Source organism: Martes martes (assembly GCF_963455335.1).
Source record: "Martes martes genome assembly, chromosome: 12".
NCBI classification, from domain to species: domain Eukaryota; kingdom Metazoa; phylum Chordata; class Mammalia; order Carnivora; family Mustelidae; genus Martes; species Martes martes.
Genome location: NC_137900.1, coordinates 83,764,803 through 83,908,387, shown reverse-complemented (window position 1 = coordinate 83,908,387; position 143,585 = coordinate 83,764,803). Strand labels below are relative to the sequence as shown.

The 143,585-nt window shown below is 47.3% G+C and overlaps 3 protein-coding genes across 6 annotated transcripts; 2 read left to right on the top strand and 1 right to left on the bottom strand.

The window, feature by feature from the left end:
• Positions 1-36,630: 36,630 nt before the first annotated feature.
• On the bottom strand, positions 36,631-89,465 carry MRRF (mitochondrial ribosome recycling factor). 3 transcript variants are annotated; one of them, XM_080819345.1, is made up of 7 exons: positions 89,138-89,465; positions 83,751-83,962; positions 75,562-75,717; positions 72,385-72,503; positions 66,495-66,586; positions 46,347-46,506; positions 36,631-37,257 (listed from the first exon to the last, which is right to left on the bottom strand). In XM_080819345.1, exons 1-7 carry the CDS (start codon positions 89,329-89,331, stop codon positions 37,180-37,182), a joined length of 1,011 nt encoding a protein of 336 aa, XP_080675471.1. In that variant the 5' UTR covers positions 89,332-89,465; the 3' UTR covers positions 36,631-37,179. The 3 variants fall into 3 exon arrangements, with proteins under 3 accessions (XP_080675471.1, XP_080675472.1, XP_080675473.1); XM_080819346.1 differs by lacking the exon at positions 75,562-75,717; XM_080819347.1 differs by lacking the exon at positions 46,347-46,506 and having other exon boundaries at positions 89,138-89,342.
• On the top strand, positions 89,232-110,291 carry RBM18 (RNA binding motif protein 18). Of its 2 annotated transcripts, none has more exons than XM_080819348.1 (6): positions 89,232-89,361; positions 92,258-92,386; positions 99,421-99,547; positions 102,680-102,766; positions 104,624-104,709; positions 108,257-110,291. In XM_080819348.1, exons 2-6 carry the CDS (start codon positions 92,274-92,276, stop codon positions 108,414-108,416), a joined length of 573 nt encoding a protein of 190 aa, XP_080675474.1. In that variant the 5' UTR covers positions 89,232-89,361; positions 92,258-92,273; the 3' UTR covers positions 108,417-110,291. The 2 variants fall into 2 exon arrangements, with proteins under 2 accessions (XP_080675474.1, XP_080675475.1); XM_080819349.1 differs by having other exon boundaries at positions 89,246-89,361; positions 92,268-92,386.
• A 9,703-nt stretch (positions 110,292-119,994) lies between these two features.
• On the top strand, positions 119,995-142,676 carry LHX6 (LIM homeobox 6; the record flags this gene model as incomplete). Its single annotated transcript, XM_080820502.1, has 10 exons — positions 119,995-120,078; positions 121,230-121,301; positions 121,694-121,876; positions 122,212-122,333; positions 131,049-131,269; positions 133,963-134,063; positions 134,286-134,381; positions 134,591-134,765; positions 138,148-138,251; positions 142,656-142,676. The coding sequence occupies 10 exons, from the start codon at positions 119,995-119,997 to the stop codon at positions 142,674-142,676; spliced, it is 1,179 nt and encodes a 392-aa protein (XP_080676628.1).
• Positions 142,677-143,585: the final 909 nt, after the last annotated feature.

The window sequence follows — 143,585 nt, the reverse complement described above, 5'->3', positions numbered from 1 at the left end:
TCTCTCCCCTGCTGGGTCCCACCCACTATTTGGAAATCCGGAGCTGACTCTTACCTGAATCACACAGGGACCCAGCCCCGCCCCGCCCCTCCTCTGGAGGCAGCTTTCCAGACCCGCAGGAAAAGTTCTAGAATCAAGCCAACAGCTTTCCAAATCCCACCTCCCCCACCCTCATCGAAACTCCTGACCAGCTCTAAGCTCTCAACCTGGGGCAGCCAATGACCCCTCTTGGGCCTCAGTGTCACCATCTGTAAAATGGGGTTAATAATTCTCTTCTTGCAAAAGTTCCCGCAAGAAGGAAATAAGGCAGTCTGTGCGAGTGTGCCCGACCTCCTGTAGGAGCTCAATGGAAATGCTTTACCCGCTACCCCTCTCTTTCCCCACGGGAGCTGGAGGGTTTCAGGCAAATTCCTTCTCTTCTTTTGTACCTAATTTACCAGCGCCAGGCCAGGGCTGGGCACTGGCAGTAGTAATAAAAACGGCTGGTATTTCTCGAGTACCTACGGCGCGGCAGGCGGCGAGCTGCGTACCTTGGCTGCACTGTCACGTGTCATTTCCTCGACAGCCTTATAGAGGATTATCACCTCCCTTTTACAGACAAGAAACGGAGGCCCAGAAAGCCAAAATGACTTGCCCGAGGTTGCCTAACTAGTAAAGGTTAGGTGTCAAGGGTCCTGTCCCTGTGTTCCAGGAGAGCAGGTACACCGAAGCCCCCCAGAGTCAGCCAGTGTGTGGAGTTAGCAAAGGGGAAGCAGAAATGCACTGCGGGGGGGGGGGTGCTGTTTACCTCCCTCCCCTCACCGAAGCCTTCACAACAGCTCCAAGAGAAAGGTATCATTATCTCCATTGCAAAAGAGGAAACTGAGGCTCTGGGACTTCCCTAGATCATATGGTGAGGAGGAGGAGGAGAAAGAGGAGGAGGAGGAAGGAATTATAACTGTGTAGCAGACATTATGCTGGGGGGGTTGGGCACACTGTCTCCTTTGAAACTCGTAACAGCTCCATGAGATAAGTGTTCTCCTTGTCCCCACTTTCGTAAATGGGGACAGATAATTTGCAAAAGGCCGCAGGCTAGGAGGTGGTAGAGTTGGGCTTGGACCTCTGGTCTGCTTGGTGTTGACATCCGCAAGCTTCATTCCCCGCTACACTCCATCCCAGGCTCTCTTGGATCCTAAACCCTGAATCTTTAAAACAAACACCCAAATCCTGGCGGAGGCAGGCCAAGAAGACAGATAAACAAGCAGGAGGTGGGTGAGTGGAGAGTCCCCGAGCTCATCTGGGGAGTTTCCACTGCAAGGTCCCCTGTCCTACTGGCCTCAGAAGTAAGCAGCTGACGCCATCTGACCTCCGATCGGCACAGGATGGCTAAGCGGTCACACCACTGGCATCCAACCCAGCCCACCCCCTCCAACAACGTAATCTGCAGAGCATCAGACACCAGCTCCTGAGATCAGGGGCCCAGCTGCCTGGGACTAAGGAGGAGCGGGAGGAAGCAAGATGGGGAAAGAATCACTGTCTTGCTAAGAGTCGGCAGTGCCTCTGGAAGTTGCTGGGGCTGTGAAATGTCGGGCTCCCCGTCCTTCTCCTCCTCCACCACAGCCAAAGGAAGAGGAGCCGTTTGCATAGCCCTCCTTGGGTGTGTGAAATACTGTCCTAACTCTGCCCAGAACATTCAGTAGCTCCCATGGCCCCCAGACCTTAGCCCAGCCTTCAAATCTCATCGTTCCCTGAGCAGCGGGTGCCATAAGGAGAGACCTGATAGGGAGATCCAGAAGATTCGGTTTCTAGTAACACAACCCCCTGAACTCACTGTGTGACCTTTGGCAAGTCACTCACCCTCTTGGGCCTCAGTTTCCCTACTAGTTAAATAAGTCTGTTGAATTAGATGTGCTGGGGATTGGGGGCAAAACTTTTAGAGTCAGACAGAACTGGATTTGGAGCCCAGCTTCATTTTTCTTGCTGTGTGATGGGGAGCCCAGCCTGGGTTGTCTCTGAGACTATTTCCTCAACTGAAAATAAGAACTAAAATAGCATCAATTTCCTGGGGCCACTGTGAGGATAAGACCACTTAGCAAAATTCCAGGCACTCAGGACCAGGCACTTGGTCAATGATCACTGTCGGTGGAATTCTTATAATTAATAATTGTATAACTAATCCAGTTTTATCAGCCTGGTCCCAGATGCAAAACAAAACAAAACAAAACAAAAAAAACAGAACAAAAACAAAAAACCAAAACCAAAAACAAAACAAAACAAAAAGCCCTATTCTGGATTGTTCTGGACACAAAAAAGGACATAATGGGGAATGATGGCAGTCAAGTGCTCTCCTCGTGCACCAGCAATGCATGTGGTCACATATGACAACATCCTAAACATGGAAGCTGGAGAGGAGATGGAGAAGGTTCTTCCCGCGGGTTCTTCCCTCAGGCTCTTCTGATCATTCTGCTCTGCTCCATCAACCCTCAGAATGGGCTGTGTCCTCAGGCCAGGTGCCAGGCAGGAATGGGGTAGAAGGGAGAGACCACTCCCCCAACCCTCCCCAGAGTTCCTCTTCCACACCTCTCACCAGAACTCTGTCACATGACCTCACTTGGCTGCAAAGGAATGGGAATGGGAAATGGAGTTCTTGGATTAGGCAGGAAGGACAGGGTGTTGGAAATGGAGATTGGTCCAGTGAACTTCCAGCATCTGCCAGATGCAGAAGGGTCTCTTTCCGGTGTGGGCTGTGGTTTCTGATGTATGGCTTCTTTGGGAGAATCCCGGAAGAAGTATATGATGCTGAATCCAAAGATGAGCAGACTCTTTTGTCCCCAGGATAGGGTCTGAGAATTACAGGTCTGCAGCAGGTCAGAGCCAGGAGCTGCCCCCTAAGACAAGGTTCAACGCACCCACCCCCCTCCGGTGACAGACTCAGAGACTCAGAGCAAAGCAGGGACTTGCCCAAACAGGCCAGGTATCTGTCCTCTTGTAAAACGACCAGCCTTGGAACGAGTCATGCACAACAGTTGCGCCTGGTTGCAAGGACATCTCATCCTTTGAAAACTGGTACTCAGTAGACTGCAGATTTAGTGGGCAAGAATATGCACTTCCAAACAAGCCTTCAGTTCTCAGGCAAGAGCCTTAAAAGTGCATTTTCTTGAGCCTTTCAGCTAGAACTGGCCTGACTCATCACTGGCATGGAATGTGTGCTCCTACTTTTGCACCTCGTTAATAACTTACCGTCACTGAGCTGTGCATGGTTTAGGAAAATATTTTCACTTGCATCATCATCTCTTTTGATTCACACAGCAGTCTTTTGATGTTGGTGTTTTTAGCCCTGAATAAGTCAGGGTTATTTCCATTACAAATGACAGAAATCCAATTGCAACTAATTTTGGCAAAAGAAGGGGAAGACTTGGCTCCCAAGCTAAAAATCTGGGGACAGGTATGGCTACATCCAGGTGTCGGGTTCTCTCTGTCTCTCTCGGTTCTCTCTGTCTCTCTCTGTCTCTCTCTGTCTCCCTGTCTCTCATCATGTTTTCCCCTCTTGTTGGCTTCAGCCTCAGGCAGGTGCTCCCCAAGCCCTCGGGCTGCTCCAGACTTACACAGTCCTAGTTCTCCAATCTCACATGAAAAGACAATGAACGTTTGGGACTTCATCAAGATCAAAAGCTTCTGCACACAGTCAACAAAATGAAGAGGCAACCCACGGAATGGGAGAAGATATTCGCAAATGACACTACAGATGAAGGGCTGATATCCAAGATCTATAAAGAACTCCTCAAACTCAACACACACAAAACAGATAATCACATCAAAAAATGGGCAGAAGACATGAACAGACACTTCTCCAAAGAAGACACACAAACGGCTATCAGACACATGAACAAATGTTCATCATCACTAGCCATCAGGGAGATTCAAATCAAAACCACATTGAGATACCACCTTATACCAGGCAGAATGGCCAAAATCAACAAGACAGGAAACAAGTGTTGGAGAGGATGTGGAGAAAGGGGAATCCTCTTACACTGTTGGTGGGAATGCAAGCTGGTACAACCCCTTTGGAAAACGGTGTGGAGATTCCTTAAGAAATTAAAAATAGAGCTTCCCTATGACCCTGCAATTGCACTATTGGGTATTTGCTCCAAAGATACAGATGTAGTGAAAAGAAGGGCCATCTGTACCTACCCCAATGTTCATAACAGCAATGGCCACAGTCACCAAACTGTGGAAAGAATCAAGATGCCCTTCAATGGACGGATGGATAAAGAAGATATGGTCCATATATACAACAGAGTATTATGCCTCCATCAGAAAGGATGAGTACCCAACTTTTGTATCAACATGGACAGGACTGGAAGAGCTTATGCTAAGTCAAATAAATCAATCAGAGAGATTCAATTATCATATGGTTTCACTTACTTGTGGAGCATAAGGAATAACACGGAGGACATTAGGAGATGGAGAAGAGAAGGGAGCTGGGGGAAATTGGAGGGGGATATGAACCATGAGAGACTGTGGGCTCTGAGAAACAAACTGAGGGTTTTGGAGGGGAGGGGAGGTAGGGGGGTTGGGTGAGCCTGGTGGTGGGTATTATGGAGGGCATGTACTGCATGGAGCACTGGATGTGGTGCATAAAAAATGAATTCTGGAACACTGAAAAGAAACTAAAAAAAAAAAAAAAAGACACTGCCTCCTTCTCAGACACTTCTGATTGTTCTGGCTCAGCTCAGGTGCCCATCCCTAAACCACATGGTGTGACCAGGAAGATGGAATATCCTGATTCAGACTGGCCAGTCCTAGACCGTGTACCCACGTGAACTGAGAATGGGAGAGAGATGGTTCCCAAAAGAAAACTAGGGGCTGCTATCAAAAGAAGAGGGAAGGAAGGCAGAGTAGGCAGAAACAACAGCTCTCTGCTTCTCCATTTGACAGCCAAGGAAGCCAACGCTCAGAGAGGTGAGTGGCTTCTGCCTGAAGCCTCAGGACGGTAGGGAGTGAGGGTAGGAAGTCAGACTTCCTTACCTTTGGCTTGAGTCTGGATGGAGAAAAGAGGAAAGAGCTACGTAGGGGAGGGGACTCCTGCCTGTTGGAGCCCAGCAGATATCAAAGCCTCCCCAAGAGGGAGGAAGAAAGGTTAGGAGGAATGCTGGTATCTAAAGCTGTTTCTCCTCTATCCTCCCTGGTATTTGCTTGAGCAGGAAAGAATGTTCACTTAACAATTTCAAGGCGTGCCAGACACCGCTAGGCACTTGACATCATTTCTCCGACCATATTTTTTGGAAGTAGAACCCGAGGCTCAGAGAGGTAAAGCAACTTAAACTAAGTCACACCGTGTTGCAATGGCAGAGCTGGGAGTCAGTCCAGGTCTGGGATGATTCCAAAACCTGTGCTCTTTTCCTTAATGCTTTCTCAGGGAGGGGACTGTTAATATTTTGTGTAGGATTGCCCCTCATAGGGCAAGATGTTTAGCTGGCTAATATTTAACTCAGTAAGGACAACAACCTAAAATTACCCTGTGCATTTCCAACACTCTCTCCTCCAGGAGGCTACCTCTGGCTCTGGAGGGGAATCACCAAACCATGAGGACCAAGTCTGGTTCCTTTTTGTGGACCCCGGGGGCCGACACAGAGGAAATATTTAATAAATGTTTGATGAATGGATGAATGAAACACTCTGTAGTCAAACAGGACTACGTATGAATCCCAGCTCTACCACTTACTAGCTATATGGCACTGAGCAAGTTACTAACCCCTCTGTGCCTCAGTTTCCTCCTCTGCAAAATGGGGACAATATTAGTACCCTCCTCATGGCATTGTTATGAAGATTAAATGAGTCAATGCTTATAAAATGCTTGGCACATTGCCTGATGCTTAATAAGCACTGTATTGGTTTTCTTAAACCAATGAACCAAAAAATAATAATAAATGAATGACTATATTTAATATATACACACACATACAATCAGGAGTTTACGGTTTACAAACACTGTGAGTTTTTCTCCTCAGGCTGCCTCCATTACCCTGCAAGGGAACGTTACCCACACTTTACAAGAAACCCAGGCTCAGAGAGATGAGGTGACCTGGGCAGGGTCTTCTGGTTGTCCAACTGCAGCTCCAGAATTTCAGACTCTGGCTTCTTTGGATCTTGGGTCCCCTGCAAATGCCCACTCGTAAGCCAAGAACGAAGGAGCCAACGAGGGAGCTGCAGGGACCCCAACTTCTCAGAACACCTAGAAAGAGAAGGGTTGTCCTGACCGCACAGCCACCAAGGACCACTCTCCCCTCCAGCCAACCCAAGGCTCTCTCACTGTGCTGCCCAGTGCTGTGTGTGTGTGTGTGTGTGTGTGTGTGTGTGTGTGTGTGACCGACCCACAGGTTTGGGAGGAAAGAGGCCCAGCCATGCGGCCAGGACCACAGGACCACGTGAAAGAACTGGGTGGTGAGTAGGGACTGGTCAGCTGCCTCCCCACAGCGGGAGAGAAACGGCAGCTCTGCAGGTGCCCAGAGTCCCCGGGCCTGCTCCCCTCCCCCAGCCCCTCTCAGGACAGCAACGGGCTCTCTCTCCTCTGGGCATCTCGCTGCCAGAGCACAGAGGGGCCCTCGCTGCTCTGTGATTTTTCAGTCCCACACCACCCATCCTACAAATAATCACGAGATGGCATCTGGGCCAACTTCCAGGCGGGCTGCTGGAGACTTCGGCTCTCACAGAGCTCTCAGCCAGGGAGGTGAGCCTCAGAGGAACAGAAGAGAAAGGGTGAGGAAGGAGCCTCCTTGCAAGGCCACCCCCCACCCAGATCCTTCACAGGATCCCAATTCCTAAATTCTGAAGGTTCACAGACCAGCACCTGATCCCGCTTCCTAGCTGAGCTACAGGTGCCATGACCAGCCTTTGACAAACATGGCATCCCTGGGAGCCCACTCCCTCGGCGTCTCTCCTCCTCATCCTCCCAATACACCCCCCCCCACCGCTCTAGCTCCTCAGGCTTTTTTGCCTCTTTTGCTGCACGTCCATGCACTTTAGATGGTCTCTTGTTCCCTTGGCATAAAGGAAAAAATGCAGACTTTAGAGACATACCCACCTGGGTCTCCACCACACTAGCTGTGTGACCTTGGCCATGTTGCTTAATTCTGTGGGTCACAATTTCTCCACTACAAAGAGAGGGATCGTGTGATGATTCAAAAGTCTGATGGATATGAAAATACTCAGCATATGGCGGGTTCTCAATAAATGCTCTATTTCCTTTTCTTGAGGGCTGCCACCCAAGAGTGGGGTTAAGAGACTAACAGGATAAACCTTCTGGCCTGTTTTCCCCCCTTCATTCTCCTTTTTAAAAATCTTGCCAGGGGTTCACACAAAGAGAACCACTTCTCTTTGGAGTTAATATTCTACAGGGTATACACACGTGTGCACGTACACACACACACACAGGAATATTATTCAGCCATAAAAAAGAAAGAATTTGCAACAACAAACTTGATGACTTATGCTACCTGAAGTAAGTCAGACAGAGAAAGACAAATACTGTCTAATCTCACTTACATGTAGAATCGAAAAAAGCCAAACTCACTGGGGCACCTGGGTGGCTCAGGTCATACTCTCAGGGTCGTGAGACCAATCCCCGTGTCGGGCTCTGTGCTGAGCGGGGAGCCTGTTTCTACCCCCCCCCAAAAAAACCCAAACCAAACCAAAAAACCAAACTCACAGGAACAGAAAGCAGACTGGTAGTTGCCAGAGGCTGGCAAGTGGGGAAAACGGGTGATAGACAAAGTGTACAAACTTCCAGTTTAAAGATAAGTAAGTTCTGAGGATCTGATGTACACTGTGGTAACTACGGTTAGTAACGCTGTGTTGTACACTTGAAAGTTGCTAAGAGAGTAGATCTTACGTGTTCTCAACACACAGATATAGGAAGTAGGTGAGGTAATGGATGTGTTAACTAACATTCTTGTGGTAAACATTTCACAATGCACAATCTATCAAATCATCATGTTGTACTCCTTAAACTTACCAATGTTATATTTCAAATACATTTCAATCAAGCTGGAAAAAAATCCCACGGGATATTGATTCTCAATAGGAGATGCTCTCGCTAGGGAGGTATTTAAGAATCACCTCTAGGTATTTTTTCAAAGCACATACACACACACGCACACACACACGCACACACACGCACACACACATGCACACACGCACATGCACACATTCAATGATATTTTGATATTCCATTCTTCTGATGGCAAGATGTAAATCAAAGCCTTAGTGAACCTCCATATCAGAGGAAGTGCAGAGAGGACAGAGTGTGGGAAACACTGAAATAGATCATTTATATGCTAAACCATCTCAGACTCACAGATCTGCTTAGATCTCGGCCTGGCATATCTCCCCACACCAGGTCTCTCACTTGGTATCTCACTTCATTTCCTTCCCTGGCAACATAATTTGGATTATGCTGGATCTGGGCTCCTCTTCACTCCTGTCTGCTTGGAGTCTTTTAACTTTCTTATCCACACCAATCCAACCTAAATGAACTCAACTCAACCCACCACAATTCTCCTAAATTCAACTCAAGTCAACCCAACTCAACTTACCTCCACTTATCCCACCAAATCCAGTTCAATAAAACTCAACTCCACTCAACACAACCCAACTCAGCTTAAGTCTACTAAGTTCGGTTCAAGGCAAACTAGCTCAGCTCTGCTCCACTCAACCAAACCCAAACCCAACTTCCATTCAATGCAATCAAACTGAATTTTATTCACCTCACCCACCCCTACATGATATAACACAACTCTACTCCACCCGAACCAAACCAACCACACTCAACCCAACCAAACATAATTCAACTCAACCAAACCCATGCCGCCCAGCTCAGTTTTTCTCCCTTTGTATCCCCTTCTTTCCAACAGTTAACACCTGCATTCCAACCCTGACTCACTTCCAGATTCCCTATCTGTCCCTAAATGGTCAGACCCAGAGTTAATGCCTCCTTAAAAGAAAGATGGGGAAATTTTGCTTTGGACCTTCCACCTTCTTGCTCTTCTCCCAACCCTAACTGCATCCTCTTGCCTGTAATAACCTTCAGTCATCTCTGATTCCCCACCATTTATCCCTACCCTTTAATGAAGCCCTGAGGCCATGAAGCCTCAGACACCCCTAGCCTGAGCCACTCTCATCTCTGCACACAGTACCCCCAAGGACATGATGTCTGGAGGACATTTAGATCGGGGGACCAGGAGGTTCCAGTCCCAGAGGAAATCCGAAGGTCAGAAGAGTGACCACCAGACCGGGGCACAGTGCAGGCAGCAGCAGGATCTTGCTTGACCCCCAGGAAGCAGAACGCTCTGTTGCCGTCTTTCCTGCTCACCCTCCTGGATCTCTTTCTAATCCTTTATGGCTGCCCTGTTCCTGTCTTTATCTCTCAGTCTTGGTCTCTGTATCTCTGTATCTCTGTTTCTCACTCTGTGTGTGTGTGTGTGTGTGTGTGTTCTCCCCATTATCTCTGCCTCTGTCCGTGGATGGCCTTATCTCTTCATCTCTGTCTGGAACATGCTCTTCCTCTTTCAATATCTCTCTTACTGCTAACTCCCTCTTCTTGACTCTGTCCCTCTCCATCTCTGCCTCTATTTCTGGTGCCATCGGCTTCAGGTTCCGTGCCTTGGCTGGGGAGCTCTTTCTCCTGAACACAGTTGCCTCCATCCCATCATCCCCTCCACCCGCTCCCCATCCAGGGAGGAGCCGTCATCCCAGGCCATCTGCGGGCCACTCTGGACCCGGAGCTCAAGCCGCTTCCCCACTCAGGAAATCACAATTGTGCCCATAGAGCTGGAAAGGCCTTCAGGCCAGTCATCTTGTCTTATGGATGAGGAAACTGAGCCCCAGACACCATAAGGGGCTTGCCAAAGCTCATTTAGAGTTAATGGAGCAAGAACGAGACACTATCGACTAGAGACCTAAGCCTCTGAAGCCAGAGGAGAAAAGTCTGGGTACCAGCCTGTCTGGGAGGTAAATGGAAGGAAGTGACACCTGTCCCCAGGAGCCATCTGCATGAACAAGGAAATTAACTGCCTTCCACACCATCTCAGAGCAGCACTTCCCTGTCTCTCTGTCTGTGTTTCTGTCTGTCTCATAGCAACATGTATTCTTAGGGGGAGGGGGAGGGCCGGGCAGGGAAGGGAAGGGCAGGGTAGGGAAGAAAGGAGACAAGAGGCATTCTGGGTGCCCTTCTGGTAAAGGTCGTTCACACTGACCCTGATCCTTCCTGACAATTCTGAGAGCATTAGCAGGAGGCCCTCAAAGGCCTAGGGGAGAGGAGGAAGCCCGGGTTTGGCCTCCTGCAACAGAACGTTCTATAGGGAGGAACAGGGCTGGGGTTTTAGTGAGACTAGAGCCCAAGCCCAGCCTCTGAGCCCTTGGCTGCAGGCTCCCTGCCCAGCCAGGCACAGCCCCAAGACTGTCTGGGTCTTCATGAAGGTGAGCGAGCCTTCGGGCCCGGCCACACGCCAGGACTGCATTCCTCCCCAGCCCCGCCCGGCCCTGGCCTCCTGGCCACTTGGGGCTTCAGCAGGAACCAGAGCTCCCTGGTGGGTCCAGCCCAGGCCTGAGAAAGGCCCCTCATCCAGAAGGAGGCCCCCACGAGCTCCTCCAAAGCCCGTGACTCTGCACATCTCACGGCCCTGGGCCTGCCTCAGCAGCACCGAGTTCCTGGGCTGGCGCCGGCCCGGGCTTCCTCAGAACCCCAGAAGAGCTGAAAATAGAAAAGGAGAAGAGAAGGCTGTGGTCAGTGTTGGGGGCAGAAGAGAACTTGGGGAGGGGAGGGGAACTGGTTCCTAGGCTGCGGACAGACGCCAACAGGACCAGCCCTGGCCTGACCTCCGGCACCCTCCCACCCCTCCTCTAAGCCCCGGCCTGCCTGCCTCTCTGTCCAAGGGGCCTCTGATCCGTGGGCCCAAACCTCCGTTGAACAGATCAGGGGACTGTGGCCCAGGGAGGGAAGGAGATTGCTCAAGGATAGGTAGCAGGAGAGGGAGCCACGGTCCGGGGCTCCTGGCCCTTAGGCTCGGCTCCTTCCCCAGCAGGTGTTCGGGGCGCGGTTCTTTCTGGGCCCCAAGACTGCCCCATCCGCCCACGAGGCCAAATTCAAGTAGTTTCCTCCCCGCATGAACTGTCCCAACCCGGGAGCGTCCTGTTCCTCAGAACACACAACTGAGGCTTGACTCCCAGCTCCCTGCAGAGGCCTTGGGAAGGCCAGGCCCTCCTCATTCTTCCTGCCGCTTTTCTGCTGACCTGCGCCTTGGCTGGCTTTTCCTTCTCCTTTCCCCAGCCCCTCTCTCCCCACTGCCACTGTGGGCCCAGTAGAGCCTGGGGCAGGGAGGGAGGGGTCCTGCCCCTAATTCCACCCTCTCTCAGCCCTGCTGGACCTCCAGACAGGTCCCTGTCCCCACAGCAGACCCGGCAGGGCTGGAGCCCTCTCCCTGCCCTGCCCCACCACCCCCCCACCACCTCCAGGCAGCCTTCATTCTTGGAAGGTCCTTGGACACACGAAACTGGAACCTGCTTCCCTGACTTCTCTGCTGCTGCTTCTAAGACCTTCTCCTGCCTGATGTCCCCCCAGAGGCCCGCAAGCTACACGCCTTCCCTGACTGCGCGGTCCCTTCGGGAGTCTGCACGCGTGAGTTCTCTGACTCTGCCCCACGTATCCCCGCCCCCTGGCTGATCCTATTTGTATCCTTTCTTCGGAGTAAATAATAACTGTGAGCAAAAGAGTTCCCAGTGAGTTTTGTGAGTCTTTTAGCAGATGATTGAACCCGAGGGGAGTTTGAAGCTCCCACCCACTCGCAGTGAGTGTCCGAAGGGATGGCGTCTCAGGCACAGACTGGGCTCCCCGGCCTTGCAGTTGGCCCCATGTCATTGCAGTGCCTCCCACAGTCGTGCATCTAAACCCCATGACAACCCTCCAAAGCAGGTATTCTTGCTGTCAGTCCTGGTTCACAGGTAGGGAAACTGTTAACTCACCTGACTTAAGGGGCACAGAAGGTACATGAAGAAGGTGACATTTGAAAGCAGGCAGCCAGGCCCACTGCGGTCTACACCTGTCACCATTGTGCTGTCCTGCCCAACTCGGGGAGGCCGAGGGGGGACGCGTGACAGTTTGCAGGGGAGAGTTCCCAGAAGGATTCCTTGGTAAAAAAGCTAAACTTTGACCTGGGGCCAGTGGGAAGCCATTGGTGGTTTCGAGCAGAGGGTGATGGGAGTAGCTGTGGGTTTCGCCGAGATCCCTCGGGGGGGCAGCATGAGAACAAGTGGGGAGAAGACCAAATCTGGCTACTGCAGCGGGCCAAGCATGGGGAGTGCGTGGGGGGACAAGGGTGGTGGGACCCGAGCCTTGGTCTTGGTGATGGAGAGCAATGGACACCTGAAAGGCAGACTTGACAGTACTTGGGACAGACTGGATTTGGGGAATAAGGGAGTGGGACGGGCCAAGGGTAACACCAAGCACTAGACAATTAGGGTGCTAAGTCCTTGAGGTGGGGTAAGACAGAGGAAGAATGGATTTGGGGTGAGCCGTACCACCATTAATAGTCCCAGAGTCCTGAAGGACAGGGCTGCCCCCACCCCAGGGCACAGGGCCCTTTGTCGGGACTGGGACAGTGGGAAAGCTTCAGAGTAGGGAAGCGGTACATCCCCTACCTCAGCATTGCCACCAGGTGGCAGCATAGGCCACCTTTTCCCAGGAAGGACCCGGACAGAGGAAGACCGGAGCATCTTCAGGCAGCAGATGCAGACTCACGGGGAGACCTGCACATGGGCAAAGGGCCTCCCCAGGGGCGTGTAAATGTGAGTTCTTGCAAGTGCAGCATGCAGAGACTGCCCCCCACCCCCACCCCGCCGATCGAGGAGGCAGGAGTCCTGGGTTCTAGATACCGCCTGTGACCCAGAGCCAGCACCTTCCCCTCTCAGTTTCTCCCCTATAAAGAGCGCAATCCCTGCATGGGAGCCAGAAGCTGACAGGGGGGCTTTAACCTGCTTCTCTGGCTTTCCACCCCTAAGAGCTGTGGCTTTCAAACATTGTTTTAGAGGCAATGTCTTTTTTTTTTTTTTTTTTTTTTACAAAATCCCAAGTGCCTCATGTATGACACAAGAACAGATTCATACTGATGTGCTCGAGCTGGAGTGGACGCGCTTCCCAAACCCACCCAGAGGATGAAGTCCAGACCCCTCACCTCAGCATTCAAGGCCCTTTGCTCCCTACCTCTCCACTCCTCCCACCCTTCCATTCTTCCAGCCCAGGCTGGACTTGACCTTGGGAATGCACCTCTCCTCCCCTCCTGATTCAAACCCTCCTCATCCCTAATGTCAGGTCCCTTGTCACCTCCTCCGAGAGGGCTCCTCCAAAGCCCCTGGGGCACTGCCCTGCATTTCAGCCAGCACGCACCTGCTGTGGCTGGGCCCTTCCAACAGGCCAGCAGCATTTCCTCTTGCTCTGAAGGTCTCATGTTCTATGTATGCTCATGCCCATCTCTCTCCCTGCTCCTGAGCACCTCCAGGTGGGGGCCACGCCTGATTCCCCCGTAGTAGAATATGTCCAGCCTCACGCAGCTGGGAGCTGGCAGACTAGTCTCTGCCCCACCAGATCTCCCCAAGCCACATTAGCAAATAGTTTATCTTTCTTGGGTCTTTGCTTGCCTCCCCCAGGACCCCCATATAATGGGGGCTGCTGTTATCTAGCCAGAACTCTGCATAGAATCAGGACTAACTACATCATTTGTGGGGTCCGGTGCAAAATGAAAATGTGTAGCCTCTTTTCAAAAATTACTTAAAATTTAAAGACAGTGATAGTAGACCAATCACACACCCATGGAGCCACTCCTGACATTTATGGGCTACACAAGGGGTCTGAAACCTGACCAGCCCACAACCAAATGTGGGGTTTTGTCTGCCAAGAACATAGTCACTTTTTTCTTCATTCAAGGGCACTGTCTTCTAGTCAAGCTGGGTCTGGCAAGGCTGCATCTGCACAAAAGGGAATGATTTTTCCTTAAGTCACACAAAGTTACGGTCTTGGCCAGTGGCAGCCCTGCCCACGTTCACTGAGATCTCATGATCCTGGCACATGAGCTACCCTCCTGGACTTTTGGTTGAATGAAGAAAGGGGACCAGAAGTTGGACACGAGACATTGGAGAGCAGGGTTTAGGGCAAGCTAGCACACAACTGTGGCCCATTACTGTTTCATAGACAAGTAAATGAATGACCAAGTGAGCACTTAAGACTAGACATCTAAGTCATGGAGTTTTGGAACTACAAAGCTAAGAGAGATTGAGAAATCATCAAGTCTGGGGTTTTCAAACCATGTTCTCCAAAGCTATAGGAATCTGCAAAGGTGTGTTGGACACATGGAAAGACTAGGCACTCAGGGATCCGGTCCCCTTCCTGCCCTTTGACCTTTTTATCTGTCTCATATCCTGGGCTTCCCATATAAACTTTTTCTTTCTTTCTTTCTTTCTTTTGCTTTCTTATTTTATTTTATTATTCTTTTTTTATTTTTCATTATGTTTCGTTAGCTAACCTATAGTACATGGTAGGTTTTTGTTGTATAACCTTTTGTTTAAAGAAGTTTGCTGGCTCAGGAAGGACAAGAGACTTGCCCAAAGTTCCAAGGCAGAGCCTGGGGAGAGGATCAAAGAGGCGAGGTCAGAGGTCAGCATGAGCACCCAGATGAGAGCCTGAGGCTATAAAATCCAGAGATGTGGAATCAGTGTGGAGGATCCCAGACAAACCAGAGGGAGGAGATCAGGGATGGTAAATCTCAGCTCTAAGAAGAGAATCAAGGTCAAGTTCCAAGTTCAGAGGCCAAAGGTGGGGGCTCGCTCTTGCTTTGTTCATTCAGTTGCTATTTACTGAGCACCTACTATGTGCCAGGCACAGTTCTAGACCCTGGGATACAGCAGTGAACAAGACCAAGTCCCTGCCCTCACACGGCTCACATTCTGGGAGGCAGGGGTCTGTGTGCAGGAAATAAACATTATTACAAGAAAACAAATGAGGCCACCAGCTAGAGATAAGTGATACAAAGAAAACTGAACAGAGTAGGAGGGAGACACTGCCAGTAGGTGGGCTAGCTCCTATAGAGTGGGTCAGGGAGGGCCTCCCTGAGGAGGTGACATTTGAGCTGCACTCTGAATGAGTTGGGGCAGCCAGTGTCCCAGCTGGGGGTGGGGGGCGGAGCTGCCTGCCCAGAGAGCCTGCAGATCCACACGGTGAAGTTGGGCGGGCTGGGCAGGAAGTCTGGCCCCCTGTAACCGTATCCCCAGGAAGGAGGAAGCCAGGAAGGCGCTTTCAGCAGTTGCATTCATCAGGGCCGGCGGCAGTAACCCCCGGGCAGCACCAGAGGCTCCTCAGGGCCCCTATCCACCTTTAGCCGCCTGGGGAGGAGACAGCCAGGGAGGGAGGGCAGCCTAGAGTGGGCCCTGGATTCTCTTCCAGACAATAAATGCTTCCAGGTTCCTGGGGAGCATTCCTTGGGTCACAGCCGCATCTGATGTCAATTACCCCCGGTGTAGGGTTCCAGGGCTGAGCGGGGGCAGGGGCAGAGGGAAGGCCGCTTCTCCGTAATCAGAATCTCCTGGCCCAGCGGTGAAGGCACCCTGGGACAGGGTCCCCCAGATTTAAGGATTCAGGGAGGGGTTTCTCCCTGGAAGGAGAGGTCAGGCTGTGGTGGAGAGCCTCTGCTTCACAGCCATTTTGCTGTGTGACCTGGTGCAAGTCACTTAACCTCTCTGGGCTCCCATGGAAATGGTTACAACTCCACCTTTTCCTTCTCAGCGAGGCGAGAGTACCATCCAAGTCTGGAGGGCCAAGCTCAGTGCTGTGGGCTGGGCTGGGGTGGGCTGGAATGGGGTGGGGTTGCTAAACCCTTAGTTTTTCCTGCCTTGATTAGATCTTAACCCTCCAGCAAATACGTCCCCACCCAAGATTATGGTGCCAGAGTTGCTGGGATTAACAGATAAAACAGACCAAGGGCATGCTACCCCCACCTCCAACCTTCCCCAACTTGTTTGGGCAAAGCACTGTACCCCTGGGCCTCGGTTAACTCATGCCCCCCTCCAGAGGGGATGTGAGGGTCAGATGAGTAAGGAGCCTAAAGCCGGTTTGGAAAAGATACACACCAGTCCACGGTGTTCATTGGGTCACATTTGCGATCAATAACCACAAAAATGGCCGTACTTCTACGCACCCGGAGAAAGACTCTGGATTTGTAACATCTACTTGATGCGGGTTTTTGTGATTGATGACCTTGAGCAAGTCTTGCACTTCCAGCCCTCAGTTTCCCCACCCACACTGGCGCCTGCAAAGCTCCACCCTGAAGAAGGTCTCCTTCGGGCTCCCGTCCCAAGCAGCCCCATTTGCACAAAGAGGGTGTCACCCAAGCTACACCGGTGAGTTTTCCCCTATTGGGTCAAGCATTCCCCCTGCAGTCTGAGTCCCACTAATGTACCTTTTCTTCTCCGGGGACTGCAGCACAAGGTCGGGTTTTTCGCGTGACAAGCGAGCGGGAGGGGGCGGGGCCGGAGGTAGGCTTCCAGCGGCGGGTGTTCATTTACGAGGAGGGAAAGCAGGCTCGGGAGGCGGCGAGCCGGGATTCGAACCCGGCCGGCGGGCCGCAGGGGCGGGGCGCGTTCCTCCTTCCCCGGCTGCAGGCCCGGAGCGGATGCCGGGGTCAGCTGAGCGCGGGGCCGCCGGCCGGCCGGCCGCTCCGCGGGCGCTGCTTTCTCCTTTTATGTCCGTGCGGGGGCCGGGAACTCCCTGCCCGGGGCCGCGGCCCGCGAACAATGCGCCGCTTCCTGCCGCCCGGCCCGGCCGCGGCCCCGCTCCCGCCCCCGCCCTGCGGCCGCCGGGAAATGGGCCGGAGCCCCGGCCGACCGCGCTGGGACACGGGGTCGCGCCCCGGGAGACTGCAGGGTCCGGCGAGGGCCGCGGGCGGGGGCGGAGGGGAGCCGCGCTGGCCCCCGGCCGGAGCCGGGCGCGTCGGTCAACGACACGTGCGCCCAGCGCGCACTCGCCGGGGGTGGCCGGGCCATCCCTCGGTCTCGGCCACCCGGCTGTGCTCCGCGCCAAGGTCGCGGCTCCATCCTGCACACGCCCGCCACCGGGCTGCGCCCCGGGCGCACCGACGTCTCCTTGTCGAGTCAACTGAACGTCTCCAGCGCGCCTGGCTCTGGGCGAGGCCCTGGGGACTCCGCGGTGGACAAGAGTCAGCAAAGCTCAGGGCCTCGTGAAGCTAACGTTCTAGTGAAGGGGAAAACACCCCAAATTCCTGAATCACACAGTATATTTAAAAGTGATCCTTTTTTCGACAAAAATGAAGAAGGGAAATGAGGTCTGTTTTAAATAGGGTGGTTATGGATATTTTAAATGAGGTGACATTTGAACAAAGACCCACAGGACACGAATCCCAAATATATATCTCTCAGAGAGGTTATGCAACAGCCCCCCCCAAGCAGATGCACTGCACAAACATATACACTGTACATCAGCGTGCCCACACATACATGAGTGCCCACCAGTCCACAGGCAGTGCATTGTACATGTACAGTATACATAGCCACTACCTGCCTGTCACCCCCGTGCACGCCCAGATGTGCACGTTGATGACCTCGCCTGCATCTCCCATACCCACCATCACCCCCATTTCCATATAGTCTTCAAGTACAGAGCCCTGTGTCAGGCTCACAGATGCCATACCTCAAGTATAGGGTTTTTCTAATTTCATAAGATATATATATATATGTATATATATATAATATGTCTATATATACACATTATATATGTGTGTATATATAGACATTATATATACATATATACACATATATACATTATATATACATGTCATTATATATACACATTATATATAGTATATATTATATATAATGATGTATATATACATCATTATATATAATATATATTATATATAATGTGTATATATAATGCTGTATATATATAAAATGTATATATGTGTATATATGTATATATAATGCATTTATGTGTATATATGTATATATATAATGCATATATGTGTATATATGTATATATGTATATATAATATGTATATATATAATGTGTGTGTATATATATAATGTATATACATGTATTTCATGTCTTGTGTCCATTATATAACATATGTCACATATGCATATACCCAAGTACATGTATCAGAAAAATGGGTGCCTACACTCTACACACACAAGCACACCTACACATGCCTCTCTTGCTCATACAAACATACCGTATGCACGTTTTCCCACGTATTCCCTGTACCTATTTTTATACATCCCGTTTGCATGGGCCACGTGCCAATAACCGTAATAATGTTTACAGAGCACTCACTGTGCGTGGCACGGTCCTAGGTGCTGAAATTGGAGTATTTCTTTCAATCCTTAAGGCAACTCTATGCAATGGGTCCTACCTGTTTAGCCTAGCCGTTCAAAGCTCACACCAGGATCAGGATGCCCTGGGTTTGAGTCCTGGCTACCCCACTATGTCACCTCCGAGAGCCTCAGTTTCCCCATCTGTAAGGTGGAGGCAACAGTCGTCCTTACTTCAAAGGTTATTGTGAAAAGTCAGTAAGACAGTAACACAGGATAACTATATAGCACAATACCAGACACACAACAAGTGTTCAATAAACATGACCCAGCACTATCTGTATCCATTTTGGAGAGGAGAAAAATGAGGCTCAGAGAAGTTAAATGACTTGCTGAGGTCACACAGTGTGTAAGTGGAGGAGACAAATGTCAAGCACAGGTCTGTGTGACCACACAGTTCAGGCCCATGAAGTATTCTCCTGCTGGTGCTTCCATATTACACGGCAGAGACACCACACACACACACACACACACACACACGCACACACACGCACACATGCACACACACAGATCCCATGCCATGCAGACTCCATATGCTTGCATCACATAGCTCCCATGGTATAGATATGAATTCATTCAACATTTATATGATCAATTTCCATCCACGAAGCCAGGCACCCATCTAGGTATCTCGGTGCTGGGGGCACAGCAGGCGGCAAGGCAGACTTGATCCCTGCTCTCATGGCCCTTACAGACCGGCACACACGACTGTGAACACACACGGCCTACCATCTGCATCCATACAACATGTCCACAAGCAGATACCCTGCACTCAGAGCTGAAGGTATGACTTACTCGCACACCTAATTGCTAAACCAGCTGCCCATAATCCACGTGGACTCAGGTCTTACACATTTGACACATGTTCAGTATATCTGTACCACGTGTACATATAGACCTCCTATGTATGTGTCATTCACACGTGGCCAGGGTATACACTGCCCATAACTTATGTCTGCATATTACACATAATCAGCCTGTGTCACTCATGTACCTGTTTACCTTTCTGCCCCACGTGGGCAGCTTGGGAGGCCCAGGTCAGCCCCTCTGGGCCGGTCTGGGTGGGGGGCTTGGTGGAGGTCTGAAAGACAGGGCCTGGACCCCCATCACAGGGGAGAGAAGGTGGCCCATGGCTTCATGGCTGGCGGCCAGGAAATTATAGTCGACACCAAACCAAAGCGGCCCCTTGGCGGACCAGGTAATCAGGCCTCTCCCGGATTCAGCCTGACAGCTTAAATGTTCTAATTCCGCTGCCAGGGGCCCAGCTCCCAAACTCCGGCCATGGCCCAAGCCTCGGCCCTCTATCGTAATTGGACCCACGTTTTCATTACTTTGAGATTAGACAGGTCCCCTCCGGCCGGGCCGGCCGCAGCTGCATAGGAACCATCCCCCAGCACAACTGCATTTACCTGATTATGGAGTTTATTTTATAGCAATTGCTCTGGAGTGCTGGAGGCCCCCCCTCGCTCCGCCCCCTGCTCCCCAGACCCCAGAGGCCTCTACCAACCCAGGACGAGGAGTTTCTGCCTAATGTCCTGAAGCCACCTCCCCCAGGCCCTGCAATCCTGGAAGTACCCTCCTCTGGGCTCCCCTGCAAGGACTAGTTCCCTTTTCCAAAAAATCACTTAAGGAATTTGAAGAGAGAGGGAGGGAAGAGTATTCTAAGACTTTTCTCCCAGGGTGCAAAATGGGAGAGTGATCTTCCTTGTTTCATGTATTCATTCAACAAACATGCGTCCAGGGGCACCTGGCTGGCTCAGTCATTAAGGGTCTGCCTTTGGCTCAGGTCATGATCCCAGGGTCCTGGGATCAAGCCCAGCATCTGGCTCCCTGTTCAGCCGGGAGCCTGCTTCTTCCTCACCCACTCCCCCTACTTGTGTTCTCTCTCGCTGTCAAATTAATTAATTAATTAATAAAATCTTAAAAAAAAAAAAAAGAAAAACAAAACATGTGTCCAATTCCTGAACTAGTGGCCAAGGCTAAAGGCCAAGGTGAAGACGTTACTTCATTCGACACTGACTGTGGGCTGGAAAGGAATGTGCCTGCGACCGCTGCTTTCCCAGACATCACAGTCTAGCCGGGAAGCCTGGCAGCTTTCCTTGGTTGATGCTCAAGGGAAGCCAGGAGACCTATAGGAGGACACAGAGTTAAGAAACAGGGTTGGGCTAGGGCGCCTGGCATGCCACTCTTGATCTCAGGGTCATGAGTTTGAGCCCCATGCTGGGTGAAGAGATTTACTAAAAAATAAATAAACTTTAAAAGGTGGGAGTTGGGGGGGCAGTGTGCGCCTGGCTGGCTCAGTCAGTAGAGCATGTGACTCTTGATCTTGGGTCGTGGGTTCATGCCGTACGTTGGGTGCAGAGATTACTTAAATAAATAAACTTTAAATAGGCGAGGTGGGGGTTGGGGGTGGAGGCATTTGAAGCAGAAAACACAGTGCAAGTGCAACACTCCAGAGAGAGAGAGAGAGCCTGGTGTGTGTGAGGAGCTGGAAAAAGATAATGAAGTTCAAGTTTCGGGTGTGCAGGGCAGAGGGAAGACGGGGGACAGAGGTCACCAGGGCCCCAATCATTAAGGGCCCTCCTTAAAATTGCTGGCGCTTCTCCCTGAGGCTCTGGGAGCCGTGGGAGGCGGGGTGCGCTGGAGGGACCCCCTGCATAGGACATGGGAACATTTTAAGTAGTTGCACAGTTCTGAATGCCCCATGTGTAGTAACTCAGCTTATCCACATCAGCCCCATGAGGGAGGCAAACACTCCAGGCCCACGATCCCTTCCTCAGGATGCTGAAATCCCCAAAGCTTCAATGACCAAAAGGTTTTACACGGATTTGGGGCCAAACTGTGTGGTGCCCAAGTGACTTGAACCAAGGAGAAGTTATTTTTGTTCATTTCCCTGCCTGGTTTGGGAAATGGGAAATTGGAAAATATTCATGTTTTGTTGGGAAAAAAAATATGAACTTGATTATAAGAAATGCCCCAGAGCCCACCGGGTGGTGGTACAGTGTATGGTTTATGTTCTCTACTAGACTTTATTCTCAGGAAAGTTCTGAAACCCTCTGACTTCACACCTTGATAAGGAACTCCGGGCTTTTATTAGACCCCTCATTTCACAGATGAGAAAACCATACAGAGCTGAAGTGATTTGCTCGAGATGACACAGCAAGGTGGGGTCAGTCTGATTTCGGTCTGACTGCAGCAGCACACATCCTGTCTTTTGGTTCCTTATGCTCTGAAATGGGGGTCTGAGCCTGACTCCAGGGACAAAGGGTCCTGCGCGACAGAGGGAGAGCAGACATTGATGAAACTGCGCCCGCTCTGAACCAGGGCTCTGACCTTCAGCTGCTCTTCTGAGCATTGTTAGTCACCTTCACAGGTGCGGGGTGCAAGCATCAGAAAAGGGAGCCAACTTGGCCGAAGTCCTGCGGCAGGAGAGTCACAGAGGAGGGAAGGGGGCTTGGGGCTGCAGTCCCCAGAAACCTGGCCTTTCCACTCTCCTGAGGACTGGCAAGAAGGAAGCTCGAGCTGGGCCAGGTGCGGCCAAGGAATGGGACCCCAGCAAAAGGTAGGTCCACGTCAAGAGCCGTAGCCCCAGGCTGCCCGGCCGTAGAGACCTGGTGCCCTGGTGTCACCCTGGCAGACAGCCTCCATCCCACCTCCAACTCCAACAGGACCGCCTCAGCCACACCTCTGCCCCCTCTGCCTGTTCTCAGCATCTGTGCCCAGCCCCCTCTGGGAAGCCTTCCGTGATCATTCTGAGCCAAGCTGCTAGCTTCGTGACATTTGAACCCTCTGACCGTGCCTTCTTCACTCTCCTTCCCTAACCAAGTATTTTAAACTATTTGCTCACAGAGCCTCACTTGCCCAGAGATGGTAGGGGTCCTCCCTTTGGAAGAGGACTGACAACCAGCTTTAGAGACAGAACGGACCAGGGTTCAAATCCTGGCTGGATTTGACCTAGGACAATCATTTTACTTCTCCGGACCTCAATGTTCTCATCTGCAACGTGGGAATAGTAATGGCACCTCTCTTACAGGGTCGCTGTGAAGGTAAAATGAGATCGTGCTCACAAAGTAGACCGGATGTCTACTTTGTGCCCAGTTCTGTACCGGGTACTTTCATGTAACTTACCTCACTCGGTCCTCATGCCTTGCAAGGGAAGGAGTGTTATCTGCATTTTACAGAGGAGGAACCTGGGCTCAGAGAGGTTATGGCACTTTCCTCAGACGACCCAGCTAGCATGTGGCAAAGACCTGCCAGCCTTTGGAGCCCAGCTCTTTCCTCTCTGCCCTGCATGTGCCAAGGCCCAGCGTTGGAAAGCAGTTCTCTGTGCCCGCGTAAGTGAGGGCTGAGTAGGGAAAGGAGAGGAGGTGGTGAGACGGAGGGGACCAGAGTGACTGGGCTGGGGGAACAGGTGCTACAGGGAAGATGGGCAGGAGGGGAGGTTCCGCTTGGGGATTTGGACACAGCTCGATGACAGGGGCATTGTTGGGAGGGTCCCAGTCTGCTTGAGGAGTCAATGGGAGTCCTCTTCCACCCTGCCCGCTCCTACCTCCCAGGCCTCCCTTTCCCAGGCCAGTGTGAGAATAGGTCTGTGACGGCTGCTTTCCTCGGTCAGGACGGGAAAATGGGTGGCCCAATGCTGGCCACCACAAGAAGGGTTCAGAAGCCAAACCCCTGCCCCACCTCCTCCTTCCAGGGCCACAGCTCTAAGGGAGGCAGCCCTGTGGTCTCAGATCTACTGATCCCAGACAGAGGCCAGCTCCGGGAACTCGGGCAGCTGAGAGCAAGCAGCAGCTGTGGCCTGGCAGAGAGAACCGGCAGTCAGTCATGGAGAGATGGGGACAGGGATGGGGGAGAGCCGGGGGCAGAGAGAGAGAAAGGAGAGGAGGGTACACAGAGACAGAGAGATAAAGACAGGAACAGATGGGGGGGGGAGAAAAAAGCACAGAGAGATGCAAACAGAAGCAGCAGAAAGCAGAATTGTCCTCGGGCTGCATCACGAGGCTCCGGCATCAAAGCTGTGTGGCCCTTAGCCCAGCCTTGCCCTCTCTGGACTCAGCGGGCCCACCAGCAACACAGGAGCAGTACTGTGCAGCCCTGCTTCAGCTCCGATGAGCCCCAGGCTCTCTGTGACCCCAGTCTAGGGAGCTGAGGTCAGTGATCAGCAGGGGCCTGCGCCTGGGGCTGTGGCAGCCCAGATGTGCTGTGGCCGTGGCTCTGTCCTCATCAGGATTCCGGGGCGTCCACGAGGATGACTGCCGCTTGGGCCACATCCCTGATGAGTTCCTGACTGCTTGCGCATCTGGGTGTCTCTCCCTGTTTACATGGGGAGCTTGAATAAGGAACCACCTGAAGGAGATGAGGTTTGGGATGCACAGACCCCTGTCCTGGCAGATCCTCAGGTGTAACGTCCCTATCCCGGGCCTCTCCTCCTACCCCCACTGGGACGTGCACAGCCTCCTGACCACACACAGCTTACTCCCCACATCACCCTCCAGCCTCGTGCCTGGTATTGAGCCCAGGTCTGGACTCTGAACGTCCCCAAGAACATCTGGAGGACAGACCCAGATGGCAGGCTGGAGGCCACCTCCGGGGAGAAGCTGCAGGAATCGAAAAGACCAGCAGTAGGAAAGGTGACTCGGCAGAGCACAGTCCCCAGTGACGCCTCAGGGGGTGTCCCAAGGGAGCACAGGGTCAGGGTTGGGAGGGTTCATGTTCATGGACAGCACCTGGGCAGCAGGGAGCCAAGGAAGCTGGAAGAGGCTCATTACAGGGGCGGGGGAGTTGCTCCTCATCCCCAGGGGAGAACTAGTGAGAACTGCTATCCCTCTCCTCTCTGCAAGAATGTGGTGGAAAGGATTTCATCACCAGACACATGAGGAATCAGGAGCTTTCCGAGACCCAATTCTCAGAACACCCTGCCTCTCCATCCAAAAAAACAGCGTAAGAAATCAAGAAAATGGTGAAGGGCTGCCCGCTGCCTGGGCTCCGAACTTTCCCACCTGCCTTGGCTAGCTTTTGAGTTTTGCGGGCTGTAGCTAAGCCCACAATGAGGACTATGAAGGCAATAATAATAAGAACCATTGCATCCTTTGGGGCAGAGCTACGGTTCAGCGGGAATGCTCTGCTGAGGCCCTACAGGTCATTAAACCCCCTAAACTTTGTCCCCACCAGTTGCTAAGGAGCCTCTCTGTCCCAAGAGTCCTGAGCACAACCCTAGGGGCCCGCCTGCCTGGGTTATAACCCCACATCCCATTCTCTGCCCAGAAGGCCTGCCTGACTCTGAGCATCCCTGCGTCTAGTTCACCTGCAGGAACATCATCCTGAAGGGAGATGCCCGGCCCCCGGGGCGGCACCCCCTCTGCCAGGGCCCGGTTCCCAAAGCCTGAGCAATCAAGGCCTGCTCCCTCCCTGGGCTGGTGCAAGTGCCCGCCTCCTCCGGGCGGGCGCCTCTCCGGCTGCAAACCCAGCTCATTTGCATGTGGATCGTGCCTGCCACCATGGGTGCTGGGGTCAATTGAAACTCAAGAAAAGAGAAGAAATTTATGCAAAACTGTTGATTGCATTTGTATGTAATGAAATCATCCAATATTCATCTGACTATAGAATCTAATCTGAGAAGAGAACTGAAGGACATGAGTGTCACTGCAAAACCGTAATGAGCCACTGTAGTGATTAAAAAAGCTCTTGAGCCTTCTGAAAATCCAGGCAGAAATAGCGTCTAATCAACTCTGAATATAGGAGGCGAGATTGGGCTGGCGCGCTGCGCACGGCCCGCCGCGGTGCTGGGGGTGCGAGGTAAAGCCTGGCGGCCACGGTCTCTGGGTGCCAATCGCCAGGCCACAATCAGCCGAGTCCTCCGTGCACAAAGCAATCGCCGCCTCTTGCCACGCAGAAGGAGCCCAATCACGGCGGTTGTGAAGAGCGGCTTCGGGCTTTCACCCGCCTCTGATGCCTGGCCAGAGGCCCCGTATGGGTTCCTTGCTCCAGCCCTGGAAGGCAGGGAGGGTTTGGGTCTCTGGGACTGTCACACCTGGACACCCCTAGCGCCCCACCAGCCCGAGTCGGGGAGAGGGTCTGTGTTTCTCTGGAGGCCTGGCTCATTACGAAAATGTCACCTCCTCCATGCAGCATTCCCTGACTGCTCCCTCGACACTGGCAACTCCCACCAAACAAACACAGGATGCTCCACCCCTCACCCCTGCTTTGTTTTCCTTCATAGCACTTAGCTCTGTTATTCCTCCATCTGTTTAAATCCATCTACCTCTTCTAGTAGACTGTGAGCTCTGTGAGGGCAAGGACTTTACTGTAGTTTGTTCGCCACGGCGGAATGTGGAGAACTGGGCTTGACACTCGGTAGATGCTCCTGAATGGTGAACGAGTAAGTCAGTTCCGTGGGCAGCCAAACGTGTGTACTCAGTCTCTCCACAAATACCTGTTGCCTACACAGTGCGTGACGAGTTAAGGCAGTCCCTGCCCCCTGGTGCTCACAGTCTGGGCAGAAGGCACACACTGAAGACGTTTACCTATAACCAAATGGGACCCCGGGGGGCTGGTTCTGTCCAGTGGCTGGAGGAACAGCTGACGGAGGGTATGAACCCAGGCTGGGGGAGGGCAGGGAAGGCAGCCAGGAAGCAGGGAAATGAGGTGGCGATCTTTTTTTTTTTTTTTTTAAGATTTTATTTATTTGACAGAGAGAGAAAGATCACAAGTAGGTAGAGAGGCAGGCAGAGAGAGGGGTCAGCAGGCTCCCTGCTGAGCAGAGAGCCCAATGCGGGGCTGGATCCCAGGACCCCGAGACCATGACCTGAGCTGAAGGCAGAGGCTTAACACACTGAGCCACCCAGGCGCCCCTGAGGTGGCGATCTTAAGGATGGACAGGAGCGAGCCAGGCAGGGCTGGGTCTGGAGTGCCCCCCGCAGAGGGAATGGCATGTGCAGTCCCCAGAGTGACCAGCATCTGCGGGGAACCAAAGGAGGTCAGAGCCAGAGCCGGCTGGAGCCAGAGCAAGGAAGGGCCTGGTGGGAGATGGGGCTGGAAAGACGGTCCAAGTCACACCTCGCAATTAAGAGCCTGCTGGGGTTTTTCCTGGAGATGACCCGGAGCCTATGGCAGGCAGCAGCATGACTTGCATTTTGTCACCATATGGAGAACCGGTCAGAGGGGCAGCTGTGAAGGAACAAGCCTGGGCAAAGGGCTGTTCACATACCCTGGAGATGGCAAGATCCCGGGGGGCCGCTGAGCAAGGCCAGGTCATGCCAAAAGCTGTTTTAAGATGACGAATCTGACAGCAAAATATGGAGCAGAGGAAGGGACCCCCGGTGGGAGGCAGCCATTCATTCATCATTCATTCATTCATTCATTCATTCATTCATTCATGCAGGCGTACAAGCATGCATTCATTCAGCCTTCAAGCCCTTCCCCACGTGCTAATCTACAGTTTCCAAACTGCTCTGGGTTTGCCTACCAAGTGACCTATTCTTAAAATGGTTCTAAAGCTGGAGTCAGTAGCTTCTGAGAATCGGAGGGATTCTGTGGATCATAAGGCTGCTTTTTTTGGCCTGGACTTCCTGACATCAAAAAGGCCTTGTGAGTCATTGGCCTTCTTTAGGCCTTAAACTCCTCATCAGCACAAAGAGAGAGAGCCAAATGAGATGATCTCTTGGTTCCCTCCCTGTTCCCCAAAGTCTGCAGCTCCAGGTCCCCTGAAGGCACCCCAACAGGACAAAGTCCCGAGGTGAGGTCCACCCTGCTATATGGGGGCCCAGAGGAGCTCCTGGCCCAGCCCCGCCACTCACTTGTTCCGCTGTGAATGAATGTCCTCGTCCCTCTCTGTGCCTTGGTCTCCGCCCAGCTGCTGCCTCCTTCCTGGTGGGGGGGGGGGGGGCAGGGTTTAGACTGGCATACAAGGCTCCTTCTGGGCTGCTGCCCACACTAGACCCCCCTGTACAATGGAATTCCAGGAAACTACCCTTCAAAAACAAACAAACGGGGGAGGGAGGGAGTTGCCTAGAAGTAGGGAGAGCTATGTGACCCCCCTGCCCATTCCAGAGACACACCCCCCACCTCACAGGTCAAGCTGGAGTCCCAGTTCCAACACTTAGGGCCATCTTGTGACCCCGAGCAAGTCATTTAGACTCTCTGAGTCCTCATCAGTAACACAGGGGGTCTGAGAACCAAGTTAGACACTGTAGCTCGGGGCAGAGCACGGACTAAATGCTCAGGAGGTGGGGCTGTGGTTAGGGTTGGGCCACGCCTGCCTGGATGGCCCGGCAAGACTCATCCATCTTCCTCCTTCGGCCTCTACTACAACTGGGATTCACTGGGGGCCAGCGGAATTCAGGGATTCTTTTAACAGGTGGATTGGGGTGGGAGGAGCCAAATACCTCTGCCTCCCTAGAGAGGGGAGAGATGGGACTCCCACCCCCACCCCAGCTTTAGGCTTTGTAGCAATGGTGCTCCAAACACTAGTTAGGATCAGGTGATTTCCTGGTCACAGCAAACAAGACCTCCCAAACATTTTTGAGTAGAAGCTACCACCCCCTAGATCCCCATTCTAGAAGGAATGCTTTGACTTTCAGGAACCCACTCCTCTCTCCCCAGAATTGATTATGGGTATTGGATCTAAGAAGTCATCAGAGCCTTGGTGGTTTGCCTCCTACAGGTGGCGGATGGGAGAGCTAAGTCCAGTCTCACAGACATCCCTGGGCACTGCCTCTGTGCTGGTCCTATACTGGAAGTCCCTGTTCCCCAGGGGCTCCTATCCAATGGGGAAGACAGTCCATGAATATCACCAAAGGCAACACAAGAGGGAAAGCGCTTTGAGCCCTGAGAGACTGAGACCAGGGAAAAGGGAGACCACCTCTGACTGGTAAGTAGATTCCTGGAAGGCTTCCTGTAGGAAGTGGCATTGAGCTGAGTCTGAAGGATAGCTAAGATGTATCTCTTTCTCTCTCTGGAGGAAAAAAAAAAAATTAAAACGAGAAAACAAAGGAATAACCACTCCTATTTTCACAACCCCAAATTAACACTTGGCCAAGTTTTCATTTTGATCCACATACATGAAATGACTTTCGGGTAACTTTAAGTTCTTCCCCTTGTCCCCAGTGACAATTTCCACTATGAATTTGGTAAATATCCCTTCACAACTCTGCCTCTAACAAAATAAATTTATAGTGCAAAATAGAGTTGGGAAAAAATTTTTTTAATTACTTTGTCATTGCAGCTTACGTAAGGGGTGTCACACTGTCTCTGCGACTCTGCTTGCTTTTTCCACTGTCCATTATGTTTCGGGGGCTCTCTGGTTCAAACACATGGCTGGGGCTCACCACGGCATCCCACGGATGCACCATGCTTATGTACTCCTGGACTGGGTCGGGTTTCCACGGATCGAGGTCATCCAGGGAGGCATTTCAGGTAGAGGAAGCGGCGGCAGCAAAGGCTCAGGGATGGGAAAAGTGGGGGGTGCATCTGGGGGGCTGGCAGGAGTCCAGGGTGGAGGGAGCACCAGACATATGTGGGGTTGCTGAGGGAGGCTTCAAGCCCCAGGCCAGGAATCCACTGCTGGCATGCTGGCCATCTGGGAGTGTGGGGACAGACCCCCCTCCCCCTTAGAACTGCCCTCCACAATAATTCCACTTATCCACCCTCCAAGTCCTCCCTAGGGAGGCCTCTGTTACTCTTTCCATTAATTGTCTCATTAATGACCCACTGAAGTCAAGTACCCATTGTTCTCTGGGCCTGGGGCAGCCTCCCCGGCTTTCTACCCCAGGGGATTTGTAAACGTCTTTCCTTCCCCGCTTTCCTTTGGCAGGCGTCCTTATCTGGTCCCTGCAGCCCTGGCCCAGGCTGCTGCTGCCCCTTCCTCCACCCACACCCTGCCCACGGGGCCCCGCCGATCCTGGGGCCCCGCGGCCTCCACCCGCTCCTAGCTCGCTCACCCCCTCGCCTCCCTCTGCCTCACTCCATCTCTGTTCTGTGTACGTCTCTTCCCGGTTTTCTGTTCTCTCTCTTTCTTTTCTCTTTCCTTCCTTTCTTCTTCTCTCTCCCTTAACTGTGTTTCTCTCCCTGGATTTCTGCTGCTTTCTCTCTTTGCGTGTATTTATCTCCCTCTGTGTCTCTATCTCATTGTCTCTCTCTGGGTGTCTTGGAAAATCTCTTCAGGATGATAGTCTCATTCTCAACCCTCTGTTTCTTTCCATCTTTGTCTCCGTCTCTCATCTGTCCCTACCTGCTGACTCTGTGTTGTGTGTGTCTGTCTCTCTTTGTCTCTCTGATTCTGCCTCTTTCTCCCTCCCTCTGGCCTTTGTGCATCTCTCTGTCTCTCCCTCTCTGTTTGTCTCATGTCTCTCTCTCTCCTCTCTCCGACTCACCTCTCCCTAGCCGTCCCTCCTCCCGTGGGTCTCTGAACCCTCCTGATTGACTATTGTCCTGTTTCCAACCCTATTGCCTGCTCACCCACTGGGTCCCTGACACCCACACGGGTCGGACTGTTTCCCTCTGTTGCCTTGTCCCCTGGTTACAGCTCCGGCTTCCCTCGGGTGACGGTGTCAGGACAGCAGTGCTAGGAGTAGGTGTGACATCCCATAGCTAGCAGACTTTGGGATTCATGCATCTGTTAAGTTAAAAACAAAACAAAGCAAAAAAAAAAAAAACCCAAAAAACAAAAAAAACAAAAACCCCCACAAAACCCGAGGTGACCAATAGAGGGTATTTATCTTTCTAAATGGGAATTTTTTTTCTAGAATCACCAACTTCTTCTTATTCTGTAATATAAAGAACATTCTAACACCAGCAGTGAAAGTAGCAAGAGCAAAATCTAACAGTAATAGAACAGTCCTTGAAGTGAAATCAATGTAATTTTATGAAAACATTTGCAACATTATGTGTATTTTACTTATTCTGCCCCAAACGGGTGACGATGTTGTCAGGGACCTGTGCAGTCAGAAACCGCTGCTCTCGTGCAAGCCCCTCACTGGACCCATGGGGAAAGGGAGTGACTTTTACTTTGGGCAGAAAAGGCAAAACTGGGACAGGACCCTTAGCTCTTGGCCAGTTGGCCACTCCCTCATCCCACGAGCCCCTCTGGTCTCTTCGCTGCCTGGCTGGGGGGGTGGGGGGGCAGACACCAGACCCCCTGCATTCTGTGCCTTCCTCTGGTCCTATGTGTCTCTGAACAATTTAACCCCTCACTGTGCTTCACTTTCCTCATTTGTAAAATGAGCAAAAATAATAACTAGCTTCCTAGTTATTATATAATAACTAGCCTCATGCACAGGAAAGGTCCGGGACTGTTAGCCACGACTAGTATTATTATCACAAAGTGGAGGGGGCAATTTGGGCTGAGGCTAGAGCCTGGGAGAGGAGGCACCTAGCGGCCTGGGACCCCAGCAAGGCTGCTCTGCGGGGCCAAGGGTGGCACGGCACCCTGCCTCTTCAGGACCCCACCTAGCTTGTTCAGGCACCCCAAGCCCAGGAGCTGGCACTCCAGTCACGGACACGGGCACTCCCAGAGGGAGCAACGGCGAAGCTTCAGGTGGCATTCATGGCTGCAGAGGCGAGCAAGGGGGACCCTGGACAGGAGAAGAGCAGGGTGGACGCCAGTGACCATGGACACCATGGGAGGCAGCCTTTAGATGCCCAGAAATCCTGGAGGCTGACTCAGCAGATGAGGTTGGAGGTCTGAGCAAACAGGTGAGAGTAATTAGGGAAACTTTGGGTTATTGATGTAAATTGACTTCATTTGTATTCAAGGCCAGGCAGGCCCGTTACAATTGGACAAACATTTCCTTAACAGCTGCTCTGAGCCAAGCACTGTGCTAGGCAGGGGATGCAAAGAGGAGAAGAGCAGGGAACGTTCTTTCCAGGGATTCACACGCAGCTGTCTAGTGCTGGTGGTGGTCTGTCTCTGAGGAAGGCCAGAGACACAGGCGAGGCCAGCCTGAAACATTTGACGCTTATGTTCCCTGGCACGTACCACTCCGGGATGTGCCCGGAAAGGAGAGCGCTTTGAAGGGAGAACTGACGGGACCTGGTGACCTCCTGGATGAGAGCGTGAGGGACAGGGAGGCGCGGGTGGCTCCCAGCGTCTCGGCTTGGCACCCGGGTGGACAGCAAAGGCATTCCCGAGAGGCAGCGCGGGACAGCGAGTGGGCCTGGCGCGGGACATGAATTCCAGAAGGGGCTGGCTGAGTTTGGGGCGCTTGAGGCATTCGCAGGTCAATGGGTACACACACGTTTAGGGGTCAGGAGAAACATCAAGACAGAGAAATGAATGAGTGTGCGGATTAGGACCAAAAGGAGCTGTGAAGGCTTGAAAAATTTTGCCTCCTGGGCGGGGCAGTGATCTAAGGGAGCGCCCAGCAGGCAGACAGCCTGAGACAAGACATGGAGGGGGAAGAAAGTGGCACAAAATTTCAGAAAAGGAATAATAGCATTGAGCTTAAGCACCAGGTGCCTTAGGGTAGTTATGAGAGGCGAACCACAACTGAAGGGCTACGGAGGCTTAGATGGCAGAAGTTACCGCACGCCACGTTAAGTCTGTACACAATTCGGCCGGCAACTGGGAGCCATTGAGGGGTGTGGAGCAGGAGAGTGGTGTGACGAAGGCTATGTCTGAGCTTGAGCTAACCTGACAGTACGTGACAAATTAAAACAAAGAACAGAACAGAGGAATATGAGAGACAGGGATGGCCGCTTCTTTGTTCCTTCAAAGCAGTTCACGAGTTTGTTCACGCAAGCAGTGAGACTTCTCTGTGCGGAAGCAACCCTTCTCCTCAACCTAACACCTAGCCGCTCATCTGCTAAGGGTTCAGACACCCAACCACCTAGCATTAATACTGCATGCAAAACAAAAACAAAAACAAAAACAAAAAAACAGAAGAGTAACTGTAGGCTTCTACTTAACATTTCAGGATTATCAGTACATGTGAATGAGTTTGGTCACCTCCTAAAAGAAACAGAGTTTCACACATACATGCAATGGAACACTATTCAGCCTCAAAAAGGAAAGACATCCTGACACCTGCTACGATGTGGATGGACCTGGAGAAAGCTGTGACGAGCGAAAGAAGCCAGACACAAAAACAAAGAGAGTTCTGGAGGTCTCCTCCTTGCACGATGTGACTGTACGTGCTCCTGCTGAACTGCGTGCTTACAAATGGCTAAGGCGGCAAAGGTTACGGATATTTTATCACAATTAAAGATAGAGATCATTTTTTAAAGGAGCTTCCAAATGGATCACAGAACAAAACCCAGCTCTAAAACAGAAACCACACCTAGAACAGTCATTTAGAAACCTACAAGTAAAGGAATGGGAAAGCTACACCAAGCAAATGTAAACAAGATGCAAGTAGGGGCTGGGTGCTTGATAGAGGACAAGACAGAACTCAGACTCCAAGCACCAAGTGACATGAAGATGAGCAGAGTCAGGCTCTCTGGGCACCAGACAACTCGCAGCAAGGCATCCAGCAGAAATTACAGGAAGTGCAAGAAGAAATACAAATGCTAGTAATAGGAGACTGAAACACACCAAAAGGCCGAAAAAGTATACAGAAAACCTAATAGAATCTATAAACTACATTTCCCGTGTACATATCAAAATTTGTACACACCCCCCAAACAGAGATTATACCCTTTAGTGCACATCATGGAAACTGAGCACGTATTAGAGCAAAAGAAACTGGAAGGCTTCGCTCAATGCTCTCAAGGGGATAGAGGATGTAGGAGCACTTTGAAAACTGAAAGGGACCAAGCCAGTATTAGTTATTCGTGCCATCGACACGATTCCTGTCGTTATTGTCATTATCCACTGGTTCTCTTACAAGTTCTAGGGGAGTCTGCCCAACAGGTGGGAGGTGGAAATACACAAATATAAACCTGCACCGTCTTCCCTTCTGTGTTCACAGTATGCCACCTTCCATGCAGCTTTCAACACACACCATTATTAGAAATAGCTAATTGTTTTAGGAGAGGGGGCTTTCTGCTTCTATCACCTTCGGGGCCTGGAGCAGTGCATTTTGAGTAAGCTTTCTTGAAGACTTACCAACTGAAGCACACCGATTAAGGACCGACTTCAGTCAGATCTGAATTTCAAACTGCACTCTGGCACTGACTAGCTGTGTGACCTTGGACAAGCTGAATGCCCATTCTGAACCTTGGTTTTCTCGTATGTAAACAGATAGGAGCAGTAGTGACACCAGCAGACACTGTTCAGAAGTTTAACTGTAGTAACTCATGTGAAGTGTCAGGCATGGGACCAGGCATGAAGTAAAGGTTAGTCTGAGGTTGAGGAAAAGTAGGTAAAACTCACCAAAACAGATAAACTTAGAATAGAGGTTCTTTTTCCTCAAAAAGCAAGAAAGTCATCTTTAAATGAAAACACCCTCCAATGCACATAAAATGATTTTTTTAAGATTCACTTATATATTTGAGGGAGGTGGGACAGGAGGCAAAGGGAGAGGGAGAAAGAGGCCCAAGCAGATTCACGCCTGGAGCCCCACATAGGGCTCCATCCCATGACTCCGAGATCAAGACCTAAGCCGACACCAAGAGTCAGACACCCAAACCGACAGTACCACCCAGGCACCCCTATAAAATGATTTTTTAAAAAATCATGGGGGCGGCTCACCTGGATGGCTTAGTCATTAAGTGTCTGCCTTTGGCTCAGGTCATGAGCCAGCTGGGGGTCCTGGGATCGAGCCCCACATTAGGGTCGCTGCTTCGGTGGAAACCCTGCTTCTCCCTCTGCCACTCCCCCTGCTTGTGTTCCCTCTCTCACTGTGTCTCTCGCTGTCAAATAAATAAATAAAATCTTTAAAAAATATATCATAGGGGTAGCAGTGAAGTAAGTTAAGGTATATCCATAGTATGGAATAGCACACTGCAATGAAAAAGGAGTGAGCTGTATCTCCAGGTTCACATATGAGTAGATGGCCATCATGTGTTGTTGGGTTTAAAAAAAAAAAAAAAAAAAAGCAAGCTTCACAATATGAACAGAATTGTTTCATCCTCTGCTTTTTAAAAATTATGTATGTATACAGGTCTGGAGGGATACACATCTAATCATTAAAGGGGAGTAAGATTGGGAAGTTGGTCTAATTTTTTATATTTCAGTTTCTTTTGTAACTTCTAAAACACACACACACACGAGCATGTAAGAAAGCAAAAAAACAAACAAGACAAAAGTTTTTGAAGTCTCTTTGGCCTGTATGTTTCATGGGACTTGGAAAGCTGGTGAGCTGAATGGAGGAGGAGGTTAATCCTTCTGGCAAGGGTAGGAATTTCCATCCGCAGCTTTTTCCTTTTAAAAGAAAGAGGTTCAAGGAAGGAGAAAGGGAGAAGGCATTGCTCCAGCATTGCTCATTACTCAGCAGACCCGAACAGGTAGTCTCATCCTGGTCTCTGCCACCACCGCAGCCCGACACAGAAGAACAGAGAAACTCTTTGATAAATGTCAACTGAAATACAGCAATCAGCTGAAAGCCATTTGCTGAGCTGTCTGACTGCCCTGGGCTCGAGGTTTTCCTTTATTCATTTATCATGATATACAGCTTTGGCCAACATACACACAGGAGAGAAATTGTTGACATGTGGGACCCAAGTACAGAAAATCTTTCATTTTCCAACCCCTCCCCAACCCTGTCTGTTCACCAAATAAGTTTTTGTTTATTTAAAGACTACAGAGGATTTGGCTGTTAAGAACCAAATGCCTTTGGAGTGGAGTTACAACATAATTTATCATTTCCTCTGTTTATTAAAAAATCCTGCATCTTTGAGAAGCACATTTGCTGGGAGTGGGGGGTTTCGGCCATGCCCCCGCCATGTGGCTTACCCCAAAAATGGCTCCTTGATTGCTGCGTCTATCCCTGTTCTTCCCCCACCTGACTTCGGATCATGCGATGGCTTCTCAGGGCTGGTGAGGGGGGCTGGACTGAGGACAGGTAAGTGGGGCAGGAGACTAGGTTAGCTTCTTTCATTTTTGACCTGATTCTGACCTTGAACCCCAACCGGCTGTGTACACTGTGCTCTACCAGTACAAGCAGAGGGTGAAGAGCAGACTTCCCACAAGGGACGGGATCTGAGAGGAGTCAGACAGCAAAGAAAAGTTGGACGCTGCTTCGAAGGAGTGCAGCCAGGCTCCAAGCTGCCCAAGTCGGTTCCACTCTAAAGGCAGACATCTGGCAAAACGGGAATGAACTTGCTGTCTTCCACCTGAGACACTGTGGTTAATGACTTGGTCCAGTGTGCTATGCACCCCTCCAAGACAGAGGCCACCTCTTACCCAGTTTTGCATGCCCAGCATGGAGCCCGGTACCTGACACACAGTTGGTGCTCACTGAATGTTCATGAAGGCTGCAGGATGCCGTGGGCAGAACACAAGCTTCAGATCAGGCGTCAGTCTGTATCCCAGCTCGGCCACTGGCTAGCTATGTAACCCTGGGCAGGAAATTTAACCTCTCTTGAGTTCTCCCGTCTCTGCAAAATGAGTCTGACAATGAATAATGAAACCCTCTATCACTTACTAGGCTTGTTACTTTGAGGGTTATCTAATATTGTCAAGTCTCAGTTTTCCTACTTTTAAAATGAAGATAATACATTATCTTGCAGGTTTACCAAGATTAAAGATGATGCCTAGAACTGTCTCTAGCTGTATGTTATGAATGAGAGAACGAAAAGAGAAGAAAAGAGCAGAGAAGAGAAAAAAGAAAAGAATATTACTAGAAAGAAAAAACCCTTACTTTACCCAGTACCCAAAGATAAGCCACAACAAAGCACTCGTCTGTCAACAACAGGCAGGCCCTGCGGGAAACCTATCTCATTACCAAGTAAATGTTGAGGACAAAGGCAAGAGTAGAAAATGACAGAGTGATGGTGTTATGACTGGAAAGAAAGGAAAAGCAGGCAGTATTTGCTGAGCAGCTACTTTGTACAATTCATTTACGACACAATTGAATGCCTACTATGGTCTAGGCATTATGCCAAGTTCTGAGGAAAATAAAGATATACAGACTAATTATCACAAAGACTAGTGAACGTTCAGTTAAAAGCAGTGGGCAGTGCTGACAGCAAATAATGGGAGTCCCAGGCTGGGGGGGAAAGGGAAGACTTTCCAGAGGAGGTGATACCCAAGCTGGTCTTTGACCAGGACCGGACAGGTAGGCCAGCAGAGGCACAACGGTCCGGGCAGAGAAAAGAGCACATGTGAGGATGACTCAGAGGCAAAAGTATTGTTCCAGTGGCTTTATATACAGGTCCTCAGAGAACATGAATCCGGACTATCCATTCCTTTATGGTGATTATTCTTTCCAATTGATTTTGATTTTATTGTTCGGTAAAAACAACAGGCCTCTAGCAAAGGGATCTAGTCACAGGCGAAGGCCCACATCAGCCCAGAGTTCAAAGCCAGGGATGGGGCCCAACTAACTGAAAAGGAGGCTCCCGAGATGAGAAACAGACGGTGCTGAGCCTTCTGATAGTCCCAGTCGCTTGGCAATGTCACCATCAGGGCAAATGCCCTGAGTAGAGGCCACCCGTCACAGCTGGCACTCTCTGAGGGCCTCCCAAGGCAGAGGGCCAGAGCAGAATGGGGTGGACAGGGAATAGGAGGAAGAGAGTAACCAAGTCGGGGAGTCCCACTAGAAGGCTGAGCCTCACAAAGACTGATAACCGCATGGTGACAGCCTTCCGTGTGGACAGAGAAGAAAGGGGCCAATCTGCCACCCATGGGATCCACCAGAAACTGGGCTCCGGAGTACTGCTGCCCCGGTGGGACTCTCATCCAAGGAGTTCTTTGGTCTTCACTGCCAGATGCCTGTCCAGCTCTGCAACGGTGTCGTCGGCCATTTGGCTGATCTGCAGGAACACAAAATGAGATGGCCCGGTAACTGGGGCTGGGGAAGGGGAGGGGGACAAACATTCCAAAACTATGTAAAAGTTATTTGGGAAATACTGATGATGACAAAATCTCACATTATTTTGTCCCAGCCAGGCACTGTGCTAAGAACTTTATATACACACTCTTATGATTCCCAACAGCAGCCCCATGAGATAGATACTATCATTATCCCCATTTCACAGATGAGGAAACTGAGGCAGTTAGAGCACTTGTCAGGATACACAGCTGAAGGTAGCAATGATGAAATTTAATCCCCAGTAGTCTGATTCCACAGCCCAAAATTCTTAACTATTATTAAAGAATACAGAGAAGTCAGCCATGTCGGTCACCTAATGACCCTCTAGAATTTCCTACACCTCAGACACTCTGCTGTGTAAAGCCCTCATACTAACTGATAAGACTATCGAGATCCTAGTAGTTAAGTGGGGAAGAGAAAGAAGTCTTGAAAAAACAAGAAATACATCTGGTTAACAAACATGGAAAATTCAACAGACACTGAAGAAACACCAATTAAAACAAGATATAATTCAGTTACCATAGTTGGCCAAGTTTGCTGTTGTAGTTTTTAATGACAACATTTCATGCCAGAAAGCTATGGTAAAATGAATAAGCTCATATAGCAATGATAAGAATTCGAATTGATGCAAATGTCCATACCATTTATTAACACCCCCAAATCTCTCAACCAGGAAATTACCACATGAATGGAATCTGAAAAAAATTTCTAAAGTTCCATATGCAAAGATATTTATCTAGGCTTTATTTTTTTAAAAAAAGATTTATTTAGTTAAAAAAAAAAAAAGAAATATTTTCAATCAAAACGAAGAAAATCAAGGCCATGGGTTAAAAAAAAAAAAAAAAAAAAAAAGATTTATTTATTTTAGAGAGCGAGAGGGGAAGGTTCAGAGGGAGAGAGTCTCAAGTAGACTCCACATTGAGCATGGAGCCTGATCTCACGACTGAGATCACACCCCAAGCCAAAACCAATCACAAATGGGGCCAAAACCAAGCGTCAATGTTTAACTGACTGTGCCATCCAGGTGCCCCTATCTAAGCTTTATTTTTAATAATGAAAAATCAGAAAATCTAAAGTGATAGAACAGGGAAGTAGTATAAATATGAGTAACATTCCAGCATCTATTTCTGAAATGTGTGAATGTTTACAGCAAGTATGGATTGCTTTTGTAATCAGAAAAAAAGAAATAATGTTTCAAGATATTCTTTATAATATCATGGGGAAATGCTCATGTTATATATATTTTTTAAAGATTTTATTTATTTATTTGACAGAGATCACAAGTAGGCAGAGAGGCAGGCAGAGAGAGAGGGGGAAGCAGGCTCCCCGCTGAGCAGAGGCCGATGCGGGGCTTGATCCCAGGACCCCTGGATCATGACCTGAGCCGAAGGCAGAGGCTTTAACCCACTGAGCCACACAGACGCCCCTCATGTTACCTTTAAAGAAAAAGCAGGATACAAAATTGTGCATTTACGTAGTAGAAATGATATCAGATATGTAAAAAAAATGCGTATCTCTTAAAAATGGAAGGAAATGTGAAAATATTAATAGTGTTTATCTTTTAGGGATGGGAAGAGAGGTAATATATTATTCATGTCCCCATATGCCATATCTTGCAAAAGACCTAGTGTATAGCAAGTGCTCAAGAAATATTTACTAAATAAATAATTATTAAAGTTCTCTGTGCTCTTCTGTATTTTCCAAATTTTCAAAAATAAACATGCACTAAAAGTGAGGAACAAAATACAATACGATTTAATAAGTGTTGCAGCTTCCCTCCTATGTCTAAAAGGGACCAAAGACAGGAAGCCTTGAAGTATGGTGCCCAGGATCCATGTGCTCAGCGGCACAGGGGCTGCCTGTCATCTTGATTTGCAGACCACAGGCCTTGGACAAGAACTAGGAACTAAATGCACTGGAAAGGGTAAACAAAAAAGGATTTGGAGAAATTGGTCCCAGGCAGGGAGACAACCAGGCTCTCGCCATAGCAACAGCTGCACATTTTGCAGCGGGCGGAAGGCACGGCTTTGGGGGCTGCTGGGCATGCTGGAAGAGCGGCTGGGCTCCAAATGGCTGCTTGGTCCCTCCTCACTGGGCCACAGACTCTGAAGATGCTGCCATCCCCTTGCAGAGCAGCTGCCTTGCACGGCAGGTGCATGACGCCCAGCAACACTCACTCCAGCAAGCCTACTCCGGAACAATGGCGCGAGGGCAGTGTAGAGACAGGAATGGGGACTGGGGAGAGGAAAAGTACCTAGGCTAACAGTGTGATAATGTGGGTGCTGGGTTAAACTCTCGGCGGGGTAACAGTGTGTAAGCTCCTGAATCTCAGTTTCCTAATCTATCAAATGGGGATGCCGGTCCCTTCCTCAGAAGTTGTGAGGACTGAACGTGTTTGCGACTATGCAAGCACAGCTTAAACTGGTTATTTGCTATGCAAATGCTGCTTGTGCTACTCTGCTTTTTATTATCGCTTCTTGACTTCTTTTCAAATTAATCAATTAATGAAAATATTTACTAACTTTCTACCAAATTATAGGCACAGAGTGCCCTTGGGGACAGTCTGCCAACAAGTTCATCTTTTCCATCTTTATCAGACTTCTTAAATAATGATGATGAACATGGGGCGCCAGGGTGGCTCAGTCGGTTGAGCATCAGACTCTTGATTTTGGCTCAGGTCATGACCTCAGGGTCATGAGATCAAGCCTTGACTCAGGCTCTGCACTCAGCAGGGGGTCTGCTGGAGGTTCTCCCTCTCCCTCTGCCCTCCCCCCTGCTCTTACATGCACTCTCTCCCTCTAAAATAAATTTAAAAATCTTAAAAAAATAATAATCAAATAAAATGATGACTAACAATGGGAACAGCACCAACAACAGTTCCCTCTTACCAAGTATTACTATGTGCCAGGCACTAAGCTAAAAACTTTATACACATTATTGCACATAACCCTCAAAACCTATGAAATGCTGTTACTATGTCCCTTTAAAAAATTGTGAATATTTGACTATTTCACCTGACAGCTGCATAGTCATACATGGCATATGCAAAGGGGTTTTGTCCAAACCCAACAACCACACATAACCTGCCTTAGCAGGTGGGACGGGTATTATCCCCATTTTACGGAGGAATAAACCAAGGCGTAAATGTTAACTAATCTGCCAAGGTCACGTTAGAAAGTCAGTGGCGTGACCGAGCCAGGAACTCACACACCCCAACTGCCAGTTTGGTGCTGCTGCTCCCTGTGAGGCGTCCCCAGCACCTGGCCTCGTCCTTCCTCACCCCAGGCAAGCTGTGTGAGGGTCATTCCAATGGTCAATCCCAGCCCCATATTCAAAATCGAAGAGTGGGGGAAAGGAATGGGACAAATGGGGTGGACAATTACTGAGGACCGGCAACCACACCAGCCACTTGAAAGCATGTGTGTCATCTGGTCCTCGCACCAAACCTGGGAGATGAACACCCCTCCTCCCACCTTACCGATGAGGAGACAGAAGCTCAAAAAGGTGAAGCCATTTGCTCACCTTCGCAGCCGAGAAGTCAAAGACCTGGGATTTGAACCAGTCAGGCCAGCCTGACTCCACAGCAAGGGCCCTTTCCATTTTCATCTGCCTCATAAAGACCATAACATCATCATCTTCGTCGTCATCATCATCATCACATTCACTCTTTTCTTGCTCAGAAACGTGAAAGGCGGAGACAGGAAAGGGGGAGGCACAGCGCACGGAGGGGGCAGGCGGGCAGCAAGTCCGCCTCCCTGAGGCCTGGCTCAGAACACCCACTGCCTCACCCAGCCCAGCCTCCCTGCCTGCTTGCCTGACCGCCAGGAGCCCTTCCCTCCGCCAGCCCGCTAGCACCCAGCTCCACTGCAAAGCAGCACCGTTTCTCAGAAAAAAGCGGCAGTGAAAGGATCTTGGCCAGATCTACTGGTGTTTCTGCCAAGCGCTTTAATGCTCAGCAGGCCCATTTATAGTAAACTGAAGCAAAGGTGAAACAGCAGGCCCGCAGATGTCAGAGTCCCGAGTGGGCAGGCCCTGGTGCTTCCTCAGCAGAGCTGGTCTGGGCTGCAGGATGGGAAGTTGGGTGTGTGTGGGGTGGGGGAGGGTTGTCAGACGTGACTCTAGGGATAGAATCTATAACTCAATGTCTTCGTTTTTATACACCAAAGAAGAAACATTTTTAGAATATAGTTTTTTAAAAATCTGACCTCAAAAGAATTTGGGAACATTAAAAAAAAAATCCTATGAAGAATAATATTGGAATTGTTCATAATCCCATTGCCTCAAATGACCACCATTAACGTCCTCAAGTAGAGAAGCTGTCAATGTTGGTTTTTTTTTAAGATTTTATTTTTAAGTAATCTCTACAATCAACATGGGGCTCGAACTCACAACCCCAAGATCAAGAGCCACGTGCTCTACTGACTGAGCCAACCAGGCACTCCTAAGCTGCCAATCCTTTTATGATGAAAATTTTCATCACAAAAGTGGAGTCATATTATAATATCGTTGTGTGACCTACCTTAAAAAAATTAATTCTAAAAGAAATTTACCATGTCTGCAAAATATTTTTTTAAAGATTTTATTTATTTATTTGAGAGAGAGAGAACAAGTGAGCATGAGTGGGGAGCAGAGGGAGAGGGAGAAGCAGACTCCCTGCTGAGCAGGGAGCCAGACATGGGGCTCAATCCCAGGACCCCCAGATCATGACCTGAGCCAAAGGCAGATGCTTAACCAACTGAGTCACCCAGGTGTCCCTGCAAAACATTTTTTTAAAGATTTGAGAGAGAGCGAGCATGGAGGGGAAGTACAGAGGGAGAGGGAGAGAGTATCAAGCAGACTCCACATCTAGTGCAGAGCCCAACATGGGGCTTGATCTCAAAACCGTCAGATCACAACCTGAGCCAAAACCAAGAATCAGACGCTTAACTGTGAGACCCAGGCACCCCAGCAAAATATTTTTAAAACTCCCTCTATATGGATAGAAAACAATTTATTTTCCCACTGTCAGAAATTTAGACAGTTTTAAATTCTCTGCTATTATATATAATACATCAACACCTCTGTAGGTAAGATTTCTTGACAATTTATTTTGGATAAATTCTTAAGTCTCTGAGTCAGAAATACATGGGTTTTGGTATATACTGCTATATTATTCTTCAGAAAGGCAGTATAGATTTATATAAAAACTAACAATCTTTTCTGTGGCGTGTAGAAGTAAAAGCAATACTTCTAAGGTCAGCAGCACTTCAAGCTCACATTAAAAATTCTGGGTTCAAATGTTACAGATTAGAAAAGATAAAAATTTTTAAAAATACACATATTCTAAAAACCCTTGCAAGTGATTTAGGCGGTACATACCAAGAATCTTAAAAATATGCACTCCCTTTGTGCAATAATTCCACAGTTGGGACTCTATCCTAGGGAAATGATCTCAACAAAGATTTACGTATAAAAATATTCATTGCAACCTTATTTATAACAAAAAAGTTTAAACAAACTAGATGTCCAACAAGAGGCTTATGAAAGTTAATTATGGCATAACCACAAGACGGACTATTTTGCAACCATCAGAAATGACTGTTTATAGACAGTTTTTTAAGACACGAGAAAATGCCAATGGTTTTAATGCTAAACAGAAAATAAAAAGCCGAGTACAAAACCATATGCACACTACATATTCAGCCATGTTAAGAACTATGTAGTTAAAAAAAAAAAAGAAGGAAAGCAGAAATACTGCAAAATGTTAAAAATACTGCAAAATGCAGTTGCTTCTGCAATGTGGGTTTATGGTGTGAATTTTCCCCCATTTTTTTAAAACAGTCTTCTGAACTCTTTACATTTTCTACAGGAAGCATACATTACTCGGATAATCAGGAACAAAGTAAACAAATAAATTTTTTAAAAAATTTGATAAAACAACAATCAGCCCCCTGCTTTGCTTATTTAAAAAACAGAAACAAAAACCACATACTCAAAACTCCAGCTTAGTGTCTCCTGTCAGGGAAAAAGAACAAAATAAAGTGTGCACAAGGCTGTCTCCTGAAGATTTTTTCACTCCACTTTTAATATATGACAGTAAAGGCAGTTATTAACAGTGATGGTAAGAACTCATTTAAATAATAATGTCTTGGATAATAAAGATTACTGCCCTGGGTACGTTATGTGCATACACTGTGATCTCTTGTAATATTACACGTCCTCAAAGAGATGGCATGTAGGTCTGCACTAGAATGTTAACAGTGGTCATCTCTGGGTGATGAAATTGCAATTACTTCCTTCTGAATCAAAACAAATCTACACTAACATGTATGGCTTAGTATCAGAAAAAACTAATAAAGTTATTTTCCTTTTGAAAAATAACAACAATCAACAGAAATAAGCACTGAGGAACCAAATCTAACCCGAGGAGGAAGGTGAAACGTAAGGTGCTCATGTGAAGGCTTCTGGCCATGTCCTGGTCACACGGGTCTGACCAAGAGTACTGCTTATCTGATCATTCTTCTCTTCCAGGGAATGTGGGCTCTGGCCCCTGAGGCAGAGGCACAGTCTTGCTGAGTGAGGAGTGCCTGGCACTTTCCCAAGGTCCACGGCTTACCGCAAAGAAGCACAGGAAATGTCAAGTGTTGACAGCAGAGATGGAGTCCCCGGGGACGGACCAGGAGCTGGCCCAGCTGGGGCCAAGGACAGACTGCTACATGGCCTAACTGGTACTCAGAGAAGACCAGCCTAATCTAGGAACCTCTTCTAGCTGGTGCAAGGCAAGAGGAGGGCACAAGGAAGGCAAAAAGGGAGCTCCGAGGGTCCCGCTGCCAGACACTCCAACAGTGCTTCTAGCATGTCCAGGGCAACCCTTTGTGGTAGGAATTACAAATCCCTTTCCACAGAACAGACTCCAAGGAGTCAAGTAATGTCCCCAAGGTCACAGGATATCAAGTGCAGAACTACTCTGATCTAACTCTGGTACCATCACAGGGATATACCATAAGGCTTCTAGATCCTTAATTACCATCTGTGTCTGCTTTTGCAGATTTATCTGGGGAGCTTTTAGAAAATATACACTCTTGGGGCGACCTACTAAAAATCAGCAGATGCAGAGGCAGAGCCCAGGCATCCAACTAAAATTTTCTCCTAGGTGACTGTTAGGGCTGGTCTACAACTGGCATTCTAACTGCTGGTCCAGGAGAAGGGGAGCAGTTAGTCAATTTATGGCCTCCTCCAGATGTCCCTCTAACAGCCCTCATGCTCCCTGCCTCCTTACTCCCCAGCCTGCCCACACTCACATTCAATCTTCTGAAAATAATGCTTTTGTGGTGAATGTAGAGACTTTGGACAAAGCCCTTCATATTATGCTAAACATGATTCTATCTCCTAAATACTTGTAAATTCATCTTTCTATCTTAATTCCACCGGTACCACTCGGGTTCAGGCTGCCATTTCCTGGATGGACTTCCACGACAGCCTCCCTGGCCTCCTTGCTTCCCCTCTTGATCCTTACAATCTGTCTTCTACCCAGCCACCACAGTCAGCTTTCATAAACACAGATGTGAACTCCCCACTGTCTGGGGGAAAAAAAAGTCTTTCCAGGGACTTACTGAATCAGAATCACCTGGGGAGCATTTACAAATGCAGATCGGCAGGGCCCCAATCTGGGCGTGGGGTCCCAAAAACCTGTATTTTTATAAGCGCCTTAAGTCATCGTAATGCTGTGGTGGATTTGATCATTGTTCAACAAATCTTCATGCCCTCCCCTAGACCTCCACAAACTTAGATATTTCTCTGTCCTGGTGCTACTGGGCTTGGCCCGTGTGATGTACCAAGAGGTACTTAAATGTACTTGAATGGCTGGGCTTATGTTCTTGGCATCTGCTGTTGAAAAGATGTCCTGCGGGGGATGCCTGGGTAGCTCAGTCAGTTAAGCCACCTGACTTCGGCTTGCGTCATGATCCCAGAGTCCTGGGATCGCGTCCCGCATTGGGTTCTTTGTTCAGCTTCTCCCTCTGCCTGCTGCTACCCCTGCTTGTGCTCCCTCTCTCTCTCTCTCTGACAAATAAATACCACCCCCCCCCAAAAAATAAGAAGAGAAAAAGAGAAAAGGTAAAATAAGATACAATAAGATGTCCTGGGAAGCTTACTGACTCCAGAAGATTGAGAGAAAGATAAAGCAGACTTGAACCCAATCCAACATCTGGAGCCAGGAGCCAAGCCCACTGAGCCCAGCCAAGGACAGCGACTCCCCAGCTGACCCACAGAAAGGAGACCAAGAAATAAAGCCTGGTACTGTAAATCACTGAGCTGTGAGGTGGCCCGTCACGTAGCGTTGGCGTGCTCACAGACGACTGGCAGAGCTGCACAGCCAGTGTGGGAGAGTCTGGACAGGCTGGAGGTCCAGCTGCTCAGCCAGGTCTCCAAGCCCTGCTCTGATCAACCCAGCTGGCTGCGGTGTTGTCCACTCCCGAGCCTCAGCCATCTTCACGCGGCAATCACCCACTCGCATGACGTTCTTCTACACAGCACACCTCTGCACGTGTTATTCAACCTGTCCCCAGTCTCTACTTCACTGCAGTCTGTTCGAGTGCCACCTCTCAGCACAGTTAAGAACTCTGCTAAGTCCTCACTTGCCAGCACCCAGACAAGCCACCACACATGCACACGAGAGCGTCGGCGTCCGGCTCTGAAGTTAGTCTGCCTGCTCTGGGATCCATTTCTAGTGGACCCGCATGTGACCTGGAGCAAGTTATTTAGCTGCTCTGAACCTCAGTTTCCTCAGGACCTCCTTCACAACTGTGTAGCAACAAGGATAAATGAAATGATAGAAAGTGTTCAGCACGGAGCCTGGAACCCAGGGAAGAGCCAACAGCGTCTTCTCTTCCTCCACATTCCCAGGGCTAAGCCCAGAACAGAGACTTGGCCAATCCTCATCATGTCAAGGAACAAATCAGGGGTATTCTGTTTTAGTCTTCCACCCTTCACACATGACCAGGTGGTTCCCTGGGTCAGACCCACAAGTACCACATCTGCTGGCAACAGTACCTGTTTCTCTATGAGCCTAATGGTGTCCTCCGAGACCTTGTCCTTTGATTTCTTCAGCTTATTCATTGCATTGGTACGAACTTTCCGTAAGGAATCCTTGGCCTTGTTGGTGTTCTGCTTGGCCAGTTTCACCAGCATTTCCCTGTGCTCCCTGGTTACTCTGATTAAAAAACAAAACACAAAAAAAATTCAACAAAATCATCCCACACATTCGCTGCTAGCTGAGAATTTAGTATCACTCTGTCTGCTAGCTCTGCTCTCCATCGTGATGCTCCTTATGTTCCTGAAGCATGCCCAGGGTGTGCTTGGTGCCCAGTGAAGTTCCTGGAGAGTCAGGTGAGGACAGCCAGTAAGAGGACTGCTGAAAATTTGAGCCAGCGCACCCTGGCCACTTATCGCAGGCGTGACTGATTGTCTTCTCAGAGTTCCCATCTGTAAGTTGGAGATGGTGTGAAGGTGTTAAGACAGGGTGCACGTATAAACTGTTTAGCGCTGACCCTGGCCCATGTGAACAGCTCAACAAAAGGAAGCAATTCTACCCTGTTCTCTCCCACTAGAGATGCAGCGCCAATGAGCGCCACAGAAATTGCACCATACAATCTCTAAATCACCTGAAACAAGTCAAGTTGCAATCTTCAGAATCTTACTAATGATTATAGCAAATTACTTAGGAATCACTTGAAAACTGACCAAGACGCAACATTGAGTCCCAACATGTGAGCACCGCCGCACCAGTTAACTTCCGCCAAGAAGCCGTAAGAGGGTCTGGCACGTGTGAGTGCTCACTGGATGTCAGCTCCTTCCACCGTTCCCTTCCTCTTCGTCTCACCACCACGAGCACAAGGAGGGCCTCCTACAAGCCCCTGCCACAAACACTTCCTAAGCTGCCCTTATGACTACCAGACGCACTTGTTATGATTCTTATTTTACCTTCCCTCATCACAACAACCCAGCAAAGTGACCCTGCGAGTTTGCTCGGTCTCTGTTTCTTTGTCCTCTGCACAGTGAGGACGACTCACCGACCACAGCCGGGGCAGGCACGAGGGTACTACGGTGAACACTGACCGAGGAAGCTCAGCCAGGGAGAGAGGCAAGCAAAGAGGCACTTACAATGGGCGTGTGGGACATGGCATGGGGAGGGAAGCCACAGGAACACTAAGGCGGCTCCACTGACTCGCCAGCGACCGTCCGAGCTCAGGCAGGCAGCAAAGTGAGGAAGAGGCTCCTGAAGAAATAATCCCAAAATGCGGGAGTCTTTGCGTCTGCTCACTAGTGTTCTGGTTCTTAGCTTCCCAAGTAGGAAGGCATTTTTCCCCTCCCCTCTCAAGTTTGGTGTGGCGCCATGACTTGCACTGGTCAATGAAATGTGAGTAGAAATGAAGGGGGTCACCTCGGGGCAGGAGCGTTAGAAGCCAGTGTGGCCTCCAGCACATTTGTTCCTGTTCGCCGCAGTACAAGTGGAGATGGAGCGCCCATCAGCGTGGGTTCCAGAGTGACCATGATCAACAGCGTCCATCATGCAGCCGGGGCCAGAAGCAGATGGCTGTGCCAAGCCACGGAGACTTGGGGGCTGCCTGTTACTGTAGCATAACCCATCCGGTCCTGACTAACACACACACTAGGGTCTGAAGAATGAGGGCAGGCTGCCTGTGCTGGCACGCCAAGGGGGGCTTCCAGGAGGAAGAAAGGGCATATACAAAGGCTCGAAGCTGCAAAGAGACCATGCTTCATCTGAGGAATTATTAGAGCACAGATAATAAGAGTGACAGGAAAAGAGGCTGGAAAGCCATACCATGGAGGATCTTGCAAGGTCTTGAGCTGCATTTTACAGATGAAGAAAACGAAGCCCAAGAAGTTTGGGCCAAACCCAGGCTGACCTGTCTCAAGCACCAACAGTCTTAGAAAAATTCCTCTGCCCCCCGGGTCCTGAAATGGACCTCACTGGCATATGGTTCCTGACCCTCAAATCAGTGTGGTTCTTGCTTGGTAAGGACGAATCCACGTTCTGGGTATATGTTCCAAGTGAAGCAGTGATAAGCAGGTGTTAAAAGATTTAGTGGCATCTACCTGTTATTTTCCCCCTGACAGGATGAGGAAAAAAATTAAAGAATTTTGAGAAAAGATGAGCTCTAAAGACAAAGCGGCCGGCTGCATTATGAATCAATCCTTCTGGATTCAGCTATTTGAAGGTATTCTCGAAATAGAAATGATCCTGATTACTGCCATTATTAAGCCCGTCTCTGCCAGGTGAGTACTGTAAGTACTGCACCTCAGAGCCCCTCGCAACAACTCTTCCAGCTAGACTCCCATCCTCCCATCTGCCAAGGCGGAAACCAAGGCACACAGATGTTGAGCAACTTGTGTAAGGGCCTAAGTGACAGGACCGGGATTCAAATCCAGATCTCTGGCCTGTGTGCTTTCGCCTCCTCTGTGCTGCCCACCCCTTGTAATCTATTTCAAATAAATTATGCACTGCTGCCATCACTTCTGCTTCCAGGCAGAAAGCTTTTCAAAGTCAGTAATATGAATCTTGGGACTGAAAAGGGCAAAACCACCATGTCAGGAGTTTAGGGATTTGAATCAGATCTTGTTACTTTTATGGTTTTTAATTCATTGAACAAAAATCATGCTGACATGTTTAGGTCTCTTTTTAGTTCTGCCAAAGCATATGTCAGTATAAGGAAGGAACAGGAAAATTAAAACTTGATCCACTGATTCAAAAAACTTAATCCCGCTGAAATACTAGGAGGAGCAGAAAATAAATGAATCTAAGTCTGTAAGAAGCCTCTTAAACTTCTCTAAAGAGAGCTATTTTAATCTTATATTTCATATATAATTTGAAATAGGTATCCCACTGTTTAGACAACCTTTAATAAAATAAAAAATTTTATCTAAGGAACTTCCTTTTCACTACGTTGTTACGTTTACATTTTACATGAAGAAAAAACCGTATCTTTTAAAAAATATATACACTGGGACTCAAAGACATCTTAGGAGTAAAAGGCTATATAAAGAGAAAACAAAATCATAATACATGTAATTTGGCTTTAACACAACGTGTTACTTTGTATTTATTAATATTAATGTGACAGTATATTATTAACACCAGTTTCCACACATCATAGCATCCAATTATTGTCAGTGACAAAAGCATTTCGGCTTCAGGATGCAAGTACAGGGCGATAATCTAAGGAAATGGAAAGCTGAATGCAGGGGCGGGGGCAGGCACAGGGAGAGCTGAGGGGAAGGGAGTATGTGTGCTGGTTTGGGGTGTTGGGCTGAAAGGTATCTCAAAAACAAGTTCAGAAGCAGCTGGGCTGATGGGAAGGCACTGGTTTGAAGCCAGCCAGACCCGTTGCATTCCCATGTCTATCACCCAGAAGCTGAGTATCCTCGGGCAAGCTCCTTAATCTCTCTGAGCCTCAGATGCCTCATCTCTAAAACGAAGACAATAAAAACACCTCACAGGGGGACGGGGAGAAGCAGACACAACACATATATAAAGCACCCATAAAGACAGCAGCATAGAGTAGCCCTGAATAAATGATAACGATTATGAATGTTTTAATCAAATACACCTAATTACTTCCTCATGAAACAATGAGGGCACATCTGTTTTAGAAAAGAAACATACTACATTATGGAAATATCTTAATTCCTTTCCAAACCCATGATTAATACATCTGATCATCTCTATCTCGCATGCATGGGGTTCTCTGAGTATGCACTAGTTTGTTCTCGGGCTTCTGCTCTCGGCCCAGTTCTCGGTTCTCGGTTCTGAGCACCCGCTCTGCACTTGGCGTGCATTCATTCATCAAGCACTGGCTGAGGCCTGAGGTCTGTGCCAGATCCTGGGCCAGGCGGAGGAGCTCAGAGAGGAGGTGGGCCTGGTCCGACTTCCTGGAGGTTCAGCTCAGTGGTGGAGTCAAACCCGTCAGGCACTACTGAGAAAGAGCGTTGGTGTTGCTAGGGCAGAGGGACGGGTCCTTCTGCAGGAGGAGCAAGCAGAAAAGTACAACTCATTCTGTCTCTAGATTTGGAAAATGCCTTAGAAGCATTTGGTCCACTGCAGAAGAGAGGACAGGGCCTTCCAGGCAGAAGTACGGTGGGAGATCTAATGGCAGGAGGGCAGGAGGCTGCGAAGGTCAAATTTGTTCTGCAGGCCTGGAGTTTTCAAATTCTTCTTTTGCCACAAATCTCTGGCTTTAAAGAAAACCAAGGCAGAGGCTCCATTTATAAATGTATTAAAACAAACTGGAAGGAGAGCTCTTCCAGTTAATGAGGGGAAGGGCCCTCGGGGAGGGGTGGTGCTCTATCCTGGGCTTACAAATCTTAGCCCCCCTGATTCCCCTCTACTTCTGGGCCTACCACTAGGGGCTGAGGGATCTCAAGCAAGTTATTTAAACTCTCTGGACTTTGGTCTACTCATCTGGAAATAGAAATTAAAATAAAACAAACAAACAAAAAAACCCCTAGCATCTACCTTTCAGAGTTCTTGTGAGGATTCCGTGAGAGAACACATAGAACATCCACACTACAAAAGCCTGGTAGAGAAGAGACACTCAGAGGACGTCAGCTGCCTTTGGTGCTGCTGTTGACGTGTCGGCACTCACTGAGGCATCTTCAAATAACGAAGAGTTTATGCTTAGAGGTTTTTATCAATAGAGAAATGACAGCGCAAACAATCGATACTTCAGCAAGATGACTTTTTGAGATCCTATTAGTAATTTAACAACCCATGTACATTTTATAATCCAAATGCTCCCAGCATGTAGCCCTGAAATTTTCTCTTTTCGGTACTAATTCATTCATTTAGTTTATAGTTTCAGTCAACAGCTGTTTACTGGGTACATACTGTGTGCCAGCCCCGATGCCAGACATGAGGGATGTAGCAGTAAACACATGAGTTTACTGTCTGGCAAGGAAGGCAGGCATTAAATAAATACATGCACAACTGATCAATAAGTTACGGTTCTAATAAGCACAATAAATACATAGAGTCCTATGAAAATAATTAGCAGGGGAGGGGAGTCTGATCGAGGTCCCCTGTGGGGCTCCAGGAACAAAATGGGGGACATTTAAACTAAGTGATATTTAAATTAAGATATGTAAGAGTGGCAGGGCTCCTGGGTGGCTCAACTGGTTAAGTGACTGCTTTTGGCTCAGGTCACAATCCCAGAGTCCTGGGATCAAACCCCGCATCAGGCTCCCTGCTCAGTGAGGAGCCTGCTTCTGCCTCTCCTTCTGCCGCTCCCTCTGCTTGTGCACTCTCGCTCTCTGTCTCTGTCAAATAAATAAATAAATAAATAGATAGATAAATCTTAAAAAAGAAGAAGAAGGCAACATTTAAAGAAAAAAAAAAAAAGGCCGTGTAAGAGAGGAGGGGCTGGGGGGTGTCATTTCCACCCGTCGGAATGGTCTGTATAAAGTAAAGGGATCCTTCCAGGTCAGAAGATTGGTACTGCTCTCTGAGGGACTGAAAAAGGCAGTGAGGATGAGGACAGAAAGAGGAGAAAGACTGTCCCAAACGAGGAGGCTGGCGAGCCCGGCATGCACAAGAGTATGCACACAAGCCCTTGGACAACACACCGAGGCTTCATCGGTCCACCGACGAGTGAAGAGACCCACGGGTGGTATACACACACAGGGCAGCTGCATCCAGCCTGGAAAGGGAAGGAAATCTGACACATGCGATAGCGTCAATGAATCCTGAAAACATTATACTAAGTGAGATAACTCAGACTCAAAAGGACAAATACAGCACGATTCTACTTTCTGTGAGGCACCTACAATAGTTAAATTCACAGAGATGGAAAGTAGAATAGCAATTTCCAGGGGCTCACTGGGAGGTTAAGGGAATTGGGAGTTACTGTTCAATGGGTACAGACTTTACGTTTTGCAAAATGAAAACGGGTTCTGGAGATGGCTGTACAACAATGCAAATGTACTTAATACCACGAACTATACATTTTTAAATAATGGTAAACTTTTTATGTGTATCTTACCATGATAAAAAAGTTGAGAAGTGTCCTAGCAGATTGTTCCTAAGAGTAATACGCAGTCCCGTGAGTCTGGGGGAGGCCCGGGAAACATGACCAGATATGTATTTTGTGCAGACGGCGATGTCCAAGCGAGATCTAAGCTCCCGGCAAAAGTCTACCCAAGAGCCCCTCGACAGGCAGATGGGAAGCTGCGGAGCCGCCCTGTAACAGCTTCTTGGCTGGATGATGAAGACAGCAGCCTTTTCCGCTAGGGTCAGAGAGCCTCCCAGCATAAGGCAGGGGTTTTGGCTGAGCTGGCAGGGTCACACTTTGTTTGTACATATCTACCAGGCAGGTCTTCCAGTAACATCCTGGATGGGGGCCTTCCTGCAAAATTCCTTGAGCATGTTCTCATGAACAATAAGCAGAGGACATGCCCTGATGGTAACTCACACAGCAGAGAATCCCCCGGACTGCACTGATACTTCCTATTGTTTCACTGAGAATGGGACACGTGTACAAAGCTATTCACCAGGTGTATATCAGAGGAAGCCTTGCTCAGCGTGGGCAGTTACAGTAAAACCCAGTTACCATATGTCAGACACTCGACTTCAAAAGGATCGCTGGTTACTTAGAGGGGACTTTAAAAGGTGGAAAAAACACGCTTCAAAGCCAAGAAGACTTCAGTTGGAATCCCCCCTTTGCTCCTTCCTAGGTTTAGAACTGTAAGCATGCTGTTCAACTTCTCTAAACTGGTTCTTCATGTAGAAAGTGGCAGGAAGAATGATCCTAAGAGGGCAGAAGCCAGTATTAAGCAAAACAGGTAGCAGGGCCTTGGCACACCGCCTCGTGTGCGCCATAGAAGCTCACTACCGGCGGGCTGCGTTCTTACTGTTACCACACTCTGGGGCTTGTGGATATGAACAGGAAGTGAACGGCACGGGAGAAAACCGTCAAAAAGATTTAGTGCCTTGAGCTTGGGCTGCTGAGTGGATGGTGAGCAGAGAGGGAAAGAGTGGGAACAGAGGCGAGAGAGCACTGGAGGCAGTGGGAGGCACGCGTTCTCCTCCAGCAGCTGAGGGGGGACAGGCTGGGGGAGAAGAAAGCTGCACTTCGAGGGAATGTCCCATCAAAATACCTCTCTGACAGCTCCACGAAGACAGACCTCGCCACCTCCGCACCGACTTCTGGGAGACCTCCCCCCAGCAGGAGCATCAGCCTGCAATCAGCAGCCGACACATGCCCGACTTCATTGTTCGCTGGTGGGCGCTGCCCGCTGCCAGGGGGCCCCCGGCCCCGAAGGAAATGTTTTTGTTTGTGTAGCTCAGCCAGACTTCCTATGCTTCTAGGTATACGATTTCCCCCTCCCCTCTTTCCTCACCCGCACCCCCCAGCTCCCCAGCCTGCTGTCCATACACTAATGTCTCATAAAGACCTCAGGTGTCCTTTTTGCCCGAAGGAAATCATATCTGCACTTCAGAGGGACGTCTACCACCCGCAGTCACTTTAGTTCTCTCTGGGGACACAACTGGCCACCCGCTTGCAGACGATGGTTCTGTGACTCTTAAAGGCCTGGCTAAGCCAGACAGACCGTGCTAAACCACAGCCCAGCAGGATGCAGAGATAAGGAAGGCTGAGGTCAGGGCTCACATCTCCACATTCTTAGCAGAGTGACCTTGATTAAGTCAGCTGATTTCTTCCCTGTCACTCGAGTGGGACAGAAACCCAAGTCCAAAGATGAGTGCAGGTAAATCTTCCTTCAGCTCTCACATACAGGAGAAAGAACATAGGTTTGGTGGTGAAGGCAGACTTGGTTTTCAGTCCCGGCTCTGCCCCCTACCAGCTGGGTGATGGGCACAAGTAACTTGTCCTCTCTGAATTGAGAAGACATCTGGCGAAGCACTTAGGAGAACAGTCCCTGAAGCCAGACCACTGGGGTTTGAGGCTCAGATCTCTCATGACTTAGCTGTGTGGCCCTGGACAGGTAATTTTACCACTTTGCCTCAGTTTTTCCATCTGTCAAATGTGTATAATACCATTAACTTAATGGGACTGTTGTGAGGATTCAACATTAATACGTATGTGGCACATAGTAATGCCCTCAATAAACATTACCTGTTATTATTCCCTCAACTGTCAAATGGAGGGGGAGTAATAAAAATGTTCCATTTCTTCCACAGTGAGTGCTGGGAGCAAATGAGCAGACGGTTAAAAAACTCGGCCTATGTACATAGTAACTATGTAAAAGCTGTCAATGCTATCAGTAATAAAAATACTGACGATGTCTCCTACGGACGGAGACCACAGCAGAGGGAGATCCAAGCCCTGGCTCTGAGAAAGACTGCCTGCTTTTCCACTTACTAACGTGTGACACGGGGCACGAAGAATCCCATTCCCCTAGGACTCCATTTCTTCAGCTGTAAAAGAGGGCTCTTAGGAATATACGGGTGAGCACCAACAGCTGGCAGAACAGCAGTGAGCACACAGGAAGTGCTCGTCTTCATTCATTCCATAAACACTGACGGCATTTTGGCATTCTCCCTACACGCAAGGCCGTGTTCCAGGCCCGGGAACACAACCATGAATGAAACTGACGGAGCAACTCCTATACATGTTCTAGGGAGAGAGGGAAACAAGTAAATAAAACGAACTGTGAGTGACGTAAAAAAAAATAAAACACCACCGTGAGATATGGAAGAATCTTATTATTGTCGCTTAACTAAGGGTCCTTTTGCGTTTGCCTGGACATCTGACTCGGATGGCAGGGGCTCCCCTTCAGTAATAATGATACCTAATTTTTGCAGAGCTCTTTCTCTGTGCCAGCCCTGAGCGGACACACTCTCCGGGCATTAACTCCGTGAATCCTCACAACACTCCAGACATAGTGACACTATTACCTGGCTTTCACAGAAGAAGAGGGAGGCTCAGCCAGATCAAGTAATCTGCTCAAGGCCACAGGACAAGTTCCTGGGAGACCTGGGATCTGAGCCCCGTGCAACCGACTCTTGCATTCCAGACCTCCCTTGTTGGTGCTGACAAACGGAAGCAGCTTTTCTTACTAGGGGAGGTGATAAGAACAGCACCGCTCTTACATTAAGGCCTGCTTAGATATATAGTTCATTACTCCTCCTCTGGCTCCCCCACAAGTCCAAGTGTAATGGGGAGAAAGGAGAAAGGGAATCTAGAGAGGACTGCCACGGAAAAGTGATCTGACCTATAGCCATCAGCTGCCACATTCTGTAGACAGGCGCGGGACACAAAGTGGAGAGGACAGCGGTGGGGCAGGGAGGACAGAAGAGGGGCGGGGAGGAGAGGAGCCTGTCCTCTAGGGTGCACCTTTTGCACAGGTGTTGGTGGCACTTTCTCCTCTGTCCATTTTCTACTCTTGATTCCTGATCGCACTTTCTTATGTGTTTCAACCAGAACCTATGTGCTGGGAGGGAGCCCCCGTTTCACACACATGGATCCTAAAGTAGTAGGAGGCACGCCTGAAAAGCTGCAGGCTGGGTGGGAAGCCACACCGTAGAGAAGGAGGCAGGCACCCTAACAGTGCACGGAGGCCCTCGAGGGCCTGGAAGGCAGGAAGAAACAAGGGACTGGAACCCAGCCAGCAGAATGAGCCGCCCCAAGCAAGCAGCGGGTGGCAAGCAGGCGGTGAGAAGGAAAGGCCTGGAAAAGTAGCTGCAGTGGCTCAAATGCAGTATGCGGCTGACCCAGCTCAAATGAGGTCCTTCGGCCTTGTTCTCTGACTTTTTTCCCCTTTCAGGTCTGCTGAGGGTCTGCTCGTGTGTAGGCTGTATAAGAAAAGGGTGTTTCCTGAAATGCACACATCAGACACACTACTCGGGTACAAGGTCCACAAGGCCCTACAGCAGCTAGTTGAGGAGACCGTAGAGCTGGAAGACGGGCTCCAGGTGGACAGCCCCATGAGCAATGTGAGAGTGTGACAAGAACCTGGGTTCTAGAAGCAGACGGATTTGATTTGAATAATGACTCCTCTGTTTACTAATCTGTGACCTTGAACAAATTAAACTTTCTGATGCCCCAGTTTCCTTATCTGTATTACACCCATCTCAAAATGGTATTCTCTGCACTGGCAAAAACAATGAGATCACCATGAAGAGATGTACACAAGGCATGGAAGAAAAGAAAAAAGGCAGCTATTCAATCCCATTCATGTAAACTTAAATACATACATATATATATACACACTTATAGGTTTGTACATGCATCTTTTATTATTTGGAAGGATATACATCAAACTTATCAGATTACTTCATGGAAAAATATTTTGGATACAGTAAAAACTTTTTATTTTTCTGTAGGATTTGAGTTTTTGCAATAAATGTGTACCATTTTTACAATTAAGAGGTGAAGAATTCTGTATCTAGAAGTTTAGTTCCAGCATATATAAAGACCTCTTACAACTCAACAAAAGGACAAACAAATTCAATTAAAAAATGGGTAGGGGCGCCTGGGTAGCTCAGTGGGTTAAAGCCTCTGCCTTTGGCTCAGGTCATGATCTCAGGGTCCTGGGATCGAGCCCCGCATTGGGCTCTCTGCTCAGCAGCTCTCTGCTCCTCTCTCTCTGCCTGCCTCTCTGCTTACCTGTGATCTCTGTCTGTCAAATGAATAAATAAAATCTTAAAAAAAAAAAAAGTGGGTAAAGAACTTCAATAGCCATTGTTCTGAAGATACACAAATGCCAAACAAGCCCATGAAAAGATGCTCAGCATCAGCAGTCATGAGGGAAATACAAAGCAAAACCATGACGAGATACCATGTCACACTCACTGGGGTGATGGCAGCAACAATGACCTAAAATGACAAGTGTCGTTAAGGGGAGGCAGAAATTAGAGCCCTCATACATTACTGGTGGGCAGAGAAGATATGCAGCCTCCATGGAAAAGCTTGGCAGATCCTCAAAAAGTTAAAAAAAAAAGAGCTGTCATATGACCCAACAACTCTGTTCTTATGGATATACCCAAGAGAATGGAAAGTATGTTTACACAAAAGTGTGTGCAATGACCTTCACAGTGGCAGCATGATTCCTAACAGCCAAAAAGCGGAAACAACTCAAATGTTCATCAACTTACGAATGGATAAATAAAATGTGGTCTATGCCCCTACAATGGAATATTAGTTGGCAATAAAAAGAACAAAGCGCTTACAGATGCTAGAACATGGATGAACGCGAAAGCATTATGCTAAGGGAAAAAAGCCAATCACCAAAGACCAAGTAATGTGTGATTCCATCTCTATGAAATGCTCTGATCAGGGAAACCCACAGAGACAGAAAGCAGATTAGTGGTTGCCTGCAGCAATCCCAAGTGAGGCGGGGTGTTTAGAGGATAAAGCTGTGAGCGACTGCTGGCGGGTACAGAGTTTCTTTTTGGGGTGATGAAAAATGTCCTAAAATTGATTGTGGTGATGGTGGCACAACTCTGAATTTACCAAAAACCACTGAAATGAACAGCTGAAGTGGCTGAATTATATCTCAATAAAGCTGTTTAAGAAGGTCCTACGCCTCTCTGGTTCTTGTCATTGAACGGTGCTCATCTCCTGGACAGAAAGCGTTAAGGACAGGAGGCACGCCTGTCTCCACACCTGGGGACCCACAGTGCTGATATTGCTCCCTGCAACAGTTCACCATCCCGATGCAGGGAAGGTCACAGGAATGCTCTGCTACAACAGCAACTTTGACAGCGACCACTTAAAACCTACCATTCACTCTCATTGACTGACTTTCTTTCCTCTCTTCACGGGTGTCAGGCCTGTGTCGCCGTCCAAAGGCCCTCCCTCCCCTCCTGCTCCGCCTCCCCTTTATCCGTCTCAGGAGATTCTCCCAATTAATCTGCCCCAAAGTAAATGTGATTATTATCCCATTCTACAGATGAGGACACTGAGACTCAAAGAACTGAAATAACTAGTATAAGGTCACATAACTCTCTTTATTGGTTTCCCCATTACAGTTTTTCTGATGATAACCTTGGCTCCCCCCCACTTTCCGTGCTGCTTCTCCCTAGCTGCACTGCGGCTCCCCACCCCTGGTTAACTCAACCTGGGGACCATCCTTCTCGCCTTACCCAGCTTGCTCTCCCCTGGAAAAACCTGGTCATTATTCATGAGAAACCCATTTGTCAGGATATGGTGGGGGAAAAGCACTTGGGAAAGGGAATTTGGGCTAGGCGAACTGTAACACAGGGCTTTCTACTGAAATCTGGTGAAACACCTGGGTCTGAGCCCAAGTAGAATTCTCCCCATGCTGTCACCTTAGAACAAAGTCTGGGGGAAGGAGCCTCGCCTGGGCACAAAGTCTATCATTCTGGACGATCCCCGGAGGAAAAGTGGGAGCTGATGAGGGCAACTATCTGACTACTGGGAGGCCTTGCCAAGCAGCTCAGTGGGCTGAGGGTGTTGAGAAGAGCCAAGGTCCCTCTGCTCACCAGAAACACAAAGCAAATCTCACACCACAGCCAGGGGTGGTCCTCAGATTTTCTTATTTGGGATATACCTTTTAGGAGGTCTTATTCACCATAATTCATTCAAAGAAACTACTGAATGCTCATTAACAATCAAACTATAGTACTCCTGAGCAACTGAAATTCCAAGATAATTACAACATCATGACTCAACTCCTCCCACCCCTAAAAATGGGGGAGAAGATAGACAAAAAATGAACATGAGGTTGGGGGAGGGAGTTAGGAAGAGAGAGAGAGTTAAGAACTAAAAGAGCAATCACTAAACAGAAATAACATATCATTGGTTTTACCTCCAAATAATCAGAAAAAGAATGTTTCCAAGAACTCTTTTAGCAGGAGAATTGGATAATGTCAAATAGTATCAGATAAAGGAATTAAAATCCATTAGGTACCTATGACATGCCAAGCCCCACACTAAGAGCACCATGTTATGATATCCCATTCTCCTCACAACCATAGAAATGATTCCCATTGGGCGCCTGGGTGGCTCAGTGGGTTAAGCCTCTGCCTTCGGCTCAGGTCATGATCTCAGGGTCTGGGATCGAGTCCCGCATCGGGCTCTCTGCTAGGCAGGGAGCCTGCTTCCTCCTCTCTCTCTCTCTGCCTGCCTCTCTGCCTACTTGTGTTCTCTCTCTGTCAAATAAATAAATAAAATCTTTAAAAAAAAAAAAAAAGAAATGATTCCCATTTTACAGATAAGGAAGCTGAGGCTTCTAATAATTAAGCAGTGGGCACATACCCCAGACTGCTAGGCACTGGCCGTACATGACAGAGGGGCTCCTTTAATGGACAATCTGCTCAGGAACGCCCCTTCAGCCAGGATGACTTTCTCAGGGGTGCACTGCAGGGGGGGTCTCCTCCCACCCAATCCCCCTCTTCCTTTCTTCACTGGTGGCAGATCTGCACTCTGTCCCTTCCATGGGCATTTCCTCCCATAAACCTCTTACACATCTGATTCTGTCCTGGCATCTGATTCTCATAGGACCCAAGCTGACATACGCAGAGTGACAGAACAGGGATTTGAACCCCAAAGCCCCTGTGCTTTCCTTTATATCTAGAGATTAAGTGGTGGATAAATCAGGTCGCTAAAACTAGTGATCATTCTCAGACCTTCTCTCCCTGGACTCACGAGCCATGTTGAGCATAGCCAATGATTTTCTCCACTTTAAAATGCTTTGCTTGGTTTCCCGGACCCATGCCCTCCTAGTTCTCTGGCCACTTAGTCTCAGTCTCCTTTTCTGGCTCCTCCTCAGTTCCCTGACCCGAAAACCTTGAAGTGGAGCACGAGGGCAACAGCCACCAAACCCCTTCTCGTCATGATCTACATTACTCTATAAAATAATCTCACCTAATTTCACAGCTTCCCCTATAGGTTCACCTCTCCCAGATTTCTCTGGCCCATGCCTGTCCTCTGAACTCTAAACTCATAGATCAAACAGCCCACTTGACCTTTCCACTTAGGTGTCTTACAGTATCTCAAAATAAACATGTACAAAACCTGTTCTTCGCTTACACCCAACTTGCCCTTCCACAGTCTGCCCTGTCAGTGAGTAGCACTTCCATCCTCCCAGGTGCTCAGACCAAAAACCTTGGCAGCATCTTTGAGTCCTCTCTTTCTAAATTCACAACCAACCCGCCAGCAAATCCTGGCAGCTTTTTCTGTAAAACACATCCGGAATTCAACCAGTTCTTACCAGCTCCACCATGACTAAGCTATCCAGGCCATCATCATGTCTGGGTGAAGCTCCTTACTGGACCCTGTTTTCACCCTTTCCGTACTACAGGAGAATTCTCAAAATAGCAACCGGTATGAGCCTTTCAAAACCTAACTCACATCACGTCACTCCCTAGCTCAAAACCCTCCAGTGACTTCCCATTTCATTCCAAGCAAAAACTAAAATCCTTATAATGGTCTATAAAACTATGGTGGTGAATTTTATGTGCCAATTTAGTTAGGCCACAGGGTGCCCAGATATTTGGTCAAACATTATTCCAGAAGTTTCTATAAGGGTGTTTTGGGATGAATTTAACATTTAAATCAATATACTGAGTAGAGCAGTTGGGATCTGAGCAGCCCGGAGGGGTCACTTGGGTGCACTGGAGATGGCTGTCTGGCCCTGAAGTGTCCACTTCACTAAGAAACGCTAAGGCTCCCCCTGTTCCCTTGATTCCCAATTACAGTCCCCCTAGGCCTACCGCTTTCTACTCCCAGCAGAACCAGAAGCAAACCTTGAAGAGCCTTATGACACTGTTAGTAAAAGAGAAAAACTGTCAACAACCAACACATTCAACTGTGAACTAGTTAATGCTGTGTGTAAAATGCAACCGCTATGCATCCTTTAAAAAGAGTGTGGAGGAATTCTCATCAGAGAGTAATGACACATTGTTAAGTTAAAAAACAAATGCAGAACAGTATATGTAATTTAATCTCTTATCATTACAAGAAAAATGGAGGAGATAGAGACATGTGTTTGAATCTGCATAGAAAAAAGTGTAGAAAATCAAGGTGCTGAGAGTGGTTCCCCATGGAGAGCAGGATGGAGGTATTTTAATTTTTTCTTTAATTCTACTTAAAATAAAATCAGTGCGGACATTGATGAAAAATAACGACAGAGGGGGACAATCAAGGAGGAATGCAACCTCAGCAGGGAGTGAGTCAATCACTCGTACTTTTATTTCTTCAGTGAATTCATGATTCCTTACAGGTTTCTTGAAAGGCAGACATGAGGTCAGGGCTCTCCAACAAGCAGCCTCATTCTACTCTGTGTGGTTTTCTCACTGAAAGTTGGTAAAATGATGAGCCATGGAGAGTGAGTGTGTGTGTGTGTGTGTGTGTGTGTGTGTGTGTGTTTGTGCTTGTCTGGGGGCATAATAAAGATGCAAATGAGGTCAGGGAGGAAATCTGGCCTGATAGAAAGGATCTCCTGCTCAAAATTTTTCAGGGTCCCCACTCACTTCACTCAGTGAAGGCAAAGAGTAATATTCCAGAGAGACCTGAATGGGGGAGACCAGAATGGGGAAAAAGGCAGTAAAAAAGACCTGAGTTCTAAACCTACTTCTGCAACTTAGTAGCTTTTTGACAACAGGTGTTTCACTTCTGTGAATGGGCACAAGTCGAATGGGCACAAGTCAAACGGGCATAAGAACAGTCTCCTGACTTCATGGGAGTGTTGTGAGAATTCGGGGAGAAACTATAAGGCATTCAGCACAGCACCCTCAGGCACTACCCCTGCAGAGCAGGTGGTCAATAAACAGTACCCCAAATGTGACTACATAAATAGGAAAGAAAAAGTAGAAGGAATGATTTCACTGAATCTGAAACATTAACAGGAATGACCAGAGAATCCATCCAGTAGGCCGACTTCTCTAAATGAAAGAACACTGGCTAGAGGAGAAAACAAATATGTACACACTGCCCGTGGGTTCAGACAGAAGCCAGTCTCTGGTTCAGTGGTACTGTACCAAGGACAGCCACGAGGAGAACCTACGCACAGCCACATGGGGCTGGATTCCCCGAGGCTGTGAAAAAGGGCTCCAAGTCTGACCTGTTGTCGGTTTAGGATTTGTCTTCCCCCTATTTCCCAAAAGGATCAGAGGCAGATTCTAGTAAAAGTCACATTCTCAGCAGATTCATTTAAATAAGAATGTAAGAATCAGAGGAGTATAATGAGGACTAGGTCCTAGCTGTCATCTGCTGCAACTGCAAATAAAACTTAGCTCTGGGCAGCCAAAGTTCGGCCAGAAAACTTGCAGACTGATCGTTAGGCAAAGGAAGAATCAAGATCAATCAGGAAAGGCAAATTCTGCTAGAACTAAACTTGAAATTTTATAATCAGAATCCGATCCTAAGAACACATGCTTCTGGTTCCCTCACACCTCCCAACCTCCTAACAGAAGCTTCAGCATATTATTTCCCTTCTCACAGCTTTGTCAATTACCAGCTCTCTGACCCAAAACCAATGCCCCGCTTCTCTGGCTCTCAGCTTCCTCATCCTTAAAATGAACAGTGCTCTTCCCTGTTTATGAAAGGGAATGGAGGAACCTTTGCTAGTATTCACTGGGTGCCAGCTAAGCATCAAAATCTTTGTGTACACTCTCACTGAAATCTCCCAATAACCACAGAAGGCAAGTCCTGTGAATATTCTACCGACAATCTCCCTGAGACTCAGAGAAGTAGGGACAGCTGCCATTGGCATGCAACTAAAAACATGACAGGATGAACCCAACTGCATGCTTCTGCGGTACCAAGGCAGAAATTTAACCACAATACTTTCCCACTTTCCCCGTCTATGTCAAACACCCACCAGGTCCTGGGATGTAGTCGGTACTCAACATATTAGTTCCCTTCCTCACGTCCCCGTCCTCCTTTCTCCTAAACTACAATGACGTATTTCTAGAAAATTAAGTTTACTAAAATGATATCGGCATCTTAATTTACATAGTTTCTTTCCTCTAAGGAGATTATACGACTTAATCTATTTTCTCTACTAATCCCCCCAAATCTCTACCTATCATTATGCATTATTTCACTTATTTTACAAGTAAGAAACTAGAAGGCAGCAGGCTGCTAGGGTGACGTGCCCACAGTCATATGGAAGTCACTGCCAAAACCAAATAAAAACCTTGGTCCTCTTTATGTCTAAATCAACCTTTATCCTCTCATATGACACAGCCTCCGTAATGAAGAACAGATCATTCATTTTTTATCTGGAAAACGACCAAACGTATAATTCAGTAAGGGGCCTCATGACCTTACCACCTTGTCAAAGGGAAGTAAGTATATAAAAAATGAGGTTTGCAGGAGCAGAGGGTTTCAGTCCGTCAACTTTCTCTTAGATTACTCCCACTAACCAACATAAAATAATGTAAAATACAATGTAACAGATCCCCAAAGTCTTTGGAAATTTAAGTAAAACTCACTGATCCTTCAAACTTGCATACAATGCACAAAGGCAATCGTTAGGTCCTGCACGCTGCAGAGGTGCACTTTATGCCAACTGGATCCCCGAAAGGAGAATACGATACACAACCGGGCCACTCTCAGAAGGATCCAAGTCAGCAATGAGCATTTAGCAGCATAAATTCATAGCATCCACAGAATTTTAAAGTTCCGGAGGGACATGGCAGGCCCCTGAGAGCAATCTCTTCATCTGGTATATAAGGAAACAGGCTCAAGGAGGTTAAGTGGTTTTCCCGCAATTTCACAGACAAAAGAACAAGAACTAAAAAAACAAATCTGCTGACTACTACCCATTCCACTTGCAAGTCTTACATCTGATGTCCATGAATACACTTAGCGCTTTCCAGAATTACCCAGCTAGAAAGACACGGCAGGATCAAGAGCATGTACTCGAGCAACAGAAAGACTAAGGATTCAAATCGTGACGGCCACTTAGAGGCCACGTGATCTCGGGCAGGTCCCTGAATTTCTTTGAATGTCAATGTTTTTACCTGCAAACGGTGGGTAATAGTAAATGCCACAGACAAGCTGCAGATGACATAAAGAAGGCCACAGCCTGTGAGCTCCATGAAGACAAACATCAGGTTCAGATCCCCAGGCCCTGGCACAGAGCCTGACACATGATGCATTTGTAAAAATTTACTGAGCAAATTAATGAACTAATCAAGCCAAGAGGTACTGGACTTGAACCCAGGGTCTACTTGGTTCTTGAACACCAGGTTCCATTGAGTGATTTCAAAGCATAGTGTTAAATCCGACTTACAGAATACTCAAAACACAACGGAATAAGAGCCATTTCCCGGCCATGTAGCAGGAAAAGTTCAGTGGATTTTCAGTGTTGGGACTGATTATTGTTGCAATCATGAGGCTTTAGAATCAACCACACCTGGGCTTAGGTCTCAGCTTTAGCGTAAGCTGAGTGACTTCAGAGGATGCTACTTTACCTCTCTGAGCCTAAATTTCCATACCTGCAATAAATGGGGATTGTGTGAGAAGTAAGGTAATACATGTAAAGAAATACAGAATGATGTGCAGCATAAAAAAACTCTTTTACTCTATTTCCCTTCTAGTTAGTTAGAGGCTTCATTCATTCATTTCACTTAGGTCTCAGCTCAAATATCACTTCCTTTCAGGGCACCTGGGTGGTTCAGTCAGCTAAGCGTCCAACTCTTGATCTCAGCTCAGGTCAAGAGATCAAGCCCCACCTCAGGCTTCGGGCTCCACACTCAGCACGGAGCCTGCCTGAGATTCTGTCTGTCTCCTTCTCCCTTCCCCCCACACCCCCCCTCCCCCACTCACAGAAGCACTCTCTCTCTCACTCCCTAAAATAAATAAGTCTTTAAAAAAAAAAGTCACTTCCTTTCTGAACTTTCCTATCTACAATAAACCCCCCCATTCCCTATCCCCTTACCCCTCTTATTCTTTTTCATAGTCCTTATCATCACAGGACATTACATCATGTATTTATTTATCTTTCTGTTTACTGTGCCTACTCAACCAGAAGGTAAGCCCAGGACAGCAGCTTTTTGTTTATTTTGTTTACTGCTATATCTCAGCCACCATGGAAGTGCTGGCATTTAGTTAGTGCTTAATAAATATGCGCTGAATGACTAAATGAATTAATTCAATGCTGATTTGGAATCTGCTGTCTGGGAGGCACTGTGCAGGAAGAGGGACTTAAAGATAATTGGCAACGAGACGACGGGAGGAGAAACTATTTCAGTTGGCTGTGGAATCTTCCCAGGTTTGGAATCTGTGGAGATCCCTACCTCACCTGGGCCATCCCCGTCGACTCCTGACTGTTCTTGTGTCTACTCTGACCCCCCACATTCCACTTATTAGTCTACAGCCAGGGAGACCCCCAAAAAGTCAACATCGGATCGGATCCGATCGCTCTGCTTAAACTCCTCCGGTGGCTTCCTATTTCAATTAGAGTAAAGCCCACACTCCTTACCACAGCCTTTTGAAAAGTCTTTCCTACCACTCTCTCTCCCGCCCTCCCTGAGTTTCAGACACACTGGCTTTCTTATTCTCAAACATGCCAAGGTCTTGTTACTTCTTTTCTTTTTTAATTTAAAAATAACAAACATTTTTATTCACTCAAAACTCTAAGTTCTATTTATATAATTAACAATATTCTGTTCTAATGCTTATATTTTTCAGCAAGCAAGGACTAATGTAAAAAATAACTCTGCAAGGAGTGTGAGTTGGAGATCACAAGTGTTGAGGTCTATTCTGATTTGGGGCCTTTGTGCTGGCCGTTCACTCTGCCTGAAAAGCTCTTCCCCTAGGCTGGCTCTTGCTCACTATTCCGTTCAGCAAAAATCTTACCTCTGAGGAGAGTCCTCCCAGGCCAAAGTTGTCCCTCCACTGACACCCTCATCAAGTTGCTCTATTGGGTCCCAGTGCCTTTTCTTTCCTCACAGCGTTTCATTATCTGGGATGACTCGGCTATTTATGTGTTCTACCTTCACAACCAGAATGCACGCTCCATACAAACAAGGACTTTGCAGGTTTACTGCTGCGTATCTAGCCCCTAGTACATAGCAGGCACTCAATCAATATTTCTCAATCTGTAAACTGGATCTCAAAAGACACTGGAGTTTGCCAGAATGAGAGTACAGGTAAGGCACACTACTGGCCTACCAGTATCTTGACAAGTTGGTTTCCTTCCAAGGACAACTGCCCCATTCCATCAAAATAAGTGAATTTTAACCAAACTTACTTGGGAATGGGTACCCGAATTAGCGTCCCTTCCACTTCTGGGTTCAGATTCATTCCACTTTCTCTTATAGCCTTGATAGCTGCAGCTGTACACTGAAAACCAGATCAAAAGGTAAACAGAATTAGTAAATAATTATTACCAGATGCAAGCCCTCTGTCGATAACTGGCAACCCATCTTGGCAGAACATGGAAACATTTAGTTCTGTTACCAGTAAGATCAGGAAGTTACATTGGTGTAGAGTGCTTTGATCAAGCTGAATAGCAAACTATGTCCACTCCTGGTACCAGTGTACTGCGGGAGGGAAGAAAAGCAAAGAGAAGGAAAAAATAAAAAGAAAACAGCTCTGCTTCTTTGAAAAGATTTCAATGGTTTGAGGCAACACAGATCAAAACCACAATAAATCCTCAAGGGAGGGGGGCTGGTCTGTGCAAAGATTGGTGTAAAGACAGATGAAAGATTTTATACATTAAAAATTCCAGTTGACATTTTACACTCAAAATATACCAGTGCCGATTTGGAATGAGTAAATAAATTTAACTCATTCGCATCTACACTCACACCAACCTCACTCGTGTCTTGGAACGAGCAATGAGTCTCTGCTGGTATGTGCTCTAGGAAAGGCAGTATGGGGTTTGGAGTCAGAAAGATCTCAGTTCAGATTCTAGCTCCAGTAACCATGTGACCTGGGCCAACAATACTGACCTCTCTGAGCCTCCATGTTGTAATCTGAGACCACAAGGTACCTAGATCTCCCAGAGCATTAAATGAGATAACATGAACAATGCAACCTGCTCTGTGCCTAGCACACAGTGACACCCAGGCAAGGAGACTTATCATATAAATTTATTATATAAAAGAAAGAATGCACAAATCCTCTAAACAAGGCTGAGTTGTTGTTATCACTCAGCTGATGCACTGTTGTCCTGCTGACATCCTTCAGGGTCTTCTCTGACACAGTCTTGTTCTCTACTGGGCTAGGTGGCACAATGGTACATTGATTTTCCAAAGTGTGGGTCACCTCTCCTCAAGTAACAATATAACCACACCTGCTATGAAACCCTAAAGGATAAAATAAAGTGTGGAAGAAAGTTACTTTCATTGGCATGACAACGTGGAATTCATGAAAAAAAGGCCTCTACATTTTCAAAGAATTTCAGGTTTGACAAAACCAATCTACTTCACTTGGATTCACTGGGCCAATTCTTGGCCTTGAGTTCCTCCCTAGACTTTGTGGTCTAATGAATGGGGTTTACTGCACACCTACTCTACTTTTCTAGGTTTCGTTTTGATTTTTGATCGAGTGCCTATAAAGCTTATCCCTTTCATCTTAACATGACCTCAATTCTACAGGGACATAAGGCGCTACCCGAAGGTCAAAAAGATAAACTGGAAGTCCACATGTAGATGAATCATCCCTCTGGGAGGCTGTACACAGAATGTGACAGTGTGACTACTGCTTAAAATAGTAAATTCTTAAAATGGTACCTCTAACCAGACTACTGGAGCTTGAAGGCATCTCTGACATAATCAAGTACAGTCCCTTCTTTATGCACACAGGGACCCTTCACACATATGCCGTCTTCCCTGAGAGCCAAGAGCAAGGGTGCAAGGACTTTGCCCCCATACTTCCCTTACTGGCAGAGGTTAGGAGGAGATCTGGGCACCTCAACTCTCCATCCAATGACATTACTTTGAATTTTCTTCCAGATCTATCAGTACACTGTATTCAATAATTGAGGCACAGGGAACGGGATTTTTTTTTAAATGGCCAAAAATAGGGGTGCCTGGCTGGCTCAGTCGGTGGAGCATGCGACTCTCATCTCAGTGTGATAAATTCGAGCCCCACACTAGGTACAGAGATTATGTGAAAATAAAATCTAATTAATTAATTAAGTAAGTAGCCAAAAATAATTTGGAATTGGTCTGGTGTATAAAGAGGATGGTCACGGTAAATAAAAGAGCTGGATAAAGAAATGAAATTTTCCTCCATTTCTAAAGTTAGCAATAAAGGAAGAATCTCTACTTTGAAGTGTCCTGGTCTCAAGTCTCCGAATCCCCCTCTTCTGAAGCTTCTCGTTCAATGACCGAGAACTCAGCTGTCACATCCCACTGCCACCAACTGCCTTTGGCAATCTGGTCCCCAGTCTTTCCATACAACCTTCCCCCAGAGGTTTAGGAACACCCACTGCTGCTTCCAAGCTGGGCAGGAGCTATGCCTCAATATGTACACCTTCCCAGTATCATTAGAGAGCCAGATACGTGGTAAGTCCTCAGTAAAATCGTGTTGAATAAGGAGATTAATGAACTGGCTTAGATCTGTTAGAAAAACCAACTCCTTACTTTCACTTCATGTATATAATCCCTTCCAAAACTTTATATTATACTTTACTTGTTCTGTCCTTTCATATATAGAAAAATTATGAATCAAGAGGTTTCATTTGCAAAAAAAAAAAATCTATTAAAAGAGGTAGTTCTTCTAAAATATTCTAAGTATGTAAATTTTCATTTGACATGGTAGGATACAGAAACTCAGGGAATCACAGTTATTTTTCCAACATGACTTCTTAACTCCTTACAATTCAGACAAAAAAGGCACATATTTCTACTGCACTTCCATCTCAGCCTGTACCGAAGGGATGCTGACCGTACCCCAGGGCAAATGGGCTTTTCTCAAACAGCAACACTGACCGACTGGTTGTAGCTGCTTAGAGTACCGTGTGGAGAAAGCTCATCGATCCCATCTAGGGTCAGGCAAGAAAGAGCGCCATGATCAATTAGCAATCTCTGCTATTGCTATTCTTAAGCTAATCTAGGTTAAAGGATGAAAGATGATAAAACCTTCCTAGACAGGTGAACAAGAACTTTGACAATGTGGGTTCAAGTCAACTTTGCTAGGGCCATTTCATTACCATTCTCTTTTTATCCCACTGAGTCCCTCCCACATAAGGCCTATGAAGGCAGGGACCCTGGCTGTCTTAATCACTGAATTCCCAACACTTCAAACAGAACCTAGGAACTCACAGAAACTCAATAAATATTTGCTGAATGACTGTAGGAATGGTGAAAGGAACACAGGCTTTAGTGTCAAGCAGACCCGTTTCTAAATCCTGACTCCATCCTAACAGTGTGAACCTGGGGAAGATGTTTAAATTCTCTGGGCCTCATCTATAAGATGGAATAAATAACGCCTCATCTTAGCGAGGACCAATGTCGATCACTGAACAAAACACGAGAAAGTAATGCCTGGCAACATAGTAGACACTCAATACACATTAGCTTTCTTCCTTTCACAAGAGCAAGAGTGGAGCCTGTGGAATTTTTTCTTTTTTTTTCATTTGCCTTGTTCAAATCAAGCTGCGGTTTTGACTCCCTTCTTTCCTTTCCCATCATTAACTCTAGCTGCAGGCAAGTTTATGGAAGGCAGCAACTGTGTGTATCATTTATCAAGCAGGACACATGTTAAACAAATGCAACACAGTTTTCTGTCCTCAATGCATCTGAAAAGATTATGCATGTAAATCTGCACCGTGTCACTACGGCACGACACAGAAATGTTCAGGTCTGGAAAGAAAGCCAACCGCATGTGAAACAGAGAGGAATTACATAAACACAAAGGGGATTAGCTCAGCATTTTGAAGCTATGAACCTGGGTACTCTATGGACAGTTTCTAAACTGGAGGAAGGAAATGTTTAGTTAGAGCTATTTGTTTAATATACACACCAGATGAGATAAAGGAATTCAAAAGACAATGTAACTTACACTTCCTCACTCTGTCCTTGTAAAGAACCTCTCTACTGAGATGATTATGAAGGTTTTTATTTTTTTTTTCAAAACTCACAGAATTTCAACTTAGAGAAATGGCAAAGATGCTTTGGTTGAAAAATGAAGATATACTCCAACTTCCTAAGAAAAAATTAAACCGTTAATACCTCCTCCTGCCTCATAAGATGCTCTGATGGCCAATCAGGTGCTGCTTCTGTGAATGCCATTTGCTATTTAATAACAGAAGTGGCTGGCTCTGAAAAGCAATCTGCCTGATGAGGTCTTCAAGCTGTGTAATTAGGAGGCTATTCCCTAAATTGGCCCGCAGTGCCTATGGGATCAGATGAACAAGGCAGAAGGCCTCAGCCATTCAGAGGGAGCCAGAAAGGGAAAAAGTTGACAATTCCCTTTTTGCCCATTTCTCTGCTTCTCTGTAACACTAAGAAAGAGTGACCTCCTTCCACCAATCTAATGACAAGTATTCATGCACTTGAGAAGTGACTGAGTGCTTCCATGTGCCAGGCACTGTGATAGGTGCCGGACACAACGAACAAGTTAGATAGGATTCCTACATCCCAAGCTTACAATCTAGTGGAAGTGAGATGGAAAATGAAGACGTAAATAAATGCCTAACTGTTAATGATGAGTGCAATGAAGAAAAAGAACTCGGCCATGTAAGAGAGGTCAGCGTGGACAAACAGGTTAGATTGAGCACATTAGGGAAGGTTTCCTCGAGAAAGTGCCATTTAAGGTGTGATCCACAATGAGTAGCAATTAGCCACACAAGAGTGTTCCAAGCAAAGGGAACAGCATATGCAAAGGCCCTGAGCATGCAAAGGGTGTGGTGTGTTTGAGGAACTGAAAGGCCAACGTGCCAAAAGCAGTGTACAGGGATGACAGCAGCATGAGACTACAGAGATTGGAGACAGGCAGGGGCCCCATCATAATGCAAAGCCTTCTAGGGCACAACAATTTTTTTCTTAAAGATTACATGAAGCCCCTGATAAATTTAAAGCATGGAAATGACATAATCTAATATATACTTTTGAAAGTTCACACTGGTTGCAGTATGGAAAACGGAATGGGGGAGTGGTAACAGCCCCCACCCAAGTGTGTCTGGAACATAAGCTACAGTAGCCCTCTGATTTGAAAAGTTTATTCATAGCAAGGGATTTCCCTTACTCATACCTTTAACCCAGTTTGTCAAATCCAACAGCTTCCACTTTGGTCTCTGGAACAGAACTACTAAAAGAGACCATGGGAAGAGGAGGGGACCTCAGATTCCTTTACCTCTTATTAACAGATTAGAAAATGGAGGTCAGTTGGAAGGAGAGGTGGGATTGGGTTCCAGGTTCTCCAGAACTCCCAGTCCAGGTCAATTCCTACTGGACCAACAAGGACAAGCCCATTTATCTTCCTCAACTAGACTTCAAATCATAGCCTCAAGGTTGCAATGACCTACTGCAACCCATCTTCAACCTTGGAAGCTCTGCAATTCTACAATGACCAGTCCAGTTTGAAAGGAATATGAATTCCAGAAGGTCTGCTCCAAATGGTAATGTGAAGGTCACGAACTGGGGGCCCATAAGCCAAATCTGGCCCATGAATATGTTCTGTCTCACAGTCTTAAAAAAAAAAAAAAAAAGTGAATCAGTTATCAATATTTGACAAAGATCTTATGTAAAATTTGAGTTACTGGCTTCTTCTAGAAATAAAAACCTTAATATCTGGTAACACTGATGGCCAGGTCTACATTTCTGCCTGGTCACAATCAGCATGAGCTGGGCAGAGGCTGCTCCCTTCAGACAGGGCACAGGCATTCCCGTTTACCCCAGCCCCTTCCATTTGGCTAAGTGCCAATCACTGTATTGCCACTACTGTCTTTCTTAGATGGAGCCTGTTTCAGTATTCAGATTACTTGCCTCGCCTTCTAGTGTTTGAATTGAACAGAAAAGGAATTTAGAAACAGGAAGAGAGCTTTTCCTTAAATCCTTAAGTTCCCTTTTTTATGCTTTCTCTCTTGTTTCATCCCAAGCTGGAGGGAATACTTCCTCCTGACTTGACCCACCCTCCTCCACTCCAAAAGAGACCATGAAGAAGAACCCTTTTTGGCAAAACCACCTCACCTCTGGGAAGCTGGCCATATTCACCAAAATCAGTTGTGGAGACTTCATGGAGATCTGGCCAATCTGGTTTAAAGCAAGCTTCCCATCAGCCGTTACCACAGTGATATGATCAAGGGATCCTAGAAGAAAAGTTACAGGGTTTTAGAATTCAGAAGGACTCTAATTAAAAGCCCCATATCTAAGTCCCCACCTAATTCAGATTCAGCAAATATTCTGGGGTCCCTTATCAAAGTGGCAATACCATTCAAGGGGCTTTTGTAGGAGCAGCAGTGTCACATGATGGAAAGAGCTCGGAAATGTTGACAGAATGAGGACTTCCTTACCATCCACCAGGGTGGCCAACCATAAATGGTTCATTCCAAGACACAAAGACAAAGGTGGGAAGAGATCCTTTTTGACAAATTGGGTTGTCCCAGCAAGCTGCTGTTACAATAATGCACTAGTTTACTATGGCCCAAAGATCCGATTTGAAGTATTCAACCAGATTCAATGTCATTGCAAGATAGGAGGTTGTTGATACCACTGACTTCAATCTGGAAGAGTCCACTATGTATAATGGTAAAAATCTCCACGATTCTGAAGACCAGTGATCAGGGTTCAAATACCAACTCTGCCATCTCCTGATTATCTGACACTGGGCAGATCCCCTCAACCTTTCGGCACCTGTTTCCTGAACTCTAAATGGGGCATAAAAATTGTACTCCTCTCAAAGTGTTTTTAATGAGGATTCAGTGAAGAGTTTCTGGGAAGCACTTGTAACTGTGTCCTGGCATATACAAACACCCAATAAATGTTAAATTATTTCTTGACTTTCTCGTAAGTATTAACCAAACCAACCTACTTTCAATTTCTCTAATACAGTCTGTTCTTTCTTGCCTCAGGACTCTGAGAATACATTTTTCTTTCTATTGAGAATGTCCTTCTCTGTTCAGACAACTTGGGCTCCTTCTTTAACACTCGGCTGTAAAAGCATCCAATCTCAGAAATCTTAACTGTCCGATTACAAACCCCCTTATGAGCTCCCAAGGACCCTATGCACTCTTCTATAATAATCAGTACTTGCTGAACACTTCCTATGAGCAAGACACTGTGCTGAATGCTTTCTATAATTTCTTTGCTTTGGTTATCACAGTAACGCTATGAATCGTACCACTATTTTTTGGGATGAGAAAACTGAGGACCAAACAGTAACTTGCTCAAGGTCACAACATATCTTAATAACGGGGCCTCGTCTAGTTAACTCTACATGGTCTTCACCACTCTGCTTTGCTAATGGTTTTGTCCATGTTGTTTTACTTGTCTCTCCCTTCACATTAGGCTCTAGGCTCTTAGTAAGTGGGAACAATGTCTTTTCTTTCTCTATCTACAGCACCGATTAATCAGCACGGCGTAAGTGCTCAATAATGTTCTGGTGAGTACAAGAGTGTGTAAATGGACAAATGAATGGAAAAGTGTGAGAACAAACACGTGGATAAATCTGTATCCAGACAACTACTAAAAGCAATCAACTACCTTGGAGATAGAAATCGCTGGTAGACGGATGGAGGTGTGAAAGGAAAAGTGCCTGCTGGCTCAGATAGTAATGAAAGAGGATATGGAAGAATCTGGCATGGAAAAGACTGGCTAAGTTCAGTTTCACCCAGTCTCTTCACAGCCCCAAGTTCTACAGCGAACGTTACACAAACATAACCCTGAAGAGAAGGAGGCAAAGAGGAAATACCAACGGGAGGCCTTTTGAAAATGGATCTTAACTCAGCCTTCCTGATTTGCCATAAGATCCTTTGCCACAGAACTTGCAACATGGGCTTTTCAGTATGCAATTGCGGTGGTTCCCGTTCCCTAAATCCATATCGACATAATGCATCAAATCCTTTTCCCTCAATCTGTCCCCAGCGAGAATCTCCCTCAGCCTCATTCCTGCCACTCATTTTCTCAGAGGTTAACATTTAACAAATTACACTCCCAACCTCTTTCCAGGCCCATCATCTTTTTAAGTTCAACAAGAGTGGAGCTTGCTGGCTAATTTTAAGTATCACATTTCTCCCTGAGCTCCTCTCAAACTGCTCTCTGGTTTCGGCTGCAGAATGTTAACAGGCCAGAAAGCACAGGGGAGACAAAGCACTTTATCAGTTTCATACCTAAAATAATAAGCAAGTTTAAAATAAACAGTTGGGAGAGATTGAATGGCACGCTCTACTGTCAGCAAAGGCAGAAATGCCCCAGTCCAAAGGTTGACAAATGACGGAATGGTCTTCTGATTTCACATAGGATCTCGTCTCCCTGAACTCCGTGTGTTTCTGCTAGTGTTTACAAATGGAGCTGTATATTTTTCACTTGGTTTTCTTAAGAACAAGTTCACGAAATATTTTCTAGTTTCCTTAAGAACAATCCCAACCAAGGTGTGAGTAGCAGCAGCCCAAGCTCCCAGAGATACCTTCAGAGGGGGTCCCAGGCTTGACTCTAGGATGATGACAATTTCCAAAAGGCCAATTTAACAGCAATTGGATTTTTCCTGCCTGCCTGCACCATTAGCTGACAACTCACTTCTTCCATCACATCTGCAAACAGTTCTCCTAGACAGTTCTGACATTTCCCACTTAGAAAAGCCACTTTCAGGAAGTTATTAACCCGAACGGAATCTTCCTGGTCAAGCTCAGGGGTACAGAAATGCCTCATATGGATAGGTTTGCAGCCACTTGGTTCCCAGTAAGGGATAAGAAGGGCCAAATAGGACACATTACAAAAATCGACTAAAGATGTCAGTTACTTTGAGATTATATACCTAGAAGTGCTTAGATAGTATAATCCTAATAAAAGCCCCATTTTTTGAGAGTGCAATTCCGTGACAGCAAAGACAATGCCTATTTTTTGTTCACCACTGTGTACCAGCACAATACTTAGTTCACAGCAGACAAAAATTTGCTGAATGGATGAATAAAGTAGTGTTAACTATGAGCCAGGCACTGTGTTCCAACCATTCCGTATGTTACCTCATTTATTTTAATACCCACCCCAAGGCTATAAAGTGGGAATTAGATGAGGAAACTCAGGACCAGAAAAGTAAAGTAACTGCCCATGGTCACCAGTAAGAAACAAAACTAGAACTGAAACCCAGCTCTGCCAAAGCCATGATCTTTACACTATGTCCCTCTGCAAAACACTGGTTCAGCCACTGACCTGGTGAGGTCCTTATATTGACAGTCTTATTGAAATTGTCTTTGAGTGCTTCCATCACGGACTTCATTTCCTCATCCACCTCTTCCAAGCTGATTATATCCTCAACCAAGGCAGCGTTAAGATTCACTCTGGTTTGGAATTGTCCTTTCCCTTTGGCTAGGAAGTCAACAATTAGTGAATAAAAGAACAGCAGCATAAACAGAGACAAAAGCAATTAGTGAAGAAGTGTCACTAAGTGCAGAGAAAAATGCCAAGTGTTAAAAAATTGTACATTATCAATGCCCTAAAAAAAAGAGCCTACACTGATTGCCAACTACGTACCCAGCACTGTGCTAATCACTTTCTGAGATACTGGTGAAGGTACAAGCTTTATAATGAAACACCTCAGGTGAAAATCCTGGCTGTGATGCATACCAATTTTATGACTTCGGGCAAGTTACTCTACTTTCCTGAGTATCAGGTTCCTTGCCTGTAAAACAGGAATAATACCTATATTGCCAGGTTGCTGTGATACAAATTCAGTAATTCCAATACCTAAATGAGCACTATCCATATAGAAGGCACTCCATAAATGGATTCCTTATTTTTCAGAAAAATAAACAGAAGATGAGGAAGGTAAAGTGACTTGCCTAATGCCACAAGGTCATGAAATAGTAAAGCCAAGATTTGGTCCCGGATCTGCCTAATTTTAAACCCATGAACTTCCCGTTAGATTGTCTCTGAAAAATCTAATTGGAGACACAGAAAATACATTAATTCATTTTAAAATGAATACTAAGACAGGATATGCAAAGTATCTGACAGCTGGGACAGACAAAACGAACAACAGTAGTTAACAAACATTAAACACCACCAGTGGTAATAATAATGGCTTATAGTTCAGAAAATCAACAGCAGTGGGGGTTGAATAAAATTCAACTTTATGCCTAAGCCACCATGGTGATTTTTTAATATACGTTCTATATATATAGATCACTTCCATGAGTAGAACAAATATTCCTGCCTTTCTTCATGGAAGTGAGTGAAGGGAAAAAAGAATAAAAATATTAAGTAATACTAGCCTATATTTGTTAACTACTCAACAAATATTTATTGAGATTCATTCATAACAAATTTTATTGAACACCTATAGTGAGCTAAATCCTGGGATATTTGTACAGCACATTATAATCTGCAACACAATTTAAAGTGCATTCTTCTATTAAAGAGTAAGAGTAGCTCCCAGAGGTAGGAAGAACAGAGATTATTATTGTCCCCCTTGTACACGGAGATGAGATGAGAAATCTACAGCACAAATCATTTAAATGTTTCCCCCAAGTACCAACCAGCAAGCAGCAGCAGAGTGATTTTTTAAAAACATGTTACTTGCTTGTGTTACCACCATGCTTGAAACCTTATTGCTCTTAAGTTAACAGAATAATGGCTTAGAATTTTCAGAACTGATGAAAGATGAGAATCTTCAGATTCAGAAATACAGATTCCAAAGAGGATAATAAAATTCATACCTAGACATTCTGTGAGTGCAGAAAACCAAGGACAAAGAGATCCTGAAAACAGCCAAGATAAAAGACAAGTGATCCATAAAGGATCAAAATTCAGAATAACAGCATACTTTCAAAGAACAACAGGAGCTAGAAATAATGGAAATGGTATCTGCGACTTTAGATTTTTTTTAAACTAAGAATACACATTAAAAATTTTAAGTTAAAAATTTTAAGTTATGCCTATTAATATATTAGGAATGGATAATATGAATGAAACAGTATACAGCCATGAGAAAGATCTACAACTACACAGAAGAAAATGATTCTCACAAAGATAATGTTGAGCAAAGATGCCAGAATACAGAGTGTGCAGTACAAAAGCCAGATACAAGAATACACGGTACAAGAGACAAAACTAATCTGTGCCATTAGAAGTCAGAATGATAGTTACCCGCCAGAAGTAGAAGGCAGGAATTTACTAAAGGGAGCATAAAGGGGACTTCTGACATGCTAGAAATATTCTGGTTCTTGATCTGGGTGCTGATTACACAGGTGTTTTCAGTTTGTGAAAATTATCAAGTTGTTTCCTATGACAGCTACACTTTTCTATGGGCACTTTTTAATTTCTATAAAAACTTAAAAACAGAAATTAAGGGTAACTATTAAAACAATAAGAAATAAGATGCACAACTTCTAACTCAGCAGAAATGAAAAAAGAGAAATAAAGAAATTTGATTAATTTGATAGAAAACAGGGAAAAAAGAAATGAAAACTGATAAAGTACAAAATAAAATGATAGATACACAAATACCCAGTAATCACAATAAATATAAACAGACCAAGAAGATCACTTAAAAGTTAGAGATTCTCAATAAGAACTCTTTTTAAAGTCTAGTCATATACGATACATAAGTGGTTTTACAAAAACATGAGATTACAGAAAGTTTAATATATAGGAATGGAAAAATTATAACCCTGTAAAATATTAAACAAAAGAAGGCTGGTGCAATTATATTAACACCTAAAAATAGATTTTAAGATAAAATGCATTTTTAGAAAAATGAAGACCATTTCATAATGACAGTAAAAACAATTCACCAGAAAGATATTACAATTCTGAGCTTAAATATACCCCCATAACATAGCCTCAAAATTAACAGAATGAAAAGGAGAAACTGATGAATCTACAATCATACAAGGACATCCAAAATACCTTTCTTTGTAACTGATAAATCAAGCAAATAGAAAAAAATAAATGGAAAATATGATGAACAAAATTAGCCAACTCTATCTAATTGTCATATATACAATCCTGTACCCAGCTAATAAAGAATGCACATTCTTCTTAAGCACACATGAACTTTATACAAAAAGACCATGTTCTAGACCATAAAGCAAATCTCAATAAATATCAAAGAATCTATATCATATAGGACACGTTCTCTGATCACAGTGGGATTAAACTAACTCTCCAAAAAGCATATGTTTGAAAAATTTTAAACACTTCCAAATAACTCAAGGACTACAGAAACGCATAATGAAAATTTAAAATATTTAGAAAAAGACAATAAAAATAGTATATACTTAAAACTTCTAGGAGGCACCTGAAATTGTATTTAGATAGAAGTTTATAGCTGCAGATGCTTATAAGAAAAGAACAAAGGTTGAAAATTAATGGTCCAGTTCAAAGGATAGAAAAAGAAGGACATGGAAGAAAATGAACAATAAAGGACAGAAATCAATAAAACTAAGAAAAGAGAGATCACCAAAATTAAAAGCTCTTCTTTATAAGGCTTATGAAACCAACAAACTTAAAAGGAAAGTAGACAAATCAATAAGAAAGAAAAGGAGGAGACAGTTATCAAAACATTAGATATTTTAAAAATCTTAAGTGACTATTATGGACAACTTCATGCCAACAACTCTGAAAACTTAAAATAATGAAAAATTTCCTAAAAATAGAGAATTTACTAAAACTAACTCAAGAAAAAAGAGAAAATCTAAGCAGCATCATAATCATTAAAGAAACTAAGTCTTTGATTTAAAGTCTGTCTACAAAAAAATAAATAAATAAAAATAAAGTCTGTCTACATGTAAGACCAGGTCCAGATGATTTCATAGGCACATTCTACCAATCATATAAAGAACCAATTAATCCTAACCTTATCAGACCATCCACTGAGAGAGACACAGAGACAGAGATGACATACTCCCCAACTCACATTATGAAACTAATATAGTCTTGATACCAAAACCGGACAAGGATAATGCAAGAAAGTTATGCCCATCAATATCAGAGAGTTACATTAAGGCTAATTTCAATTAAAAGTATAGACTCAAAAACCCTAAATTAATATTAGCAAACCAAATCCAACAATGTACATATAGATTATGTATCAAGCAATGTACATACAAATTATGTATCAAAAGCAAGCAGACCACATACCAAAAAAGCAAACGTGGTTTAATATCAGAAAAAGCTACTGATATTGAGTCACTCCATTAACATATTAAAAAATAAAAAAAATAGATGATCAACTCAATAAATGCAGTAAAAGCATTTGATAAAAACTTAATACTCATTCATAAAAGATTCTTAACAAGACAGGGACAGAAGATATTTGCTTATAAGAGAAACTACTGAAAAAAAAAGCAAACGTAATTCTTTTTTATATATATATATTTTTTTAATTAACATATAATGTATTATTAACCCCAGGGGTACAGATGTGTGAATCGCCAGGTTTACACACTTCACAGCACTCACCATAGCACATACCCTTCCCAGTGTCCATAACCCAACCACCCTCTCCCTACTTCCCTCCCCCTGGAAGCCCTCAGTTTGTTTTGTGAGATTAAGAGTCTCTTAAGGAGCAAACGTAATTCTTGATGTTAACATATGAGAAGTGTACCTGACAGAGTCAGAAATATAATAAGGATGCCTACCTACTATCATCAGTCATGTTTACTCAAATTATATTCAAGTTCTTAAGTCAATGCAGTTGTGGGGGAGGGAGAAGGGAAAGAGAGAAAGAAAAGGTAAATGGATTAGAAAGGGAAAAACAAAGTTATCATTACTTACAGATATTATAATTACATAGAAAATCCAAAAGACTATAAAAACAATAGATCTAATAAAAGATTTCAAAGTTGCAAAACCCAAGATCGGCGTATGATAACCAAAAGTGTTCCTATTCATCAGCAACCAACAGAACACATAATCTTCAAAAAGATATGAATTTAAAACAACAAATCTTCCACAAAACAATACAAGAGATAAACTCATGACCTTAAGGTAGGGAAATTTTTCTAAAATAGAAAAAAAAAGGGGTGTCTGGGTGGCTCAATGGGTTAAAGCCTCTGCCTTCAGCTCAGGTCATGATCTCAGGGTCCTGGGATTGAGCCCCACATTGGGCTCTCTGCTCTGCAGGAAGACTGCTTCTGCCTCTCTCTCTGCCTGCCTCTCTGCCTACTTATAATCTCTAACTGTCAAATAAATAAATAAAATCTAAAAAAAAAAATTTGTTAAAAAAATAAAATATAATTTAAAAAAAAGCACTATCCCTAAAGGAAAAAAATGATAAACAGGACATTAAAATTGAAAACTTTTGTTCATCAAAAAACACCATTAAAAGAGTGAAAAGGCAAGCCTTTCACTTCACTTATATCATATGCATGATATAAGTCTTACCTTTAGAATATACTAAAACTCCTACAAATCCATTTTTTTTTAATGGGCAAAAGACTGGAAAGAGAATAAACATAAAAGTGCTCACATCATTATCCATCAAGAAACTACAAATTAAAACCACACTGAGATATAACTGCACACCCATCAGAATGGCTAGAAATAAAAAGACTGACTATATTCCAAGTGTTCATGAGTATGGAGCAAAGCGAAAGCTACAACATTTTTGGTAGGAGTGTACACTGGCACGACCATTTTGGAGAACTGTATGTATAGACACTGAATATATGCATCCTCGAAGACTCAGACGCCCCCTCTTGCTATATGTATGCCAACAAAAAGGTATTCATACGGGCACCAAAATCCATGTACAGGCATGTTCACAGTAGCATTTATTTTAGTTGAAAACTGGAAGCAACCAAATGCCCATCAACTACAGAAAGCATACATAAGTTGTGATACAAGCATTCACTAGGATACCATAAAGAAAGAAAAATGCACAAACAACTACTACATGCAACAGCAGGGACAAATCTCAGATTGTTACCAAAGGAAGGCAGACACACAAGAAGTCATACTGAGTTCAAAAACGGTGAATCTAATCTACAGTGCTAAAGTCAATAAAATCTTACCCTTTTGAAGGGTGACAACTGAAAGGGACATGCAGGAAGCTTCCAGAGTACGAGTGATGTTCTGTATCTTCATGTGGGCGATGGTTACAAGGCTGTGTTCACTTGATGAGAATTCTCTGAACTGTAACCACTTGCAGGTTAAGTATGTACTTTCCTGCATATATGTTATAACTCAAAAAATTACTTTAAAAATATACATATGTGGGGTGCCTGGGTGGCTCAGTGGGTTAAAGCCTCTGCCTTCGGCTCAGGTCATGATCCCAGGGTCCTGGGATCGAGCCCTGCATCGGGCTCTCTGCTCAGCAGGGAGCCTGCTTCCTCCTCTCTCTCTGCCTGCCTCTCTGCCTACTTGTGATCTCTCTCTGTGAAATAAATAAATAAAATCTTAAAAAAAAATAAAAAAAAATATACATATGTGACCAAAATGATGATACTCCAGAAACACACCTGATAAAAGAAATGTGTAAACTCTTTATGGAGAAAAACTCACAATATGATTATAAATTTCATACATAAGCGCAAAAGGCCAGAAAGAAGAAAATGAAAAAGTGTGTGCATATGGTGAAGGGAAAGATTTGTAGCACCAGATTCAAGATATTATGACAGTGATGGAATTTAGAAAGGAATTTAGCGTAGAGAGAGAGAATTCAACAAAATTAAGTGCTCAGAAATAAAATAAATAAAAGAAACCTGACATGCTACACAGGAGGAAAGAAAGGGCTAATCAATACATGATATTGACACAACTTACTACCCATTATAGAAGAGAACTTAAAACTAAATTCCCAACCTCACAACATATTCAGCAATAAATTCCATATGGATTAAAAACCCATGAAAAGTAAAAAAATCTTTAAAATATTTAGAAGAAGAGAGAGAAGAACAGCTTTAGGACCTTGGATAGGTAAAGATTTATGAAATAAGACACAAAAGTACAAGTGATACAGAAAAGGACTAAAAAATATGACCATATAGAAACTTATGCTCAACAAAAGATATCATTAAGTAAAAAACAAAGCAGACAGCTATAACCCATACAATCAACAAAGGACTCTCATTGCTAACAGAAAGAATCCAATAAACCTAAAGAAAACGTCAAGCCACTGACTTTTTATTTAAAGAGGCAATCAAAAAAGATAAAAACTGAATATAGCCAATTAAAGTTGAAAAGATGATGCTTATGCGCTGTCACTAATGCGTGGGATACTGTGTGCACCAGAAGCCCCCAGTTTCCAGTTCTGCCGTGAACTACATGTGATCATGGACAAGCATCTTACAAAGGCATCTCGGCTTCCTCATTTGTAAATGGGGAAATCTGTGCTTCATCAGGTTAACTACAAAAATTTCTTCACTGGATAATCTTAATTCTTTTACTGGATAAAGATTAACTTATTAAACACAAGAATTTAAAAAAAAATTGGTGCAACATATAGATTAAAAGTTGTTGCCATTATCACTGTTAATAGAATGTAAGTCTTCTAAATATTAATGCTCTTTCAGCAACTTGTTCATTTTCCTGCTACTAGAAAAGGGAAGGTCCATAAGAAATGATAAAGGAAAGCCAGTAGAAAAAATACTCAGTAGCACATTTTCAGCCCCATCCTTGGGAACGGACGCCCTGACCCACCACTGCAAAAAGCAGGTGTGCCTGACAATTTTCTGTCACTCCATTCATTCAACATCTTTTGATCCATACTACGTGTCAGGCCCTGTTAGGTACTAAACAAGATACAGACTCTATCCTCATAAAGTCTGGCACAGAAGACATATAACAAATAGTAATTAATCTTACAATTAATTGATTAATTTAAGGGCTGTGCTAAGGCTATCAGAGGTAAAATAACCGTGTGTATGAGTGCGCGTAACAAGGGACCTGACCCAGTCTGAGAGGTCAGAGAGGGCTTCCATGAGGAAACGCCATTAAAGCTGAGACCTGCGGTATATCAAAGTCTCATTCTTGGATGACACAAACCATTAAGATCATCCATCTAAATCCACGGATCTAATACAGCCTCACCCAACAAACTTCTGGTTTTAATTTTACTTCTAACATAGGTCTTGTTGTAAGGAGAAAACATGTTGATCTCTGCCACAAATAGTCTGATTCGCTTGGCACTTACATCTCTAATTCTAAAACTAAAAGAAGGAAATCAGACACTTTCTAAGCAATGGTAACATAGGAAGTGGCATGGTAATGACTGAACAGACCTTCAGTTCTACCACTGTCCCTGTCACTGTGATAATCTTTTAAGCTGATCCACTGAAATGAGACACCATCGCCTCATTCTTACACAAGGGGAGAAATCCAGTACCTGACATCCTTTCCAGCTATGACAGTTCAAGGGCTAAATATAAGAAAGCGGCGACGAGGTCATATATCTCTACCTTTGGCTTTCTTGGTAGCAAAATGACGGATTGGTACAGCCGGGGGGGCCACGGATTGCCCATGGTCATTTTGTCTTCCACTCGCTGTCTTCAGTGTCACTTCTGAAACAGGTCTGGTCCAGGCTGCAAGGGAGTTACAAAAGACAGGGTGGACCAAGCGGAAGCACCTTAAACCCAAGGCCATGACTGAAGACGATCCTTGTGAACATTCACTAAAAAGAGTAAGACAAAAAAGAGATCTAAGTAAAACAGACTGTATTACAACTTCAGAAAGTAATCTGTACCAATGATCAAGCAACCCCTGCAAACTGAGCTATGTGCTAGGCAATTTACATATATTATCTCCTCCCAAGAGCCATTCCAAGGAAATATGATGAGCCCCATATTACAGGATGAAGAGATTGAGGCTCAGAGAGATTTAAGTAACTTGCCCACAGTCTGTAAGACTCCAAATCGCCAGACTCTTCCTACTGTACCAAATGCCTGTTAGAGTACAGAGGAAACAAATGTGCAACAGCCGAAATCTTTAATGATGCTAATTAAACCCTTACAAGAGAAAAGGCAAAAAATCTTGATAGTTATACTATAAAGACAGAGGGCAGAGCAATGAAAGAGGACTTTAAATTAAAAAAAATCATTTCAACAGGCATAAAATGACTGGAAAATTCACACGACAGCATTTAATTAAAATTTTCTTTGGTTCCTTATGCACTGATTACCAATTAGAACGCACTTTACTTTAATGTGAGTCTGAAGCACAGTTGAGGTTTGAGGTCTCCCATGTTACAGAATTGGAGCTCTGGAAAATGCCACCCTTCTCTGGGTTAACACAAGTTACACATTATACATCTAAGGTCTGACCATGAAAAGATGCTAGCGTCTATCCAATGTACAGCTAGCATCTGCCAGGGATCTGGCTATCACTCAGTTAAAACCAAGAACAGGGGCGCCTGGGTGGCTCAGTGGGTTGAAGCCTCTGCCTTTGGCTCAGGTCATGGTCTCAGGGTCCTGGGATCGTGTCCCGCATCGGGCTCTCTGCTCCGCGGGGAGCCTGCTTCCTCCTCTCTCTCTGACTGCCTCTCTGCCTACTGGTGATCTCTGTCAAATAAATAAATAAAATATTAAAACAAAACAAAACAAAACAAGAACAGTTCCCATCAAATACCTGGCAGCTACTATCCTTGAAAATCCATCCTACACCTCATTAAAACACAACAACAACAAAGAAAATCCTATCCTAAATGTTGATGCTGTAGAACTAAATCAGAACATGTGCTCTGTAGCCAGAAAGACCTGGAATCCAATCCCAGCTCCATCACTGACTAAATGCCCCTGACTCTGCACCTCGATTTCCTCAACTGTAAAGTGGGGATAATTATAGTTATTTTTTTTTTAAAAAAAACACTTTATTTATTTATTTGACAGACAGAGAGAGATCACAAGTAGACAGAGAGGCAGGCAGAGAGAGAGGAAGGGAAGCAGGCTCCCTGCTGAGCAGAGAGCCCGATGTGGGGCTCGATCCCAGGACCCTGGGACCATGACCCGAGCTGAAGGCAGAGGCTTTAACCCACAGAGCAACCCAGGTGCCCAATTATAGTTATTTCTTAGGGTGGAGAAGAATAAATGAGTTTATGCAGGTAAAATAATCGGCACAGTGGGGCACCTGGATGGCTCAGTCTTTAAGCGGCTGCCTTTGGCTCGGGTCATGGTCCCAGGGTCCTGGCTTCAAGCCCCACAATGGGGACCCTGCTCAGTGGGAAGCCTGCTTCTCCCACTCCCCCTGCTTGTGTGCCCTCTCTCCCTGTGTCCCTCTGTCAAAATAAATAAAGTTTTAAAAAAATAATAATTGGCACAGTGCTCAGCAGACAGCAGGAGCCCCCAAAAGGGTATCTGTTGATAACTATCACTGTTCCTTTCAAAAAGACTTTCACACAAGGGTCAAACACAATAAAGAAATCTTGCATGTCCTTATACAAGATAGTCTAGTCAGTCAGATCTGGATGTACATTTCAACTTTGGGCAATTCACTCCACCTATCTGGCCACCACTTTCCTCATCTGCAAAATGAGAAAAATAATCCTGATCTTAAAATGAAATAGTAAGTGTATGGAAAAGAGCTAGCACAGTGCCAGGAATACTGCTTAATGAATGCTAGCTATCATTATCATTATTTCTTAAAAGAAAAGCAAATGAGCAGAGCAAAGGCAAATAATTTCTCCTGATGGAATTTTTTTCTCCTGATGGAATTTTTAATAGTAAGGGATGCTAGAGATCAGTGATTAGTACATGAAGTTAGTAAAAACAAATCTGGATTAAAAAATAAATAAGTATCTTTTCCTCTTCTTTCATTACTATCAATAGCTGCTATTAACTGAAGTCAGGCCCAGGCTGCTTGCTTTACCTGTACATATTTCACTAAATCCTCCCAATAATGCCACAAAGAAAGTGTAATGATCTCCATTTTACAGATGTAGAAACTGAGGTTCAAAGAGACTGTCACTGTCCAAGGGCATGGAACTAATAGCTCTGCCCTATTTCGGCGAAACTGTTCACAAAATTTGGCTCTGAGTGAGGTTTCTATATCTAGATTTTTCTAATATAGCCAATGCCTAACCCACACTTATATCCAAATATGGCTATATAATAATGTGGGTTTTTTATTTTTTAATTTTTTTAAATCTACAGGGTCTCAATTGGCTGCTCCATTTAAGACAGGTTTCCTGGTGTTCCTGTTGCAGGTCATAATACCAATCCACAAAGCAACAGGAAATCAAAATGGGTTAGAAATAAACAACCTTTGACAGAAAACGCAGCACCCAAAAGCAGACCCAGTACATGTGAACCGGAAGACAACTCTATAAATAAACCACATTGCTGAAATGTTTTAGGCGTAGATTTTAATTGCACAGAAGTCAGGAAATTTCAAAGTGGAAGTTCAATAAAGGCAGTCCCTTGGGCCCTTTACCTTAAGGACATGCATATTAACAGCTCGGCACAGAAGAATTAAAGTCGAGGAAAGGAACTGTCACAGGAGCTGCATCCAACAAAATTAACCCATACTCAGAAAAAAAAAATCTGTCAGGAAGTACCTGGACTTTGGAATCCGGCACTTATTAACTCTGTGACTTTGGGTAGATCATTTTGCCTCTCTGAGCTAGTTTTCACCCCATTTTTACCATGCTGATATTAATGAGCCTTTAAAGAGATAATTACAACAATAATAACAAAACAATTGCCAACACTTACAGACTTACAAGTATGTGCCAGAAACAATTCTAAGTGCTACATACTGCATACATTAACTCATTTGAACCTCATGATATCACTATGAAATAAGTACTGTCAGTATACCCATTCTATAGATGAAGAAATAAAGACACATAATTTACCCAGGATTAGATTTCAGGCAATCTAGCTTAAATCTGTGCTCTTAACCACTATACTATACTATTAACGTACATGAAACACTCAGAGCAATTACTAACATTATTATTGAAACTGTTGAAATAATTTTTAAAACTAGTTGAAGCACATACTGTTTTTCCAGTTAGGGTGCTCAAAACGACTTTTTCTGTTTTCCATAGGTACATTTTAATTTTAAAAAGAACTAGATGAGGGATACAAAGTCCACTGTCCATTGTCCCAGCAACCTCTCCAAATTTGGCTGTATATTAGCTTACAATATACACATTTTTAATATTCTCACATTTCTCACATGTGTTATCTGATAACTATTTGTGATTACCACCCACATTTTACACATAAGCACACTGATTTTTCATTTCCTGGAATGTTCCTTCTGCTTCAAGGTCTTCAAACATACTGCTAAAGTTGAATCTGCTTGGAATGATTTTCCCCCACCTCTTTAATGAACTACCTCCCACTTTTCTTTCAGATTTCAGCTTAAGCATCGCTTTCTCAGAGGATGCCTTCTCTGGCCATCTCCTCCAACCCAACTAGATCAAATGTCCTGTAGCCCATTTTTGTTAACACCCTACACTTCTTCACAGCACTTACACAAAATTAGCTAATATTTGCATAGTTATCTGATCATTGCCTAATTCTCTCCACAAGACTATAACCATCACAAGGACTGATCAATGGTTGTCTTGTTCACTGCCATACCTCCAGGACCTAGCACAGTCCCTAAACACAGAAGACACTGAATACAAGAGATGAATACATGAATGAAAGTCTAGAAAGAGTAAGTCCTTGCCCAAGGTCACAATTATGGTTCAAGATTTGGAATCTAAGCCTCGGACTGAAGGTTCTGGGATCTGCTTCCCCATGGTGCTTCAATGATCTCTTGGTTTGCCAGATTTTCCACATATAGGAGGGTATGTTCTCTAAATTCAGGGCCATGTAAAGGTGTTTATAGCAACTGACTATATAGTATCTGACCATTTATAGTATCACAACTGTAGTATAGAATCACGTCCCTGACATAGCCAAAAGAGGATAAGACACTTTAACAGGTAGAGAAAGAGCTTTTGCCTAAAAGATAGAAGGTATGGATCACAATATTTATATCTCCTCTCTCCTGCCAACCATCTTCTATAGATTCATAACCACCTGTACTCAAAAAGCATTTGTGCCAGCTCTACGACCAACATATGACTTCTGTCAAATCATTTCTCCCACCTAGGTTGTGTTTCCTCAACTGTAAAATGAAAGGTCAAACCAGATTCTTGGTAGTGCAATGGAGTGTAGTATGGAAAACGGCACCAAAGTTAGAGAAGACCTGGAAAAGAGTCTTGGTTTTAGCACTTCCTCGATATGTAACCTGCACTAGGTCGAACTCTCTGGACCTCAAATTCATCTGTAAAAATGCAGATGACAATACTATTGGTCAGGGTTACCAGGACGATAGAATGAGATAAGGGCTACAGAAACATGTTGTAACTAGACAACAGATACTGAAATGACAACTGCTCGCGGAGGGAAGACACAGAGTAACGGTTAAAAGTTGAGGCTTTGTAATTTAAGCTCCGTCACTTACTAGCCGCATGTCCCTGGTAGTTATTTCCCTGAGCTTCCATTTCTTCATCATGGGGCGGGGGAGGGGGTGGAATAATACCTACTCCTCTGGGAAGATTAAATGTTCCTGCCAAATAGTGGGCTAGTAAGTAGTGGCTACTATTGAGTGGACTCCCTCCCCCTCCGCCATCCTCGAAATCCCTAGCTGATGGGCCGAGCCCCGCCTCCACCCCATAAAACTCTCTGGGAAGCGACAGATCTCGCCCCCAACCTTAAAGGTCAAGCCGGACTCGAATGGAACCGGTCGGGGGACAGCGCTCAGACTCCCTAAAGTCCCCAGAAATCTTTGAGTAGAAGTCTCTGGCACCCGGACCCAGCGCGCGCCTCGAGGCAGTGCAGAGGCCACTCACCAGCTACCGCCCGGGTTACTAGGAAAAGACCTACGCGCCCCCGGTGACGGCAGCGGCGCGGGCGCCATGACGTCACGGGGCGGTGCGGCGGCGCAGGCGTAGCGCGTCATCGACGGCCTGGCAGCGGGCGGCGGTGAGGCGGACGCGTTTGGAGGGCCGTCGGGTCGCGGAGTCGGGATCTGCTTCTGGGGCATGAGCCGAGGGGACGACGCCGAGGCCACGAGGTGAGTCCGGCCGTGATGCGCCCCTGCACCCCAGCGCCGGCCCCGCGAGGGGCTCGCAGAGGAGGCTGCCCTAGCAAGACGGCTTCTCAGGCCCCGCCCCGGATTGTCCCGCCGCTAGCCCGGAAATAACAATCCGAGAAACGACCCATCGCATCTGGGAATTCGCGGCCAGGAATCGGGAAGCCGGGATTCCAGGCTTTACCCTGCCGTTACCGTTAGCTTTAGGAACGAGTGGCTTTGGTTCTCTGGACTTTCGTTTCCCCGTATGATTTTTCCTGCCTTCCAGGTTGTTGCAGGTCAGCTGCGAAAATAGATAACAGCGTTTTGTGAGCTCTGTTAACACAGGGGGTTGTCGCCATTGCAAACCCAAAAGATTTTGATAGTCGCATGCCATCTTGATCTCATTACACTTTACTGTTCCTCAAAAGGCCCTGTGCTGAGCTGTCACAGATACTGTCTCATTTAAGCTTCGTAACGACCCACGAGTTAGGGATAGTCGTACCCATTCTAGAAAGGAAGAAGAAACGGAGGCTCCAAGTGGAGTCTCATTCATTCATTCAGTAAATATTGAGCACCAGCCACGAGCCAGGCAGTATACTAAGTGTTGGGGATAGAACTATGGTCAGGATAGGCAGGGCCCTGCCCTGTAGAAGCTTACATTCTAGTGAGGGAAATAGAAAATGGGATAGGAAATAATATTGAATTGGCATTACATGTAAAGGGAAGGTGGCTTTGATATAAACTAACAAGGAGCTCAACCCTTAGGGAAAGCTTTTCTGAGAAGACATTTATTAAGCCATGCAATAACTGGGTACATAAACCAGAATTTGAATATAGATCTTTTGGCCCCATATCCTGTACTCTTGCCACTAAAACGTGGCACCTTCCGGTGATATTAGGTAGTTGTTGGTATTGCTGTTTTCAGACATGAGAAAATCAGGAGGTTCTATCATTGAAGCCTCATCTCAAATGTCATGCATGTCCTGTAGAGAGGCCTTCCCTCTCCACTAATCCTGAAGTAGTCCAACCCCTATCTCGCTGTCAAATTACCTTGCTTAATTGTGTTTGCAGCTGTCAGTAATTACATCTTGCTGATTTATTTTTGTTTTCTTTTGTCCCACCCCTCTCCAAATACAAGCATCCCTAGTGGGGACCTTGTTTGTTCACTGCTTTGTCCCCAGTGTCCAGACAATGCCTAGAAATAGGAGCTCATTTTTTTGTTTGTTTGTTTATTAAATGAATGAGTGATCTGTAGGAAAATTGGAGGAAAGGAAAGCAGGGAGAAGACAAAGTGTTTCTCCTCCTCTGTTTCCACTCCTGAGATTCTGTTTCTGCGTGTTTCACCTTTCTCTCAGGAGGTAAGAGCAAGATCTATAGCTTATTCGTTTCTCTATTCAGCACATAGCCCTAGGCTTAGAAATTAGCAGTTGAACAGATTGAGCATGGGAGTGAGAGAGAAAGAAAAATACCCTCACACGTGGGGCTAGAAAACTTGTTCAACGAACAGTTACTTAGGGCTCACCGTGTGCCAGACTTCATAGGCTCTGCTGAGGTGAATAAGAGATAATGACATGTTCAGTATATGTCACCTCTTGTTTTTAAGACACAGTTTCTGCAGCACTGACCTCTGAGGCACATCTGCTTACATGACACATGGTTCCTATGTGTATTCTAGTTCTGAAGTCTGGCACAACCTGCCGTCTTCCCAGCTCTTTTTTCTTTTTCTACCACATTATACACTTGTTAAAGCTTTATTTTACATCTGTCATCTCAGTTTTAGCCCTCTCGGCAACCTTAAGTTACAAGCAGGGCAAGGTTTAGTATGTAGAGATGAGGAAACAAACTTAGAGAGAAGTGACTTCCAGTGGAAATGTCAAAATTTGAAACCAGGTCTTCTTGACACCCAGGTTTTTTCCCTTGCCTCTACCATCATAACCCTCATCCTCCCTTTTTGGTTGTGAGATGAGTCATTTCAGGATGAAAGACTAGTAATAATTTAAACTAACTTTAATTGAAAGCTTCTTAGGTGTGATGCATCATTCTTAATGCTTTGGGTGTGTTAACTCAGTAAATCCACACAACTTTTATTAGGTGTTATTCCATTTCAGAGATGTGGAAACAGGTAGAGACTGGCAGAGTAACTTGAGCAAGGTTACACAGCTAGTAAATGGGGAAACTGGAATGACGGAGGAGTTAGTTTCTTCTGAGTCTCTCCCATAATATTAAACGTGATACTAGTGAACATTTATTGATTGCTTGCTGCTGTTAGATGCAGTGTTTAATGATTTTTCATGCACTGTCTCTCATCTTCACAACAGCCCTGTAAGATAAGAACTGTCCTCACCATTCCTAGCACGTATGAGGAAATGGAGGCCTAGAATGTTCAGGTTATTCACCAAGTCACACAACCCGCTTTCAAACCGAGTTCTAACTCCAATATCTACAGCTTCAAATTTCCTAGATGGCCTCTTCCATGCGGAAGACATGTATGCTGCTCTTTCCCACCCACCTCCTTCTGTGCCATTAACACTCTTCTTTCTGGTGATTTCCAAGACTTACTTTGGGGTGACAGTTTTTAAACTGGAGTATCATGTAGTAATAGAAATAGAGCCTTTGGCCTCCTGCCCGGTCTGCCTCTGGCTTCAGAAGAGGAAAACTAGTTTCTGCACACAGAACCCCGCCCCTTTCACCTTAAATGGAAGCTTTTGCACTCTGGCTGCCAGAGGAGCTGTCCCAAGGGAACTGGTGCTGGGGCCCTGGTTGTGGAATGATTGGGGCCTTTGAAGAACTGGCCAGAGCTTGCCCTCCTTGAATAAATGTTTGTTGAATTGAATTTGAAGCCTCATGTTCACACAGTGTTGCTCCTCTCCTGCCTGAATGTTCACATTTCCTTTAGTTTTTCATAGAGATTGATGGAAGCAGAAACCAAAACTCTTCCCCTGGAGAACGCATCCATCCTTTCAGAGGGTTCCCTGCAGGAAGGGCACCGGTTATGGATTGGCAACCTGGACCCCAAGATCACAGAGTGAGTCTGAGTCATCTTAAATCATTACCTACCACATGGGGATGTTTGCACTGATAACGTTCAGAAGAATTTTCAAGAGGTTCAGGATATATTTTGGCGCTTTTATTTATGTTTTAACTATCTTTGAAGGGTATGTGCTTTTGTTATTAACCTGTTATGCTCACATTTTTCTCACATTTGAACTCTTCTGCAAGAGCATAGGCTTGGGTATGGTTTAAAACATACACCTCTTTTTTTCCGATGGCCAAAGATGTTTTCCCGTTTTCACCAATTTGAGTCCTTGTACCCGGTGACTGTAGCACATTATTTTCTAGAATCAGCCCACGGCATACTCTTATTCCTCAAAATGAAGGAACACGCGGGAGAAGTCTCTGTACCTTCACAAACAGGCAGAGGGTACCACTCGATTGTAATTCGTATGAAGCAGCCATGGAACCACAGAAGGTCAGAGCTGGAAAGCATCTTAAAGATCACATCAGTCCCTTCAGTTTTCATTCAGTCATTAAATGATACGAGTACTTGTTGTGTGCCAAGTGCCCATCTGTGCCAAGTGCCATGCTAGGCAGTGCTCAGACGTTTTAAATCTGAGGAACCTTGTCTTAAAGTAATCAGAACCTGTTTTTAAAATAAAAACTCAGAGCTGCTCTGATTAAAGGATGGGGAGAGGTCCACCCAAAGCCTTTTGGCAACTGCCACCCTTTCTTTGGTGCTAAGTTAGTTATAGGACTCCATGGAGCACACTTGAAAACCTCTGATATGATGCAGCTCTCTTATCCTACAATAAAGGAAACTGGGTCCTAAGACATGGAAGTACCTTACCCAGGATAACAAAAGCAGTTAAATTGTCCTGACTCCCCACTCTTTGTACTCTGGCCATTATAATGGAAGGCAGTTCCTTAGAAGAGTGAATTAAGGGGTTTTTTCCTTCTCGCTGTTGCTCAGTAGGTACAGGGCTGTGGTTGGTGGCAGGATCGTTAAGGAGTGAGTAGATCGGGCTCTGAGGGATCAGTGCTTAAAGCAAACCTGGAGTATGCCATCACTCCTAGAAGTTACTCCCTTTGGAATAGTGTTAAAGGGTGAGAGGAGACAAGAGAATCCACTTACTTGACTCTAGGATGAGAAGAGGTGTATAGAGGGTTGGGATTGGGAGAAGAAAAGGGATGTGGACTAATGGGTCAGGATCATAACAAAGTTTAGTTCTTTAATTCTGCTCAAGTTCAGATCAGCTAAATAAAGATAACTTTGTGTCCCTCTAGGAATTATGATGTCATTTAAGATATGTTGTCCCCATGTTATGTTACCTTCGTCACTGGGGCTCTGGAATATGAACTGTGCATTTATTTTGGTTCTCTTTATGGTTCATGACTTTGAGGATGAATGTGTGAATCAGCCAAGCCTCTCAGTCATGTCTGTTGATCATAGAAGCTGTTTCCATCATCTAAAACCCAAGGATGCTCCCGAGGGTGGTTTCCATTCCCACCTCTGCTCGTCTGAATGGAAATCTGGAATGTGGAAACACTGTTCATTGTTTTGGCTGCAGTTAACCGTAATGAGGCTTGTTCTAATTGTGTCCTGTTGCTTGATAGGAAGGTTCAAATGGGCATCTTCCACCTCAGTTTATGTCATAAGTTGGAGTATATGAATGTTTTCTTCCGTTAGAGCATTATCAGGAACATTGAAACAAAACTTTCCTACTGGTATCTCTGCCCTTTTTATGTCAAGGCAAAGGTGGGCATAACATGCTGAACTGCAGATCAGGGCTTCACAGGGTCTACCTGTGGCTTCCCCACCTCTGTGTCATCTGCAGTTTTGTTTACTGTTTTTCCTCTCTGGATTCCTTACGTTAAAACATTTTCTCTGCCGGACAAACTGATTTGTTAAATAGTAATAAATTTCTTTTTAAAGATACAGCTACCAGTCGTAGCTATGGTTAGCACAAAATACTTATTCTTGTTGATTTGTGTTCGTTATTTTGTGGTTGCAGTATTTACCATCTCATGGCTGTGCTACCTGCCAAGAATACCTGTACGACCAAATAGGTCTTCGAGGTTTAGCTTTAAGGGAGTAGTGATGTATTATTATTCGTGGAGGTAGCAGATCCCAAACCCATGTTCTTTTTACCCTGTTCTGATTCCTCCCAATTATATTACACTTCATATTTCTAACCTATAAGGTGAGAATGTTCAACTAATGATCTGCACATTTCATCTAGCTCTGGTATTATATTAGTTCCTCTTATTTAAACTCATAACATTGTTGTGAGTCAAGTAGAAGAGATAGTATTTTCTTTGTATTTATTTATTTATTTTTAAGTAGGCTCCGTATCCATCATGGAGCTCAATGCAAGACTTGAACTCACGACCCTGAGATCAAGACTTGAGATTAAGAGTCAGACACACTTAAGCAACTGAGCCACCCAGGTGTCCCTTTCCATGTTCTATGGGACAGGAAGAGTTAAGTAGGTTGACTTAGTATACTGAAAAGTAGTTAATGATGGGACTAACTCCTGTCACCTAATTTAGTGCTCTTTGCGCAGATATTCTAATAGTCCACATAACAGAAAAATCATAACCTAAAGTATCCTATTTGAAATTTTAAAATGTAAGGACTTCTTTTAAATCGTTGTGGCACCTGGTCTAACCATAGGGTAAAAACAGTACCTCCATATACCATTGCTAGTGCCTGCAACAGAGAAGCCAAAAAAGTTAATGTTCTTAGACATAGTCTGTTTTCCACACTGTGGTTTCCTGTGAAAGGAATGCTGGCTCTCTTTTTCAAACATTAAATGTGCTGTATCGAAAGCCAGATTGGTAGCCGCTGCACAGCTCATAAGGAGAAATGAAGAGCAAGGGCTGCCTGGGTGGCTCAGCGGGTTAAGCCTCTGCCTTCGGCTCAGGTCATGATCTCAGAGTCCTGGGATCGAACCCTGCATTGGGCTCTCTGCTCAGCAGGGAGCCTGCTTCCTCCTCTCTCTCTGCCTGCCTCTCTGCCTACTTGTGATCTCTCTCTCTGTGTGTTAATTAAATAAATAAAAATCTTAAAAAAAAAAAAAATGAAGAGCAAAGCCAGCAGAAATTCTAAAAGAACAGGCATTCTAAGTAGAGGGTATGAGTAGATGTAAGAAAAGAGTGGGTGAGCAGAATATCAGGACCTTTTTGACTAAAGGAGAGGTTGAATACTAAGTGATAGTGAAAACAGTAATTGGGTAGATAGAATACTATCAGATTAAGGCAGGGTCTTTAAAATTTACTTAGACAAGAAATTTGAATTTCTTGTGGAAGAGACTTGCTGTGGGTGTTTAACAGGATACTGACAACATGAAAGTACTGTTTTAGTGGGGAAGTGAGACATCAGTATGTAGAGCGGGTTGGAGGAGCAAAGACTAACAACGAACATTAGCTAGAAGAGACTGCCAGAAACTAGGCCTGTCGATCATCTAGATAGAGACAATGAACTTGGAAGTCAGTCTAAGAGATGGTGTAAGAAATGAAGAACATGATTGAAGAACAGAGAATTGAGGATGCCTGATGTTTCTTGCCTGAGAAATGGAGAATCGTGTCGACACGGACGGGTGGAATAGCCGGAAAGGGCATCTGTTTGTGGAGAGAGGTGGTCAGTGTGGGTTATACTAAGTAAATTTAAAGGCCGTGGAGAGCCATCCAGGGGGAAATGTCCTTCTGAGGTCAAATTTCAGGGATGAACTAGAGCATGTGCATGGATGTGTGAGAACGGTGTGTTTACCCCTAAAGAAACCCCGGCTTTCTCCGCCTTTTCCTTATTTTTCCATTATGATTCATGCTTCTTTTAATGCCTTGGTTTGCATGAATCAGCCTTTACTGTTTGCTACTTAAATTTGAAACCCAGTAACACTATTTAATAACATACAGAACAGAGAACATAAAGACCTAGCAAATAATAATATCTGTAAGTTTATAAAAAAAATTTTTGCTAAAATTACGCATTTAAAACAGTCCTAACTGTCATTTCATTGACTTCCCATTGCCTACCATCAAACTGAAATTCTCTCACTAAGGACACCAGCGTCCTTCACAACCTGTCCCCTGCCTGCCTTTCAGCCTCATTGCTGAACTGCCCTACCCCCACTCTTTTCCAATGGAGCAGACTCTTTTTCACCTTTATGTCTTTGTACCTGATATTCACTAATAACCATGCCCCCTGCACAATGGGGCCTTTCATCTGTGTGCTCATGTACATACCTCTGTGTGCAAATATCATAGTGTTTTACAATTTTTTGATTGCATACATCTCTAACCAGAATATGAGGTGCTTGAAGGCAGGGTTCTAGTTGTTCAAGTGCCTAAAACAGTTTTTGACAAGTAGTAGGTGTCTATTTTAACATCTGTGTAAATTAATTACTTCTGTGCCATTAGGCAGGAAGGCCATTTTCAAGACCCAATATGGAAAGCACTAAGTTGCAGAAATATGTTGGGACTGGTGTACTAGCTCCTGAAGCCGCAGGACCCACGTTTCATTAAGCGAAGCAAGGCTCTGATGAGTAGTGAGCCCTCCCATACTTCAGCAACAGATGAAAGTGCTTGCAGATGTGAAAGCAAGATTCTTCAGGCTTTTTTCACTATCAGAGCTCACAGTCCTCATCTCCAGGAAGCAAAATAGTAAACATTTCATTCCTTTTGTTTCGGTGTTCCGATAATTTCAAGAAATTATCAAACAAGGAAAGAAATCCTGGAGAAGTTGAAAGACACAGACCTAAGCAGATGTTCCTGGAATCTTAAGGTCGCACTCTTCGGGCAGAGTGTATTTGTTAGCTTTTCAAAGAATAATCTGTCGGCATTTTTTTTTCTGCGTAAATTAAAATTCATTTCCTAGGAAATGCCGATCGCCTTACCTTCCTGCTATTAAGCAGAATGGAGCTGATGAAAAGATGACCAGCCCACAGTAGCCCTTAGATTGTTTTTTAGAAAAATGGGTTTGACCCACCATTCATGGCAACTAACACACAGGCATAGTAAGTGGCAGATGTAGCTGTGAGTTAAAGACCCAGGGGAGGGGCGCCTGGCCAGCTTAGTCAGTGGAGCGTGCAACTCTTGATCACAGGGTCGTAAGTTCGAGCCCTAAATTGGATGTAGAGATTACTTCAATTAATTAATTAATTAGGGCGTAGAGATTAATTAATCAGACACCCAGGGGAGACTCTTCCAGCCGATCTGTCTGGCATTTGAGAGGTTCACCCTTACTGTATGCCTAATCAAAAATCAAGTAAAACCAGAAATTTGCACTTGAGGTATCTCTTTCCCCTGAAGAATCACCTCCTACATCCTCACTAGCAGCTGAAGTCTCCTGATGGGAGTTGAGAATTTAAAATGTAGGGGGTTATGGTTGTTTTCCCTTTCAAAACCAGTCTAAAGACCAGATTAATGTCCACAGTATGCCTTGGGATCCTTGTATCCTTCCCCAGTGCAAGACCTGTATTATGTCTTCCTTGCTCCACTGTCAGGCACCTGATCCAGGATAATGGGCTTGCTTGTTGACGTGCATTTGTATGAGATTTAATATATATAGCTTCTGATCCACTTCATATCTTTCTGCCTCCCAAAGGAGATTCTTACTCAAGAATAAAATCTTGATGAGTTTCTCCTAGAAAACAATGTGAATATAAATGTGGCTGTAACGACCGCTTTACTGACTCCCTGTGGGGTAGAATTCCCAGTAATAACAGATTTAGCATGTGGGCTGATACCTTTTTAGTATCACAGGGACAGCATTGTTTAGAGAAAGCCTTGACTCCATTTGAATAGTGTGGAGGATGCCAGGAGGAAGGCCAAAGGAAAAGGAAACGGGAGAGCTGTTGGTTTGTCTCACCCTTACATCAGATGACAGGAAGTCGGAATTGAGATTGGCCACAGCAACCTGTTAAGGCCACATCTGTTTGAATAACTTAAAAGCTCTATAGAAACCAAATAAGTTTTAGAGAAAAGAATCCAAGAGAGGACGAGGGGCGGAATGGCGAATAAGAGCTAAGGGTGAACCTCCTGCCTGGAAAAAAACTCTTCCTGGGCCATCCCTATTCTTTAATCGATCGTGCTCCAAAGTGTAAGCTGTGTTAAAGCAACTGAGGTGGCTTAGTTACCCACAACTGGGTGATTTATAGGACTGGCCAGATTCCCCTGCCCTCCGGGAGACCAGCCTCCGGCACATTGTGGTTCCGCATCGTCCCTAACATTTGGTCACATCAGGGATCAAAACTCACAGGCACGGGGCGCCTGGGTGGCTCAGGGGGTTAAAGCCTCTGCCTTCGGCTCGGGTCATGATCCCAGGGTCCTGGGATCGAGCCCCACATCAGGCTCTCTGCTCAGCAGGGAGCCTGCTTCCTCCTCTCTCTGCCTGCTTCTCTGCCTACTTGTGATCTCTGTCTGTCAAATGAATAAATAAAATCTTAAAAAAAAAACAAAAAACCTCACAGGCACTTATGGAAAGACCACTAGCTGTGGTTTGGTTTTTGGCAGAGCTTCTCACAAGTGCAATTCGGAGCTAATGATTAATTACGGAATGTATTACAGAAGTCCTCCAGAGTGGTTTTTCTGTTTGTGTGAGTGTATATGTGTTTACTACTTTATGTATTTTTGAGATAGGGTAGGTTTTGGCATTTGTAGTATGGGTATATGTTCCTGATGGAGTTGTAGTTATTCACAAATACTAGTTCATTGCCAAGAAATTAAAAATAAATAAATCAACACTGTTTTTTGAGCTTTTCTCCAAAAGAAAAGCAAATGGTGCTTGTGGGCCAGACAGCTGTTTGTTAGGTGTGGCTTTTTGTTTGGTATTTTTGTGCTGGACAGCCGCATAGCCATGACAGTTCGAATTCCCATTCCAAAGAGAGGCAAACACGTCTGTTTGCCAAATAAACTAATGCAGCAGTTTGGGAAAAGGCAGGGGGTGGGGGTGTGATATTCCCCCCACCCAGGGTAAATTATCTCCTGCTTTTATCTCACGCCTGAGCCGGAGTGGCTGTCTCAGTGCCCAGAGTGTGCTCATGGGCTGTGCTTTCTCTGCAGATACCACCTCCTCAAGCTCCTCCAGAAGTTCGGCACGGTCAAGCAGTTCGACTTCCTCTTCCACAAGTCAGGTGCATTGGAGGGGCAGCCTCGCGGGTACTGTTTCGTGAACTTTGAAACGAAGCAGGTAACGAAACCTCTCCCCTTTCGTGGTGTTTCTTATATTCCCCCGCTTCTTGCTGCATCTCTCTCGACTGCTCAGAATAGCAGTGCCTTGCGGGCAGGAGCCGAGTCAGATTCCTCTCTGTGTGCCTCACCGTGCATCCTGGAGAAGACCCTCGGTATACGAAGGAGTGAACAGCTTTCAAAATCTCCCCTCCCCAGGCTCCCAGTCTCAGGCGGCTGACCTACTTTTCTGACCAGATGCTTTGGGGTGCCCACATTAAGCACATGGACATCCTCCTCCCTGTTCTGGTTTGTTTGTTCCTTTAGTGGCAGGCCAACAAAGCCTCCTTTTCTTTCAATAGTTTTGCCCTGTGGTGCAGAAACCCTCCCTGTGTGTGGTGAGCCACCCACAAACTCTTTTATTTTGATTTCTTAAAAATGTACCCTTCTTCTCAGTGTCTCAGAACAACTGCATACGGATTGGAATATATAGGAAGGAGGAGAGCTTTCAGCTTCAACCATGCTATATATGTGTATCTTCTTGCAGTAACATTATATCTATCCTCTCGGTGGACACGCCTTGATAAAGAAATTGAATTTGAATGTTATTAAATACAGACATACTGTTTAATATTCTCTATAACTTTATTAGTCATGTGGAAAGACTTTGCCTAGTTATTGTTGCGTTAATAACCTATTTGGATGTTTTTCTTGTTATAAAAGTAATATATATTAGTTGTAGATGAAAATACAGATCAGTGACTTCCCTTAATCAGCCCAATACCCAGAAATAATCACAGTTAATATTTAGTTATAGCTCTTTCTTTATAGTCACACGTGCACACACACGTACGGCTTAGAGCACAGAAAGAAGATTACACCATCCTGTTTACCACTCAAAGTATATTAAAAATTTTCTGTCGTCTAGTACGCATCCAGATAACTTTCTATATCGTGATACTGTATATCCAGATAACTCTGTGTATCGTGATACTGTGTATTTCACCGTGTGTGACTACATATTTGTAAAACTTCACTGATAGAGCTTTAGTATATACATTTTGTTATATGTAACGTAGACCTCAATTTAAAAATAAATCAACATCAGACACCTGGGTGGCTCAGTTGGTTAAGCAACTGCCTTCGGCTCAGGTCATGATTCTGGAGTCCCAGGATCGAGTTCCACGGGATCGAGTCCCGCATCAGGCTCCTTGCTTGGCAGGCAGTCTGCTTCTCCCGCTGACCCTCCCCCTTCTCATGCTCGCTCGCTCTCTCTCATTCTCTTCCTCTCAAATAAATAAATAAAATCTAAAAAAATGTTTAAAAAATGAACCAACATCATTTTTGATGACCGTGCAATATTTCATCATAGGAATATATAATAAGTTATTTGACTAGTCCCTGATTGTTAGCTATTTAGGTGGTCCCCAGTGGCTCACAAGTATAAACTGTGTTAGTGAATATCTGCATCCCTCTGATTATGTTCACACATACGTATATCCATGGAAATGGAGAGGCGTCAACAAAGGCCTTGCATACTTCTGGATACGACTGCCAGTTGCCTTCAAGCGATGATGTGTCACGATGTTCTTAGAGTGTATGAGAGTGTCATTTGTCTTTATCTGTGCTGGGGATTCTTTCAGTTTCCTCTAACTTTTGCAAATGAGATTGGCACTAAGGGATACATTGCTGTTCTAAATGGGGGAACTAGAAGGTGTGTGTGGTTAGCATTTTTAAATAGTTTATTCTTCACTAATGATAGAGTGTGATGAGTGTTCTTGCAGACAGCTAAAGTCAGTAGTCATGCTGAGCTAGATGTTGGTTTTAAAACACTGGATTATAAGTCACAAAGCCTAGCTTCTGCTGCTGGCTCTTTATCAACTTGGGCACATCTCTTAACCTCTTTTGGCCTCAGTTTTCATTTAAAAATAGGGATTAAAAATACCTTCCTTACCCAGGAAGTTGAGAGAATGGATAAGGGAATGTAGGAAAGTACCATTGGCCTTTAATCATGCTGTTACATACGTGAACTCTGAAGTGACATACAGAGATTGGAAATTTTGGGGGGAAACATTTATCCCCTTGCTGGCATCTTATGACTGCTAATGCTGTAGAATCAATAGAGAGTACCACGTAAATTCTAATCAACTAGATTAAACTTAAAAGAAGAGTAAAACATCTCTTAGCTGTCTCTGTAACTGCTAAGCAAGGATTTCAGTGACTATCCAGTGGCTGACACCTAGTGAGTCTAGGATACTTGTTGAATGTCGTGCTGGCGAGCTCCGGAGGGATGAGAGGATCACCGGTAACACCAGACTGGGGAATCTGCCGCTGTCACACTGCAGTCTCAGATAGGTTCGTCTGTTCCTCTTCCTGTTCCTTCGGGGCTTCTTCACCCGCTGGTAAACGTGGGTTATGCTTGGCCCAATGCCTCTTGGATACAAATGGAGCTGAGAAGGTTTGGCAGGATGGAAAAGTACGACCAGGCTTCCTGGGAATGTCCTAGAGTGACTCTTACCCAGCTTCAGGAATTCCTTTTAACCTCGTTGCTCCTGTCTGTGATAGGGAAAGGGTCAGGGAACTTTTGGCTCCAAAAGCCAGGTGCGTAGATTGGCTCACACAAATACCTTGCTCACAGACTCTTTGACTCACTCCTGCTTTTTCCGGCCTGGTTTCCTTCACTCCCGTATCGTTTGAAGCCCTTACTGTTTCTCACTTTGGATCCAGAGTATAAGCCCTAGTCTGGGGTATAGTTCCAAGGTCCCTGAAGGGAAGTAAATTTGTTAGCACGGTAGGTCCTGACAGAAGTGTATGGAAAGGTATCACCTAGTAAGAACAATCTGGTAACATTGCTTGATTGAGCGCTAGTCGTATTACCCATATTTTATAGGTGAAGAAGCCAATATTCACAGAGATTAAGGGACCATTACACTGGCAATAAGCGACAGCCACCGTTTTTGTTTGGCTGACTTTACAAAACTCATGCCCTCCCTGTTATTCTGCCTTTTTTCTTTATTGTACACTCTTTGCGAGCTGTTTATCAAAGGCAGTCTGGTTAGGATTGCAGCCATCAAAGCTGGTGCGGCCCTGTGAGATACATACAGCTAATTAGGCATTTGAATTTTTGGCTAACATCCGTCCCTTTCCCGGACAGGAAGCAGAACAAGCCATCCAGTGTCTCAATGGCAAGCTGGCTCTGTCCAAGAAGCTGGTGGTGCGGTGGGCTCATGCGCAAGTGAAGGTAAGTCTGCTGGGCTGGAAAGACAGCACCAAGCTCACCCAAACTGAGTTTTCCAGAAGATAACTGTCCACTTTACCCATTTGCATCCCAGCCTCTTCACATCTGGAGCAGGCATACGTTGGTCTCCTACTTGTATTTACCATGTGTGTTGCCAGATTTTTCTTTTGAGAAACATCTCAGGAGGGATTAAGTTCCTTCATTGTTTCTCTCCACATACCCACAGATTCTGTTTTTGATTGATTTTTCCATGTGGCTGATGTGTATACTCAGACCTCTATCATGTTTTTGGTGGGGGATGTTCTTTGGAGGAGAAAAATGTATTTATTTTTAAAATTAGTTGCTTTCGGCATTATTAGACTCTTCCCAGCCTCTCAGTTCTATGGAGAGTTTGAATATGTTTATCCTAAATGCTTGAGAAATGGGGTGTTTGTAGGAGTGCTTAAAGCACCGGCATCTCATTACTCCAGGGAGTTTGAGAGTTACTTGTGGGACTTTGCAGTCTAAATTGTCTCCAGAGCCCAAGAAGAGGCCAGTCGCCTTGTTCATCTTACAGCTGGTCTCTTGGGAGACTGCACTGGAAAAGATACGACCATTAAAAAAAAAAAAAAAGAATGGCATCTGTTTCACCTGGCCCAAAGGTACAAAAGTCTGGGGACTGGAACGATCCCAAGAGTTGATTCTCTTCCTTTATGGTGGGGTCTTGACAGACCTGCCTGTAAAGAGATTTGTGGCAATGAAGATTGGAGCTTCAGTCTTTAGCTATAGGAGCATGAAGCACTTGCGCTCAGGGTCCAAAGTGAAAAACAGCTCAGACAGTTTGGGTCCTTATGAGGGTCTCAGGTTATCACAGAGCCTTCTCAATTTCTAGGACACATTGCCTTCAAAATAGAAACAACAGAGGGGGCACCTGGGTGGCTCAGTGGGTTAAGCTTCTGCCTTCAGCTCAGGTCATGATCCCAGGCTCCTGGGATCGAGCCACGCATCGGGCTCCCTGCTCAGCGGGGAGCCTGCTTCCCTTTCTCTCTCTCTGCCTACCACTCTGCCTACTTGTGATCTCTATCTGTCAAATAAATAAATAAAAATCTTTAATTAAAAAAAAATAGAAACAACAGAGAATTACCAAATGCTTTTTTACTCAAAAGAAAATCAAGTCTCATTTGCCAGACTGGCTTTCATTTTCTCATTCTGTGTCTCATTGAAGAGACACGTAACAGAAATCATCCTTGTTTCTGTCTTTCATTTGAGATCCGATACCTTGTGGTTCTCTTCTCCTACAAGTCTTTTTGACCACAGGCTCCTGATTACTCTTTAATATTTAATTTACTTTTTGTAAGAGGTGTATAATTATCTGACATCAAATTAAACTGCCCTTTTGCTATAGGATGTTTTCTCTATCAGTGGCTGAAAGCTGTTAATACTTTGCTTCTATAGTCAGGCCTGTTGAGAGTTGAATGTTGTGCTTGGTACTTTGCAAAAGTCTAGCCAAATTTTTAAGTGTTTTGAATAAAGCAAAGTAAATATTGTAAGAGGTGATATGTGACAGTTAAAACAAGAGTGTAGGAGGGCAATCGTATTGTGTATTTATACCATCTGTGAATTTGAAAGACGAAGTTCTTTCCCTACCAAATAAGGAAGACTAGTGGCTAGAAGGGAAGCTTCTTCTAAACTTCTTTTTCTAAATTTATAGCTTTTAGGCCAAAACCGTGTGCAGTTTTGCATTAACTCTAAATGTAAAGCAGTCCTCAGTTGGTCTAGAAATACGCCAGTGATACGCTGGTGGGGTTGGAGTTTCTGAACTTACGCACTGCAGTAAAGGACTGGTTTTGCTCACCCAGGTGGTTTCCCTTTTTCTTTCAGAGATACGACCATAACAAGAATGATAAGATCCTTCCTATCAGTCTTGAGCCATCCTCAAGCACTGAGCCCACTCAATCTAACCTAAGGTAAGATGGTGTACTACAGAAAGACACAAGTATTCAAGAGCATGAGCCCCTTCTTCACTCCAAGCCTTTTTTCATACTTCAGTGACTCTTTAGACTCTGAATTCAGGATAGAATGTACTAACTTTTGACGTGTTGAGAGATGTGTTCAGTTAATCTCCAGAAGGCGTACATACCCTTTCCTTGCATACCCCTAAGATCACGTACTTGCAGAATTCATGCACTCAGAAAAGGCTGGATGGACCTGCCACATAGCAGCCAGTGTGCTAGGTGCTGGAAACCAAGGTATGTCAGACAGTCCTTACCCTAAAAAGAAGCCTTTTCATGAGGCCTGAAGTCTCATTGGCGTTTGTCATTGTCCACTACTTCGTCTCCAGCTTTGAGTTCCTTTACCCGGAGTAACTTCAGTCTCTGTGCTGGCTTCTGTGACAGCAACAGTGTTGCTTCTAGTGTGCACACGTTGTCAGTTACTTCTTCCGAGTTAATTCAAAACAGAAGGAACGAAGGCCTGGGTGGAGAAAGGGGAAGTTAAGTGGATGGTTGAGCAAAAGTAGAGGGTTTTGGGGTTTTGTGTTTTTTTTCCCCCTGCGTTGTAGCCTAGGGAGAAATGTTAACAATAGCAACATTCAGGATTTATTGAAGTTACTCTAAATCAAGCACAGTGCTAAACACTTCACATGCCATATGTCATTTAATTATAAAATTTCTGGTAAGAGTACTGTAGTAGTCATCTTTTACCTCTAAGGAAGCTGACGCTTAGCAAGGTAAACTATCTGGGCCAAGATCGCATGGGTAGCAAATAGCAGATTCCAGATTCAAAGCCAGGCCTCCTGGACTACAAAAGTCAGTCTTTGACTTACTACTTCAAAGAAACTTCATGCTGCAAATGCAGAGATACAGTCCTGAAGCCTATTCCAAGGGAGGGAAAGCAGATATGTGAAGGAGCATCCGTGTCCTGAAAGGGTTAGAAATCAGCATGCAGTCACAAAGTCAGGAAAACAGTGCCTATTTGGATGGAGGACCAGACAGCAAACAACCTTTCTTGTGTATTTTCTGCACCAAATGAAACAGATTTGTGAGCATCTCATTAAGCTGCAGCTGAAATGTTTTCAGGAGTGACAGAGTTAGCAAAGTAAAATTAATTTTATAGTTAGTAGTTTAATATCATTGATTAATTTTTATAATACTTACTAAAATATTGGACTTAATATTTGATAAAGTGCTGTATATTGTATATTATAAACTTACTAAATTTAATGTTTATAGTAAATATTAAATGTAATAGTTAATATCATTGATTTCTTAATTTTGTTCTCTTTTACTATTTTCTACTCCCAGAAATTTAAAAAAAAAAACATATGATGACTTTTGTAGATTCACTGGGAACCATATCACCTCCATGATCACAGATTTTAGAAATCTGACTCCTGCTGGGAAGAGACCACTGCATTTATGCTTGTAGCTCTACACGTTACAGTGACGTGTCTTTAGTTTTCTTTTCAGTGTTTGCCCTTATATTAGACAGTCTAGTGTTTTACATTTATTTTGTAATCCAGAGAACCTCAGCTTACATCTTTGTATTAGCATCTATACCTAAGTAGAGAAAGCCGTTTTTTCATGACTCCTACAGAACAGCGGCTGGCAGTCCCGCTGGTGGAGGAGGTGCTGGAATGCATCTTGGTAATACCTCGGTGTTCTTTCTAATTGTAATGTAGGTGGTTGATTCTGCACTGGCTGTGTAAAGTTAGGAGTGTGTGCAGCAGGTGCACACTTTCTGAGGATCTCTAAAAGGCCATTGTAACATTCCCTTCCAAGTTTCTCTCCCTGTCTGAAGACCACTGACAGCATCAAGAATGGAAAGGGAAACATGGGTCATAGAATACCCACTGCCTGAGGGCTTTGCATTCTGGTCCCGGGATGGCAGTTGGAAGGGAATTCCTCCCAACTTGTGCAGTGCGTCCTCACCCCTTCTCTCTAATTCAGGTGCTCAGCTCCCAGCCTGATGGAGAGGAAAGAGCAAGGGCTTTGGTGATAATATACCAGGCTTAGATCCAGGCTGTGCCGTGCTGTTAGCTGTGTGAACCCGGGGCAAATGACTCCCTCTCTGCATGTGTTTCTTAAATGTGTTTTTTTTTTTTTAAGATTTTATTTATTTGTCAGAGAGAGAGAGAGAGAGAGAGAGCGCGGAGCACAGGCAGACGGAGTGGCAGGCAGAGGCTGAGGGAGAAGCAGGCTCCCCACTGAGCAAGGAGCCCGATGTGGGACTCGATCCCTGGACGCTAGGATCATGACCTGAGCCGAAGGCAGCTGTTTAACCAACTGAGCCACCCAGGCGTCCCTGTGTTTCTTTATCTGTAAAGTGTGGATATTATCACAAGGACTAGAAACAATATAGGTGAAATTCTGGGCCCAGTGCCTGGTTCATTGTATGCACTCCATAAATGATTGCATCTAGAAACACCTATTTGTTAGTAAAAAAAAGATTTTGTAGGATTTCCAGGGTGTGTTTTCCATCATTATTCAGTGATTCAAAAAGTGGTGCAGTGTAGTAGTTCATAGCCTTGAGTCTCAGCTCTCCCACTTACTGGCTGCGTAATACTGGGCAGGCTGACCTTCCTGTGCCTCGGTCTTTCATCTGCAAAATGAGGAGTGTGACCTACCTTATAGTGTTGTTTTCAATCCTACGCGAGTTATTTTATTTGTTTTTTTAATTGTGGCAAAAGACACATAAAATAGCATTTACCATCTTAATCCATTTTGGGTGTACAGTTCAGTGGAACCAAATACATCCATAGTGTTGTACAACCGTTACCACCATCCTTCTCCATCATTCTTTTCATCTTGCAGAACTGATGCTCTATGCCCATTAAATAATAACTTCCCATTCTCACCTCTTCTAAGCCCCTGGAACCCCCATTCCACTTCATGTCTATGATTTTGACTAGTCTAAGTACCTTAGACAAGTGGAATCATCCAGTATTTGTCTTTTTGTGACTGGCTTGTTTCCCTTAGCATAACGCCCTCAAGGTTCGTCCATCTTGTAGCATATGTCAGAATTCCCTTCCTCTGTAAAAGCCCAATAATTTTCCAGGATATGATACGATACCACATTTTGCTTATCCATTCATACATCAATGAACACTTGGGTTGCTTCTACATTTTAGCCATTGTGGCTAATGCTGCTGTGAACACACGAGTGTACAACATCTCTTCCAGACCCCACTCTCAGTTTCTACATGAATTTTTTGAGTGCCCACTATCTGCCTAGTACTAAGGTGTCAGACAGTGTTTGTGTCTGAAGATTAAATGTAGCCACATGTGAAGTACCTAACAGTGTCTGAGTTTTTAGTAAAAATTTAGTAGATGGTTTAGGTTTGATCTTCTTAAAATGTTACTTGGGTGTGTGTTTTACATGACATATTTGCATATTCATATTTGAGTTATCTTGTTGCTTCTGTGATATGCATAAAAGGCACAAGGAAGATGAGATGCACATATATTTCCTGAGTGCACCCAGGCCCACTCTGATCCTCTGCTGTCCTTTTTCCAGTGTCACTGCAAAGATAAAAGCCATTGAAGCAAAGCTGAAAATGATGGCAGAAAATCCTGATGCAGAGTATCCAGCAGCACCTGTTTATTCCTACTTTAAGCCTCCGGATAAAAAAAGGACTACTCCTTATTCTAGAACAGCTTGGAAATCTCGAAGATGATGGTTATGAATTATTGTGGCAGCAAAAGCAAATTGGTCTCCACACCTGAAATCCTCTGCCTTTGTACTTTGTCGATGTGAATGGTACTACCCAACAGAGCACAATCACATGTTAACGTTTGGTAACGTAACATTTTTGGATGTTCTCATGGATGTCTCTTCCCTGAAGTATGCGTGGAATTGAGCATCATCCAGAATAAATAGGATTGTATCCAAAATTGTGATTTGAACACTGGGATGCTCTGGTTGGCTGTTTTGTTTGGATTTATAACTCCAGAAACATATAGTATGCCAGAGAGAAAGGCAAACATAAGAAATGTTTATTATTTAAATCAGGAAACTAAAGTTATTAACGTCCGTCTTTCAAAAAAAAAAAGCGTTTTTCTATGCTCAAATGTCTTTACAACATAAAGAAAAAGTAAGAGGGAGGGAAATAAGAGATTTTGAATCATGTTGAGAACTATTGTTCCGGAATTTATTATGGAAATCCCTTCAACTGGACTAAAAAGAAAAAGTTCTTGGCAAAAGGGAGCTGATTCTTTGAGCATATGTTGTGGTAATCTGTTTAAGAATTATGGTTACTGTTTCAAAATCCCAGTTAGGAAAACATGATGTATATCTTAACATTGTCTGCATCAACAAAACTGTAGATTCAAATTTAGCATTTTATACCACAACGGAAGTTCTCTTTGGAAATCCAGTCTTTATTCTATGGTGATCATTTTTTTAAAAATCTAAATAATCCTGCCTTCTATAATCCCAAATGTTGTTATTAACGTGGGACTTTTAAAATTGCACTTACTGCATGAGATTGTTTTTTACAGCATGAGAATGTTCTATTTGGAATTGTATCATGGTCAATCTAAATAGAAAAAGCAAAATTTCTTGGAAAACCTAATCGTTGCTATATTGATCTCTGTCAAGCATACTATTTATTAATAATTATGTAGGGGGGTGTGTCGAAGAAATTGAACTGTCTTGTGCAGCTTGAGGAGGGGACATATGGTGGACACAGAAAGTCAGCGGAGCAGGCCCTGGTCTGGTGCCACCATTGTAAAATGACCTCCTGTTTTCTGTAGTTCTTAAAGGCTTGAAAGACTGCATGACTTTCAAATGACTCGTCCTCATAGAACATACTTCTGCCCAGATACGTTTTGCCAGTTGGAATATCTTAACTATAAGAACAGAGGAAGAACAATAAATCCGCAGATGGGGGAGCATGTTTCTGTCAGCAGTTTGGGTGATTTGGGTGCCTGGTTGACAGGCTGTTTCACGAGGCAGCACCTTTGCTTCTTGACCAGGTAAATCATTCTGAGAGCGAGGCGCCATTCTTAGTGATTACAGACACCTTGCCATGATCGCTGCTCACAAGAGGAAGCTTTCATGTTAGGAATTCAAGTTTTCCTATGAGCATAAGTGAGTTGGCGACATTTGAACCAAATTTTGAGCGTAGTGAGGATTCAGAGTTCACAGAACCGGTTCAGAGAAGTTTTCATCCCCTTTCCCAAGGTAAATCTTTTTAGATATCTTTAGATATTAAATACTTTCTGCATTTATTAGCTCTGTTTATGATGCAAGTAACTCTCCTTCCATTTGAGGGGTAGTTCAGGGAGATGGGAGCAATAATCTCCCATTTTTCTGGTGACTTCTTAAGAGTACAGAATTCACCATTTTATCCTTACTTCCTCAAAGGGTGTGGTGGAATAGGACTTACTTAATGCAAAATAGTCTCTATTTTTAATAGGAACCTAGAAAATACTTTGAATTATCTAGAATTGTTTCCTTTAGAAACCAGAGCTATTTATTTGTATTTAAAGCAATGTTTATTATTTGTACGGATTCTTAATTCCTCTGTGTGAATAAATGCAAGACAGTGTCTGTGCGGTTGTGTCTTCTCTCATTTATTTTCTGGACTAAAGACTACAGTTCTCTCTACAGGGTCATTTCCCCTCAGGACTTGGGCCGGCGTGTCCAGGCGGGGTGCTTTTTCTAAGTGCCTTCTCTGTAGAAGGCTCTGGCTAGAGGCGACCTCAGACCGTTCTCTCCACGCATCATGCCTGCCAACTTCTGTTGTCAGAGATGAGAAAGAGACTAGTCGTTCCCACAGCAAACCCAACCATTTGAAAAGAAGCCATAAGTGGAAGTTTGTGAAAGTATCACACTATGTTTGGTCCTTCTTCCAGAGTAGAGGTTTCAAAGAATAAATGTATGTGTCATAAATATGCTGAAAGCAGCCTGGTGAAAGGTTTGTAAGATACCAGTGTTAACTTGGTTGATTGACTCACTGTTTGAAAGTACAGGAATTGGGGCGCCTGGGTGGCTCAGTTCATTAGGCATCTGGCTTCGGCTGGTCATGATCTCGAGGTCCTGGGATGGAGCCCCACATCGGGCTCCCTGCTCAGTGGGGAATCTGCTTCTCCCTCTCTCTCCATCCTCTCCCTGGCTCATGCTCTCTCTCTCTCTCTCTTTCCCTCTGCATTCTCTTAAATAAATAAATAAAATCTTGAAATTACAAGAGTGAAGAATTGAGGGAAATATTCAGGAAGGAGGTATGAGCTGTATCCGTAATCTCAGCTGTTTTATCAGATGCAAAATGTAACCCTAACCAGTGGACATTTTCTGTAACTGGCATCTTCCTGTTGGGTAAAAGGATCACATGAGGAAAGGTTTTTCAAAGCATGTCGAGAATAAGAGTTGTTGAAAACCAAATATTCCAGAGCTTCATCCCCTGTTTATTGTTACATACAGTTGTTTTCTGAATCAGCAAATCTGTCATTTTTTTAATACTTGTATAAAAGGAACAAGATTAAGTCTTGCCTTATAAATTGAATGTTCAGTATTTCCTATGTGTAATCATTATGTTCCTAAAATACAATTTGATGCCAGAGTGCCTGGCTGGCCCTGTCAGTTAAGCATCCAACTCTTGATTTTGGCTCAGGTCATGATCTCGGGCTTATGACCTCTCAGGGGGGAGTCTGCTTGATATTCTCTCTCTCTCTCCCTCTGTCCTCCCCCTGCTTTCTCTCTCGCTCTCTCTCTCTCTCTCAAATAAATCCTAAAATATTATTTGATACCATCATATTTATCCTTGATGTCTTTCTCTCCTGCTCCTGTCCTGTCAACTATACCTTCAAAATCCATCTTGAATCCAACCACTTAGCACGCCCAGCACCACTGTTTTTTTGCTCGAGCCATTGTCATCTCCTGCATGGACTCCTGCAGTGCCTTCCTGATGATCTCCCTGCCTCCCCAGTGCCTCGTTAGGGTCCGTTTTCCACACAGTCAGCCAAAACGACCCTTTTAAAAATCTGAGCATGTCATGCCTGTCTGAGTGGCTTTGCATCACACCTAGAATAAAATGCAGAGACCTGCCAAGGGCCTGAATGGCCTGACCCTGACCACCTGTCTGTCCTTAGGGCCTACTGTTACCGCCTTTGTTCACTGCTCCAGCCACACTGGCCTTGGTGTTTCTTGAATACAAGGGCGCCCCAACCCCAAGGCCTTTGCATCAGCTGTCCCATAGAGTCCACCACCTCATCTGTTCGTGTCTCCATTCAAACATCAATGATCAAGAGGCCACCCGACCTCCCTTTCTAAAGTCACAGCCCTGTCACTTCCCAATCCTCCCCCTTCCTCATTTTCTTAACAGCATTTATTGCTACCCAATTTTAGATAACAATTTATTTCATCTTTTTTTTCTCGTTAGAATGTAAGTTCCATGTGAGCAGGAACTTTCATTCACTGCTCTATGCCCAACATTTAAAACGACGTGTGGTATATGTAAGAGATGCTCAGTAAATACTTGGTGATGAAAAATCAAAAGTGTGGTACTTGAGAGATGAAGGGCCTTGAGAGGCTGACCCACATGGCCGCCCATGGGCCCAGATGGGGAAAAAAATAACCCCAGAGAGAAAAAGGGCCTTGGCTAGGATCACATAGTTAATGGGAGAGCACCAGGTAGAACCCAGTCCTGCAAACACTAAAGTTTGGTATTTGTTACACAGGCGAGCTGGCGTGTCCCTTCACTCTATGTGACCCACAAAGATAAGAATGACTTGCGCACTTTTAAACATGGAGGAAAGAGAAGAACACCATTTTGTGCCCCATGAAAAATACATGAATTTTGAATTTCAGTGTCTATAACAATAAATGTTTCTTGGAACATAGCCACGTGCACTCATGTCTGGCTGTTTTCCCATGACAGTGATAGGAGGTGCGGTGAGCACCGTCAGTTCCTCACCACATCTTTTGGGATAGAGAACTGGCTGTCTATGCCTAGTACCATTGCTGCACTGAAAAAAAAATGACATGGGTACAGACAAGATGCCCTCCTTGTACACATGAGGAAACTAAGACCCAGAGAGCTTTGGCATCAGGTATGCCCTGAGCAAGACTCACAGCCCAGGTGAACAGGCTTGTCAGGACCCAGTTGAAGCAAGAAACACTACTGCCTTATGGTAGAAATTTATTTGGTTCATGCAACCCCAAAGTCCAGGTGTTCAAACGATAGTGTCAAGAATTGATCTCATGATTGTGTTTTCATCTGAGTAGGTTCATTCTCAGGTAGCCTCTCTCTAGTCATCTCTGGAGAGAGACTTGGATCCCAGGTATAAAAAACAGATCTGTCAGAATTGATCCCAGGACGTGGGACTGTGTATTCCTTCGGCATTTGGTCTTACTCGGCTGGGATTACCAATTAGACAGAATGGCATTTCATTTTTAGTATGTCCTGCGACCTTCGTGAGCTAGAAGTAAAATTTAAAATTTAGCCTTAAAAAAATCAAACAACTTAAGTTCTCCTCTTCTGAAAACAGGTCTCTCCCCATTGAGAAGCTTTCTGGTGGGTGATCTCATCCAAAGGAAAGTTGCTCATTCTTCAGACATGCGCCGAGCATCTTCTGTGTGCCAGGCATGGCGAGTAAGGCGCGCGCCCTGTGCACTATCTTGCGTGCCATGATAAAGGCAAGATCTGGGAGCTGGTAGAGGACAGAAGACGGGCACCTGACCAAGCTGGAAACACAGGGGAGGGCAGAGACCATTTCCCAGAGGAAGCAACACCTGAGATGAGTGCTACAGGATGTTTAAACACCAGCCAGGCAAAAGGTTTAAGAAAAACTTTGGAGGAAGAAGAACAAAGCCCATTCAAGGGAGAGCTCATTGAAAGCAGAGTTAAGACACTTCTGAACACCTAGACCCATAGGATAAGCCAGGTATATGAGGCCTTCCACAATCTGCCCCAAGCACATTCTCCCCCAACCAGACCCAACTGCTTGAACACCCCAACTGCAGTGCAATCTGCCAGACCTCCCAGGTCCTCGTTCAAGATGTCCCTGCCACCTGAGAAGTCCCTCCCGCACATCCGCCCCATTTGTCAAACACACATCTTCCTATTCATCCTCACCGGCCCCGAGGCACTTACTTGTCTTTCCGTTTCTCAAGTGCCTGACTCTGGTTTAGCTTGCATCACCATACGTTTTATAGGAATATAAATAATAAAATGTACCTGTATTTTTTGGTTTTTTTAAAAATTATTTAAAATTTGTTTCTAAGTCAAAAATTATTCTCATTGAAAATAAGAGCCTCAGGGACAATTTGCTTTCCCCTGAAAACAAAGAGCAAACGAATCAACTCTCTTCTGTATGGGAGTTAACCCTCGATGCTATAAAAATCTCAACTGCGGTGGCTTCAGCTGCCATCCCTCTACGGACGTCTCCAGTGCTCCTTTCTGGAGCTCCGGCCTGTCTTCTGAACCACAGATCTAATATCCAGTTCATTCCTGGGCACCTCCGCCTGCACACTCCCAGGAACATTGAACCCAAACTGAATTCCTTATTCCCCCTTGCCCTCCTCTATCACTCCTGTGTTCCATACCTTGGGGAACAATGTCATAAGTGAAAAATCAGAAAACTACGAGTTCTCTTTAACATTTTCCACTCCCCTGACACTCACATCCTGTCTCCTAAATAACGAACTTTACATATTAGTTATATGTGATATTATACGGACTCCTATAATACACATAATAAATGTATCCTATATATGAGTATTATATATACTATGGTTCTACATTATATACAGTTTCAATGTATAAATATTATTTAGGGGACTGGGTGTTATATATATATATATATGTATATATATAGTTATATATAATATATGACCATATATAACATAATGAAGTGACATGACAATTACGTCTTCTTCATACGCCTTCTTTCCATCCTTCCTGTCCCTGCAAGCACCTCCTCACGTCTCGCTTAGATCACTACAATATCTTCAGGGCTCAGTGAGGGACTCAACCCCTTCAAATCCATCCTCAAGCCACTCCTTCCGTCATCTTTCCAAACCCCCACTTTGACCGTGTCATCTTCATGCATAAAAAAAGCCTTTGATGGCCCCTCCCAGTTTATGTGTTAAAGTTGAGGTTCTTTAGCTGGTCGTACAAGGCTCATCTCAGCGTAACTTGTTCTTTAGCTTTATCTACCCTCTGCTGGAAAAAAAGGTTAATAGGAGAGATTTACTTCAAAGAGTGTGGCCAAGGGCAGAGTTCTGCAAGGAGGGGACATCGAGCCCTTTGAGGACTCACCACTTAGTAAGCCCTTTCTGTGCCTTTGTGAGCCCCACTGGGTGACCACCTGCTTGCTGGATGCCAGACCGGTGTGAAGCTGTCAACTTGGAGATGTATCTCGGGCTTCTGTGTTCATCGCAGATCCTGAGGGTCCTCTGTTCATGCCTAGTTTATGGTTGAGGAAACTAAGGCTCACAGAGTTTGCCACTTGCCTTAGTTCCCACAGCCAGTGTGTAATAAAGTCAAGTAGAGCTCAGGCTACCCGACTCCAGACCCAGCATCCCCAGCCTCTGTGCCACACCACACCTGAAGGGACAGGATGATGCTTTCTGGACAGTTAGGCTGGAAGAGGCACAGCTTTCCAGATAGACCCAAACTCCCCACCTAGCACTCAGCCCCCCCGCAATCTGGCTCCTTGAACCTGTCCAGGCTCACCCAGCAAACGGTTCACTGGGTACCCACTCTCCATCCTGACCCAGCTTCCCTCAAGCCCGGCCTGAGTCACAGTCCCTCATTCTCTAGGACTTCACTCAAAGGTCAACTCCTCCAGGATGCCTTTCCCAATGTGCCTACCCTAAAACCAGGTGCTCTGTGCTCGCCGCTGTGAAACCCTTGTCACGTCAGACTGCAAATGTTGGCTGTCTTCTCTCCCTGTAGACTGGGCTTCTTGCGGGCAGGGACCGGGACGGTTCACTCTGTGTTTCCAGTGCCTAGCCCAGCAAGGAGCAAGTGCTTTATTATCACCCGCTGACCTGAACTCACACAGCGAACGTCAGAAGTGAAAGGGGACTCCGGGTGACTACGGCTGCCCACATTCGCAGTATATGTGCCGTCTAAAATGCCCTTTCACACTAATTATCTCATTTACTCCTCTGAGACTGATACCATCCCTATAGGTGAGAAAACTGCGGTCCCATTAAGCGACTTTTCCAAGTTCGCCCAGCCAGGAAGGGGCTGGGCTGAGAATGACCTAGGGTTTATCTGACTCCAAGGCTAGTGCTCTTTTCATTACTTCCCCAGTGATCTGATCCAAATAACACACACGGTTAACTGATGAGGACACCGAGGCCAGGGGAGCAAATCGCTTGCCCAGGTCATACAGTCCATACCCCATTCTGTGGTCTTTCTTCTACTCAAACGGGAAATGCCCAGGAGGGTCATGGGGTGAGGACTGGGTCCTGAGCTGGGAAAGGGTGTACTGCCTATGTCCTTTCCCATTGCTCATTTCCCATTTGTCAAACCTGAATGTTTAAATCTTCTATTTAGTATTTACTCTGAAATGGCTTTCATCTAACTTCCCCCCCTGGCTCACCAATTTAGCTGTCAGAGTAAATAAATGTGAAGCTGGGTCTCTAGCCTCCCCTGGGCTCACATTACCTTCCTAGAATTACACCCCAGTGGGGTGAAACTGCTGCTGGGGGTGAAGGGGGGGAGCTCTCATGATTTATCCAGTTACTTTTGAAGCCTCTTTTTAAACCCAAACCTTGGACCTAGACTCAGGTGGAGAAGGATGGCAAAACTCACCTTGGAGGATGAGATGACCACATCCTGTTTAGTGACCAGGAGGAAGAATGAGGTAAGGACAAGATCACATCATACCTTCAGGATGCTTATGACATCATACATGCACGATGCTGACGACATTGTATATATGGGCTCTGTATGACATTCTACACCTAGGGTGTTTATACCATGCCAGAAACTGAGGCAACACTTCAAAAATATTAGTGTTTAATATGTGGCTCACTATCACTACGCTCCTGAGAGATAAGTCTCGATCCCTCCATTTGCAAGTAGGGAAACTAAAGCTCGGAGAACCTAAGTGCCTTGCCCACAATCTCTTGTAGAAAGAAATCACGTATCCCAATGGAATGCACTGAGTTTGCTGATCCTGAGTTTGCCAAGGTCACTCATATATGGACTCTCTCTTCTGCTAGAGTCAGGAGTTGTTAGAAAAGAGATTTATTTTCCAAAGTAAGTTTACTCCTGTCCCATTTGAAGTCAGGCAAGTCTTGGGTTGGAATAAGGACTCTGCACCTCCCTTAAGTAAGTTATTCAGAAGAATATTAGATTATTTGATTGACTGATGCCCTGCCATCCCCCATTTAAAAAAAAAAAAAAACTAAACTAAACGAAAACTATGGGGCACTTGGGTGGCTCAGAGGGTTAAGCCTCTGCCTTCAGCTCAGGTCACGATCTCAGGGTCCTGGGATCGAGCCCCACATCAGACTCTCTGCTCAGCAGGGAACCCCCTCCCCCCCCATACCTCTCTGCCTACTTGTGATCTCTTTCTCTCTGTCAAATAAAAAAATAAAATCTTAAAAAAAAACTATCATCTAGTAGAATAACACCTGGAAAGTGTAGCCAGTCCATCCTGTAATGATGGAAACCCTTTGACATGGATCATTTGCTCTATTTTCCTAAGGATAAGAAGTGGACTCTAGGGGCGCCTGGGTGGCTCAGTGGGTTAAAGCCTCTGCCTTCGGCTCAGGTCATGATCCCAGGGTCCTGGGATCGAGCCCCGCATCGGGCTCTCTGCTCCGCGGAGAGCCTGCTTCCTCCTCTCTCTGTCTGCCTCCCTGCCTACTTGTGATCTCTCTCTCTCTGTCAAAAAAAAAAAGAAGTCGACTCTGTTGTCACCCCCACTTCACAGAGGAGGAAGCTGAGGCTGAGCCAGGGGCTGAATACCTTGTCCGGGGGCTACCAGATCATAAGGGGCAATGCTAAGACTCGAATCACATAGTCTGACCCCAGAGTCTCTCCCACTATTGAGATTAACACCTCTTGTTCCAATTTTGATTTCCTGAGCACCTAATACAAATTCAGGAGCGGACCTGCATAGTAGGTAAGAGTTTGGGTTTTGGAGTCTGAGTGCTACAGCCTGAGATGAGGCTCCTGTAAGCTTGCTTTCTCAACTATAAAATAAATATAAAAACAGGGGCCCCTGTCTGGTTCAGTCAGAAGAGCATGCAACCCTTGATCTCTTGGTGGCGAGTTCAAGTCCACGCTGAGCATGGAAACTACTTTTTAAAAATAAGTAAAATAATGTAACCTCCTTGTAGGGCTGCTGCAAGGGCTGGGAGTATAATACAGTAGCTGAGTTTATTCGGTGCAAAGAGATAATCGAGGGGGAGGAGGTGGGTCATCTGTGGTTATGTGGATGTTTAAGGGTGCACGTGTTTATGTGTGTGGGCACACGTGTGTATATGCACACACCTCACTAGCTCTCTCATTGCAATCGTGCTCTTTGTATAAAAGATTAAGATTCAGACAGAAACTTTTCACTCTGAATTTCTGTGTCTGAGAGCAGTCAATGACTAGGAGATGGGAGATGGCGCTTGCTGGGGCTGGGGCTGATTCTGTGTATCTGGGTGTCTGTAAAGGAACAATACTTGTGTCTTTCAGGGATATAAGTGTGGGTCTTTGGTATGACACTGGTGTGCAGATACCCTTGTCTGCCCTCTGTGCCCATGTGTGTACGTGATTGGGGCTGTGACTATTGGGAGTCCTGTGTCTGCAGACGTGTGTATGCTGTTTTCGCCTACAAACTGCCATCTGTAGGGATGTGTGCGCGTATCTGTGGGCGTCTGAGTATGGGACATGAGGTTTTATGTGGATCTGGAGCTCTGTAGGTGTCAGCGCTCTCTTGAGTATGGGTCTGTGTACAGGTGTAAAAGCAGTTATGTGGGGTGCACATCTGTAAATGAGGGCATTTAGGGACTGCGATAGTAGGCACGATGGTGGTGGTAGGGGTGTCGTGATGTCGAGAAGATTGGATCTAAGTCTGAGTGTGCATATTTGTTTTTCAAAGGCGATGTGTATTTACATGTGTCTATCTAGGTTCAGTCTGTGTGAGGAGAAGGGGGCTGGAAGCTGTGAGTGTCCACTTGTGTGTGTATATTGTGGAGTGTTTGAGTCTGAAGGGTGTGTGTGTGTGTGTGTGTGTGTTTAGAGGCTGTGTCTCCTAGCCACAAGCCTGGGCTCCCCAGCCTTCCCTACCTCTCTATCAGTAGAACCCCACAGAAGGTGAGGTGTACATTAGACCAGATGGCTCAGCATATCCCAGAGGGAATGGGGATATCCTAGGCAATTCCTCCCAGGAGAATTGAGGGAAACAACTGCCCCCCCTCCACACACACACCAAGTAACTCCCCATCCCCCACCCAACCCAATCCCATTCGGTGCCAGTCCACTTTCTGATTGTTGTGGAGCAGAGACATTTGTGCAGGTGTATATGTACGTATGTGTATGTATGCCTTGTATTCGGGTAAATGATGGGAACAGGTAATCGTTGGCATCAGAACGTACACAGATGTACCAGGAGTGGAACTACATCAACACAGTATAATGTGCGACTTTCTATGGACTCCATCTCGGCCCGAAGTGGGACCATGGGTCCCTCTTGTACCTGCAAGTGGGGCTGGGCCTAAGGGCCGTGGCTACCCCCGGAGGGAGGGGCGGTAGTGAGAGCTGAGTGGAAGTTGGTGGGGGGTGGGGGGGCTGATGCCTTTGTATGTCAGCTGTCTGAGTCTGTGTCAGCAGCTCTGAGATTCTGTGTGTCTATATGTCTGTGTGTGTCTCTGGGTCGCTGCCTCGCTGTGTGTGTCTCGCTCTGCCTTGGCGGGGAGGGGATTGGTCACGCATGACTCATCTTGAACCGAGCGGGGCTCCAGCGGCAGGGCGGCCGCCGCCGCAGCTGGAGGGGGAGGAGGACAAGGAGGAGGGAGAGGAGGAGGAGGACTACCAGGAGGGGGAGGAGGAGGAGAAGGAGGGGGCGGGGGCCTCTCCAAGTTTGTCGGGACCTTCTTCCGAGGCAGCGGCTGCAGCAGCCAGGGAGGCCGGGGCTGCGCGCGGGCCGGGGGCGGGGGCTGGGGCCGGGCCTGGGGCGGCGGGGCCGGCGCCTCCGCTCTCCTCCAGCTCCTGCTTCAGCCTCTGCTCCCGCTGCGGCCGTGGCCCCTCTCCGCGCGGCTCTCCGCGCTGCGTGCCCGCCGAGCCCGCCGCTCCCCGGCCCATGTACTGGAAGCATGAGAACGCCGCCCCGGCGCTGCCCGAGGGCTGCCGGCTGCCGGCCGAGGGCGGCCCCGCCACCGACCAGGTGAGGGAGCGAGCGAGTGGGGGAGCGGCCCGGGCCACCGTCGGGCAGGGGCCGGGACCCCGCAGGGCCCGGCCGGGCGGTGGGCGGCCGCGGGGAGGAGGGGTTCTGGGGTGCGCCTGTGAGTGTGTGTATGTGAGTGTGTGAGCGCGCGCGAGCGCGGAGGGGGGGTCGCGGAAAGCGGGAACACATTATGCAAATGTTGGAGGAATTTCTCAAAAAGCGATTTAGCAAAGACACAGGCGAATCAAGAGGAGGCGAGGCGGGTATTGTCCGTCTGAATAGGCGCTGATAGCGCCGATGCGCCGGGGGTTGTGCTGGCGCAACGCTGAGAATCCCGACGCGGGGCCGGTCCCGAGCGCGCCGAGGGGCTGGAGGGTGCTTTTTTCCTCTTCTTGGACGCCTCTGTTTTCTCTTTTTGATCCCATTTCCCCCCGGACCTCGCCCCATTTTGCTCGGGGTTTCCCTCGGACTGGCCCTCGAAAGGCGCCTGAATTCGTGTCAATATCGCCGCATCAATTTCGCAGCGCGCGCTGGGCTGGCGGGCTGATGCTCCCAGCGCTCGGGGTTTTATTTTCCTCAAACGCCCCCCCACACACCCATCTCCTTTTTCTTTTCTTTCTTTCTCTCTTTTCTCCTTTTTGCATTTTGTGTCGAGAGGAGGAGAAGGGAGCGAGGAAGGGGGGGTGGAGGGAGAAAAAATTCGATTTTTAATTACTACCATTAAAAAATCAAATTTGCAATTCTTTGGGCGGCCTGATGGATCTCACTGATTGACAGTTGGAATTGACACTCTGGCTACCTCTTATCTTGGGCATTCACGACAATTTCTAATTGCAGGTAGTTTGTGTGTGTGCGCGTGTTTTTTTTCCCCCTCAGAGGCTTGGATTGCAAGGGAACTAAGCGATTACTTCAAGAGCCACGGGTTAAGTGCAGGGAGAGGGGGAGAGAGAGGGAAAAAATCCAATCCAAATTCAAATTGCTTCATTAGAGAGACACCGCTTTTGTGGGGAAGGGCTTTAAATGCCCACTACAAAGTTAAGACTCATTGTTCCGCGCCGGTTTATATAACAGGCGCAGGGAGGCGCTGGGCTCAGGCTGCGCGGAGCCAGTTCTGCAGCCGCCGCCGCCTGAGTTCCCTCCCCCTCCCCCAGGTGATGGCCCAGCCAGGGTCCGGCTGCAAAGCGACCACCCGCTGCCTTGAAGGGACCGCGCCGCCCGCCATGGTGAGTTCGTTCGGTCCTGCCTTCGCTCCCCGGTACGCGGGCTGGCGGGCCCTGGGGACCTTGACCGGCTTTCCGGCCCCGAACCGCTGCCCATGCGCCGGGGGACTGCGGGAAGGCGCCGCCCCTCTCCAAGCCTCTGTTTTCCGGCCGGAAATGTAGAGTTTAACCGTCCCCAGCACCCAGGACACGAGGGCTAAAAGTTGGGGCTGTCCCTTCCTCTCCAATATGCCCTTCCATTCCTATCCTGTAGTCCATGGGACGGCGTCTGGGGAGAATTTCGTTGTCAGTTGATGCCCTGGGGCCCCAGATTTGTCTCCGAGACAGCCGCAACGCTGGGCACCCGGCTGGGCGCTCAGCTCAGCGCGCGGTTCTCCCTCTCTCCCCGACTGCAGGCTCAGTCGGACGCCGAGGCCCTGGCAGGCGCTCTGGACAAGGACGAAGGCCGGGCCTCCCCCTGTACACCCAGCACGCCGTCTGTCTGCTCACCGCCTTCTGCCGCTTCCTCCGTGCCGTCCGCCGGCAAGAACATCTGCTCCAGCTGCGGCCTTGAGATCCTGGACCGGTATCTGCTCAAGGTGAGACGAGGGCGGGGTGTTGCGTGTCTGTTGGCGGGGTGTTGCGTGTCTGTTGGCGGGGTGTGGGTTGCATCCCTGAGGACCGCAACGCCGGCGCAGGTCCACTAAATTCTTACGACTGCGCGTCTTTGGGCAAATCTGAGTCTCTCCGCACCCCCGGGTTTCCGTCTGAAAAATGGGAAGAGTGTAATTCTACCTTCCTAAGCTTCCTCGTCACAGAAGAAAAGTGGGGAAGTCATACACACCTTCAGACCTCAGCTACAGTATTTGCAAATGGGGCCGGGCGTGAAAAGAGGCCCGCTCTGAGCCGTCCCCCACCTCCGCCCCCTCCCCAGGTCAACAACCTCATCTGGCACGTGCGGTGCCTCGAGTGCTCCGTGTGTCGCACGTCGCTGAGGCAGCAGAACAGCTGCTACATCAAGAACAAGGAGATCTTCTGCAAGATGGACTACTTCAGGTAGGCTGCGGCCGCTGGGCCAGCAGTGTCGCTGCAGGCAGGCCCCCCCTGGCGCGCGCGGAGAACACCCTGGCAGCGCGCGGTCTCCGGAGCCGCCCAAGCCCAGACCCCGAGTGCACTCCCTGCGCGCCGCGCGGGCTCAATCAGCCCGCTCTCCGCTCCCCGAACGAGGAGCTCCAGGCCGCGCGCCGGTGCCGGGACAGGTCCGGCCCGCCACCCGCCTCCGGTTCCTGCGGCCCACTGGGTTTTTGGTCGCGTCCCTGGCCCCGTCTCGGGGCTTACAGAGTGTCTGGCTCCAGTTCCCGCGGTAGAGCTCTGACGTCCTGGTCTCTGGCCTCGACCCGCTCCGATCCCAGCCGCGATCCTCCTGCACCTCCAGGGCGCTCCAGCTCTGGGTTCCAACCCCACTTGGACTCCAGCTGCGCAGGCGTCTCTCCCCGCAGTCCCCGAGCTGGGCTCCAGTCTCCTGCTCCGGCTCTGCCCTGGACTCCTCCATGGGTCTGGGTCTGGTCCGGCCCCAAGCACTAGCCTCGCAGCTCTCAGATCCTGTCCGTTATCCAAACGCTTCGTCCTAAGCCACAACCTTTCCGGCTCCGCCTCAACTAAGACCCCGGCGTCGCTCGCGTGTCGCATCGCCGAGTCGGGGGTCCTGCCCGGGTGCGGGGGCGCCTGTTTCAGTCTCCGTTCCGCGGTCTTTTCGGTCCCGGGCTTCAGCCGCTGCCGGGTCCAGGCTCTGACTCTGAGCCGCCGCCTGGACAGGAAGGGGGAGAGTGGGGCCCAGCAACCCGCGCCCCGAGTAAGATTACCGTGGTCTGGGCTCTATGCGCCGCAGAGCCGCGGCCCTGCACCAGGATCACCCTCCCGGCGCGCCGCCGAGTCTTCGCCGCCTGCGTGCGCCCGGCTCCTAACCGCGCGCTCAGGCCTGACCTGGTCACGGGGTCGAGGTCACTGCGAGGTCAGGGGCACAGCAGCCGCTGTCCTGATCCTGGCGGGAAGCGTGAACCTGACGTGAGGCCTGGCCACCGGGCCTACAGAGTCCGGGAGAGCGGACTGGGACTGGTTCTTGGGAGGGATGCTTGTTCCCAAGGGCTTTGTCCGGAAGTGGAGAAAGCTACTCCCCTAGAACCACCGCGTAGCCCACAGACATCCTTCCCAGCCTTGCCTCTGCAGAGGTCATGGCTTCAGTCTTACTAGAAAGACCCCTGGCCCAGAAGGCCCCTGAGAGTCAAGGAAATCGGTGGTAAGGTAATGCTGCTCCCTTAGCTCTGGTTTTGAGTCTCCTGGCCGTTGGAAAGAGAGGATCTTGAGACTAGGGTGAGGTCTGCAGTGTTTGGGGCTGTAGTACTCTGGGGAAGCCACAGGATGCATGGTTTCAGAAGTGGATTCTTCTTCTGTGTATGGATGGGAAAGGCTGTACACCTGGGATGTGCATGGGGCGGGGGGGGGGGGGGGGCGTGTCTCCCTCCCAGGGCCTGGGACTCAGCATGCAAGGGGTGTCTGTGTCTGTGTTGGCATCTGAGCGGTGGCACTGGAGGAATGTGTCCCTGAACAAGGTCAGGGGTATGAGGGCAGTGTGTGTACTCCTTTATGATGAGTATTTGTCTTTTAGTTTATGTGTGAGCATCAAGAGTGTGTGGCTCCATGTGAATGTTGGGACTTGGCATGTGTATGTGTGTGTATGTGTGCCTGGAGGCAAGGTAGTGGAGACAAGATTAGGTCTGGACAGGGACCCAGAGGGGACAGGGCGAGAATTCTGAAATCCCGTCATGCCTCCTCCACTTCTCCTCTGAGGGAACATTCCTGCCGAAGGCCTTCACCCTGGCATTGAGGAGCCAAGGGTGTGATGTGAACATGGATTTGTGGATGTGGACTGCCACACGTGTGCGTCCCAGGAGGTTATCGTCGCCTAGTGGGTATGTCTTTCTCCACTGTCCCATCTGACTATTGGCTGGCCAGGGCGGGAAGTGGAGGTTGGAGTCCCAGTCTTGCCACCTCCCCACTCTATGCCTGCCTTCATTTGGTTAAAAACAAAACAAAGCAAACAAACAGGAAAAAACAAAATACAGGCCAGCTGCTGTTTTAGGGCTCGTTGGGCTCATCAGCTAGCCAGGGACAGGGCTCCAGGCTGAGGAACCCAGCAGGATGATATCTCGGCCTCCTCCCGCAGAATAAGGCAGGGCTGGATCCCTCTCCCGGCCCTCTGGGTGACGAGTGGACCTGGTAGCCTCCTCCCTGTTTCTCCAGCCTCAACTCATGCCCACACTGGACCAAGCCTCCTTGGCTGCTGTGCTTTGCTAGACCTTCAAGGATTAGTCAAAATTTAGCTTCTGATTCCACTGTTCGGAGCTTCACTGACTCTGGAGTCCCCCTTCCTACTGCAGTGGGGTTGAGGATGGGGGGTGGTGTGTAGCTATTGTGGGGACAAGCAGTAATTGGGCTCTACCAGGCCAATGCTGAATCACTGTGTGACCTTGGCCAAGTGACTACATCTCTCTGCCCTCAGTGTCCTACTTCCAGGGTTGTCTGTCTGAGCTGCCAAGGAGGCCAGTGTAGGGAGGAAGGCTCATTAGAGTCTCCCTAAATGGCACGTGCCATGGATGTCTCCATTGTCACCATTGTCACCCTTGGTAGAGTGGATGCTGGGCACAATCCTCTGATGGCATTTCCTCTGGCAGTTTGAGGAGCAGGACTTGCCTGGATAGATGGGGGCAGGTCATTTCTAGGCAGCAGGTTCTGAGCGCTAATCCTTTTCCACGGACAAAAGCCCTGAAAGCAAAACTAAAACAGATTTTTGGTTAAGAAAATGGGATAAAAGCTCCCATTGGCTGGAATGAGGGAAGAATTGTGGGCTCTCCTGATCATGTCTACGCCAGCCACGTCTCCCTGCAGGCATAACCCATCCCTGGCAACCCCACCTGTAATAAAAATAATAAAACCCACAAGAAGGGAAAGAAAAAGCCATGGAGTGCCAGGCGGGGACAGCTGTCGGCTCTCAGCAGCAGCCCAGGCTCTGGGTGGCTGCCGCAAAGGAGCTTTTCCTGGGGAAAGCATGAATGGTGACGCGGGAGGCAGAGTTCGCCCTCAGGAGCTGGGGCTCAGGGAGAGGCCATGCACTGAGTTTCTCTAGCCCTCTGTTTCCTGAAGCCCAAGGTCAAGGGTCTGGTGGGATATGGACTGGAGCATTCTGTCCTAGGGGAGGCCAAGATCTCCCAGTAAAGCAGGGAGAGGAAGGAAGTGGCTGAGACCTCATGGATGGGGCACTAGAGGGCCTCCATGGCCCTCTGGGCTCAGGTCTTATCCTTCAGGGAAGGGTTTCTCCTCTGTTCCATCCCTCTTCTTGCCCCTCTTTGACACCATCCTGTAGATCCACAGTCTCCCTTGGCAGAGCCTGGTGTTGGTGGCACAGGAATTAGAAGTTAGGAAGGCCCTCTAAACTCACCAGGGAGGGAGGCTGCAGAGCAGGGAGGGGATGCCTTAGGCAAGACTGCTCAGCCTCTCTGCTTCTGTTTCTCCAACTCTCCTTCCAAGGAGGGACCTCACCAGCCCTGGTGGGTTCAGCCAGGTTCCTGGTAACCCTGGTAACCTGGTAACTCACACCCTGAGTCCTAGCAGACCGCCAAGGAAAATCTGATATTGCTTTTAATTTCTTCTTCTTCTTCTTCTTCTTTTTTTTTTTTTTTTTTTTTTGGTTAAGACCATTTTTCTTTCTATTTTCTTCCAAGAAGTAAAGAAATTCCTGGGAGTGGGGTGGGGATAGTGTTCCTTTCTGGGCCATTCATATCTCCACTGCCCTCAGCAACCACAGCCTCAGACAGCTTCCTCCCACCCACTGACCTGCCACTGCTGCCCCCCAAAATGGGGGCATGGACTGATCTGCAGTGCCTCCTCCTTCAGCCCCCACCAAGCATCATGCCCATTGTGTGATTGGGGAGACTGAGGCCCTGGGGGAGAGGAATGTGGAGCCCAGGGTCACTCGGTGAGAGAGTGTAAGAGGGGCTGGGCAGGGGTGAGGCTACTGCTCCCCAGGATCTATAGAGCTTTTCTCAAGCCAGGAACCACGTTAACTCTGGCATGCTCCACTCATTGAATCCTCAGGTCCACCCTGTGATTATCGCATTGTCTTAATCCCCACATTATAGGAGGGGAAACTGAGGTCCTCAGAGGGGAGGTTCACAGCTAGTAAGTGGCAGAACCTGGGTGATCCCCAAAGCCATCCCTGTGTCTAAACACTCAGGACTGTTCTTTTATAGGTGAGATTATGTCAGCAGAAGCTCTCTACAAGGAGAGATCATAGAATGGCAAAAACCCCTCTCTCCTGGCTCTGAGATTCCCAGTTTCATTGGCTTCACACAAGGATCACCAGCTGTGTGCTCTGGTGTGGGACTCTTCCCTGGTGGGCCCTGGGAGCACGGGGACAGGAGTGACCTCCTCAGAGGCTGTGACTAGATCAACTTTGCCATGATCAGGTCACCATGGTCCCTGGCCCTCTTGCCTCCTGCCTGTTGGAGTGGGGAATAAAGGGTTAACTGCTGCTCCTGGCGTTGATCGGGGTGGGGTTCAGAAAGTGTCCTGGGCTGGGCCACCGGGCAGCTGGCTGAAGTTCCTGTCCCCTGCTTGGCCCATGTGACTTAGGGCAAGCCCTCAGCCTTCGCCGGCTTTCCTGCTAGAGCCCAAGCTCCAACCGCGGGCTCCAGTGGGAGAACCCCACCCCCTCCCCCAGAGCGAGGGTCCCCAGGGAGGCTCTGAGCTGGGAAGCGGCCCCCCACCGAGGCAGAGAGCGGCCCAGCGGCAGCCAGCTGTTGGGGGACAGATGTTGGGGGAGCGGAGAGAGGAGTTCTGGGGAGGGGCCTCGGGCCGGGACCTCCGAGGCGTAGGGCATTTTAACCTCATAATTGCTGGTTCTGCTTTTTCTGGCTTCTTCTCCTAAGAGTTTGCCTAGGAAGGAAGGAACAGAGGGAATAGAAAAGGCTCCTCCTCCACTCCACCTTGTTGTCCTCTTAGAATCTCGCTAAGGCCATCCAGTGAGTGTTCTGAACGCAAAATACCTGAATTCTGGTTTGAGTTTCCGCACCGGACTCTCCAGCTTCCTAACTAACATTGGCCTTCCCCTTCGGAGCTTCGGTTGAGCTTCGGGTATCTTAATAAGGCGGAAAGGAGTCGTAGTGAAACTCCGAAAGGCTCTTTCGTTGAGGCTCATTCATCCAACAAATAATGGCTGAGCACCAACTCGGTATCCAGAGTAAGTGGGCCGGGAGAGTGAGCTTGACCTGGTCAAGGGCGCACAGCTCCGCACAACCAGGAGTATCTAGATGTCTCTGTTCCCTACTCAGGGGAGAGAGGGTAAGGAGATGTACTATGGCACCCCACTCCTTTCAGCAGCTGCCAGTATGCGCAGCGTCTGCCGGACTCCTCTCCACGCCCAAGGCGTGTCTGTCCTTTGCGCCTTTACCCCAAGGCGCGCGCCGGGATCCAGGGAGGGGCGCGCACAAGGCTGGGGGCGGAGGGGCGGTAGCCGCGCCCCCTAATCCCTTTGGCGCTCCCTTCGCAGCTCCCGAACACCCCATTCTTGAAGTTTCGTTGTCTCGCCGCCGATTTCGCTGCTTCCGGAATCCGGCGGCTCGGGCCTCGCAGCCCGCCTGGGAAGGAGTCTATCGGTTTGTCAGAGAGCCTCGATCCGTAAGCCTCCTCGTGCCCCCTTGTTTGTGCCACTGACCCCTGCCCTGGGTGGAGAATACGTTTCAGGAGCGGCCCTCAAACTCATCCAAAACTGTATAATGACCCCCTCACTCCCATCCAAGGACCCATCGCGAGGGCGATTTCGTTGACTGGGACGAACCACGGCGAGCGCGGGGAGATCCTAGGGTTGGGGACAGCTTTTATCATTTGGGGTGACGCGTGGAGGGTGGGAAAGTTGGTGAAAGCTCACTCGCGGGGTCCGCTGGGGAGCAAGGAATGTAAGATGTACAGAGTAGGCGCAGAAGGCGCCCGCGGATCGGCCGTGTGGAGCAGAAAGATCAGGGGTGCGCGGGGTGTCTTGGACTCATCTCTGGCAAAGGACAAGGAATCTCGCACAGCCGCGCGCGAGGATCCGGGGTCGTGTGCAGTGGCGCAGCTCACGAGTCGTGGCCCACGGAGACCACAGGTTGGAGACGCAGTTGCTCCCATGTGGCCTCTGAAAGGCCGGGACCTTCCCCTCCCCGGCTCTCCCCTCTCCCAGGGAAGGCACTCCCCGCCTCCCCGAATCCGCTGGGCCTCAGGCCCTACGCCCGGGACTTTCTGGGACCCGTGGCTGGGAGTCGGGACGCGCGACGGGGTCAAACCAGGCCCGTTTCCAGTTAATACACCTGGGATCCATCCCTAATCACCTCTCGCCCAACTGCTTCCGCAGGTTCGAGGTTCCTTTTTGCACTTCAGAGCGGACCTCAACCCCAAGCCCCACGCTCTTTGTGGTCTTGGGCAAGTCCCTTGTCCGCTGTGAACCTCCGATTCCACGTGTGCAAAATGGGTGCCAGAGTCTCCACCTCACGCGGCTCGCGTTGCGCCCCGAGACCCTGGATCGCTCTACCTGCTCTGCCCTCGGCTGGCCGCTGTCTCCCAAGGCCAATACGTGCTCCTAATCCGCGTACTGGCAGTCGGGCCGCGGAACTCCGGGTCCGCCTCTCCGTGAGAGTAGGCAGGGGTGGGCGAAGCGGTTTCCTCTCCCCTTTACTGAGGGATTGGGAAAGAAACCGCGGGCTGTGCTAGGCGGTCCCCTGGGGAAGTCGAGTTTCCGAGGTCCGGAACCGCCTCAGTTTAGGGGGCGGTTCACCCAGCAGAGGCGCGCAGCACAGCCCGAATGAGTAAACCGCGCCGCCAGCCACAGGGTCCCCTTACGCTCCGGGTCAGAGACAGTGGCGTTGGAGTTACGTCTGGAGTCGGGGCGGGCCGAGGCCTCCGCGCTCCCGAACTCAGTTTAACCCAAGACCCGTTTATTCAGTTGACAGATGCTTGGAGGCTGTAACCAGAGCGCATTTGCTCGGCTGGTTTCTGGGCACATTCACAGGCATTTCTGAGTGCTCCTCTGGGTGGAAGTGTGCCGGCCCTGGGGACACAGAGGCAGATCTTGGTCCTCTCCCAGGAATACAGGGAGTGGGAGGGAAAGCCGAAGAATCCGACATTTACAAACCCGCCTGACCACCGCTGCTAGCCTGGTTCTGGAACTGGGGGACTCTTCAGGGAGAGGGTGTACGAAGAGCGCTTTCTGTGCGAAGGCCTGAGCTGGGGAAGGTGCTTCCGAGGAGGCCATAGGGACCTGGCACTGACCTTACATCAGGGCTGCCTGGGACTCTTGCTTGGGTGTGGGGTGGGGAAAGTGAGAGAGGAGATGAGTCTAGGAGGCTGTGGTCTGTTGGGCTTTGTGAACGCAAGGATCTTGGACCAGATCCCGAGGGTAGAGTGGAGTCACCAAAGGATTTTAAGCAGGGCAGAACAGGATTCACTGCGCATGCTGGAAACTTTGCTGTGGCCACTGTGTGGAGGAATGGTTGTTGGCCCCTGATGGAGCTGGCAACAGGCAGAGCAGGGCAGATTCTGGCCTAGGAGGGCAGCTGGATCCCAAAGATACGTAGGAAAAAGAAGCAGCAAAAGCCAAGTGATCCATTAGATGTGGGGTTGAGGAGAGGGAGGGGTGCGTGGTTTAGGTTTCTGAGCTGGAGGGGCTGGATGAATGGTGGCTTCATTCCCTGAAATAGAGTGCACACCAGAGGAAACTTGAGGGTTGGGACAAGGTCACGGGATGAGTCATCTACTTAACGAACATACCTTCCCTGGGGCTCAGGGGTCAGGCCTTGTGCTGACTTCTGGGACAGGGTAAACCAGACTCTGCTGCTTCCTGGAGGGGCTCCCAGGCTGCTAGTGGAGGCAGGCATACCCAAACAGCCTCACTATAAGGCAGGGGGTGGGTGGGTTGGGGGAGATGGGGAAAAGGCCCAACATGAAAGGCTTAAGGGGGAGGGAACATTTGATCTGGGCCGTTTGTTTGTTTGTTTGTTTGATTTGGGACTGGCTGGTACTTAATAGCCTGTGGAGTATTAAGCAGTAGCCTCTGCAGTGTCACCTAGCTCAGCTCAGGGCAGGAAAAGTGAGAACTCAAGAGGGTTAAACACTTTGCTCAAGGGCACAAAGCCAGCAAGTGTATATCCGTCTGTGCTTCCAAGAAACTGAGTATCTCTACCACTGGGGTACAGTTTATTCATCTTGGGTTTCTACCCTTGCGAGCTGTGTGATGTGCAAGTTACTCTAACTCTCTGGTCCCCATTTTCCTCATCTGCAAAATGAAGATTAACTGGGATAATCAACATAAAACACTTAGAATCTTGTTGCGCACGTGGTAAATGCTCAAAACCTTGCATGTTACTATGTTATTATATTTTCCCTAACACGATATATTTTAATGAACAGATTAGTTACATGCAAATGTAAGGGATCATTGTAGAAAACTTGGAAAACTCAGAAAAGCACCAAGAAGAAAGTAAAAACCACCCACCAGCTCACCTTCACCGTGAAGGTGCACTGGTGTCTGCAGGGGTGTGAAGTACAGGGCAGATCCAGGCAAAGGGAAATTTGGGTAAACAAAGGCCAGGAGGCAGGGTGCTGGCGGGCCAGTGGGATTTGGAGGGGGAAGGGGGAGCCTGTCTGAGCCTCGCCACCTCCCTTTCCTGTCCCGGTGTCCCGCAGCCGATTTGGGACCAAGTGTGCACGGTGCGGTCGACAGATCTATGCCAGCGACTGGGTGCGGCGGGCACGCGGCAATGCCTACCATCTGGCCTGCTTTGCTTGCTTTTCGTGCAAGCGCCAGCTGTCCACGGGCGAGGAGTTTGGCCTGGTCGAGGAGAAGGTGCTGTGCCGCATCCACTACGACACCATGATCGAGAACCTCAAGAGGGCCGCCGAGAACGGTACCCAACCCGCCCCACCCAGCACCCTGCCACACCTCTGTGCCCAGCCCTCTCCCACCCCACCCCAGCACCAGAGGAACTGACCTCACTCCTCTAGGAGCAGGCACCCCGTTCACCACCTGGAGGCTGCCCATGGAGCATGCGCTTTTGGCTCCACCGTTAGCTTGGGTGTAGGAAGTCACAGTCTGCCTCTGCAACTGTTTTCTCATCTGTAAAATGGAGCTAATGATAAGACAGACACCTTATCAAAGATGGCTAGGAGACACTCAAGGGAGCCCTAGAGATGATTCTCATAATGGGGCAGCCTACTCCACCTTTGGCCAGCTCTGGTTGGCCTGAGGACTCGTCCCCTCCCACTGCCTGGACCTGGCCATGGGCCAGTCCTGGAGAGATGATTCCACTCTGTTCTCCCAACTGCTGTGCCAGCAGCTCCAAGCCAGAGGTTTGGGGGTGGGGGTTTCATCCTGGACTGTAAAGAAAAAGACTTTGAGTCTGGAGATGTGAGCTCTGTTTTGCTTCTGGGAAATGTGTGAAACTTTCTTCTCTGGGTGTCAGTCTCCCCATCTGTGCAAGATAGTCTGTCAATGAGAAAGATCCCTAAATCTCTTCTGGCTCCAATACTGTGTCTCCCCAAGGTACATAGGCCAGCAGACAGGGTCCACATCTTCCAGGGACTGTGAGGGCTGAGTCACAGGGGGGTTGGTGGTTAGAAAGGGGTGGGAATAGAGGTTGGGCTGAGGGCAGAGTCAGGGACCCTTTCCATCATTTTCCTGTCCGGGTCTTTGGAAGCTGCTAATTCTCCGTAATGTGGATTATTTTGTATAATCCTTGCAAAAACCCTAAGAAGTAGCAGATGGTCCCCATTTTACAGATGAGGAAACAGGCAGAGGTTATCTGCAGTATGGATTTGCCAAAGGTTACACACTAGCAGGCTGGCTTGACTCCAAAGCCCAGGCTTTTAACCACCATAGCACATCACCCCATTCCCAAGCTCCAGGGACCCTTAATTAGACCTCATCAAACAAGGGAGGCTGCTGGGATGTGGCTGTCCCTATAAGTGTCATTTTCCCATTGAGAAAATGGCACACCAATCCTTATCCTGCCTGCTCTCCTAGGGGACGTTAATACCACAAAGTGTCTATCCCATCCTCAGGGCCTCTCGGGAGGTGTATGGACCACCCTGCCTCAGTTTCTAGCCTGGGAACTTGTCAGGAATTTCTAGGGTGTTCCAGACCATGGCCAGACCAAGGCCATCACTTTCTCCTGCCAGGATAAGTACTAAAAGAGGCCTATGTGGGAAGCAAGTGAGGCTGGGTTTGTATGAAGTTACCTTCCATAGTGGCCAAGTCAGTAGTGGCACTGGGATGGAATCCCAGGAGTCAGGGCTCCCCCTATACCATGGTCCATCAGTGACCTCCTTCCTATCTGGACCAATCAGAATTACCCCTAGCCACAACTTTGCTAGTTACAACTCTTGCTCTCACCTCTATGCCACTCCAGACACTTACCAGGCAAGGCAGCTTGAAGGCTTGGGGCCTTAGATCTCCTTTACAGACCAGCCCTCAGTTTCGATACTGTTTTACTCTTTATTTATTTATTTATTTATTTATTATATTTTAAATTTTAAGTATGCTCTATGCCTAAGGTGGGGTTTGAACTCAAGACCCCAGAGATTAAGAGTCACATGCTCTACCAACTGAGCCAGCCAGGCACCCCTGCTGTTTTTACTTTTAAGCTTAAACACACATCCTTCCATCACTGAACACTTAGAAAAGATGGTTAAGCAAAAAGAAGAAGATAAAGATCACTCTAAACGTTACCACCTCTCATTTTTTTTCTCTGTATATATGGTGGCACGTTGGTTTGGTTTGCCCCCCAACATAGCGTTTTCATAATTAAAAAAAAAATTACAACTAATTGTGAACAGTGGTGGAATTACTGGTGATTTTTATTTTCTTCTTTGTGCTTATCTGAGTTTTCTGAGTTTTTGATAAGAAGTCTGTATTGCCTAGAAAAATGAGGTATTAAAAATAAAATGGGAATGTATTTAGTGTGATTGTGAAAGTCATAGAACTGGAAAGAGAATGGCTAACATATGCTCCAGTTAATAAAATTAAACCTCAGAGAAATAAAGTGACATATGATTGCTGTAAAAACCTCAGAAGTTACAGGAATATTGAAAGTAGTGTCTCCATAGATGCATAAATGCGAGCACCTTGGTGTGTATGTATCCTTTCAACCTTTTCGCTTCCATATATTTTACAAAATTAGAATCACAGTTCTGCAACCCGCTCGCATCTTACCTCCACCAGCCTTTGGTTTCCCCAGTTCAGCTAAGAGGGAGTCCAGTCTGGGCCACTAGGGTCTGTCAGCTGTAAGCTACTAGATGAGAAAAGTCCTGGGTCAGGACTTTCTTCTCTTTGAGCCTCAGTTTCTTTCCTCTGCTGTAAAATGGGGCCGTGAGCCAGACACAAAGGACACACCGAAAGAGCAGTGTCTGGTACTTAGAGAACGCTCAGAAATGACAGCCCCTTTTCTAAAGGCAGAGCTCAGGGACTAGGACTCTGGGAACCCCGCTCCCAGCCAACTCCACTCCTGACCCTTCCAGGGACCAGCTGCCCCCACCCCCGTCCTTTCCAGGATGCCACTAGAAGAGATGGGGACGCGTGGTCAGCCACTTCTGTCACCCCCAGGGAACGGCCTCACGCTGGAGGGGGCAGTGCCCTCGGAACAGGACAGTCAGCCCAAACCGGCCAAGCGCGCGCGGACATCCTTCACCGCTGAGCAGTTGCAGGTACCCGGGCGGGCCGCGAGGGGCCGAAGGTGGGGGCGGGCCCTAGAGGTAGGCGGGGCCGAGAAGGCCTCTGGCTCCGCCCCTTCTGCCCAGACCCTCCGGTGGTGGGGAGGGGCCGTAGCTCTCTGGGGCGTGGCCTCCGGGCCGGATCCTCTCTGATTGGGCCGGGGTCTGGGAGACCTCCGCGCGTTCCTGCCTCACTGCCCCTTTTGCTCCCGGCAGGTTATGCAGGCGCAGTTCGCGCAGGACAACAACCCCGACGCACAGACGCTGCAGAAGCTGGCGGACATGACGGGCCTCAGCCGGAGGGTCATCCAGGTGGGGCCGAGGGAGGGCGGGGCCTTGGGGCGGGGGCGAGGCCTAGGGGCCGGGGGCGGGCCCTCCAGCGTGTGCGGGGCTAGCCAGCCACAGGCCGCGCACGTGGCCGCCCTTACGCAGGAGGCGGCGAAGCAGTCCCGCGTGGGGTCTCCCAGCGGCGCGTCCGACCCTTTTCCGCAAGGCTGAGGCTGCTGAGGCTGTCGTTCCAGGTGTGGTTTCAAAACTGCCGGGCGCGTCATAAAAAGCACACACCACAGCATCCCGTGCCGCCCTCCGGGGCGCCGCCGTCCCGCCTCCCTTCCGCCCTGTCCGAGGACATCCACTACTCCCCGTTCAGCAGCCCGGAGCGGGCGCGCATGGTCACCCTGCACGGCTACATTGAGAGTAAGTGACCGCACCACCTAGGCTGCTGGGTCTGCGGCGGGGGGCACGCGCAGCAGCGGGCGGGAGGCGGAGGCGTGGGGAGGACTTTCGGAGCCTGGTGGGTGAAGACGTCGGCTCTGCAGTCCCTCGGACCGAGGGGTTGGAGAGAGGGTCTAAGGTCCCGGTCTTTGCCTTAGAGAGACGGGACCCTTTGTAGAGAAAAGCCATTTGGCCACTCAAAAAATACTTGCCAAGTACCCACTGTGTGTGCCAGCGCCCAGGGACTAGGGAGAGAACAGGATGGGGAAAGCCTTTGTGTTTTGGTGGAACCTGCATTCTGGTGGGAAAGACAACGTGGCACGATAACCAGACAGATGAGAGCATGGTTTTAATCCTGATGTTTGCTGTAGGAAAGGAGCTGGACGCAAGCTTGTGGAGATGCCGCCTCTCGGCAAGCCGAAACTGGAAGGATGGATAGGAATTAGTGAGACACGAGGAGAGGGGAAGTAGGAGTGCCCAGCAACAGAGGAACTAAATGCAGGCAGGCCATAGCCCAGAAAGCACTGTGGCATGGGTGCTTTTGGGGTTGCAGAAGGTGGCCAGTGTGGCAGGAGTATCCAGAGCTAGGAGGCTGAGGGCAAATGACCCACCCTCCTTGAATCTCAGTATCCTCATCTGCAAACTGGGAAATTAATAATGCCTACTTCACAGGGTTGTGAGAATCCACTCGTGTGTTCAGTAACTACTCTCTGAGTGCCTTCTGTGCTAAGCACAGGAATACATGGAGAACACAACAGACCCAAATCTGTGTGCTCTTGGGGCTCACATTCCAGAGTGGGATGTGGGTGGAGAGACAATCAGCTAATAAAGGAGGGAGGGGATGGCATGTCAGTGGGGACTGGAGATGCCCTGGGGATGATGGAACGGGTCGTGGTGGAGTGACCCTTGAGCACGAACCTGGAGGAGAGAGGGAGGCGGCCTTGTGAATTTCTGGGGGGAATGGACGTTCTGTACATCTGCTAACAAGCAGGTGCTTATTACATATCTTCATTCCCTTTAAACTTGTTTGTTTCCTCAAAGCTGGGTGTGACCAGAAAAATAGAAGTGGCCACAACATACCCACAAACATAAATCCTCCCTTCTCCAGCTCCAAGTAAAAGGGAAAGAGAACGGGGAGGGTCAGAGAGAGAGCCCTGCTGTTCACTGAGCCCCTGCCATGGGCCAGACACTATACTAAGCATGTGTGTAAGCATTAGCTATCACTGTCTCATTGCACAGATGAGGAAACCCAGGGTCCTCAGTAATGGGAGCCAGTATTCCTTAATGGTTGATTGTGGGCTTTGGGGTGAGACTGTCGGGCTTCTGATCCCAGCCGCGCCACTCACTAGCTGTGGGACATCAGGCAAGCTTCTTAGCTTCCCTGAAAACCAATTTCCTCCTCTGTAAAAATGAGGATGATAAGAAGACTTCTCTCAGAGCATCAGATAAGATTGCTGACGTCAAGTCTCCAGCATTCAGTCCATGGGGGGAAGTCCTAGCTGCTCTCCTAGTGGTGGTGGTAGCGGTCCTGGCTGGCACAGCTAGGGGTGCGGAATCCTGCCTATGGCACCAGGCAGCCAGTTGGAAACCATGTCTCTTTGCACTGTGTCATTTTTGAACCATCTGCTCCAGAGGAGGGACTTTTCTTCCTTTTTTTTCTAAACAATGATTTACGTTCAGGTTGCACAGAGTCCACAGAACTATCTAGATCATCTGTTAAAGGCGCCAAGGACCAGGGACTCTCTAGGTACCTGGAGTCTGGGCTGCCAGCTAGCACTTGCTGTGAAGTTGGTAATGGGTCTTGGTGACCTCCTTGGGAGTGGGGCCATGGCATCCAGAGTCAGGCCCCGGGACTCCCCTTACAGACTTTGTCAATGAAGGCTAGATATGTCTTGGATGCTCAGAGAAGGGGCTGAGGGTGCCCTCTCCTTTTTACTTTGAGGTGAAACCCAGCATAGGGCTGGAAGTGTCAAGGTTGTTTGGACCCGCCGCCTCTTGCTGCAGGACTGGAGGACACCTCAGCAGTTTGCTTGGAAGTTAACAAAAGTCACACAATTCTGAGTTCCCTGGGGCCTCTGAGCTTGGAAGCTGATAAAAAGCTTTGGAACCAGACCCCAGAAAGATGCACGTACACACATAGTTTTCAATGTAATCCCAGGCTGTTCATGGACGCCTAGAATGCCCCAGGATAAGAATCCCCAATCTTGGGGCGCCTGGGTGGCTCAGTGGGTTAAAGCCTCTGCCTTCAGCTCGGGTCGTGATCCCAGGGTCCTGGGATCAGCCCCGAGTCGGGCTCTCTGCTCAGCAGGGAGCCCCCTTCCCTCTCTCTCTCTGCCTGCCTCTCTGCCTACTTGTGATCTCTGTCTGCCAAATAAATAAATAAATAAAGCCTTTAAAAAAAAAAAAAGAATCCCCAATCTTATACAATTGCCTTATTCTACCGATGAGGGAACTGTAGCTCAGGGAGGCAACAGTGACTTGTCCTAAGTTACATATTAATTATAAGTCTCTGTACTGTACAGGGCTCCGCCCTGGGACCACGTGACCAGAGAGAAAGAAGGGTAGGGACGAGAGAAGCCACGGACTTCTCCCTTGTGGTGATAAAGCCCTGAAACATGAGAGATTTGGGTCAGATACAAGGATGGACTTTCCCCCACCATTTTAGACGTTGGAATAAGGTACAGAGATTCACACAACTGATATTCAGAGAGTACCTGCTAGGTGTCAGGCCTCATTCCAGGAACTGGAAATCCATAAAGATCTAGAGTCTGGAAAACAGACAAAAATTCTGGCCCTCATTGCAGCTTGTATTCTAGTTGGCAAAGACAGACGATGACAGGTCAACAATAAAAATGTACCACAAGTCAGATGATGGTAAGTGCAAAGGAGGAAAAATAAAGCTGGGAAGGAGGCCAGGGAGGGTAGGGGTGAGTGTTGTTGGTGTTGGGCTGCAGTTATAAATAGGGTGGCCAGGGACAGCATCATTAAGGTGACATACAAGTGGAGGGTCCTCTAGGAGGTATAGGGTAAAGCCTGAGTGATACCTGGGAGATAAGAAGGGAGAGGGCATTAAGAGGGGAGACTGGTAATGGGGTAGAGCTTGGTATGTTGGTGTTGAATTACATATTAGTTTAGGAGTGTTTGTCAGTGAGCTGGACAGTTATCACATAGCACTTAACAGACTGTAGAACTTTTTACACCAAGCATTACAACCAACTCTGTTGAAGTTTTGCCCAAGGCCACGCATAGCCAGTACACGGTCAAAGTGAAACCGGTCCCAGGGCTCCAGCTTGCTGAGCATGGGATGCATGGGCTTGTGCGTGGAGGCTGCAGGATGGGCTCCAAGGCGTCCTCTCGTCCACAGGTCAGGTACAGTGCGGGCAGGTGCACTGCCGGCTGCCTTACACCGCACCCCCTGTCCACCTCAAAGCCGACATGGATGGGCCGCTCTCCAACCGGGGTGAGAAGGTAAATGGAGCCAGGCTGGGTGTGGTGGGGAGAGTTGTCCGGCCAGGGATGGGTTTCTGGCAGGCACCACGCGGCTCTGTGGCAGACCCCCTCTGCCCAGAATCCTCCTGCCCCCACCTGGCCCCCAAAGCAGACACTTGAGCCGTGGGTTCTGTGGGCCCAGCCCCTCCACAGGCCTCCTTCCAGGCCTCCCACCAATACTTGGCCTCTTCTTTTTTTCCCCAGATTTGTGAATTTAGTTACTTTGCTCACATTTTGTGGTTCCAGGAAAGGCTTCTATGACACACCACCCTGCATCCCACCCTGTCACCTGTTCTTTCTCCTTCCTCACTTTTATCCCTGTCTGTTGAGTGAGCGCCCCTATCAGGGGGGACCCCTGGGATAACAGGGCAGCAGGGGACTTTGGTCAGCTGGCAGGGCCTCCTTTGTGGAAGTGGGATCTCTGGTTATCTCAAGCATCAGGCCTGAACATCCGGAAGGCTGCTTAGACATCCCCCAGTCCAGTGGCCTGAAAGCTTTGTTTCTAAGCATTGGAACCCTTAAATTTTTTTTTTTTCCAGAACCCATAAAACAGATAAAAGTGGGTAGAGCTGCTCTAGATGAAACCACGGGGTGTGTAGGACCCCACCTCCCTCTCCGTGCCTAGACGCCTCTCAGTGAGCCTAGCAGGCCTCTGTCCTAGGAGAGCCCCTGGTTTTAGGAGCGGGGAAATTGAGGCACAGCTTGTCGCAGGTCCCAGAGCCTGGACGGGAACCTGTGTACTCCCCTCATCCACTCTGCTGACATTTGCTATGTACTGACTGTGCTCGGCAGCCCGAGTCAGTGGCCAGGAACACAGAGGTGAGGAGAGCAGGGTTCCCGCTCTGTGGGGGCCACAGGCTGGAGGAGGAGACATGGCAGAAGCACTACAGTGTGAGGAAACTGATGGGGGAGCCCAGGGAGATGGAGAGTCAGGGCACAGCTCAGGAGAAGCACAAGGAAGAGTCTCTGGAGGAGGCAATGTCTGTGCACAGGCCTGAAGGCTGAGCCAGAGTTCATCAGGGAGAGCACGAGCCACCGTGGTTCTTGGGGAGCCCTGAGCAGTTCAATGTTGCTGGGGCGCAGGCTTGAGAGGAGCTGTGCGTGGAGGGGGAACTCAGGGCTGCAAGGTGGAGGAGTCTGCACTTTGTCCTGGGGCAGCAGGGAGGCCCTGGAGGCTTCTTTTTAAATTTTATTTTACTTATTTTATTTATTTGCTTTTAAGGATTTTATTTTTTAAGTCATCTCTATACCCAGCACAGGGCTCAAACTCACAACCCTGAGATCAAGGGTCTCACGCTTTACCCACGGAGCCAGCCTGGGGCCCCTGTTTTGTTTTGTTTTGTTTTGTTTTTCTAGTTTTATTGAATGGAGGCCTCTTCTGGAAACTTCGCTGTGGCAGGCCTCAGGGAGGCAGGGAGCCCCAGGAGTCAGCAGGTGTGGTAGGCCAGGAAGACTGGGCCAATTCCTTCCAGCTGGAAGGGCCTCCAGGGACCTTCCAGGCCAGCAGAGCCCAGTCTTGGCGTGCCTCAGTATCACCTGGGAAGCTTGTACAAAAGCAGATTCCCCAGCCTCCCCCCTAGAGAGTCTGCTGGGGAGGCCTAGGGTGGGGAGCCACTCCCGCAGGACACCTCTGCTAATCCTGAATGAGCCCCTGCTGGGTGCCCAGCTGTGTGCTGGGTGCCACGGGGCCGGGATATGGTGCGGACAACCTGGTGGCGCAGGTGGATTGAGAAGTAAACAGTAGCGTGCAGTACAAAAGCCCACGATCCAGGGGGGGCAGGTGGGGGGCGAGCGCATCCCAGGAACACCCCCCAAGATTGCCCCACTCCCAGCAAGAGCTGATGTTGCTCCAGCAAAGCCTCCACTCCCAGCACGTGCTTTCCGTACTTTGATTGATGTTTGTGGGTGTGGAGATAGCCATCTTCCAGGTAAAGATAAGGAGACTGAGGCTCAGAGCAGCAGCTCACCAGTGCCACACCGTGAGTGTGGGTAGAGCTGGCCTCCATCCCAGGACTGCCCGCCTTGGAGCTGCCGCTCTCCTCTGAGAGGGCACTTGTCCTCTCACACCTGGCACAGGGCCAGCAGAGGCACGCTGGCATTGTCCCTGTCCTCGAGGAGCATGTGGCTCAGAGCAGGAGGTGAACAAGGTGACAGAGCAATTGAAGTGAGGGATGAACATGGCCTTGGAAGACCCAGAAGAATGGGCCATGAGCTCTCAGGGAGAAGCAGGGAATGGCAAGAAGGTGTTCCATGTCAAGAGAAAAGCATGTGCAAAGGTCCAGAGGCAGAGAGGAGCCTGGGTCTGAGGGACCATGGGGTGATTAACATGACTGAGGCCCAATGAGGTGGCAGGGGTCACACCACGAAGAGCCTGGACCATGGAGCTAGGGGCTTAGGCTCTATCTGCAGCACAGGGGGGAGCCTCAGAAATGTTTCAGGCTGGGCTCAGCACTTGGAGCCGAGCCTTGTCTCTTGGTTACTCTGCTAAGCTTGTGGTTATGTCTGGTTCAGTCTGAAGGGTGAGCCAGGCTTGGGTCTGAAAGCTTTTGCTGGAGAAGGTTTCTGGCCCCTGGGTTTGGCTGCCTAGCCAGAGTTTTCTCCCCAACTTTGCATCCAGCAGCTTTGCAAAAAAAAAAAAAAAAAAAAAAAAAAAAAAAAAAAAAAGTCTCTCCCTCCTTCATGACCTCCCAGCTTCTCACTGTCAGTTCTTCCTGCCAGCTCCTGGGGACCTTTTCTGTCCACCTCTTGCCAAACCCACGAGCCCCAGTGGGTGGTGCGTGATCAGTCCAAGAGTGTATGGACTTTCTCCCAAATCCCTCCAGGCTCGTGTGGCCGAGCCGTGAGGAGACTCAGTACCCCTCGCGGCAGGCTCTAGAACCCACTCAGCACCAGCCCTGGTGTGGCCAGGAAGACAGCGCTCTGAGCATTGGCAGGGAGCACCCCCCCGACTCTGCCACATCGTCACTTGGCTACACGTGCCTGAGAGTTTCCAGAACTGCCTTTCTCCTTGGTTGTGTCCCCGATTCCACAGTTCCAGAGCTTGGAAAGCCCTTAGAAATCAGGGCCATCTTATCATTGATCAGACCGAGACTGAGGCCCGCAGAGGGTAGGGTTTTACCTGAGAGGGTGGGGTCTTACCTCTCCTGAGAAAGCTTCTCTCCGTAAGGGACCGAAGCCAGGCCTCCCAGTGGTCAGAGAAGAGCACTGCCCCGGGCTGGGGGAGACAGTGGTGTGTGAGCTCTGGAGTCAGGCTGACTCTGAATCCCAGCTCAGCCTCCTCCTCACGGTGAGGCCCGGGAACACAGTCCACTTCTCTGAGCCTCCATTCCCACACCCACAGCATGGGGATAATAACAGTTGCCCCCACCACCGAAGGCTGTTGCTGAGAGTCAATGCAGCGACGCGTGGGAAGCATTGAGCACAGCCCGTGGGCCGCAGAACAGGCTCCGTAGAGGCGGGTCATCATGATTATGCTGCAGACATCGTCACCGTTGCTTCCTGCCGCTCTTCTTCATAGTAAACACTCTGGGCAAGGGACGGTCCCAATCCGAAAATGGAACAGCCAAATGGCCATGCCCACTGGATGTCCCCGGATCACCCTGACAATGTTACTGTGACGAGGCACCTCCCGCCGACCAGCCGGCCCGTAATCCTTGACCTGCCCTGTAGGGAGCTGGCTGTGCGCGGACGGGACAATGAGAAGTCAGGCCGGTGCTTAAGGTGGAAGAGGGCGAGGGAAAGGGGCAGGTGGTTCCTGATCACCCCCGTGCGTCAGGCACCTGACTGCCTTTCGGCTTCATGAAGATCCAGTGAGGTGCTCGGCCCATTGCCCGGGGCGTGGTGAGCGTCTGCGATGACTGTCCCCGTGGCTCGCAGAGGCCGAGGCGATGTGTTACAACACAGAGAGCTTGGTCTTGGACCAGGCCTGGGTCCACCTCTTCCTAGTTGTGGGATCCCGGGCGTACTGATTTTCACCTCTCTGGGCCTCAGCGCCCTCCCTGTGAAATGGGCATGATTGTGGGGCACCCTCACAGGGCTGAGGCTTTCGTCCCATAACGTAAGTGAGGCCCTTCCCGCGGCGCTGGGCACCGGACACAGTGCCCCACAGACACGTCTTGCTGCTTTGATCTCACTGAAGCCTCCCCCTTCGAAGAGAGAGCTTTTGTCATCCCTGCTCTCCAGATGAGGAAACAGGCTCAGAGAGGTGCAGTGAGTAGCTCAGGGTCTCACAGCAAATAAGTGTTGGAGCTAGGATTTGAACCCAGATCTGGGCCCTGAGCAACTCTCATTCTCTATGCGTTTGAGGACCTCTGGGGGGGGGGTGGGCGGCGCCTGGTGGGGCAGGCCCCTGACTCAGCTGCCTCCCTCGCCCTCCTCTTGCAGGTCATCCTTTTTCAGTACTGACGCCGCCGGCCCTGGTGCCTCTGTCCGCGGGCACCCCACCGCCGCCCCGCAGCCCGCAGCCGTTGAAAGCCGGTGTCCGAGCCACTGCCAGGGATCCACCCGCTCCGTACCCGCCCTCCCCCGCCTTCCTGACCACCACCAGCCGGGCCCTGGGGCCTGGCCTTCCCTCCTCCTGCTGACAACCAGAACCTGCCAAGAGCACTTGCGGGGTCCTCCTCTGGGAAGGCAGAGCTCCCTGAAATCTGGAATCAGGGTGAAAACAACTGGCCTGTTTTTCCGTCTAGACAGGAGTCATCTTCAACTTCAGCTGATTTCAATAGCAAAAGGCCAAATCGAATCGTGCAACGCCAACAGCCTTCTAATTGACAGGTTTTCTTTCTTCCCGTATTGGCCTTTCTTTACTACTTCCTTGCAACCGTCTCTGAATTCTGAATAGCCGACAACCCCCAATGTTATCCACTCTGTTGCTTTTGTCTGGAAAACTCTACAGTGTTTGTGGGATGTCCCCAAAGGAAAGCTATGTTCTAATTTTATCATTTCCATCTGTCTGGTTATGTCAAGTTAATTCAGAGAGAGAAGAGACACTGACCAACACTGAGAGGCCCAACAGGGCAGAGATGGAGGCCTGCCCAGACCAAGAGGCGGGGGATAGGCAGGGGCTGGGGCGGGGGGTGCGGCTGGGACTCCCACCAGAGAAGGATGTGGCTCGCTGGGCTGGTGGGGGGAGGCATTGGCTATTTTAAGGAGAGGAAAGAGAAGATGTGGGGTGTGTCTGGGGCGGGGAGACTCTGTTCCTACCTAGTTATCCAGCATATATAGAGGAGACGTGGCGGAGATGGTGTTTGATACGCATAATGGCATTTCTGAACACTTATGCAGGGTAGCATTGGTGGCCACTTGCCGACTCCT

Coding starts and splice junctions, on each gene's coding strand:
- MRRF (XM_080819345.1), bottom strand. CDS start 89,331: ATGCCCCAGAAGCAGATCCCGACTCCGCGACCCGACGGCCCTCCAAAC. Junction 72,504..75,561: donor CAATATAAGGACCTCACCAG/GTCAGTGGCTGA, acceptor CTTTTCTTCTAG/GATCCCTTGATCATATCACT. Junction 46,507..66,494: donor ATTCGGGTACCCATTCCCAA/GTAAGTTTGGTT, acceptor TTTTTTAATCAG/AGTAACCAGGGAGCACAGGG.
- RBM18 (XM_080819348.1), top strand. CDS start 92,274: ATGGAAGCAGAAACCAAAACTCTTCCCCTGGAGAACGCATCCATCCTT. Junction 99,548..102,679: donor TGAACTTTGAAACGAAGCAG/GTAACGAAACCT, acceptor TTTCCCGGACAG/GAAGCAGAACAAGCCATCCA. Junction 102,767..104,623: donor GGGCTCATGCGCAAGTGAAG/GTAAGTCTGCTG, acceptor TTTTTCTTTCAG/AGATACGACCATAACAAGAA.